At 37.8% G+C, this 101,608-nt stretch overlaps 5 protein-coding genes across 5 annotated transcripts; 2 read left to right on the forward strand and 3 right to left on the reverse strand.

Moving 5' to 3' along the window:
• Positions 1-1,152: 1,152 nt before the first annotated feature.
• LOC121384722 (TRMT1-like protein) lies at positions 1,153-17,910 on the reverse strand. Its single transcript, XM_041515242.1, has 8 exons — positions 17,766-17,910; positions 11,997-12,079; positions 10,494-10,734; positions 8,961-9,170; positions 8,172-8,362; positions 3,611-3,689; positions 1,853-2,383; positions 1,153-1,318 (listed from the first exon to the last, which is right to left on the reverse strand). The coding sequence occupies exons 1-8, from the start codon at positions 17,903-17,905 to the stop codon at positions 1,177-1,179; spliced, it is 1,617 nt and encodes a 538-aa protein (XP_041371176.1). The 5' UTR covers positions 17,906-17,910; the 3' UTR covers positions 1,153-1,176.
• A 545-nt stretch (positions 17,911-18,455) lies between these two features.
• LOC121383429 (BRCA2 and CDKN1A-interacting protein-like) lies at positions 18,456-45,139 on the forward strand. Its single transcript, XM_041513446.1, has 7 exons — positions 18,456-18,610; positions 26,378-26,452; positions 32,649-32,729; positions 41,094-41,186; positions 41,532-41,716; positions 42,336-42,486; positions 44,939-45,139. Exons 1-7 carry the CDS (start codon positions 18,494-18,496, stop codon positions 45,110-45,112), a joined length of 876 nt encoding a protein of 291 aa, XP_041369380.1. The 5' UTR covers positions 18,456-18,493; the 3' UTR covers positions 45,113-45,139.
• Positions 45,140-47,537: 2,398 nt separating this feature from the next.
• LOC121383427 (probable ATP-dependent RNA helicase DDX56) lies at positions 47,538-72,275 on the reverse strand. Its single transcript, XM_041513445.1, has 17 exons — positions 72,150-72,275; positions 63,886-64,047; positions 62,735-62,815; positions 61,408-61,481; positions 59,985-60,155; positions 58,453-58,543; positions 56,568-56,632; positions 56,025-56,129; positions 55,128-55,199; positions 54,305-54,418; positions 53,294-53,413; positions 52,885-52,985; positions 51,966-52,039; positions 51,217-51,306; positions 49,816-49,921; positions 49,050-49,144; positions 47,538-47,645 (listed from the first exon to the last, which is right to left on the reverse strand). Exons 1-17 carry the CDS (start codon positions 72,207-72,209, stop codon positions 47,574-47,576), a joined length of 1,653 nt encoding a protein of 550 aa, XP_041369379.1. The 5' UTR covers positions 72,210-72,275; the 3' UTR covers positions 47,538-47,573.
• A 12-nt stretch (positions 72,276-72,287) lies between these two features.
• Positions 72,288-80,014, forward strand: LOC121383430 (protein PBDC1-like). The gene is made up of 6 exons (XM_041513447.1): positions 72,288-72,401; positions 75,208-75,258; positions 75,993-76,052; positions 77,482-77,622; positions 78,025-78,136; positions 78,949-80,014. The coding sequence occupies exons 1-6, from the start codon at positions 72,399-72,401 to the stop codon at positions 79,059-79,061; spliced, it is 480 nt and encodes a 159-aa protein (XP_041369381.1). The 5' UTR covers positions 72,288-72,398; the 3' UTR covers positions 79,062-80,014.
• Positions 79,046-99,746, reverse strand: LOC121383426. The gene is made up of 11 exons (XM_041513444.1): positions 99,071-99,746; positions 96,415-96,512; positions 95,259-95,764; positions 94,853-94,932; positions 94,145-94,268; positions 93,089-93,206; positions 92,656-92,714; positions 90,879-90,987; positions 90,237-90,428; positions 89,591-89,682; positions 79,046-82,773 (listed from the first exon to the last, which is right to left on the reverse strand). Exons 1-11 carry the CDS (start codon positions 99,301-99,303, stop codon positions 82,651-82,653), a joined length of 1,734 nt encoding a protein of 577 aa, XP_041369378.1. The 5' UTR covers positions 99,304-99,746; the 3' UTR covers positions 79,046-82,650.
• Between the last annotated feature and the right edge of the window lie 1,862 nt (positions 99,747-101,608).

A 101,608-nucleotide genomic window follows, 5' to 3' on the forward strand; every position in this document is an offset into this window, starting at 1 on the left:
CCAATGCCCCAGCATATCAACGGTCATGGTCTGTATTTGTCCTGTCTATGGGAAAGTGCATATAAAGGATTCCTTGCTGCTTTATCGGCATGAATAGCCTATATGGCAGCAGCGGGTTTCCTTTATGGCCTCCACGAGTCCAAAATATTGGACTAGAGTACTCGAAGGTCAAACTTAACCCTGACCAGAGTACGCAACACTTACGGTACACTGGGTGATAATGATACTGTAAAATAGCATTATGCAACTTAATTCCAGCGCTGAACATGGATGGCAAGTCTTGTAATTTTATTGCATTCCACACATTCGACTTTTGTTTTCCCTCCATGTCGCATAGGCCTATTTAATGTAACCGGCAACAATGTAATAAATATAATTAATTGAAAGTGCTCTTCCTTGCTCGGGTACTCAAGTCCTGTGAACGGGTACTCGAGTCTTGCTAGACTCGACCCGTGCCCCCGAGTACTCGTGAAGACCCTAGTTTCCTCTCTGTATTCATGAAATGTCAAAGTCACTCAATTTAGACACCAAATAGCCATAGTTTAAAATGTGCCAAGTGTTGTTAAAGGGACATACCCTAGTTTTTAAACATCAAGGCATATTTTTTACTATTAGAGCCGTTTTTGATAATTGAAATCATACTTTACTTAGATTTTGTTGTTTAGATTATCCATTTCCATACATTCGAAGTGTTTTTGGTCATCATGTTTTTAATATCACAAAAGAGGGTATTTCACCATTTCAAAATCACAGACTAGTGTTTCAATCAGTTGTAACTTTATCCAAAGGTTACAAGTTTGTAGATTAACTGAACTTAGTGGTAATTCTCACCGGTTGAAACTAGGATCTGTCCCTTTAAACAAATATTCCCTCCTTCCTGCTAAGGATAACTGAAATGCCCCCAATCATATTTAATATCCGGGTTCAACGAATCCACTAGCCCTCCATTCCGACTAGTGAATGTTTGGTCTGAAATTATCAAACATATTAATATATAATACTTGGGGCACTAGCAAAAATGTCAGTGAGGGCTACTGGCTACCGTAAACATTTGTCAAACACTTAATATATATTCAACTTGGAATCCAAAGCATATTTCTCTCATTGCCCAAGTTGTGCTTTTTTGTCCGATACAGGCAAGTCAAGACCAAGTTGTTTAAAAGTGTTATTTATTTGTCACTTTTTTTTATGACAATACTTGTTGAGCACTTTACAAAGCTGAGAATGATTTGCATTGGTACGAACAGCTGTTGCAGAAAAATGTGTCCGTGAAGCACTATAACCATCTGCTTTAAGGAAAGCTACGACTTTCTGCACTCTGAAAAAGAGAAAATGGAACTGGTGTAAGCATGCATGTGCCTTTTGTGGGCTATTCAGTACCGAAGTTAAATTCAAAGCCTGCATCAATACTTTTGCAGTTAAAAACAAGGTAGTGCTATTTTGAATGTTTGCTGATCCTGTGAAACTTGAATGTGTTATGTTTTAGCATTTTTTAAATGTAGACTGGAGCTTTTCAATCTGATACCTAGCTAATCTATGAAAGTGGAGTTCACTGACTGTTCCAAGGGTGGTCATTATCAATATTGAACTAATGTCAAATGCACAGCATGTTGTGCTGCAGGGACTGGAAATACATGTGTTCCAAGGTCAACTTTTATCATCTTTTGTTTGCACACAATTTAAATCCAAGATTCAGAAAGGTTTCTGAAGTGAGCACAAAATATTCACATTAAAATAGTAAACAATAAGTTAAGAAAAAACCAAATATGGAACCATTAAGCAATAAAAAGGATAAAACAGTATTAACACTTTTATTAGATATTCAGAATTTATTGGTAGATGGACTACTTACTTGGGCATGATGACATCAGGGTAATTTTTCCTCCTTTCTAAACTTAGGTAAAAAGCAGGTGGGATTATCGTGTCATCTGACATGAGTGCACTGTCATCGGCATCCAATTTCTGTCTCTTACAATTCTCAATCTCTTCCTCTGCAATTCTTTTCCGACTGTCCGTATGATTACTGCAATCATCACTACTGACAGCTGAATTTAAAGATGGAGTTTGTGTCCTTCCTGACGTCGCAACATTTTCAGAAAATTTTTCGGTTTCTTTGGAAGATTCTTCACCCTGAGATTTCATATCACACTTGTTTTCACTATCTGGTTGAGTTGCATCACTGTCTGTCAACACATGACCTTCTTCCTGTGGTGTCGTCATGGGCATCCCTCCACTAGATGATACGATGTGTAATTCCGACTCCCCGCATCGAGCCTCCTCCAACAGCGAGGTCACCAACAAATGAAACTTGGTGCTCAGCTTCAGTCTGGTGCCTTCCTCCAGCATCTCCGAGAGAAACACACTGTTGAACATCTTCCCACTCCTGTGTGTAGAAATAAAGAAAGAAATGTTTTATTTAACAATGCACTCAACACATTTTATTTACGGTTATATGGCATCAGACATATGGTTAAGGACCACATGGATATTGGGAGAGGAAACCCGCTGTCGCTACATCATGGGTGCTCTTTTCGATCAGCAGCAAGGGATCTTTTATATGTACCATCCCACAGACAGGGTAATACATACCACGGCCTTCGATATACCAGTCGTGGTGCAGTGGCTGGAACAAGAAATAGCCCAATTCCTGTGTGCAGAAACAAACGGTAAAGGTAAGGATTTGTTTCTTTTGTTTAATGACACCACTAGAGCACATTGATTAATTAATCATTGGCTACTGGATGTCAAATATTTGGTAACTCAGACTCTCAGTCGTCAGAGGAAACCCTCTTAATTTTTTCTAATGCAGCAAGGGATCTTTTATATGCATTTTTCCACAGACAGGAAAGCACATACCACAGCCTTTGTCCAGTTGTGGTGCACTGGTTGAAACGAGAATAAAAGTAAGGAATGCTGAAGCATAGCTCTGCAAGTTTTTATATGGTGACTGGAATCTTTTGAAGGTAATGGTGACACTTGTCTAAACTGTCAAGAGAACCAAATTTTTCATCTTTAAAAGACGACTTTTTAATGTTTATTATGCCTCCGATTTGTATATTTAAAAGTTTATGTCAAACATTTGGCAATTCTGACTCTTAGTCAACAGAGGAAACCCGCTACATTTTTTCTAATGCAGCAAGGGATCTTTTATATGCACTTTCCCAAAGACAAGAAAACACATGCCACAGCCTTTGTCCAGTTGTGGTGCACTGGTTGAAACGATAAAAAAAAAACCCCAGCTGAATGAATCCACCGAGGTGGTTCGATCCTGCGACGAAAGTACCTCAAGCGAGAACTCGACCGACTGAGCTAAATTCCACCCCACTGATTTGTATATAGTCATCATAATGCTAATATAGTTTTCAGTTTTTCATTCTATGGTAGTATATAGGACTTAAGTATCACAGCTCTTATGTGCTGTTCTTTCGGTGTGAAAGTGAATATAAAAGTAGCCTATGTGTGACAAGGGTTATGCAATATACACAGACAATTTGAAACAATAGCGAAGTCTGTGGCAAGCAAAATGTTTTGATACAATATGTAATGATAGCATTATTTCTCATTTATTTGATTTAAAAAGAACCTATATAGCTAGCTCTACAACACGTACCATAAAGGTCCAAGTTCCACTGCTGTCCTTCCTGGTGTCATTTTCTGACAGTCGCATGGCAACAAGGAATATGGATCCTCTGAAAAACACACTTAATTATATATGAATGTTCATCAGCACAAACATACTGAACTACTTGACTAAATAAAATAATGTGTGCCAACACTTCCAGTTGAAGAAACTGCATAAATTCTGTAGGACTCCTAACTTTTTTATGCCCCAAGATGACTAACAATTTGGCTCAGCATGTAAATATGTTAAAAGCCCTTGTATATAATAGTATGAAACTTGTTTGATTTTGCTATAGATTGTTTTAAACAAACTTGTAGCAGATTTAAGATATCCTTTTGGAAAATAAAAAACAATTTCATTTGCCTCTTATAAACAAGACAAGGCAAGGAATGTTTATTGACCCCCAGTAAATTGTTTAATTAGTAGACATCTGACATTATCAGCACATACAGAAGGTTAGATGTAATTAGCAGCGATGGTCTTATAAGGACTTCCCCACAAACAAGATATTAAATACCATACAGCCTTCAATACACCCCAGCCATCAGACATTATCAGCACATACAGAAGGTTAGATGTAATTAGCAGCGATGGTCTTATAAGGACTTCCCCACAGACAAGATATTAAATACCATACAGCCTTCAATACACCCCAGCCATCTGACATTATCAGCACATACAGAAGGTTAGATGTAATTAGCAGCTATGGTCTTATAAGGACTTTCCCACAGACAAGATATTAAATACCATACAGCCTTCAATACACCCCAGCCATCTGACATTATCAGCACATACAGAAGGTTAGATGTAATTAGCAGCGATGGTCTTATAAGGACTTCCCCACAGACAAGATATTAAATACCATACAGCCTTCAATACACCCCAGCCATCTGACATTATCAGCACATACAGAAGGTTAGATGTAATTAGTAGCGATGGTCTCTTGTAAGGACTTCCCCACAGACAAGATATTAAATACCATACAGCCTTCAATACACCCCAGCCATCTGACATTATCAGCACATACAGAAGGTTAGATGTAATTAGCAGCGATGGTCTTATAAGGACTTCCCCACAGACAAGATATTAAATACCATACAGCCTTCAATACACCCCAGCCATCTGACATCAGCACATACAGAAGGTTAGATGTAATTAGCAGCGATGGTCTTATAAGGACTTCCCCACAGACAAGATATTAAATACCATACAGCCTTCAATACACCCCAGCCATCTGACATTATCAGCACATACAGAAGGTTAGATGTAATTAGTAGCGATGGTCTTATAAGGACTACCCCACAGACAAGATATTAAATACCATACAGCCTTCAATACACCCCAGCCATCTGACATTATCAGCACATACAGAAGGTTAGATGTAATTAGCAGCGATGGTCTTATAAGGACTTCCCCACAGACAAGATATTAAATACCATACAGCCTTCAATACACCCCAGCCATCTGACATTATCAGCACATACAGAAGGTTAGATGTAATTAGTAGCGATGGTCTCTTGTAAGGACTTCCCCACAGACAAGATATTAAATACCATACAGCCTTCAATACACCCCAGCCATCTGACATCAGCACATACAGAAGGTTAGATGTAATTAGCAGCGATGGTCTTATAAGGACTTCCCCACAGACAAGATATTAAATACCATACAGCCTTCAATACACCCCAGCCATCTGACATTATCAGCACATACAGAAGGTTAGATGTAATTAGCAGCTATGGTCTCTTGTAAGGACTTCCCCACAGACAAGATATTAAATACCATACAGCCTTCAATACACCCCAGCCATCTGACATTATCAGCACATACAGAAGGTTAGATGTAATTAGTAGCGATGGTCTTATAAGGACTTCCCCACAGACAAGATATTAAATACCATACAGCCTTCAATACACCCCAGCCATCTGACATTATCAGCACATACAGAAGGTTAGATGTAATTAGTAGCGATGGTCTTATAAGGACTTCCCCACAGACAAGATATTAAATACCATACAGCCTTCAATACACCCCAGCCATCTGACATCAGCACATACAGAAGGTTAGATGTAATTAGCAGCGATGGTCTTATAAGGACTTCCCCACAGACAAGATATTAAATACCATACAGCCTTCAATACACCCCAGCCATCTGACATTATCAGCACATACAGAAGGTTAGATGTAATTAGCAGCGATGGTCTCTTGTAAGGACTTCCCCACAGACAAGATATTAAATACCATACAGCCTTCAATACACCCCAGCCATCAGACATTATCAGCACATACAGAAGGTTAGATGTAATTAGTAGCAATGGTCTTATAAGGACTTCCCCACAGACAAGATATTAAATACCATACAGCCTTCAATACACCCCAGCCATCTGACATTATCAGCACATACAGAAGGTTAGATGTAATTAGTAGCGATGGTCTCTTGTAAGGACTTCCCCACAGACAAGATATTAAATACCATACAGCCTTCAATACACCCCAGCCATCTGACATCAGCACATACAGAAGGTTAGATGTAATTAGTAGCGATGGTCTTATAAGGACTTCCCCACAGACAAGATATTAAATACCATACAGCCTTCAATACACCCCAGCCATCTGACATCAGCACATACAGAAGGTTAGATGTAATTAGCAGCGATGGTCTTATAAGGACTTCCCCACAGACAAGATATTAAATACCATACAGCCTTCAATACACCCCAGCCATCTGACATTATCAGCACATACAGAAGGTTAGATGTAATTAGCAGCGATGGTCTCTTGTAAGGACTTCCCCACAGACAAGATATTAAATACCATACAGCCTTCAATACACCCCAGCCATCTGACATTATCAGCACATACAGAAGGTTAGATGTAATTAGCAGCGATGGTCTTATAAGGACTTCCCCACAGACAAGATATTAAATACCATACAGCCTTCAATACACCCCAGCCATCTGACATTATCAGCACATACAGAAGGTTAGATGTAATTAGCAGCGATGGTCTTATAAGGACTTCCCCACAGACAAGATATTAAATACCATACAGCCTTCAATACACCCCAGCCATCTGACATTATCAGCACATACAGAAGGTTAGATGTAATTAGCAGCGATGGTCTTATAAGGACTTCCCCACAGACAAGATATTAAATACCATACAGCCTTCAATACACCCCAGCCATCTGACATTATCAGCACATACAGAAGGTTAGATGTAATTAGCAGCGATGGTCTTATAAGGACTTCCCCACAGACAAGATATTAAATACCATACAGCCTTCAATACACCCCAGCCATCTGACATTATCAGCACATACAGAAGGTTAGATGTAATTAGTAGCGATGGTCTTATAAGGACTTCCCCACAGACAAGATATTAAATACCATACAGCCTTCAATACACCCCAGCCATCTGACATTATCAGCACATACAGAAGGTTAGATGTAATTAGCAGCGATGGTCTTATAAGGACTTCCCCACAGACAAGATATTAAATACCATACAGCTTTCAATACACCCCAGCCACTTGAATAGGTTTCACTATGTTTACATTTAGATCACTGCTAAACATTTGACTGCATCAAAAAGAAAAAGGAAGGATATATTTGATTAATGTCATGTCAGCACATCGTTCAACTAAAAATATGCATATTACAACACTTCGTCTACACATAGAAAAGATCACTGCCATGATGTTCACTGTCATTAAAAATAGGAGGTTGTTTAAGAAAAGTAGGGGGCTACAGTGTTCGAGATTAATGGTATCCCGATATCCCAGAATTTAATTTTGGATACCAGACTTCAAGAACCCAGTATCCCACCGGGATGCCATATAATACTAAATTCTCAGGTGGGATACCAGATTTTGAAATGTTAGTATCCAACTGGGATACTGGCCAAAAAATTTAATCTTGAACACTGGGCTATATTTACTGAAAGCAGAGGTTTATAACTGTAGGCATGAAAAACAGCCAGCGGTAGCAACAGCCAACAAAGAAAAGACATGTTTTATTTAACGACGCACTCAACACATTTTATTTATGGTCAGACATATGGTTAAGGACCACACAGATATTGAGGGAGGAAACCCGCTGTCGCCACTTCATGGGCTACTCTTTCCGATTAGCAGCAAGGGATCTTTTATATGCACCATCCCAAAGACAGGGTAGTACATACTACGGCCTTTGATATACCAGTCGTGATGCACTGGCTGGAGTGAGAAATAGCCGAATGGGCCCACCGACGGGGATTGATCCCACACTGATCCTGCATCGAGCGAATGCTGTACCACTGGGCTACGTCCCTACCCAAAAATAGCCACCAAAGTTTCTTACCTGAAAGCTACTAATGAATACACTACAATGTCGCCACATACTAGACATTCTAAACTGTTATGGTGAAGAGACGTGTTCCTAAACGTTTCGAAGAGGCAAGAATGTGTTTGTGAACATCTTCCCGTTCTCAAATCCCACACTACCTTGCATAGTGGTGTCACAAGAACGAGTTATCTGCCCCTTTGTGACTGCAGCTACGGTCTACCTACCAATGGTTGCCTTCCTCTGAGGCAGAAATACTTGATCTTCACAGATCTGGCAGTAGAGCAGACGGCATATCTGAGCCATGGATGAGTCGGCAGGACGAGGGCCACGGTGAACACGAACAGTCAGCAGAAGAAAGTCCTCCACCGAGGCAACTAACAGAACCTCAATCCCCTTGTTACACCTGGCAGCAGCCCTGCAACATTCAGAAAATAGCATTAATTTACACGTTCCTCACAGTGTTACTGTGTATCTTTCAGAATTGAGAAAACAACTCTTGTTACACCTGGCAGTAGCCCTGTAGCATTCACAAAATGCAGAATTGAGGAAACAATAATAATGTTATTGAAATACTTGGCAGTATCTGAGAAACATTAGAGGTCCCTGGGCCCATGCTTATACGAAAATTTAGAATCCAGGACTCCATCTCAAATGACGTCACACACTATAAATGCCAGGCTATGCAAAGAATGTGTTGTATCCTGCAGGAATCTCTACCTTTAAAAAACATTTCATGTTCCTTGGCCAAAATATTTACTGTTATGCATTTCTTAACAAAAAAAGTTGAATTTCCAACATGTTCTCTATTCAGATCAAGGAAGAAGGTAAAAAAAGACTTACAACAGACAAATGTTTCTCATTTGGGATGTCAATACAATCAGAATTTATATTTTTAGACATTTTATATCCGTATGCTATTTTCTATATTTTATTTCTATGAATTAAAACATCATGGGATGTTATTTCCCACACTCATTAAAACATTAAAAATTGTAAAATAAGACCAACACCACCTTGCAATGGAAGCAACGGATATTCTAGCTGCCAGTTCTTTTGAGAACTCAGTTTTGGTAGAAGATGCTCCGTGATATCTTTGTGCAACTTCTGGACAGCGTGAGAAGGATGACACGTTGGAACAAACAAATGAGACTATTCCATTGTTCTTTAAAGTGAAGAATGCAGAATCAGCAAAGTTGGTAAAACTCTTGTGGGGGGCCACAAATCTGAAATATATTATGTATTCAAATGTATTATTCTGAAAACATAAAAACAAAATCGTCTCATCTTTGGATACTACTCTCTCAGCTTAATTACTAGTATTTCTTTGCTATAATACACTTACTGTATATGTTGTCAAACTTTGTTATCCCGGTGATGAAAGCAAACAAAATTAAAGTTTGAGATAAATGCAACAGTTGGAGATGTCCTGCACACACAAGATTACAGAGTTTAAGATAATTATTAAATAATCTACGGTAAATAAACTACTCAATCAATCAACCATTTGACTCGTACTTACATCCACCGAAGGTTCAAGTATGACTGTTTTGGGCACATTCTATAAACTATTAATATTACACAACTGTAGTTCTACTGTAGTTCAAACAAGTGAGTGAACATTACATACTGGTAGTGAGTTGTACAAAAATAAGTCTCCATTTTATATACTCTTCAAAAAAAGTAGGGGAATCTGAAATATTAATGTTAATATCAACTATTAGACCGAACATAAGTTTTGACCACAGACATCCTAGTAAAGAACGTTCAGGTCTGTTTATCAACACACTGAAACACATTCCATAGTTTGCACATGCATCACACAGTTGCCCCATACACGTGCGTGGGGTGTCATTCTCGATTTTGACAATTTCCAGGAAGGTCCATTAATCACCGTGGAACATTATTTCTGTCAATCTTTTTCATTCTGTTGATAATACAGTTGTTATTGTTTTGTTTTTAGTAATTTTTACTGTTTGAATTTGCGATTTACTGATAAAAAAACGTCAACTTTCAAATTTCACTTCTGACCCCAATTGTCCTTCCAAGATCTTTGGTGGTCATAAAACGTACTGTAATACTGAACTATTGGTTGTAATGTTTGCCCAATTAATTCATTATTATCATATAACCATTCCCCACAGCTAATATACCTTACAATTTTGGCAATTGTAATTATTATTAGAGTTCCCCTACTTTTTTTGAAGAGTATACATTAGTATAATGTATAAATACAAGATAATCTATTCAATTTGTTTTTGTATTAAAACCCTGCTGACATTTTCCATTTAAATAAGTACATATATGTACAATCTGTATTAGAATGAGATCAACCATATGGCATACTGACATTCCAAATTATTAGTGTGGCGCAAATAGCAGACAGTTTATTTGTTCTGCATGTTTTTATGTCTGCACATCACATCAAGATTCAATGAAATATGGTGGAACATTTAGCATATCATTGGTCTGAGATGCAACTAAAATTTGTATTTATGATCATATAGCAGTTTGGTGCAGAGGTGCGGAAATATATTTTAAATGCTTACAAAAAATGAAAAGCCTCAAGATGCATAAGAACATTTGGTGTACAAAGAGATACTCTTATTTCAATGTCCGTCTGTGACTCGAGGGGTAATCCAGGTGTTCGTGTCGAATCAACAGGCTTAACAACAGGAGTAAATCCATTTTGTTTGCAGTTGTCTTCCATCTTGTCAATTGCATCTCTGTCAGCAACTGTGACATGAACTTTATCTCCATAATATTTCTTCCACTGTAAACCACAAAGTCCTGTAAACAAATTTGAAAGTACAATTTCTCAAGTAAAATATGGTTTAATAAAATAAAATTTTAAATGCTTCCTTATTTAAATTTTTTTACAATGCTGGTCATGCACAACAGAAATTATGGTTCCCAATATAAACCAAAAAAGATATATTATATATCATTACAAATGTGCTACACATTTAAATACTTTTTTTTAATAATGGGGTAGGACGTAGCCCAGTGGTAAAGCACTTGCCTGATGTGCAGTCAGACGCATTGATCCCCATCGGTGGACCAATTTGGCTTTTTCTCATTCCAGCCAGTGCACCAAAGGCAGTGGTATGTGCTATCCTGTCTGTGGGATGGTGCATATAAAAGATCCATTGCTACTTATGGAAAAATGTAGGTTTCCTCTCAGTCAAGATTTCCAAATATTTGACATCCAATAGCCGATGATTATAAATTAATGTGCTCTAGTTGTTAAACTTTAACGTTTATTCATATACCAATGGAAAGAAATATGAGCACTATATATATATATAGTCAAAGCAAATACTGACTATTACTGAAACCCTCATCCATAGTCAGTGTTTCTGCTAGAATGACATTTTTGGGTATGGTGCTATGGAATTGAATGCAACCAGTCAACAGGGGGTATGGGGCCCAACCTCCAGAAAGAAAATGGGTTGAGTTTAGGATTAGGGTTAACAAAATCATACAATAATGATAAGAGTAATTAATTTTGTACAAAAATTAACTTAAAATTTTAAAAATCTGCTAAAATATTTGACTATGGTGCCATACCCGTTTTACCCTCTGGCAGAAATCCTGATAACTAGTACATGCATTAATTATGAAGTAGGAAATTAACTGCATTCAGTCCCACATTTTAAACAAGCATTTATAACTACTCTTAGTAGTAAACTGTAACTACACTTGGTCTCAAATAACAGGTGTTTCCTTTCTTTGTTCTTTTATCAGTTTTTTCTACCCAATTCAATGTACATGTGTATTGATTAAAAAGTAATTTTTATTAAACATTTTTTATGTATTTAATGTATTTAAAGTTTTTAAACTTAAAAATAATTTATGTTTCAACTTATAGAAGAAAATGTACATGACACTGTACCATACTACCAATGTTTAACTGTAAGGTGTTTATTATATACTTTAACATACAAGTTCCATTCTATCCAATCACATATTTTGTTACAAAAAAAGAGAAAAAGAGTCCATTGAATCAATGTATTAAAAACATTAAAATATATGTAAGAGGTAAACCCAACCTGAAGCAGCTATAACATCAGCAGCATAAACAACGTCTTGATGTCGTTTGCAGAAAACACCCAGTGTGGCCAGAACCATTTCTCTATAAAACAAAAAAATGCAAAGTTCAAATTTGTTGACACCTAAAACATTGTTATTCTCAAACTGACATCAAATGTCATGATTATATCACCATTCAAAATGGTAATTTTTTATTTGACTATTTTAGGCCACTTTAAACATGTTTTTCTTCCATCATCCACCCTGCTATTTTTAAACAAAACATTTAGCGCACACTCCTTCCGGGTTATAGTGAAAACAGAACCGTGCCGAAATGGCCCCAGGCGAAAACGGAACCAAATTGGACAAAACGGAACCTGTGTTGGTTAAACCGGCACCAAAATCTGTGGACAAAACGGAACCTGCGTTGGCTAAACCGGCACCAAAATCTGTGGACAAAACGGAACCTGCGTTGGCTAAAACGGTACCAAAATCGATGGCTAAAACGGCACCGAAATCAAAACTAAAATTAAGACATATACGGCAAATAAGGCATACACTTTTTATTGAACTTTGTTAGTTGCCTTTGATGACAACTTTATATAACTTGATAAGAAGTCCAAGCCTCCAAACCATTGTATTTTGAGTTTAATTGCAGGCTATTATATAAGGTAAAAAAGATCCATGACAACCGGATCCCCTTACTTGTTTACTTAACGCACAGCCTCCCAATGTGGAGAGCTGCTATCCATTGAGAACTAATTAGCAATATATGCTCACTAAGGTTTGTCCATGTTCAATCAAATTGGTATGAAAGCTACTTTCCATATTTTCAAAGACTGTACCGCTAACATTCTATACTTTTTCCATTCCAGTTTCGTCACCGTTGGGAGAGGTTGTCTCCGTTGAAGCTGAAGACTAACTTAAAGCCTTGTGCTAATTTACCTTTTTATTATCGTCAGAGTCAAGTTCAGGGTGTGAGTCACCATTGTTGTTATTTGCCGTGTTTGTTTCAGGAGGAATCCAGTTGAGTGCGAGTGCGAATAATTTTAACATGCTCATATACCACTAGAGTTTCGAGCATGTCCGTCCCGGGGCCTGTCTCTGGATAGCCAGTGACTTGCTCCGGGACAGAACAAAATTAAGGGGACAATTTTGAAATTTACATACAAAAATTAAATAGTGTGCCTTTAAAATTTTGATGCGCATCTTTAATTACTATAATTAATAAAGAAAATTCTACTCATTAAATTTGGTCGCTAGATTAGATTGGGCGGTCAAAATGAAATTAGATAGATAACACGCCTGATTTGGGATGGGGGGGGGGGGGGGGGTGAAAATGGACAGAATTTTGAAAATAGCAATTAGTAAAAGAAATTAGTAGGATTAAAATTAGAAAGAAAAAAGTTACAAGCCAAAAATAAAAAGAATTGACTGCTCGGTTGAATATTTATATACTTTGGAGCATTTTGGAAGGACAGTCCAAAAATAAATAAGAGAAAGAAGAGAGGATCGGACTATTTAATAATATTTTTAAAAAAGAAGAAAAAAAGAAGTAATTTCGACATGAACTTTTGAACGAAGGTCTAAAAAAATTTAAAGTCCGATCTATATGTCTATATGTCTACATGAGTGGCCTTGTTAAGGCTGTTAGGTTGTTACGTCGGTGAGGCTGGAGTGTCCCGGAAGTTCGGCAGCAGATGTTGGCGTCGTAACAGGGTACTGACTACCGTACCGTAGTCAGGCCCGCAGAGCACTCGGATCATCTTATGTAGATTCCGGTTGTCCAACTTGTTCGAAAGTATGGCCTGTCTATAGGTCTGCTCCCTCCGGTGCGTCATGACTACGGTGTGGTGAGTACCAAACATCTTGCTGTGAAGTTCGTACTCACTGCCGTCCTCCAGGGGTCTCCAGTCCGCGTTGAGGTAACTGCCACAGAGCTTGGTCGGGTCTGTCGTGTCCCCCTGCATGTACTGATGAAGGTGTTTCTTCAGTCCGCTCACTGCGACGGTCCACTTGGACTCTTCAGGGGGGGGCGACTACCGGCACTGGTCTCTCGGTCTTGGCTGGCTGGTTGGTCGGTGATGTTGCCTTCCTCTTGCCAACGGCGGCTGATCGGGCCTGTGGCGTGACGACTGGCTGTACCGGCGAGTTCTGCCTGGGCCATGTGGCGGTCAGCGATGGAGGGTCGTCATGGGGTGTCTCACACACTGCGGTGTTGAGTCGGTCCCTTTCGGTGGTCGATGGTTTCCACAGAGCTGGTCTCGTCAACTCAGGCTGGGCTGGGGGTGGCGTCGCAGAAGGGACCGCCGCCAGCTTTGGTCCCCCCCCCCCCCCCATGCCGTTCCTGGCATGCTTTTCCTCTTCCTCCATCTCCTCTTCTTCGTCGGTACAATCACGTCACCGTACACCAAAGTCATGGAAGCCAGTGACCCAGTGTACGAGATGCGATACTCCAAAAGTTTTCTATAACTGCCTGATGGAAGCACTTACGAGCTACACACCATCAAATCTACAGCCGGCAAGACGGAGTTGGTACTAATTCAGTGCTGAGAAGGAGTCTACCGACAAGCGGTCCTGGTTAGAAAGATGGATAGCCACCCTATCCACAGGATCGTCAAGGCCCTTTTCGGCAACGACTACCGGAGTGTCGTAACCATCCTCGCCGACCAGAGATGGAAGCACTTCATCCCCGCCTTTGCTGGTCCTCCGCTCATCGGTTCGCCGTAGGCCAACCTCCAATGGCTTTAACGAGGCCACTCACGTGGACATATAGATCGGACTTTAAATATTTAGACCTTCGTACAAAATTTTATGTCGAAATTATTTCTTCTTTTTTAATATTATTAAATAGTCCGATCCTCTCTTCTTTCTTTTATTTATTTTTGGACTGTCCTTCTAAAATGCTCCAAATTATATAAATATTCGGCCGAGCAGTCAATTCTTTTTATTTTTGGTTTGTAATTTTTTTTTTTTTTTATTATTACCGGTATTCTATTAACTTTTTACTAATTGCTATTTTCAACACTACCCCCCCCCCCCCGATCCCTCCCGTGTCAGGCCACTGATCTTATCGGAGGTCAGATTCGGGATGGGCGTGTTCAAAACCCTAGTGGTATATGGGCACGTTAAACTAGTTATCATCATCATCATATGCAATTTTTGCTCAGGTAAGCCTAGTAGTAGAGTGGTTGTGTGAGTGAAAGTGTATGTTTGACGGGCTTGGCGGCGCTGACATCTGGCAGTGTCTGTGCCGCCCTCCCATAGCTAGTGTGTGTTTGTTTAAGTTTAATCATTAATTAATAGTATGTATATATTAGCTTATGTTATTTCTTATTAGAGGAAAGGAAGGTTGCCCCAATGTAGATGGGGTCATCCTCTCCATTTTCCCCCTTTCCATGCCCCTTTTACTCTTTTTCTTTTTAGTTTTCATATTAAAAGTTTATTATTAATCTTCCTCTTAGCAATCTTAATTCCTTGATGTTTTAATATATATGCTATTCCTTTTTAACTATAAACAGGTTTTAATAGGCTATTAACTTGATCGACCAACTACTAATATAATAAAAAAAAGATAGCCTGGCCGATACTCAGGTACACCCGCTTTACGATTAGTGGTTACTCGGGTGACCCTGAGGCTTATATAGCAATGACTATGTCATCCCTATAGGTGACCCATCCTTCCGGATGTTATGCTCACGAATGCTTGAGGAATTCCTAGTGGACACCTCTGGACTTATCAACAACCATCAACCAACCAACATCTCTACACGATACGTTTTCACCAACACTCTGGACGGCGACTGGCGGGCTCTACACCATCATTATTCATCCTTTCCCCATCAAATTCCCACCCTTCCTTCCCTATATCATCATCATCACATGGAAATCCGGACCAGCTAACCTGGGCCTACCCGCTTGTTTGACTGCTAACCGGATTGGGCGCAAAGCCCCCACTTTGCGAATCCCTAGCCTCCAGGGCTATTAATTAGTAATAACATATTATATGTTTATAGTTTGGTAAATATATTTGTAATATTATTTAATTACTTTTGGCAAGCCCGAATGAAAATGGCACCAACTAAATTAATTTGTAAATTACATAACCCGTATACTATTTAATATTATATGCTCTTAATTTTCATTTTTCCTGGTGCATTCTAAAACTCAATTTTATAATAAGCAAATTTTTCCTTTTTTTTAATTTTAGAACATTTGGTCTTACCAACGAAATTTTTAAATTCCCCCTATCATCTCAACTGCCCCCCCCCTTCCCCCACCCACTCCTGCCACAGATCCGCCCACTAGCGAAGTCAGAGGCCGAATCTGTGGTAGGCGTGCCTGAACCTTTTTGGATAGGGGCACGTAAATAGAGTTCCCATTCCCATTCCCATGTACCGCTAATTATGAGTTGTTTTTTCCATGGCTCAAGAAAAAAGCAAGGTCATATAAACCATGTTGGTTCATTCTGGTGTGTCTGCGCTTACAATGAGTAATATTTGTATATCCTGCAAAAGGTGTGTTCGTTCGCGCCGGGAAGGACTTCAGAGTGAGGGCTGTTTTAAATGGCAACACAGACGTTGTGATACAGGTTAGTTGATTATATGTTAATTTTTCCGTTTTTGCCAATACAGTGAGGTTCCGTTTTAGCCAATACAGTGAGGTGCCGTTATAGCCACAATCGGTTCCGTTTTTGCCAACGAAAATGGTTCCGTTTTTGCTAACAAAAATGGTTCCCTTTTGGTAGTGGTTCTGTTTTAGCCTGATCCCCTCCTCCCAAGCAGTACTTAACATTGTTACTCCATTCTGTCAATAGCACGTCAGTACTCAGTCATACATAAACAACAAAAAGTAAAGTTTGTTTTATTTAACGACGCCACTAGAGCACATTGATTTTTTATCTTATCATCGCCTATTGGACGTCAAACATATGGTCATTCTGACACTGTTTTTGGAGGAAACCCGCTGTCGCCACATAGGCTACTCTTTTATGACAGGCAGCAAGGGATCTTTTATCTGCGCTTCCCATAGGCAGGATTGCACAAACCATGGCCTTTGTTGAACCAGTTATGGATCACTGGTCGGTGCAAGTGGTTTACACCTACCCATTGAGCCTTGCGGAGCACTCACTCAGAGTTTGGAGTCGGTATCTGGATTAAAAATCCCATGCCTCGACTGGGATCCGAACCTAGTACCTACCAGCCTGTAGACCGATGGCCTAACCACGATGCCACCGAGGCTGGTCTCATAAACAACAAAGGTTTGACGCCATCAAACTTGTGCCGTTGGGGCATTGAGGAATCAACACCAAATTACAAGACAAAAGAACTGCTCACAGTTTGATATCGATGGGAGGTATAAGTTCCAAGTTGGTGGGCACATTAGGCTATTTCTCGTTTCAGCCAGTGCATAACGACTGGTATATTAAAGGCCGTGGTATGTGCTATCCTATTTCTAGTTCATCAAGATTAACATCGAGTACAAGCACATCACAATGTGCTTGCACTCGAGGTTAATCTTGATGTACTAGTGGTGTTGTTAAACAAAACAAACTTTAACATCTAACTTAGCACTACGACTCTACGCCGTTATCGTATCTCCCCCATCCCCATCCATCCCAAATGGCCAGTGGTATAGGAAGGTGTCAAAGGACACACTTTTACACTATTATAAAGCAAATAAAGCGAAATATCTGAAAAATGCCCCTTCATTGCTTCAACGGCCCTTGCCCCCCATCCCCCACCACACACACGCCAGTGAACGGTTTAAAATTGAAGCGACATGTTTACCTATATGTCTTTAACTTGGAATTATACAGTTTCTGTTTGTCTGTTGGCGTATTTCCATAATCGTTTCGAACAGTGATACCGAGTTCCGATACCAAATAAAAATCATTTTGTTTCACGTTGTGATCTGTGGAGGCTGCCATTTGGGGTTTTCTTTGGTCGATTTCGGCCCTTTTGGTAGATACTTCCACATTACATGTTTAACGACACCACTAAAGTACATTGATTTATAAATCAGCGGATGTCAAGCATGCTAGTGGTATCTGTTGTTATCTAACATTCAGTGCAATATATGAAAGTATTAATAAAATAATAGTCACTGGTAAAAATAACACCCAAAGGATACCAATGGACTGGTTTGTTACACGATCTGAGTGACATATGTTTGGGTCTTTTATATAATAAAGGTAAAATTATAAAAGGTATAAAATAAGTAGAAAATTTTATGTTCTTTTGTAAAATAGTATCTCGTCAAGTTAAGAAATGTTCATAACTTTGTTGCTGCAAATCGGCTGATATGATTAATTGATTACAAACTTCACTCGACGAGTTATAGATCATATCTGACCAATAAAACATGAAATATCTTCTATGTATTAATTAGCATCACACTGTACATACTAGTACCAACAGTAAATGTACTCCTTTTACGCAGATGTTCTCAAAATAGAAACGAAAACCAACAAGGGTGTTACAATAAGGGAGGAAGAATTTCAAGACGAATATTCACAATGGCGTCTTCCAAGAAGAAATGCATGGGAGGAGAAATGGAAATAAACGAAAACAGTAACAGTGGCGTGGATGAAGAAATCATGTATTCAGATGACGAAGAAGAGTTGGTTAATCAGGTTACAGTTCGATTTAATGTCTGTTTAGGTCTTTCTACAGAATAACACAGAGGTCTCCATAACGGCATAAGTTTATTGATCGAATTAAATTTAAAGGCGCAGTCTCCACTTTGCATGACCAAAAATATTTATTCACATTTCTTGTTAAAGAGGGGCAGGGGAACAGGGCGACATGGAACAGATGTGTTGTGGGGGCCATGCCCCCTCCCTACTAAAGTAACTTTAAAATATTGATAACTTGTAATCATCAACTAACACCAACATTGGACGATTGGTTCTTTGAACGCTATTTGAGTTGTCAGGTTGTGATCGTGCTATTAGTACGATCGTACTAATAAATAGGTCTCCTCCGGTTCCGCGTTTTTTGGCTCCAACTTATTCCTATTCAATGTGTTGTATTTCTGTTCTTCTTACTGGCGTGGTGGCATCATCGGGATCTGAACCAACGTCTTGAAACAGAGTATCTGTAAGATAATCACAGGCAACTCACTGAAGGAAGTATTACGGTTGTAGGTGTCAAAAACCGGGCTCAACAGAACACGCGAGAGTGTTCGACACAAAAACAAACCGGGACCTACAGAACACGCAAGAGTGTTCGACACAAAAACAACACCCCTGTAAAACATGATAACGTGTTTACTAGTCATAACATTCCTGTTTAATAGTAAATTATTTCAAGCAGATCATCCACAATGGCCCACAGCCATCGCACACCGAAGCAATGGTGTCTAACAAAACATGAAACAATAAGTTTGTTCGAAAGCTGGCGACGGAACTTACATTACACGTTATCGCTCGACACACAAACATTTCTCGTACCTGGTTTTTACTGGGAGAAACGTACTAAAGACAATCCACTTCGTGGTTTCAGGAATGATGTTGACCGCATTCCTATTGAAATACGGTATACTGCACAACAAAAGGTTAACATGCTAGAACTCATGCTTGGTCAAATCGCAAATTACTGTCCTATACTTTCAAGAAACACAGTTGTTCGCAACTCCACCTCTTTTGATAATATTTGGCAAGCTGTCCATCTCCATTTTAGATTTCAAACTACCGGTGCCCATTTCTTGGATTTTAACGACATTTTGTTACTCCCAGATGAACGACCGGAAGATCTGTACCAACGGATAATTGCTTTTATCGAAGATAACTTACTCACAAATGAGTCCAGTATTACCCATCACAGTAATCATGTCGCAGATTACACCCTCCCTCGAAAACTTCGCAGTATTGACTTGGTTACAATTACTTCATCCTGCTTTACCAAAGCTTATCAAACAACAATATGGCACTGAGCTCCGTTCACGGACATTAGCCTCTATTCGACCAGAGATCTCCCGGGCTCTTATATCTCTTTTAGATGAAGTTCAAGTAGGTGAGGAGGTTAAGATCCTAAGAGCTTCCTCAACGAACAACCACTTTACTACTCAACAACCCTCCCATAGAAAGCCGAATTATGTATCAAAGCACCAACTGCCTAAAAAAACCTGCCAAATTTGTAAACAAACAAACTAGCAAGATGTAAATCATTTTCTCAGTGCATGTCCATTTCTCCCTGATGCTGATCGTCGATCCATGGCAAGGGCGAGACAGATTATTGCTCTAGTTGACAGTGATGAACACCTCAGTGAGGATTCCAGTGATGAACCAGATGCAGAACCATCAGTAAGTGAAAGTCCATTCATGACAGCCCCATCTGCGAGACGAATACATATCTCTTCTTCACCATACCTTGATGTATTTTGTGGCCACCACACGGTTAGGCTTACTCTTGATAGTGGAGCGACTGGCAACATGATTCGAGAATCAACTGCCTTCCGTTTAGGCGCAAAAATCATTAAACGTACACAGTCTGCCCACCAAGCTGATGGTTTTTCTCCATTGGAAACCATAGGAGAAACAGAGATCACATTCTCTCAAGAGAAACGTCAGTTTATTTTTAAAAGTCTCGTTATCAAAAGTTTGGACGTTGACATTCTCGCAGGTGTGCTATTTATGGAAGTAAATGATGTCTATGCTTGCCCCGCAACTAGAACCATCATTCTCGGTGATGGTACATGTTTTGAGTATGGTACAATTTCCAGGCCAAAAGATTCTTCGCATTCGGTTTGCCACGCTACAGTTTTGCGAGCTCCTTCCATTGCATCAACTATATGGCCCGGTGACTATATCGAGGTACAGGTTCCAGAACCATACAACAGTTCAAGTGAAGAATTTGCTCGAGAACCTCAACAGAATATCATACGAACGAAGAACACGAAACCGTGGCCATTGCCCAGCATAGTTACTAGTGTCTGAGGCCGGATCCGCATTCCGAACCTATCAAACACCTCAGTTACCTTACAGAGAAACGAACATTTCTGCCAGATACGACCAGGGTTTGTTCCTGAAGTCTCTGCATCATGTCCACGTAGTCCTGACATAACAATCCGAGAGACACATATTGGTAAAACTTCAGATACGCATTCAGAGAGCGTCACTTTAGATCCAGATAATATCTTGACACTAGCATCCAAACGTGACTTCAAAAGTCTGCTTTCTGAATTTGATGACGTATTCAGTCCAAGCATTCCAGGCTACAATGGTGCCACGGGCCCTTTCAAGGCAGTAGTTCACATGGGTCCTGTTCTCCTTCCCCCCCCCCCCCCCCCCCCCCCCCGTAAAAATCGGCTTCCCCAACATAACCGTGACAAGTTACTTGAATTACAAGATAAGTTTGACGAGCTTGAAGAAAAGGGTGTTTTTGTTCGCCCAGAAGATGCAGGCATATCAGTGAAATATGTCAACCCTTCCTTCCTAGTGAACAAGCCTAACGGAGGAACACGCCTTGTAACTGCATTCGCTGATGTAAACCCCAACCTTCACTCTTACAAGACATTGATTCTACTCTGAGGAAAATTGCGCAGTGGAGACATATTATTACCACTGATCTTAGCAGTACTTTTTACCAGATACCGTTGTCCAAAGACTCCATGAAGTTCTGTGGTGTTGTAACGCCGTTTAGAGATGTCAGAGTCTATGCCAGATCTGCTATGGGCATACCAGGATCAGAAACCGCCTTAGAGGAACTTCTGTGTCGCATTCTCAGTTCATTACTGAAAGAAGGTATTGTTGTGAAAATTGCAGATGATCTTTTCTGTGGTGGCAATACAATCGACGAGGTGTTAAACAACTGGAGGAGCGTTTTTGCATGTCTACTAAAGGCCAACCTCCATCTCTCTCCTTGGAAGATCTTAGGATGGACTTCGAATTCAGGTTCACTTTCGGCAAACTCTCACAGGATTGCTACGCTTGTCAACTGCTCTGTACCACCTACAATCAAGGCTCTTCGATCGTTCATTGGTGCTTACACGGTACTCGCCCGTGTTCTACCTGGATGCGCATCAATTCTTTCTCCACTAGATGACATCACTGCAGGCAAAGAGTCCAAGGACAAGACTGAATGGTCAGAAGACAGATTGACAGCATTTTATAGCGCTCAGAAAGAGCTGGCCCACCATAAATCCATAGTGATTCCTAGGCCAGCTATGGATTGTTACTGATGGCTCAACAAAAAATCATGGAATTGGTGCTACAATGTACATCACACGCGATGGCAAGCTTCGACTTGCAGGCTTTTTCAGTACGAAACTGAGAGCTAGTCAGTATACATGGATACCTTGTGAAATTGAGGCGCTAGCTATTGCATCCGCCACTGAACACTTTAGTCCATATATTATACAGTCAAAGCCAACACAGTCATCGTCACAGATAGTAAGCCCTGCGTCCAGGCTTACGAAAAGCTAGCCAGGGGTGAATTCTCCACGAGCCCACGTGTGTTAACATTCCTCTCTGCAGCAAGCCGATATCAAGCTGCCATAAGGCACTTGGCAGGTGCAGCTAATGTTCCGTCCGACTTCATAAGCCGCAATGCTCCTGCTTGCAGCGAAACTGAATGCCAAATTTGTAGTTTCGTCAGACAGCTCGAGAATGCTACTGTTCGCAAAGTTGACATCCAAGATATTCTAAAGGGACAGCACGATTACCATTCACCAGCCGAACTGCATGGTTACCTATTCAGGAGGAATGTTCTGTACTGAGGCGTACTCACGCTCATTTACACCAAGGTACACGTCCGTCCACAGTGTTCAAGATTAAATTTTTTGTCCAGTATCCCAGTTGGATACTAACATTTCAAAATCTGGTATCCCACCTGAGAATTTAGTATTATATGACATCCCGGTGTGATACTGGGTTCTTGAAGTCTGGTATCCAAAATTAAATTCTGGTATCCCCGGGATATCAGGATACCGTTAATCTCGAACACTGGTCCAAGAAGGTTACGAATGTTAAGGATGTCAAGCGTTACTTAAGAGTTGCCTCTATATCCAATGATGGCTTGTTGGTTGTTCGACGGCATGAACCTCTACATCCTAGACAAGACAGTATAATTGTACCACGACAATTTCTTGATGGTCTCCTTGCTGCACTACACATTCAATTGGGTCATCCAACCTGCTATCAAATGAAACTGGTTTTCCAGCGTTATTTCTATGCATTGGATTGTGATAATGCCATTACCCTCATTTTTACTAGTTGTCATCATTGTGCATCCTTAACCAAAGTTTCTCAGACTGTCATCCAACAAACTTCATGTCGACCTCCTGAAGTCATTGAATCCACATTTGCAGCCGACGTTATCAAACGTAACCGGAAATTGATCTTCGTCCTTCGAGAAACAGTCACCTCATTCACTACAACTATGTTGATTGAAAATGAACATGCTGAATCATTACGTGACGCTTTGATTCGATCATGTGTTGAACTCTGTCCTCTCAGCAGTCCCCTTGCAGTTGTTCGTATTGATCCTGCTCCTGGATTCCAGGCTTTAATAAAGGATAAGCTACTGGAAAAGGAAAGGATTTCTTTAGAATTAGGAAGGATTAAGAATCCAAACAAAAATCCAGTGGCGGAAAAAGCTGTTCAAGAGATAGAAGAAATTGTTCGACATGATCCTCATGGTGGAAGCATTTCTTCTCTCACTCTAGCTGTTGTTACAGCCAGACTTAATTCACGAATTCGCTCCCGGGGTCTGTCTTCAAGAGAAATGTGGACTCACAGAGACCAGTTCACAAACTACCAAATACCTGTTGATGATCACAAGTTGATCAGTGATCAAAATATGATTCGCACAGCCAACTATGAGTTCAGTGAAAAGTCGAAGACTTCATCTAGCCTCCAACCCCAGGTTCTTAGTGTTTCAATAGGTGACATGGTATACTTGTTAAATGATTGTCAAAAGACTTGTGGTCGACCACGGTACTTGGTTGTTCACAAGGATGGCACATGGTTAAACATAGCCAAATTTACAGGCAATCAGCTGAGGAGTACCTCTTATAGAATACGTGACAGCGAGTGTTTCAGAGTTCCCAGTTCCGTCATTAGTGTTAGCAAACCACTTCATACCATTCAGGATTTGCCTAATGATGAAGTCCAAACCTTTCATAACCCACCCAATCCACCACCTGTTCCTGAGCTGTTGTCTGATGTTGATCAATCCTGTGATAATGGTGTGTTATTAGAGACAGATCCTACTGTTCCAGATGATGAGTGCAAAACATCTATAGAGAGCAACCCAAATAATGTTCACCCGATTCGACAGTCCAAACGTCATCGGGTCAAGCCTGGACACCTTGATGACTATGTAACCGATTTTTTATATAAATAACATTGAAGAAGTACAACATAAAAGTACATAACATTTCCTTCGTTTACAGTTAATGTTTAAATTCCTTTAATATTTTGTTGTGTTACTCCAGACCAGACAGTCCGGTTCCATAATACATATGCAAGAACAATATTTTGATTTTCAAAAAAGGAGTGGCAGGAGAGACAAAGAAAAAAGTTGTCACGCCAACATTGGTTCTTTGAATGCCATTTGAGTTGTCAGGTTGTGATCGTGCTATTAGTACGATCGTACTAATAAATAGGCCTCTTCCGGTTCCGCGGTTTTTGGCTCCAACTTATTCCTATTCAATGTGTTGTATTTCTGTTTTTCTTACTGGCGTACGGTCAATGACAGTCACTTTTCGCACCCTTGTTTTGGCTTCATACATAATACATATAGCATATCTTACTGTAATTTCACTTGAAATCCATATTTTGTAAACGGTACAATTTTTTAATCACAAGATTTTCTTCAAATGCATTCAGGTGCATTGGTAATGATCAAACCAAAAATTTTCAATAAATGTTTTACACTTGAATTTTTTTTTTAGCATTCTTAACAGTTTATGGTTATTGTATGGAGATGCATAGTGATGTCATTCAAATTGAAAATTAGCTATATTATTACAATGCTTCGCCACATTAAAATAAAAAGTGGTCTATTAACCTTGACCCCTGTCAAATTTCTATAACAAGCTAACAACACAGTTTACAGGTCTGAATTTTTTTTTTTTTTTTTCATAATTCTGGACAAAATATTAATTTTAAATTTTAAAAGATTGAAAGATATAAAAAATACCTTTTGTCAAATATATCATATCAAAAATTCAGTGTTGAATATGTTTTATTTGTTGTGTATGAACACAAAACAAGTGTCCTGATAGTGACTGTTGTCGACCTGAGTACATGGGGCACATTAATGCAATACCTTTCTTAACTTGCACAGCGAATTATGTAGCAAATTTAAAATGGCTGGGATATTTTTTAAGGTTGTCATTGAAGATTTATTTTGTTAATAATGATGCAAGTACTTCAGTGAGTATAGTTATACATTTTCGGTTGATATGTGTCCATTTGTTGCACTATTTCGGATGAGAAACGGTTGAAACATGGTGCAACAAGTTTTGAAGAAAGAAATTTTTTTTATTTATTTAACGACGCACTCAACACATTGTATTTACGGTTATATGGCGTCAGACATATTATGGTTAAGGACCACACAGATATTGAGAGAGGAAAACCGCTGTCACCACTTCATGGACTACTCTCTTCGATTAGCAGCAAGGGATCTTTTATATGGACCATCCCACAGACAGGATAGTACATACCACAGCCTTTGATATACCAATCGTGGTGCACTGGCTGGAACGAGAAATAGCCCAACGGGGATCGATCCCAAACCGACTGTGCATCGAGCGAGCGCTGTACCACTGGGCTACGTCTCGCCCCCCAAGAAGTTTTGAATACCAGCAATATTAAGAGTATTTAAGGAGATCCAGACATAGTAAAAACCATGCTTACTACGTCCCTCCAGACTAATCATCAACATGGTTTTGTTTTGCTCTTTTAATTAAAAATCACTTTAAAAAGTACTGTTGTATTCTCCAAACAATTATGTTTTAATTGTATTATGTTTTAAAATTACCAGAATCTTTAAATCTTCTCAGAGTGAAGAGTGCTTTTTGAAATCCCACTTTTTTTGGAATTTAGTGGTACAAAAATTTAATTTCAACCCCTGCTAGCATGCATATAGTATATGAGTATTATCATTATCAGAGAACTTGAAAAGTGTGGCAAAGGTTGCATCAAACGATTAGCAGCTGCTGTCATGGTTATGAAGACGAGGACTGGGATGTGGAGATGGACTGCAAAACATTAAAATCTAGGCACTATCCATTATAATATGAGAGTAAAAATAGATGAAAGATGCCTGGACCAATTCCAGATGGTTTTGGGACTACAATTAAAAACATTTTTTTGCTGCAAACTGATACTTTAAAAACCCCAAAAGAAGAATGTAACTTTAAATTTTTTTCATTAATTTTGAATTTTCAGGAAGTTCAAGTTGATTTTGAAGCCAATATGCCATGTGACTCAGATTTTCATGGAATACGCACCTTGCTACGACAGGTAATGTCAAAATAGTGTATACTTTAAATACAAATAATATACATGTGTTTATACTTACATTTAACATTTGTGGTCTATATAGATAGATAGATAGATAGATAGATATAGATTTGTGGTCTATATATAGATAGATAGATAGATAGATAGATAGATAGATAGATAGATAGATAGATAGATAGATAGATAGATAGATCTATCTATCTATCTATCTATCTATCGATCGATCGATCGATCGATATATACATACATACATACATACATACATACATACGATACATACATACATACATACATACATACATACATACATACATACATACATACATACATATATATACATACAGTGGACTCTGTCTAAACCGGACTCGCTTCGTACCGTTGAAATAGTCCGGTTTATACAGAGGACCGGTTTAGCCAGAGTTCATCCAGAGTTATGGTTCTTGAAAGATCGGCGACTCGCGATCAGCAGTGACATTTACACCGCAAGCCAGACTTTCAATCGATCATTTCAAAGACAATAAAAATATTTAAAAATTGCAAAACCTCTTAACACATAAAACGTAAAATGAATAAATAATTTATTGATTTAATACACATCAAATAGCACAAGGACATGGTAGTTTTAACAAGTGTCACATTGATTGAATGGACTGTATCGAATGAATAAACATTTTATTTATTTAAATAGCAAGTGTCACTGTTATTATTTGAATGAATGTACACGTAGTTTATCGAGTTTCACCTGAGAAATAGTCTGTCACTTCTGTCTGTTTGTTCCTGATGTTTCTTTCAAGGGCAAACTCTTCTGTCATGACTTCCAAGTTTAAAACTGGTTGTAAAAGTCTATTTTCTTTAGTTGCCGCAAAGTTTTTAACTTGTTTTATCATTTTTAGCACTTCGGCATAATTTAGTTCAGGCATTGTGTCCAACTCTGTGTTGTTGTCATCGTCTGAGCTGTTGTCTGCTGGTTTTTCCTCACCTTTGTCGGTAGATCTGTGCGCCGCCACTAGTTGAGTTTCCCAGTCACTCGCATCCGGGTCCTCTGTGGGAATATCGTGATCGAAATTAACAAACTCAGCCACTGGAACTTCACTTGAGATGGTGGCTAGCAATGTAGCGAGAGGAATGTTGTCATCATTTTCATCATCAGATTCCTGCTCGGAGGTGACAGGAAATCCGCACATCATAAAACACTTGGCGATTGTTGTTTGTTGGGTTTCCTTCCATGCTGCGTTAATCCAGTTTACTGCATCCAGAACCGTGATTGCCTTGCAGAGCTCGGTCACGCTTGCACAGTCTTCCATCCTCGAAATGAGTGATCGCATCAGATACTTTCGGTATCGTGCTTTGAAAGCTTTGATAATACCCTGGTCTAATGGCTGCAGCACTGAAGTGGTGTTAGCAGGGAGAAATTTCACCGTTACGTTGCTCACACTTAGATCTTGACCGTGGGATGGTGCGTTGTCAATAAACAACAGGATTTTTCTTCGCTGTCGCCGCATCTGTCTGTTAAGTTGTTGTAGCCAATCGTTGAACAGTTGAGATGTCATCCAAGCTTTCCGATTGGCTGTCCAAGTGACAGGTAGTGTGTCCTTATTTATGTTCTTAAAACAACGAGGATTCTGTGCTTTGCCAATCACCAAAGGTTTTAACTTTTCTCCCATTGAACTGCAGCACAATAAAACAGTTAATCGTTCTTTTGAAATTTTACCTCCTTTCGCCGCCTGGCTTTTGTAAGAAAGGGTCTTGTCAGGTAACGCTAGAAAAAACAATCTGGTCTCGTCACAATTGAAGATATCCTTGGAGTCGAAATCTCCTATTATCGTCGGTAGGCGTTCTTTGTGATCGTCGACAACGTCATGATTGACACCTGCGCTTTCTCCGCTAACTTTGAATTGTTTGATATTAAAACGAGTTTTCCATGACGTTAGCCAACCATCTGACGCTTTAAAGTCTGCTATGCCAAGCTGAGTGGCAAACTGAAGAGCCTTTTCTTTTAAAATTGGGCCGGAAATTGGTAGAGTTTTAGATCTTGCCTGATTAAACCACTGGTGCAACAGTCCATTTAGATTTTCAAACTTTCCATTTGTTATTCGTTTTCTCTCCCCAAAAATATTTGCATCGTACAATTGCAGGTAGTGTTGTTTACGCTTTATGATGTCCGATACTGTCTGTTTTCCGATTTTAAATTTTAGTGCTAAATCTTTCTGTTTTGACTGAGGATTTGAATCAAATTCTTGTATTAATTTGACTTTGCCGTTTTTTGGGACGTTCCGCCATTATAAATGAAATGAGAACACAAAACATACGAGCGACTCGCACGTATTTATACATGTGTTAGTTTGACAAGTACAACTCACAGAATTCGTAAGAGTGAAATTAGTTGTGTATCAACACACACACTAATTTTAATCCGACTGATCTAACGGCCGACCGCAATTAGAGTAATATTCACACTACTGGGATTACGTTTTGTATTTGATCTTGCGACGGCGTCCCGATTCCTTGATAATTGGCGATCATTGTTCCACTAATTAAGAGGCCTGTCGTTTCGGGAAATCCGAAACCGGTGTAGACAGAGGTAATTAATACATGAACGGTTCTTTCGTTCTTGATTTTTGGTCAGGAGTCCGGAATACACAGAATCCGGATTAGGCAGATATTTATACCTAAGAGTTTAACGGTAGCTGGGCGGGACTTTAGAAATGGACCGGTTTACACAGAGATCCGGATTACACAGAATCCGGTTTAGACAGAGTCCACTGTATATATATATCTATAGATAGATAGATAGATAGATATAGAGAGATAGATATATAGGCACCCACCCTGGCCAATTAATTCAGTTTACCTCTCTTACAGTATATAATTAAAATATAAATATACGGCATCATATTTCACATGAACAATAAATCTATTCAGATGTCAATTTTGCAAGGGTCATTTAATGTCAACTCTTATCACCCAAAACATTGACCTTTCAGCCAAAGGTTTACTCATTCGTCCAAAATGAACCAAGTCATGTTATTAAAAATGCCATAACTTGGCTCCAGATTTTAAAGTGTTTTACAATAAGAACAATTCCGATAAAACCGAAAGCTCTAAAAAGAATATTACATATTTTCGGATTGACCTTCACTTCCCTAAAATGCATAATCTCAGATTTTTTCAAAAGTTTACCTCTCTTACAGTATATAATTAAAATATAAATATACGGCATCATATTTCACATGAACAATAAATCTATTCAGATGTCAATTTTGCAAGGGTCATTTAATGTCAACTCTTATCACCCAAAACATTGACCTTTCAGCCAAAGGTTTACTCATTCGTCCAAAATGAACCAAGTCATGTTATTAAAAATGCCATAACTTGGCTCCAGATTTTAAAGTGTTTTACAATAAGAACAATTCCGATAAAACCGAAAGCTCTAAAAAGAATATTACATATTTTCGGATTGACCTTTACTTCCCTAAAATGCATAATCTCAGATTTTTTCAAAAATTTCACAAAATGTAGATATATATATACTCTTCAAAAAAAGAAACGCAAAACCACATTGTCGTAACATTTGGAGAATTGATTTAATTATTGAATGGTGAGTCCGATAATTACCAAATGTTGCAGGATTGTTCACAATTCACTCTAGTCCATTGTGAGTAAGTGATAGGACACACCACCAAGGTCAAGGTCATCTGGAGTCAATACCGGGTGTGGCCTCCGCGTGTGTTGACAACTGCCTGGCACCGCCTGCCCATTGAAGCAACCAGAGTACGGATGACGTCCCGGGGGATGGTGGCCCACTCGGCCTGCAAGGCTGCTGCCAGCTCGGGCAGGGTCTGGGCTGTGGTTGTCGCTGTCGGAGGCGTCGGTCCAACTCGTCCCATAGATCCTCAATTGGGTTCAAATCCGGTGATATCGATGGCCAAGGAAGGACATTAATGTTGTTGTTCTGTAGGAAAGCCGTTGTGAGACGTGCTGTGTGAGGCCTGGCGTTGTCATGTTGGAACACTGCGTTGGCGTTGGCCATAACTGGAACAATGTGTGGCCGGAGGATCTGGTCAATGTAGCCCTGTGCATTCAGGTTGCCCTGCACGTGAACCAGGTCAGTTCTGCCAGTGTGTGAGATGGCTGCCCACACCATGACACTACCCCCGCCGAATCTGTCCACTTCCTGAACGCAGTTTGCCGCATAACGTTCACCACGACGCCTATACACGCGACATCTTCCATCATGACGTCGGAGCAGAAATCGGGACTCGTCACTGAACCACACCTGTCTCCATCGCAGTTGAGGCCATTGTCGATGAATCTGGCACCACTGCAGTCGGAGTCGACGGTGTTGTGGTGTTAAGATGACACCTCGAACTGGACGTCTGGCACGAATTCCTACCTCACGTAGGCGGTTCCGTACGGTCTGGTCGGATATCCTGCGCAAACCTGGTATTGCTGCGGCTGTGGAGGTGGCAGTAGTCAATCGTTCCCGAAGGTGGCGTACCCGGATGTAGCGGTCCTGCCCGGGGGTAGTGACCCGTGGTCGACCGGATCTAGGGAGGTCACGTGTTGATCCATGTTGCTGGTAACGGTCCCACAGTCTGGAGATGGTGCTTGGGGACACATGGAATGCCCTGGCAACGGCCGTTCTGGATTCGCCTGCGTCTAGTCGGCCGATGGCATTGTTTCTCTGCGGTTCACTGAGACGTGGCATGTCCTGGATTGTCAACTGTCGGCCAGATACAGAGGCCAGGCAAGCGAACACCCTGCACTTTTATACTGTCGGTGTTCATGTTGCACGTGCAGACAACGCACGTGCAGTGGTGACATGGTTTGCACGTGGCTGCGTTTTTGCGAATATTCACATTTTGAAACTTTATTTTACAGTAGCTGCGTTTTATCGAATGTAACCGTGGGAATGTGTTTGGGACATGCAATGACCGTATATTCACAAAGCATGAACCGGTAGGAAACATAAAATCGGATTTATAACCCATTTGTACCCTTTTGCGTTTCTTTTTCTGAAGAGTATATATATATACACATGTATGTACAAGAGGCCATGCACACCTCAGTGTGTGCACTTGAAGGCTTTCTGAGATCTATATAGTCCATTCATCTTAAATGTCACACTTGATGTACTACAATGAATAGTACTAATCTACATCAGGTGCCACTTCTAAAATGAATACACTATATTATGTAATGTATTTGGCATATTAGTTGATTTCTAACTAGAATGCTTTTTCAGAATTATATACTCATTTTGGGATTCCCTGCTTGGAAATTACAGATTTGTTTTTCATGTGATGTTTATTTTATTAGTAGCATTTATAAGATATATATATTAGTATTTATAACACACACACAGAAAGAGAGCTGCTATTGCCATAATGAAAAACATTCAGTTAAATTTTAACGTGATAATTGAAGGGCTGGTTGAATTTGACATGGGCCTGTGAGATTTTATTCCATCTGGCCATATTAAGTTTCAACGCTATGATTATAAGTGTTCAAATGACCATCTAGCTCTCGAACGACAGAGTACTCAGGCTACAAATTTCATTGCAAGTGTGAAGTAATTTACTAGGTTCTGCAGATATGATTCACCTAATAAAACAATCAGCTACCTACGTTTAAAAATTCCTTCTGGTTACCTAGAAAGTTGAAGTGTTATACTTGGCTTTATTCTTTATTGTCTGTATTGGAAATCAATGCATATTGATCATGAAAGTTTGTATTCAACATGTGTCTCATTTCTACTATTGTCAGTGAATTTCATTACCATAATCCATTTCTTGCCATAACAGGTCAGAAATATTTATCTTTTGGCTGTCACATTGTTGACTATCTACAGTCAGTTATTTTATTTTAAAATGTGTAAAACACAGGGCTAAGTCTGGGTGAGCAGAAGATTTCGTAAAATTATCTATTAAACTTAAAAACAATGCAGAAACCCCGTTATTTTTAACAAAATATAAATTTTTATATATTATTAAATTTTTTGTACCAGTTGCTTTTAAAATTCACAATTGGTGAATTTTTGCAAGTGGCAGATAAAGAAACAGATAAAGAAAATATTTTAAATTTGGGACAAAACGTCTTTAACAAAAATAATAACATGGGAAGAAATAGTGACTATTGATTAGAAGTAAATACTGGTATACATTGTAGTATTGAAAATAACATGTTTTCTTTGCAGCTATTTCTAAAAGCTGATGTGGACACGTCTAAGCTAACAGATGTCATCATTTCACAAAATTACATAGGTAGTGTATTGAAGGTGAGCTTTAAAGAATATTTACATAAATCTATACATGTAGGTTCTATAGTGTATTGAAAATTAGTGATGTACATAAAGTTAACTAATTATATAGAGAATACTAAACAAGTTCCACAGAGAGTCTGTTTATAATATTATGAGGGTGTTTTTAGTTATACGTCTTGAGTGTAAGTGAATGATGTACAGTCTGGGAAAAACACATGAGTTGTGATATAAACATGCTCTTTTGGTATAAGTATAGTAAATTCGATTTATTAAACTGTACGTCAAAGAACAAAAATCAGACAGAATTATTAAATGAAACATTAGACTGCACAGACCTAATGCCAGAGAAGATAGCATCACTTACTGAGATAATGTTATTTAGTAAAATGCAATGAAACTTTGCATTCCACACAAACAATATAATAAACATATTCTAAACCAAACAAATCAGGCCACAGGATTTCAAACTTCATGGGAAACACTTTTTCGGTTCCATGCCTTGTGATCAGGGGAACCCATTGGAAACTGTTTTTAAAACTTAATTATATGTAATTATTATTTTCATTGAATAGTCGTACGCTATATATCATAATCAAGGGAAATGAAATTTGGGTTCCGTGATTTTACCGACACAGTACCAGAAACGATAGTTTTGTGAAATCTGAGAGCCTGCAAAAGTATCACAATATGTTATTTGTAATTATATGACTAACTTTAATTATAAGAATTGACAGCAAGTATCAAATGAAAGACAGCAATTCAGTACAAAGTAAGCGCCCAATAATGATAAAAATGCAGTTGCAGATCAGTTTTGAATCAGCTTTTTGTACTGATACTGCAGAATGGCGTTGTAAATTACGAAGTTCGCTTTCTCAACAATTGAAAGTAATTAAAGTTTGCTTTGTTTAATGACACCACTAGAGCACATTGTTCTATTTATCAGCTACTGGATGTCAAACGTTTGGTATCATGGGTGAATCAGTTTCGGTGAGCATAAGCACTTGGTTCTAAAGCATATCAATATTTATAAACAGACAGTTGTTATCCAAATAACTATTTTTTATTAGTATTTCTACACTTCATATGAGCACTAAACTAGCTATGTAGCAAAGTTTACCACACGTGTCAAAAACTGTATCATGCATCAGCGGTAAGTATGGTTAAAGGTAGGGTCAACTCCAACAAGAGCCTTATGTGTTGGAAAGATGCATACCCGGACCACCAACACTTACTGACACTTTAAAGGTAGGGTTAACTCAAACAAGAGCCTTATGTCTTGGAAAGATGCATACCCGGACCACCAACACTTACTGACACTTTAAAGGTAGGGTTAACTCCAACAAGAGCCTTATGTCTTGGAAAGATGCATACCCGGACCACCAACACTTACTGACACTTTAAAGGTAGGGTTAACTCCAACAAGAGCCTTATGTCTTGGAAAGATGCATACCCGGACCACCAACACTTACTGACACTTTAAAGGTAGGGTTAACTCAAACAAGAGCCTTATGTCTTGGAAAGATGCATACCCGGACCACCAACACACTGACACTTTAAAGGTAGGGTTAACTCAAACAAGAGCCTTATGTCTTGGAAAGATGCATACCCGGACCACCAACACTTACTGACACTTTAAAGGTAGGGTTAACTCCAACAAGAGCCTTATGTCTTGGAAAGATGCATACCCAGACCACCAACACTTACTGACACTTTAAAGGTAGGGTTAACTCCAACAAGAGCCTTATGTCTTGGAAAGATGCATACCCGGACCACCAACACTTACTGACACTTTAAAGGTACCCGGACCACCAACACTTACTGACACTTTAAAGGGTTAACTCCAACAAGAGCCTTATGTCTTGGAAAGATGCATACCCGGACCACCAACACTTACTGACACTTTAAAGGTAGGGTTAACTCCAACAAGAGCCTTATGTCTTGGAAAGATGCATACCCGGACCACCAACACTTACTGACACTTTAAAGGTAGGGTTAACTCCAACAAGAGCCTTATGTCTTGGAAAGATGCATACCCGGACCACCAACACTTACTGACACTTTAAAGGTAGGGTTAACTCAAACAAGAGCCTTATGTCTTGGAAAGATGCATACCCGGACCACCAACACTTACTGACACTTTAAAGGTAGGGTTAACTCAAACAAGAGCCTTATGTCTTGGAAAGATGCATACCCGGACCACCAACACTTACTGACACTTTAAAGGTAGGGTCAACTCCAACAAGAGCCTTATGTCTTGGAAAGATGCATACCCGGACCACCAACACACTGACACTTTAAAGGTAGGGTCAACTCCAACAAGAGCCTTATGTCTTGGAAAGATGCATACCCGGACCACCAACACTTGCTGACACTTTAAAGGTAGGGTTAACTCAAACAAGAGCCTTATGTCTTGGAAAGATGCATACCCGCACCACCAACACTTACTGACACTTTAAAGGTAGGGTTAACTCCAACAAGAGCCTTATGTCTTGGAAAGATGCATACCCGGACCACCAACACTTACTGACACTTTAAAGGTAGGGTTAACTCCAACAAGAGCCTTATGTCTTGGAAAGATGCATACCCGGACCACCAACACTTACTGACACTTTAAAGGTAGGGTTAACTCCAACAAGAGCCTTATGTCTTGGAAAGATGCATACCCGGACCACCAACACTTACTGACACTTTAAAGGTAGGGTTAACTCAAACAAGAGCCTTATGTCTTGGAAAGATGCATACCCGGACCACCAACACTTACTGACACTTTAAAGGTAGGGTTAACTCCAACAAGAGCCTTATGTCTTGGAAAGATGCATACCCGGACCACCAACACTTACTGACACTTTAAAGGTAGGGTTAACTCCAACAAGAGCCTTATGTCTTGGAAAGATGCATACCCGGACCACCAACACTTACTGACACTTTAAAGGTAGGGTTAACTCCAACAAGAGCCTTATGTCTTGGAAAGATGCATACCCGGCACCACCAACACTTACTGACACTTTAAAGGTAGGGTTAACTCCAACAAGAGCCTTATGTCTTGGAAAGATGCATACCCGGACCACCAACACTTACTGACACTTTAAAGGTAGGGTTAACTCCAACAAGAGCCTTATGTCTTGGAAAGATGCATACCCGGACCACCAACACTTACTGACACTTTAAAGGTAGGGTTAACTCCAACAAGAGCCTTATGTCTTGGAAAGATGCATACCCGGACCACCAACACTTACTGACACTTTAAAGGTAGGGTTAACTCCAACAAGAGCCTTATGTCTTGGAAAGATGCATACCCGGACCACCAACACTTACTGACACTTTAAAGGTAGGGTTAACTCCAACAAGAGCCTTATGTCTTGGAAAGATGCATACCCGGACCACCAACACTTACTGACACTTTAAAGGTAGGGTTAACTCCAACAAGAGCCTTATGTCTTGGAAAGATGCATACCCGGACCACCAACACTTACTGACACTTTAAAGGTAGGGTTAACTCCAACAAGAGCCTTATGTCTTGGAAAGATGCATACCCGGACCACCAACACTTACTGACACTTTAAAGGTAGGGTTAACTCCAACAAGAGCCTTATGTCTTGGAAAGATGCATACCCGGACCACCAACACTTACTGACACTTTAAAGGTAGGGTTAACTCCAACAAGAGCCTTATGTCTTGGAAAGATGCATACCCGGACCACCAACACTTACTGACACTTTAAAGGTAGGGTTAACTCCAACAAGAGCCTTATGTCTTGGAAAGATGCATACCCGGACCACCAACACTTACTGACACTTTAAAGGTAGGGTTAACTCCAACAAGAGCCTTATGTCTTGGAAAGATGCATACCCGGACCACCAACACTTACTGACACTTTAAAGGTAGGGTTAACTCCAACAAGAGCCTTATGTCTTGGAAAGATGCATACCCGGACCACCAACACTTACTGACACTTTAAAGGTAGGGTCAACTCAAACAAGAGCCTTATGTCTTGGAAAGATGCATACCCGGACCACCAACACTTACTGGCACTTTAAAGGTAGGGTCAACTCCAACAAGAGCCTTATGTCTTGGAAAGATGCATACCCGGACCACCAACACTTACTGACACTTTAAAGGTAGGGTCAACTCCAACAAGAGCCTTATGTCTTGGAAAGATGCATACCCGGACCACCAACACTTACTGACACTTTAAAGGTAGGGTCAACTCAAACAAGAGCCTTATGTCTTGGAAAGATGCATACCCGGACCACCAACACTTACTGACACTTTAAAGGTAGGGTCAACTCAAACAAGAGCCTTATGTCTTGGAAAGATGCATACCCGGACCACCAACACTTACTGACACTTTAAAGGTAGGGTCAACTCCAACAAGAGCCTTATGTCTTGGAAAGATGCATACCCGGACCACCAACACTTACTGACACTTTAAAGGTAGGGTTAACTCCAACAAGAGCCTTATGTCTTGGAAAGATGCATACCCGGACCACCAACACTTACTGACACTTTAAAGGTAGGGTTAACTCCAACAAGAGCCTTATGTCTTGGAAAGATGCATACCCGGACCACCAACATTTACTGACACTTTAAAGGTAGGGTTAACTCCAACAAGAGCCTTATGTCTTGGAAAGATGCATACCCGGACCACCAACACTTACTGACACTTTAAAGGTAGGGTTAACTCCAACAAGAGCCTTATGTCTTGGAAAGATGCATACCCGGACCACCAACACTTACTGACACTTTAAAGGTAGGGTTAACTCAAACAAGAGCCTTATGTCTTGGAAAGATGCATACCCGGACCACCAACACTTACTTACACTTTAGCAAATGAAAAACGCGTAATGTTAGAGTTAATAAAAAAACATGATTTATCCTGCTAATTGGGGTCAGCCATTTTGTTTTGTTTTTGTGACGTCCAGTAGAATAGCTTGGGGCGAAGTGACGTCAGCTCCTGACCATCTCCTGCATGTACAGTGTAAACAAAAGCAGTTTGATCAACCTGACTTGTAAAACAGCATAAATGTCGTAATAATATAAATAAACTATTTAAATAAATATATTTCAAGTTGCATTAACGGAACAAAATGGGGTTATAGTATTTTTCTCTGTTTAATAATCCAAAGGAAAACTGTATACTATTAGACCTATTGATATGCTACGTTGGAGCAAAAACGACAACCCACGATACCCAAGTGATAAAAAAAAATTCTTTGGGACTACGTAATTGGTCAGTTCTGTGGTTTTAGATGGAAAAGTCTACTTAATCAATAGTTTTACAGAACTATTTACAGTAATAAACCATGTCCATTACAATTTTAGGGGCGACAGGTAATATTCCACAATACCGATATGTATTTTTGTGTCTAGACAGCGTCAATTAATTGGCTCGTCTGGTTACCAATCAAATACACACCTGCCAATCAGGAATTACAGGTAGAAGCAACTAACGGCATAGACCAATTAACTAAGAAAACACTGTGTAGCATTTCAGTATGTAGGTTAATGCATGGGCAAAACATTGTTAATTGTTTCGACTTGTTGTGTAGCCACTTTGACAATGGTATTTTATTTTGTATTGAAAAATAATATATTATATAGTGCTGGATATACTTATTGCTAGCTTACTGGGATGTATATTATTACAGAACATTGCAATGTATGACTATTTATCATCCTGCAAAAACCAGGTAGATTGTGTTTCTCTAGTTCTAAGGCTCATTCCTGACGTTACACATTAAGTATTACGTAACCACCAGCTCGCCAGAGGGCGTACTCACTGAGATGGTACAAAATGGCTGCACCCGTTATTTATAATAGCGGTCACATTTAACCGTTTTATTAATTAACTATACGATTATACGTGTTGATATTAAGCAATAATGTGCATTATATATCGTTGAATATGCATACCAGGCCAAATGCCTTAATTGTCCTTTCCTTTAACTACGTTACCTGTTTCAGTGAGTGAAACGTTTTTAGTGGTATAGCTTACAGCAAAAACTTTCCAACACAAAACGTTTCCGTGTTTTATCAAAACATATATGTTGTTCAACAAAGACAAATTACAAAATGGAGTCTTCAAGAACCAATGTTAACGGACACTAGGAAAACGAATATAACAATTCTGACTTTTTGCAATTGTGTTAAAGTTGAGCAAATTAATGGTTATAATAGTAAAATTGTTTGGTTATTACCAATATAAGCTGCATTCTGAGTTTTAATAAATATATCAACATATATCCAGAAAAATATTTGTTAAAACATATAAGGACAATATAATTTTGGCAAGTATCTGCAAAGAGAGTTTTGCCAGCAGACACCTTGACAGTCATGTTACTTCAATAACTATACTGAACAAAAAAAGAAACTTCCGATTTGTACATATAGTATTTGTTGTGTTAAAGAATTCATTGTGTAATGAAATTATATAGGTAGTATTAGCCGTGAGCTGTATTATCAGGATTCATGAATTTTATTGATTATTTCTGCATTGTTAATCGTCGAGAACATGAAATTCAATTTGTACGTGCATGCATGGTTCGACATGTCCTGTGTAGTATTCAGTCAATTTGTTTTACCTGTCTTACTGACACTGTTGTCAAGTGAACGAAAACGCTTCAAAATTTGTAAAAAAAACAATTAACGTTTTTTACATTGTAACATTTTTAGTATGCCAAGAATACCCAATAATTTATGCGAACGGGCGATTGGCATGCTTGATGCTGGCATGTCGACAGAAGATGTTTCAGGGCATGTTGGGAGTTCTAGTCGAGCGATACGAAATCTTCGCTTAAGATTTCGAACGACAGAAAGCACCAACGACTTGCCATGTCGTGGATGTCCGCGTGGTCAAGACCACTATATCATGAACACGCATTTGCGCAATCGATTCCAAACTGCCACTGCTACTGCTGCTAACATACCTGGGCTTCATAATAACCGAATCAGTGGGCAAACTGTTCGTAATCGTCTGCGGGAGAACGGTTTACATGCACGACGTCCTTACGTCGGATGTGTTTTAACGCAACGTCATCATCTAAATCGTCTTAATTGGGCATGTGTACACACTCGTTGGATACGGCGATGCTGGAATACCGTTCTTTTTTCGGATGAATCCAGATTTTCTTTACAACGTGGTGATGGCAGGGTGCGCGTCTACCGTAGGAGAACTGAACGCTATGCTGACTGTTGTGTTCTTGAACGAGATCGTTTCAGGGGTGGGGGTTGTGTCATGGTCTGGGCAGCCATTGTCCATGGTTATCGTTCACCACTAGTCGTCATTGATGGCAATTTAAATGCTCAACGTTACCTCGATGACATTTTCGCTCATCACGTCATTCCTCTGTTCCATAACAACGCCAACATCTCGATTTTTCAGCATGATAATGCCACCTCTCATACAGCTAGAGACACTGTAAATTTTCTTAGGACAAATAACATTGATTTCATTGATGACAGGCCTGCTAAAAGTCCTGATCTCAACCCCATCGAGCATATCTGGGATAGTCTGGACAGACGATTGAGGCGTCGTCCCAACCCACCCGCTAACGTCAACGAACTTCGTCAAGCGCTCATTCAGGAATGGAACAATATTCCACAGGCAGAAATCAACACTTTAGTCAATTCTATGCACCTGCGATGCACTGCAGTGGTCAATTCAAGAGGTGGTCATACCCGTTATTAAGTGGGTGGGGTTTTTTTTAACCCCTACCACACTTGGTCAAAATTTCTCCCAGTTTCTGTTAACCTATGGCCATGATTTTTGCATCAAACGATGCATCATGGAACACTCTTTAAATGCATATATAATAATTATTCCCCCGGTTTGTTTTCATCAAGTTATGTTCAAGCAAAGTTAGCGGAAGTTTCTTATTTTGTTCAGTATAGATAGCAGTACTGTTAGTCACAAGAAATCTTTTATATGCACCATCCCAGACACAGGATAGCACATACCACAGCCTTTGATATACAAATTGTGGTGCAGTGGCTAAAGCAAGAAATAGCCCAATGGGCATACCGACAGGGATCAATCCCAAACTGACCATGCATCAAGCATGTGCTTTACCACTGGGCTATCTACCAAAAGTAATTAGGACATATTTCTCATAGTGTTGTTGAATCAAGATTCAAGTCATGTGTATCTGCATATCTGAACAAAGTTGTTTTGTTTCTGTTACCATTGATGATATTGTTAGCCTTAGTTTATGGATAGATTGATCATTCCTAACATAAATTAAGCAGACAGGTTGTTTTGTTTTCAAATAATAATTTTCATTACGTTTATGTTATAAGAATAGTTTGAGTTATTTTATAATTTAACTCACATTTTAAAATATTTCTCTAAATGTTTTATGATAATTTTAAATATTTTTGTAGCAATCTTCATCACCAGAAGATGATGATGATGATGACGATGATGGAGACCAGGTGTTTGGGATATTTACTGTACTCAATCTCACACACAGAAAGGTAATTTCTTATTTTTCAAGTGTAATGATAGTACGTGCAATTACAAATAATGATTACTCCCTATGATTTATTAATCATTAACTATTGGATGTCAAAACATTTGGTAAATTTGACAGTCTTCGAGAGGAAACACACTACATTTTTCTGTTTAGTAGCAATGGATCTTTTATATGTACCATCCCACAGACAGAATAACACAAACGACACAATATAACAGTCGTGGTGCACTGGCTGGAATGAGAAATGGTCCAGAGGGCCCCCCCCCGGTCGGGATCAGTCTTAGACGGGCTGTGCATCAAACTATACAAAGTGGTTTAATTATTTCTTTCCATGTTGATTCTGCAGGACGAGGAATGTATACAGCAGATCCGGTTTCTCCTCACAGACAAATGTCACCAGTCTCCCACAAGCCAGACGGACGACTTCCTGTCTGCACTTAACAGTCCCGACCAGCACGTCGGTCTACTCCTCAGTGAGAGATTCATCAACATACCACCAGAGATAGCTGTCCCTTCGTTCGAATCATTACAGTAAGTACACAACATACCACCAGAGATAGCCATCCCTTTGTTCAAATCATTACAGTAAGTACACAACACACCAGAGATAGTTGTGCGTTCATTTGAATCATTACAGTAAGTACACAACATACCACCACAGATAGCCATTCCTTCATTCGAATCATTACAGTAAGTACACTACATACCACCACAGATAACCATTCCTTCATTCGAATCATTACAGTAAGTACACTACATACCACCACAGATAGACATCCCTTCGTTCGAATCATTACAGTAAGTACACTACATACCACCAGGTATAGCCGTCCCTTTGTTCGAATCATTACAGTAAGTACACAACATACCACCAGATAGCTGTCCTTTCGTTTGAATCATTACAGTAAGTACACAACATATCACCAGAGATGGCCGTCTCTTCGTTTGAATCATTACCTTAAGTACATAACATACCACCAGAGATAGCTGTCCCTTCGTTTGAATCATTACAGTAAGTACACAACATACCACCAGAGATAATAAATTCTTTGAATGTATACAACAGATGAATTCTTGCTTTTAAATTTAATTAGCCAATTTTTATAAGTCACAATTGTATTGCCATAATCTTTCCTTCTTTTTTTTTCAGGAAAGATCTGGAGAAAGCGAAAAGACAAAACTTGAAGTATGAGTTTGCAAACCTGATAATGATAGCGAAGACATATCGTCTGAAAATGTCTGACAAGGGAGACGCTGAAGATTTGATGTTCAGTAACCCAGAGGAGGAACTCATTCATGAAGTGAGTCAAACATTCTTTTACATATATTAGTTTTATTATTACACTTCATCAAAAGTCATTTTGTTTGTTAATAAACAGCAGATACATAGCTTTGCTTTGCCTCATCTTCTTGTGTTATAGCCATAGACCCATGGTATGTTGCTAATCTGCCTACTGAATAACAGGTCCAATAAATAAAAATAAATAAGAAAATGATATATGTTGGAAGCTTTGCTAAAACCACTGAAAAGATGAAATTTTGTATAAGAATATTTATATGTTTTTGTTTTATGTACACTGAAATTTAATACATTGATTGTAGTAAGAGCCGGAGGCCTAAAATACTTTGAATAAAACGATTGATTGAGATCCCTTAAAAACTAAATCTGAATTCAATATACTAAAGATTTAAAACTTTGAGGGCTGAAAAGACATTGTTATACATGTAAATAAATTCAGTATACTAAAGTTTAAAAAGTACATTGGAATAAATTTAATATACAAAAGATATTTAACAATCTATTTTCATTTGAGACCATTTAGTTTAAAAACTACATATGAATAAATTCAGTATACTAAAGATGTTGTAACAATATACAGTCGAACCTGTCTATGGCGGCCACTCGTGGGACATGACAAAAGTGGCCGCCATAGAGAGGTGGCTGCCGTATGCAGGTCATATATAAGTCCGAATTTTAAAAAACAATTAAAAAAACAATTACACGTATGTTGCAATAGAACTATTAAGGAGCCATGTACATGTGCAAAAACGTAATTAAAAACAAGACAAAAAATTATCATCTATATGAAATTTTATTAAGTGAAAAAGAGAATATTTAACAAACAGAATAATGGAGCACTGTTCTGCGCATTAAAGTCACTGATTATCCTTTAATGTTCACTTGCTAAAGAAGTCACGTATCTTACTTTGTTTGCACGTATTTTCAACTCGCATGTTTGACACACTTTCCTGAAGTTCCATCACAGAAGTTACGATATCACATTTACCATGGAAGAGTTCAAATTCTTTTAACTTTCGAACATATTGTTTGGCCTCTGACAGAGAACACACGGTTGCCATCAATCTGAGTTCTACCCACCCCGAAATGTTCAGCAATTTTTCTAGCACTCAATTTGTCTTTCTCTGATATTTTAATGACCTCTACTCTCTGTTCCAACGTTAACGCGATCGGCTTACTGGGTTTAGGTGGCATTTTGAAAATAAATATCAGAAATAAACTGCAGCAGTATTTAATTCCTTCTAGAGTTGACACGTTTAACTCCAGTTGTTTTAGGCTAGATACCCTCTTATCAACTGCGTTTAATGACCACCGCCGATGACTAGTACATCGCACCGTTAATCCAGATTAAAAACACTTGTTAATTAACGAACACAGCTAAGCGACCGACGACCTTTAAAGGATCGCTGTTTATCAAGCCAATTGGTTACATCAACAAAAACATCTGATGTTTTTTTTTACGATTGCCGACATTTCTTTATAACTTGCACTAAAAAACAATTGTGGCCGCGATAGCAGGTTCATTTTCGCTTTTTTATGACAAAAGTGTGGCCGCTGGCCGCTTTGAGCAGGTGGTTGCCATATAGAGGTAAAATATATAGTAAAATTCATTGTGGGGGGGGGGGGGGGACCTCAGGGTGGCTGCCATGGACAGGTGGCCGCCATATGGAGGTGGCCACGAAGGCAGGTTTGACTGTACATGTGATCTTTAACAATGTATTTTCTTTTCAGTCCTTGCAGATTTAAAAGTACATCTGAATAAATTCAGTATTCTTTAGATGTTTAACAATGTTTGCCCTTAAAAGTTTAAAAAGTACATGTGAACTGGGGCGGATCCAGCTTTTCTGATGGGGGGGGGGGGGGGGTCCAAGACAAAAAGGGCACCATAACATTATGAAAAGGCACTATTTAAAAATTACACACGGTTCACATGGACCATAATATAATAATGCTACAACAGGGACACTGGCAGACATATTCTACAGTGTTCTATACATTGACAGAATAAATAAATTTGTAAAAAACCTAAAAATCCTAAATAAAAGGGGCACTTCTCAAATTGGGGGGGGGGGGGGGGGGGGGGGGGGAGGGTTCGGACACCTTGGACCCCCTGGACCCCCTATCTAGATCCGCCCCAGGTGAATAAATTTGGTATACTAAAGATTAGAGCTGGGCGATATACTGTTCAGTATCAGTATCAGTATCATGTCAATACAGTTACCGTACCAAGAAAACCTCAAAATGCTGTAATTTCGGTATTGAAACATGTTTTTCGCTATTTAGTAAAGCACTAACAATATATCGGACAAAAACAAAATAGCTAAAAAGAAGGCAGAGAATTGGAATTTAATTTAAAGTAGAGTACCAAAAATACTAGTTGGTATCGGTATTGTAAATCACCCCCTGTCAATACTGCCCAGCTCTACTAAAGATGTTTAACAATGTATTTTCAGTTGAGTGACATGACTTGGAACTACTCGGTGTCTGCTGAGCGGGATTCCGTGATGACGGGGCGGTGGGAGGATGAAGAGGATGAGGCGGAACCCCTCAGAACTGTGATGATGTTCTCCGCGTCAAAACTCAACAATATCATCGAGAAACTCAAGGCTGAACTCTCAAAAACATGAATTCAACAAATAAAACAATTCATCAAAGTTTATTCATTGTTGGCTATTCACAATTGGAGTAATTTGCATAGATAAATATTTTGGCTGTTGTAAAGAACATACTTTTTAGTCATGATTGACAGTCCCATTCCACTAGACTCTTGAAAAGAAAATACAAACTGCATCAAGATAAATTAATTTGTTTTCTTATAAACAAATATATTATTATTGGCGGTTTCAAAAATATATCATATGAGCAAATGCACTTTGGACATTTTTAAACAAATTGAAAAGTAAATAGTATTGAACAGACTCGCAGGGTTCATACAGGTTTGAGAAAATAAAATTCAAGGACTTTTTCAAGTACTTAAATTAATTTTTCAAGGACACAAAAACATGTTTTAAATAAATTTACCTAGTAATAAAAAGTAGACTTGTCATTGCACATATAATTATACACTGCTTCAAGTGTTCACCGACACTCCTTCATGGTCTGCTGGATGGAGTCCTTAACCCCTTCCAACTTGGCTTGTTTTGCCGTAATAGCATTTCTAAACAAGTTAAACTTGACAGTAAATTCCCTGTTGTTCGATCTTTCAGCTTGAGTAGCCACATCATGACATGAGGCTTCAAGAGCATGAACACGATCGTTTCTTTTCCCCTCGTCAATTCTTCCAAGTTCTTACGTTTCACAGAGTTTCTATCACTGTTCTTTTGTTGTTTGTTCTCCCTTTTCAAATGCTGCTGGTATGCCTGCCTTGAAGCCTTGGTGAGCACTGTACCACTGGGCTACGTCCCACACCCGGAATGACAAACAAGTTTTGGATTGATGCGTAAATAAACCTATGGAAGCGATTCAAATTTTTCACTAAAGCTAGGGATGGCACGTTTCCTATTTTCTCAGGAGGGGAAAATAAAATTCAAGGACTTTTCAAAGACTTTTTCACAAAAATACGATTTCTCAAGGCTTTGAAAATACATTAACAAAATTCAAGTACCTGCGCGCAAACCCTGGACTCGTCACTTGAGTAATATTTTATATGTATTTTTACACATTTTAAAAAAACTTTTAAAAGAAATTTTTAATTATTTTCAAGCAAAAACATATTTATGATGCTTGCAGGTATATTATAAATCAGTAGTGTTAATTTTTTTGGCTTCTAGGTCATTTTGGAGCAGGCTATAACACTTAAATTGATCAACAACATTCTCATACACCTGTTCTCACTAGTGGGTGTGTAAGAATAAAAAGATGCCATCATATGACCATTTTTTTCTCTTATCCATTCGGTAAATAAATTACATGTATTAGTTTATCCAGACAAAGATGGCTAAAAAGGCTACTTTTCTATTTGACCATTTTATCATAAATAGACTTCCATACACTTAACATATTTGCAGTTTGTTTCATGTGTTAAATGTAATTTTACAAGACAGCTTTTATAATTAAGGTTTTAATGACAAAATATTAAAACTAAAGTTTGTCTAATAGCTTCGTGTCACAAACTTGTATTAATGTGACATCATACATTACCAACCGGCGTCGTGGCAGGCCATCGGTCTACAGGCTGGTAGGTACTGGGTTCGGATCCCAGTCGAGGCATGGGATTTTTAATCCAGATACCGACTCCAAACCCTGAGTGAGTGCTCCGCAAGGCTCAATGGGTAGGTGTAAACCACTTGCACCGACCAGTGATCCATAACTGGTTCAACAAAGGCCATGGTTTGTGCTATCCTGCCTGTGGGAAGCGCAAATAAAAGATCCCTTGCTGCCTGTCGTAAAAAGAGTAGCCTATGTGGCGACAGCGGGTTTCCTCTAAAAACAGTGTCAGAATGACCATATGTTTGACGTCCAATAGCCGATGATAAGATAAAAAATCAATGTGCTCTAGTGGCGTCGTTAAATAAAACAAACTTTACTCTTTTTTTTTTCATACATTACCAACTAAGTCCTACTCCCTTTTTTAGATCGTGAAAGACGGACATTTCTTTTATAGAGCTCTGTGTTTCATGAAACGGCTCTATCCTATATAAGTATACACATGTATATATAACCAAGTATGAAAGAAATATTTCTGTTTAATATTTCTTGAGAAGGCCATGTTGTATTGTATCCATGTGATGTAGCAGTGACCAGCAGTGGTAGATGATTGTCAGTGCCTCAGCTTTTAGTGATGGGCTTAGTCTGACCACTTCGGGAAGTGTTCAGTAGTTACTTCTGACATTGTTAAGAGGCACTTGTAACCACCTACTATACTCCCCTACTACCGGCACTCATTGGTGACGTGGGTCAGACCAGCTTTATTAGCGGCAGACAACACAGAGACTGCCCCAATGGAGGAAGTTGAGACAGCTAGGCGATGGTGTTGAAACATATTAAATTATATTCATGGGCTAAAAAAAAATTTGATTCTGGCACAAGTATTTCACAAACTACAAGAATTGCTGCAAATTAATTTAATTTATTTACAACAATAGTTCATCATGTCTTCCTCTTTTTCCCTCTGCTCAACCCAGCAAACTGAAAACTCTTCAGTGGATCGGCTTTTCTTTTCTGAAATATTGATAAACATGGTGTTTATGTAGTTTTCTGAAATATTGATAAACATGGTGTCTATGTAGTTTTCTGAAATATTGATAAACATGGTGTCTATGTAGTTTTCTGAAATATTGATAAACATGGTGTCTATGTAGTTTTCTGAAATATTGATAAACATGGTGTCTATGTAGTTTTCTGAAATATTGATAAACATGGTGTCTATGTAGTTTTCTGAAATATTGATAAACATGGTGTCTATGTAGTTTTCTGAAATATTGATAAACATGGTGTCTATGTAGTTTTCTGAAATATTGATAAACATGGTGTCTATGTAGTTTTCTGAAATATTGATAAACATGGTGTCTATGTAGTTTTCTGAAATATTGATAAACATGGTGTCTATGTAGTTTTCTGAAATATTGATAAACATGGTGTCTATGTAGTTTTCTGAAATATTGATAAACATGGTGTTTATGTAGTTTTCATAAACAAACATGAGGATAAGGAAGGAAATGGTTTATTTAACAACGCATTCAACACATTTTATTTATAGTTATATGGTTAAGGACCACACACATTAAGAGAGGAAACCCGCTGTCATCATTCCATGGGCTACTGTTTTCGATTAGCAGCAAGGGATCTTTTATATACACCATCCCATAGACAGGATAGTACATACCATGGCTTTTGATGTACAGTCATCACTGGCTGGAGCGAGAAATAGCTCAGTGGGCCCACTGATGGGGATCGATCCTAAACTGACTGCGCATCAAGTGAGCAATGGGCTATGTCTCGCTCCCAAACACGAGAATAAAGAAAACTTGAGTATTTTTTCTTTTAAGAATATTCACCTGACCTCAAACTATGGGCCACAAGAAAGTAATTGGATGGATTTATTGTGTTTAGTACTACCAAACAGTAAAAATGTTTAACCTAATATATTATCATCAAAGGATGAAAACGTTTCCTCAGTGGACCTACAGGAAGTCCAGACAAACCAGGTCAAACACGATGAAAGGAGTGATATAATTAATAAGCTAACTAATTATTGCATACATCTCATGTTCATTCATCTTTGCCACTGCATAGTGAATTCAGCAGAGATTATCAAGATTTATGAATTAAACCATGACAATCAAATGGCCTTTTATTTCAGCATAATATACAAAATCCATTCATAAAATGTGTTTTCGTGGGTACTATGGTATATTACAAACCACTTTATTCCTCAAAATATCCATAACATTTCTTTTTTTCATTTAAGGTGTTGGAAACATAATACATTGAAAACTAAACTAAAATTAGTGCTATGCTGAACAAAATCATTCACTGTTGGTATTTGTTATAGCCTTGTGTAAAAATTAAATTTTAATGCTGCTGTTAATTCTTGGATAAGAAATGCATCACAATAATTATTACCTTGTACTGTGTTTGACCCCGGGATGGACCCTGTTTGTGTTGCTGGTGCTGTCTTTGTCGCTTTGGTTGGCTAAGATCTTTTAACGTTTGAGGTACTGGAAAAAAAGAGAAAAAAAAGTTTTATTTATCGACGCACTCAACACATTTTATTTACGGTTACATAGCGTCAGACATATGGCTAAGGACCACACAGATATTGAGAGAGGAAACCCACTGTCGCCACTTCATAAGCTACTCTTTTTGATTAGCAGCAAGGGATCGTTTATATGCACCATCCCACAGACAGTAGTAAATACCACAGACTTTGATATGCCAGTCGTGGTGCACTGGCTGGAACAAGAAATAGCCCAATGGGTTCACCGATGGGGATCGATCCCATACCGACCTTGCACCGAGCGAGCACTGTACCACTGGGCTATGTCCCACCTCTGGAAAACAAAATGAAGCAATGCAAAGATTATAAATAGAAAATTCCTGAACATGAATATCAATCTTTAGTCATATTTGCATTACCACCAAACAAATCACCACACATTTTTACATGGATTACTAGTAATATTGTAAGTAAAATTATTAAAATAGGCCAGCTCATTTTTCCAGAATGTCTCCATTGTTTTTGCCCAAATGCAAAGATTTACCCCACCATCGGGGGGGGGGGGGGGGGCAATTGACACACATACACAAACACTCGTGATGTATGCTTGTATACCAAAGCCTTTGATAAGGAAAAGTCAACTCTGGGTAAATTCTGTTACTGGTCACTCACCGAGGTAGTCTGGGACATGCTGAAGATGCTGTTGTTTCTTGAAAGTCGCCAGTTTCTTGTCGTGTCGCAGCAGCTGCAGGTCTCGAGGGTTGTCCTCAAAGTGAGACTGAATCAAATTTGAAAGACAAACATTAAATTACAGTTGTGGATCCAGGATTTTAGTTTTTAGTTTACATGCAACTTCTTAACTGGAATTTGTATATTAGCAGTGAATGCACTTTAAAATAAGTGGGGGGAAAACATTTTATCACTGTCAGTGGGAGGGGGTCAGACCCCTTCAAACCCAAATGTATCCATATCTAGATTACTAAAAATTATGGTAATTAGATTCAGACCTCAGGATTTCAAATGTTGATAAATACTTTTTTGGTTCCTTGCTGTGTGATATCTGAACCGGCTTTGGTGGCATTGTGGTTAGGCCATCGGTCTACAGGCTGGTAGGTACTGGGTTCAGATCCCAGTCGAGTCATGGGCTTTTTAATCCAGATACCGACTCCAAACCCTAGTGAGTGCTCCGCAAGGCTCAATGGGTAGGTGTAAACCACTTGCACCGACCAGTGTTCCATAACTGGTTCAACAAAGGCCATGGTTTGTGCTATCCTGCCTGTGGGAAGTGCAAATAAAAGATCCCTTGCTGCCTGTCGTAAAAGAGTAGCATATGTGGCGACAGCTGGTTTCCTCTAAAAAAACCAGTGTCAGAATGACCATATGTTTGACGTCCAATAGCCGATGATAAGATAAAAATTCAATGGGCTCTAGTGGCGTCGTTAAATAAAACAAACTTCACTGTGATAACTGGTACTGATCGGAAAATGTTTTCATGTTATCATGGTAATGTTATATGATAATGGTAAATAGACTTTCAGTTCCTTGATTTTGCCTACACAACCAACAAGTTACTGGAAACTAATCATGTCCATGAAATCTGGAAGCCTGAACTTTATATAAGACTAAAAATACTACCACTGAAGCATCTTAATTAATCATCAGCTTTTGGACATCAAAGATTTGGAAATACTGAGCTGAGTTAGCCAGACCAAACAGAAAAAGGTGCGTAAGACTGGTTTGTGCACTTTATATTAAACCAAATGTCAACATCGAGGATCAGTCAAATAGTTTGAAAACATGAGAATTATTCACGGTCACTGAACACAAGGAAGAGGTCTTGAGGAGAAGTCTGCTACATTTTTCTATTAGCAGCCAGGTATCTTTTTATATACACTTTCCCATAGACATGACCTTTGATGGTACACTGATTAAGACGAGAATAAAAAGAAAAAGGGTTAGCTAAGAGAATTCAATTCTGTGACCCAATCACTTTCTATGAGCCCTCAACCAAGCTACATCCCACCCCTTACCTGGAAAGAGATGTTAACAATATGAAGTAATTAGCAAGCTGACCCGCAGTTTCTTTGATGTCAGCAGCTCCTGTCTGATTTCCTTCATGCGAGCCTCGCGTATGGCCGTCCTCGTCACTACCTGCATCGCATCCTGAAAACGCAAGCACACGTACATAAAGCTTTACTTTTGTGTTCAAATATCAATATACAGCGAAACCCCTCTAAACCAGATAACATGGGGATCAAGTAAAAAGTCTGGTTATAAGGGATATCCACTTTACAGAGGTTCTGTTCTGTATTGGTATTTATAAAGGGACCATGAAACACATCTGGTTTTGAGGGAATTCCAGTTTACAGGGGGGGTCGGATTTTGAGGCTTTCACTGTAGTGACAAAACATTTAATTTGTTGATTGCTGCATTTGTTCATTTCAATACAAAATCAGTTAACTTCTATAATCTTCAGAGGTATTAATTTCTTTATTTGTTTTTATTTCTTGTTTCTCACATTACTACAACATGGTTTCTTAAATATTAAAACTAAGAAAAATTCCTTACATTTCACTAAAAATACATCAAAATCATTTAGGGTATTAACCAAATCAATTTACTAAAGTCTGGACAATTTTTTTTATTCATGTCAATATCAATGCTTTCACATTAGGTTAACATATGCCACTGCCATACATCCTAATGCATAAAGTTGTTACTTCTATCAAAGTTAAACTTTGTTTTGTTTAACAAAATCACTAGAGCACACTGATCAATTAAGTATTGGCCATTTGTCAATTCTATGTTTGTTAAATACAAACCTTTGCTCTGTATTTGAAACCTTGTATTTCATCCATTTTGAACTGATATGGTCGAAACACAGTAGATCCTTCAGCTGTAATGAATAAATAGGGTATATTTCATGTTGTTGTTTTCTAATAAAAAAATTATGTTAATGAGTGATGTACGGAAATCATATTTTTTACGAACTGGCAGGTACGGCGGAAGCAAGTAGACATTCAGGGGGCTGGCTGAGATTGCGTGCACAAAGCAAAGTTCTAGACGGTATGCTCCCCCACTAAAGTAAAATTAATCTCTGCTTTAAGATTTACCCCAGATAATATTTTTGATTCAGAATGGAGGGGCCTAGAGCATCCCCACCAAGCCCAACCATGCCTGCCTTAGGCAATGGATGGAATGAAAGCAAGTCCTTTGAGGGTAATCAAACCTCCACACCTCGGGCAAGTGCTCTACCACTGAGCTATATTCTGCTCCTTCTATCTTTAAAAAGAACCTTAGCAAGTTTAAAACGTACTAATAACAGCAACTCTTTACTCATGATAAAACTATGTAAGTAAATATATATTTCATGAAATGTAGATGACTGTAGGACCTAATTATAATATACAACTCGGTAGCCTCCCAGGATCAGGGGTGGGAATTGGTGAACTTTAAAAAAAACAGAGGAAATCTAGAGGGGTCCCGGAAATTCTTGAAATCCTAGGTTAACATCTGTGCCATCTGACACATTTTGGAGGAAAGGACAATTAAAATGCGAGGAAACGCAATGTTCCATGAGAGGAAAACAGCTGATCCGAGGAGATTTCCCACCCCTGCAGGATACATCATCACAATTATTTTGATAATCCTTACAATTTTTTTTATTCAGCAACTAAAGTTTTGATGTTTTACAAATTAATTAAATGTTTTATTAAAATGTTTCTTCCATGTGAATCTTACCAGTTGAACCTTTTAATGCCTCCTCCACAGTCTGCAACATCTGCATTTCATTCACGTTGACAAAAGAAAGTGCCGTTCCTTGGTTGTCTCCCCTAGCTGTCCTGAAATATAAAATGGGGAAAAAATTAATATCAGCTGAAAGCTAGAATTCATTTATTTTATTACATAAAGTGCAAATAACTTTTTAAAATATTCACACTGTAATTATTAAGAATCTACATCGCGTTGTAATATAAATGAATGAATGTTGAATTTAATTCAAAATCCCTTAGATCAGTTAGTCAAGACCACTATATATGGACAAGTAATCTGCTGATGATCAAAATCAGTTATGTTGAAAAATAAGTGATGAGAAATAATGAATGTTATATACTGTATATCCATATTATCTTTAAAATAAAGTACCAACCTGCCAACTCTGTGGATGTAAGCATCAACTGTTTTAGGGAAGTCAAAGTTTATAATATTTGATACATTCTGAAAGTCAATGCCACGTGAAACTCCATATTCCGGGTCTTTTTTTCGTTGTCTGTAAAAACATATTAAAATGAAACAGAATGAAACTATCTTTATAACTCGCTCATAATAGTAGTTACACAGATGCAAATGGTCAGGTCACCCAAAAGTCATGCGTTTGTGTTACTTTTGTGAATGTGGACACCCCAAAAGACCAGCAGTGTCATTTGTTGAGAATAGGTTGTTTGATTGACAATGATGTTTGGTACATACTGACTTTGTGTTATTATAAAATTAAACTTGTTTGTCATCAACATTGTCTCGACTGGTAAAATTAACAGGTGACGACAGTGAATTGGCATTTACATTGAACTGTAAGAAATATCAACTTCAAGCCTATTTCAGTGATTTGTCAGCCTTTTATAACACAAAAGAATTATGATAATTCAGTATTAAGACCATATAAGACGGTATAACACATATACAGTCAATTGTAATAGTGGAGTTTTACTTTAACTCAACTTACTAAGAAAGCTTAGAAGTAAATTGCATCAAATATGTGTACAGTAACTGTAAGATAAACATAATTTACAAACAGTAACTCAAAATGAAACTTATTTTAAAGTGAAAGAACACAAACAAATTCAAGTAGGCAGATTTCTGCAGTTACAAGTATTGATCAGTGGATTTGGGGCAATACTTTTGGTTAATAGGCAACAAAAAAAGATATTTTAAACTATAAAAAATGAGTCTGAAATATGAAGCTTGACACTATTATAAGAATATAAGTAAAGTGAAACAAGTAATTACAATGTAGTAACTTAACAAACCACAGAATGAGGTTTAAGTAAAGTCTTTGTTCTTAAAAATAGTTTAACATTTGCAAAAGAAGATTATGTGGAGGGGGGAGGTACCAGCATACCTCTCACTATTAAGGACTACATAAATTGTGCAAATTTCTTACTTTTTTTGTTTGACTTTTTCTTTTGGCTTTTCCTTTGGATCAAAGAGAAGAGTTTCATCTGAAGCAATGATGTAATCATACAGACCTTCGTTAAACTGCTCAACTATGTGACACCTGCAACAACAACAAGAGATATCTTTGGGAAATAAAATAGACTTTGGCTTTAACAAACAAAAGATACATTTATAAATCATAAAATTGTAACATATTAATAAAATCCAGAAAAATTAAGATTGTGTTATCTGCCATCAAATAAGTTTAAATACATTTAATACATAATTATATAACCTGACTAAACCGGACACTGAACATACTGGAATCCTGTCAAAACCAGTAGTTTCATGGCCCAGATTTTCTAAATTCTAAAATGTGCCCCTCTATACACCGGAACCGGTCTAAAGTGGACAAATATTAGGTCCAGTTTAGACAGGTTTCATTGTGTATGTATATGATACAGGACAAATATTAGGTCCAGTTTAGACAGGTTTCATTGTGTATGTATATGATACAGGACAAATATTAGGTCCAGTTTAGACAGGTTTCATTGTGTATGTATATGATACAGGACAGATTTTTCAGAATGGATAGGTGGAGGTACAGATTTTGTGGTTTAAAACATTCACTTGGTTTATTCTTTTATCCTTGAAAATGTCTGTGGAAAGAGTCAGAATTGACATGAACTTGAAAAGACACTTAGAAGATAGAGCATTTACATGAAAGTTTACGTAACACAAGAATCTCAATTAAAATATGGAAATGCTTTTCAATTGGGTTACACAAGAAGATAACAATAAATTATGAAGACTTGATAAAAATATCTCACCTGGAGTTAACAGGCAGTTCAGAATTAAGAACGCACGACGGTATACCAAACTGGTCCATAAATAATTTTAGTCTGAAAAACAAAACAAAAACAAAGTTATATATGTAACTTGATGTGAATGTACTATGTTCAACAGATGAGAGCACACCAAGGCATTACAATATGCTCACTATCTGGGCTTTTGCAATGAAATGCTAGGATGGGACCAGACAAGTAATTAGCAAGTGCAGCAAGAACAAGTGAGGGCAACAAGAGTGTGATTTAATATATATATATATATATATACTGATGGAAAGAAATAAAGTAACACGTGAGTACTAACATCAAATGTTGGCTACAACCAAAATCCTCATCCACAATTATCAGGAAATTAACCGTGTTACTGGACATCAACCCCACAGTACTGACATGCATTGCCACAATATGTCTCTGTATTTTATACTGGCAGTGAATTACATTTGGTCTCAAATACCATGCATTCCCTTATTTCTTTCCATCAGTATATTATCCATTTGATTTCATTGCTTCACATTAAGCTTAGGAGCCATTCATAAAGTATGTTTACACAAAATTTTGATCTTTTAACCCCATCCATCTCCCCAGAACTCCTCTTGTATGTTTGTTATTCCCCTTTCCCATGTACAGACAAATGAGTGGTTTTCTGGGTCACAAAACATAATTCAAATTATTAAAAATCCTGACACCACAACAGATAGTCTAAAGATATCCATCAATTCAATGACAACTGACAAAACACGAACAACATCACATGATGACCAGTGAAATGAATTTTGCCACATCAAATATCCCAACAATACTGTAATACTCTCACACATTTGTTGACGACTACACCACGAAAGTAATAAATATTTGCTATAAACAGCTGAAAGAAATTACTTGTAGCATCTGTCGACAGAGTTGACAAACAGAATGGTCTTGCCTCGTATTAGGGAAAGTTTCAGTAGTGCTGCAATCAGTGCAAATTTGTCTACATCTTCACACCTGTAAAACAACAGACAAAAGAATGTTACACATCCAACAGTTTAACTTTTAAATGGACAAAAGTCTCAATATTTTTTCACTTCAATCATAAAACGTATCCTTACTTGATACATATGTTGCAGCACCTTTCATCCACAACATAATGGAACATTTTATATCTTTTCTTGGCTGTTGGGATGTTAACAGTGAGTTAAATGGGGGAGAGGAATGGCACTATATGCTTGAGGTCAATATTAAAGAATAAAATAATAATTCAGTAACTGGGTAAATTGGCACCTACAGACTACAATAATAAGTCATAAAACAAACTTGATAAAATGTAATAAAGCCAAATTATTAACTATTTGGTTTTGGTTTTATTACATGATGTACAATCCCATCAGCAATACACTAGTGAAATAAATACTTGTTAAAAGGATTTTGTTTAAACATACATACTTTATGTGATACTGAGTGAGCTGGGATGCCTCGGGTAACTGTGACTCTTCCAGTTTCAGTATGACCTTAAAACAAACAATAATAAACACACCTGGGTAATCATTATTTACTCACCAATAAAACTAATACATTTAGTACCATTTAATACCAATTTTTAATCCTTAATGACAGTCTTTTTGATTTTCCTGATCTGTTCCATGTTATTGTTAGTTATGTTTGAGAAAACTTCAAATAATACATGCTATCCATCACAATTATTACATATATTTTTTTTAAAGATATTCTTTGACATATTTGACTTGGTATATTGACCAAAATATTTAATACCTGCAGGATTCGGAAAAGGAAGTAAAATATGACCTGCATGATATTTTTAAAAAATAATAAATTAACAGTAAGATCAGGGCCCAAAATAGCTGAGTGCAAAAAGCAGTGTATTTTTAAGACATAGCAGGTGGAACATAAATTCACTTGTGAAAACCACCAAAACATTGCAGGCATGAGACAGAAAGAAAGAAAGAAAGAAATGTTTTATTTAACGACGCACTCAACTCATTTTATTTACGGTTATATGGCGTCAGACATATGGTTAAGGACCACACAGATTTTCAGAAGAAACCCACTGTCGCCACTACATGGGCTACTCTTTCCGATTAGCAGCAAGGAATCTTTTATTTGCGCTTCCCACAGGCAGGATAACACAAACCATGGCCTTTGTTGAACCAGTTATGGATCACTGGTCCGTGCAAGTGGTTTACACCTACCCATTGAGCCTTGCGGAGCACTCACTCAGGGTTTGGAGTCGGTATCTGGATTCAAAATCCCATGCCTCGACTGGGATCCGAACCCAGTACCTACCAGCCTGTAGACCGATGGGCTAACCATGACGCCACCGAGGCCAGTCAGCAAGAGACAGATACACAATCATCTCATCAGCCATTTAGCTTGTGTTTCTGAACATGTTTTAATTTGATAACCCTCTAAATTACATGTCAGATGGTCCTAATTTTTCACACTCTATCCAAAACTCTTCCTTCATCCCAGCAGGCCATATTTTTGTCTTAGTAGCAGGACACAATATTTACGTGGTTACGTGGTGAATCGGTACATTCTACAATTATAAATTACAAACTTGACGATCATTGTTTTTATTTGCTATGCAAAATATAATCTGTGTAACCCAACAATCGGTTACCTGGATGAAAAGCATGTGAACAGAATTCCGGTTACCTAAGATTTTAAAATATTGTCCCCTGTAGCAAGGGATTTCTCATAGGCTGGACTGTACATACCACAACCTTTGATGTACCAGTCTTGGAGTATTGGTTAGGACAGAAAAACCTGAGTCCAACGACGGAGATCGATCCTGTAACAAATCACATCTCAGGCAAAGACTCTAACGGTGACGCCACACGATATGAAGGAAGGAAGGAAATGTTTTATTTAACGACACACTCAACATATTTTATTTACGGTTATATGGTGTCGGACATATGGTTAAGGACCACCCAGATATTGAGAGAGGAAACCCGCTGTCGCCACTTCATGGGCTACTCTTTTCGATTAGCAGCAAGGGATCTTTTATGTGCACCTTCCCGGCCAGGATAGCACATACCATGGTCTTTGATGTACCAGTCGTGGTGCACTGGCTGGAGTGAAAAATAGCCCAATGGACCCACACGATATGAGTGCCTCATTTGAGAATAGCCGACTGTGACAAGACAAACATTATGATTTCATCTGTTGCTATACAATCGGTTATTCTCATATGAGGCACTTGTATCGTGTACCATTGCCTTAACACTGAGCAACATTTCCCCCCAATTATATAGAACACCCATTGAACACCAGAAATATTGCACTGTAGAATATGTATAGTACACACTGCGTTATGAAGAACCATTCTTTTGAGAGCCTTCACGTCTGAACTCATTGTAGCCGACATCATACAGGCTTGATATATCTTAGGTAAGTATCTGAAATAAATAAATACATAGACATAAAAACACACGTTACTTTCTTTTTCGTTTATTCTTAATTCAGATTCTGAATTTTAGACCATTTTCAAAGTAATAGGTCTTTAAATGCAGTTCTGGAGATTTTTCCTACAAAGTTCTATTCGGTATATCTAGATAATATTAACTGTGGTACCAAGTTAATGTATTTTCAGTAAGTGTATAATGCAGAGAAAGGCTTTTATATTTAAGCAAAGGTAATGATAAATCTGAATTAGTATTACAGGTTAAACCAAAAAAAAATTAAACAAAGAAAGGGCACAGAGTTCTATTCTACCTAAAGTCGGTTTGGGATCGATCCCTGTTGGTGGGCCCATCGGGCTATTTCTAGTTGCAGCCAGTGCACTATGTCTGGTATATCAAAGACATGGTATGTGCTATCCTGTCTGTGGGATGGTGTATATAAAAGATCCTTTACTACCAATGGAAAAATGTAACGGGGTACCCTCTCTAAGACTATGTCAAAATTACTAAATGTTTGACATCCTACAGACGATGATTAATAAATTACAGGGTTCATACACTTAAAGGAAGTCAAAATTCCAGGGTTTTTTCAAGCACTTTCCAGGTCAACTTTACCAAAATTCCAGGACCTTACCGAGTTTCCACAGGTCGTTAAACACGCAAGTGCCAACCATCTTTGTGGGTTTACAATAGATTCATGAACTTAACACGCTCCCTGAACTTGCTAAATACCCAGCGGCAAAAAGTGACAAACTTTCTTTTCCAATATGGCGACGCTGTCGCTTGGATCTCGTGGCCACGTGATCCTCGCATCGTAAGATAAAAAACAACAACAAACATTCACACGTCAACTGAGCCGGTAAACATCGATTAGCCAGACGATTGGCATTTGATTGTGCCACGGAAATGAAACAAATAATTTAATTACGTGTTAAATAAAGTAAATAAAGCCTCCGTTTTAGGCGTTTATATTTTATTTGACATCAAATTATAATTTTCAAGGGTTTTCCAGACCGCAAGATGATTTTCAAGGGTATTCAAGCACTGGAATACATTAGTTTATTTTTAAGGGTTTTCAAGGGTTTTCCAGGCGCGTACGAACCCTGCTTTAAACAAAATAAACTTAACATATACATGCAGAGATGAAAGCTGATTACAAACAAAAAATTCAGACGTTTTAATATTAATGGTCAGGTACTAAGATTTGCCCCATGGCTGTTGTTGTACAGTGGTCTAAATGGCAGCCTCTATACAGAATGTATGCAAAGCATCAACCGAAACCATATCATAAGTTTTGGATGAAGAATATGGAACATTTTTTATAAACAGCATGAAACCCAGAATAACTGTACAGATGAATAAAACCCCAGAATTCCTGATACATCTGGAAAACTTTCATCTCTGTACATGTAGGACCATACTTAGTAACAGTACTTACGTCAGTAACTGTCGAATGTCGTCTTCGTAGCCGTATGAGAAGACAAGGTCAGCCTCATCAATGACCAGATACTCAACCGACTCACGTAAAGATAGGTTCTCTGCCACAACGTGAGCGTGAACTCGACTGGGTGTCCCAACCACTATATCTGGCTTCTCCATCAATAAGGGTCTGCAAAACGTGCAATTTTTATATCAATTTAGACAGTCTTAATGAATGAGTGAATTAGCAGGGCTAGTTCTGGCACTCACCAAATTCACCAACTGCCAATTTTAAAAGCAAAGGGTGAAATTTATTTTAATTTGGCGAAATAATTTTATGTAATAACTGATATTTTTTAGAAAATATCTGTAGATTTTTGCAATTTTTTAAGTTTAATAGACAATTTGGCAAATTTTTTGCTCACCCAGAGCTAGCCCTGATTAGTATTGAAATAGTAAACCAAGTTTACTATTAATTTAACTGTTTAAATAAAATTATCACTTGAGGGACAATATTTCAAAATTTTAGGTGAACAGAAGTTTGTTCATAAAATATTTACTTAGAGTAGTCAACCTATTGTTTGGTTACATGAATCATAATTTTAGAATGAATCACGTAACTGATTTTCAGTCTGCATGAATTTAAACTGATTTAGCTCGGACACTCACCAAATTCACCAAATGAAAATAACTAAGTTTCTCAGTGTTCAAGATTAAAAATTTGGGGCAGTATCCCAGTTGGATACTAACATTTTAAAATCTGGTATCCCACCTGATAATTTAGTATTCCACTTAAATGAAATTCATAAATAACATCTGACAAACATGGATGACACTGTTACTTAACTTCACTAGTAAATGACGACTTTCATTGTTTCAGCGAAAAATAAAAACGCAGGATTAAAAAAAAGAAGAAAAAAAAGTATATGGTATCCCGGTGGGATACTGGGTTATTGAAGTCTGCTATCCAAAATTAAATTCTGGTATCCCCGGGATATCAGGATACCGTTAATCTCGAACACTGTTTTTACAATTTTTTACGTTATAACAGATAATTTGGAGAAATTTTCTGCTCACCCCATGATAGCCCTGTTAAATCTGCATTATTGACACAGGAACAAAACAACAGTTTACTTAAAATAGAGTTCCCTATAAACTACCAGGTATTACAATGACAGGAGCTGGGAATCGGTGGGGGTTTTCAGATAACATTATTATATTATGCTACTGCATAGATGTATTGTGTACAGAATTATTGTTGTCACATCTCATTAATGCTAGAGGTGTTGTTAGTTGTTGTTGTTGCCATAGTCAATTTTTATTTTATGTCCTATTAGTAATTAGACTGCTAAAAAATATACAACCCGTAAACAATAAATATATCCTGAAGTAGCATGATGTGTTTTATGATGTAACAGAAAATGTTTGTAATGAGTGTTTACCTTTGGGATGGAAGAGGAGCTTGTGGAGAAATGTCAACACATCGAACATCTCTGGAACATGAAGACGTCAGTTCCTGCAAGTTGAAAATACAAGCATTAGTATAACAGTCCGACATAATTCAACACAAATAAGATCAAAAACTTCAGAAAATGGCTTCATATATTAGCTGCTATTTATGAGCAAATTGTACCGATTTAATTTTCAAACATTAAACTAAAAAATAACAGGGTATTGTTTTAATATTAAAAAAATAAATGCCTGTAAAAAGTGATTAATATATTTCTAATTTAAAATTACAGTAACTAAACAATGTATGAGTTAATGTTTGTCTAACCAATATATTTCTAATTTAAAATTACAGTAACTAAACAATGTATGAGTTAATGTTTGTCTAACCAATATATTTCTAATTTAAAATTACAGTAACTAAACAATGTATGACTTAATGTTTGTCTAACCAATATATTTCTAATTTAAAATTACAGTAACTAAACAATGTATGAGTTAATGTTTGTCTAACCAATATATTTCTAATTTAAAATTACAGTAACTAAACAATGTATGAGTTAATGTTTGTCTAACCAATATATTTCTAATTTAAAATTACAGTAACTAAACAATGTATGAGTTAATGTTTGTCTAACCAATATATTTCTAATTTAAAATTACAGTAACTAAACAATGTATGAGTTAATGTTTGTCTAACCAATATATTTCTAATTTAAAATTACAGTAACTAAACAATGTATGAGTTAATGTTTGTCTAACCAATATATTTCCAATTTAAAATTACAGTAACTAAACAAAGTATGAGTTAATGTTTGTCTAACCAATATATTTCCAATTTAAAATTACAGTAACTAAACAATGTATGAGTTAATGTTTGTCTAACCAATATATTTCCAATTTAAAATTACAGTAACTAAACAAAGTATGAGTTAATGTTTGTCTAACCAATATATTTCCAATTTAAAATTACAGTAACTAAACAAAGTATGAGTTAATGTTTGTCTAACCAATATATTTCCAATTTAAAATTACAGTAACTAAACAATGTATGAGTTAATGTTTGTCTAACCAATATATTTCCAATTTAAAATTACAGTAACTAAACAATGTATGAGTTAATGTTTGTCTAACCAATATATTTCCAATTTAAAATTACAGTAACTAAACAATGTATGAGTTAATGTTTGTCTAACCAATATATTTCCAATTTAAAATTACAGTAACTAAACAATGTATGAGTTAATGTTTGTCTAACCAATATATTTCTAATTTAAAATTACAGTAACTAAACAATGTATGAGTTAATGTTTGTCTAACCAATATATTTTTGTAAGCTTGACTGCAGAGTTCTTTGGAGGGAGTCAGGATGATGGCTTTAACTGCTTGTTCTTTTGCTGTCTGAAATATACAACAATATAAACAATACAAACAGCACAAATAATTTATATGAAATATCAAATTAATACTGGATGGGTCTTTTCTTTGCACAAAACAAAAATGAAGGGAGTGATTAATTACTTCCCAAAGTTAGATTATGGAGAGCCATTTAAGATATTATCATACTAATACCACCGGCCTCGGTGGCGTCGTGGCAGACCATCGGTCTACAGGCTGGTAGGTACTGGGTTCGGATCCCAGTCGAGGCATGGAATTTTTAATCCAGATACCGACTCCAAACCCTGAGTGAGTGCTCCGCAAGGCTCAATGGGTAGGTGTAAACCACTTGCACCGACCAGTGATCCATAACTGGTTCAACAAAGGCCATGGTTTGTGTTATCCTGCCTGTGGGAAGCGCAAATAAAAGATCCCTTGCTGCCTGTCGTAAAAGAGTAGCCTATGTGGCGACAGCGGGTTTCCTCTAAAATAATCTGTGTGGTCCTTAACCATATGTCTGACGCCATATAACCGTAAATAAAATGTGTTGAGTGCGTCGTTAAATAAAACACTTCTTTCTTTCTTTCATACTAATACCATAAGTACACTTATAATGAATATGCTTAGAACGAACTACTGCATAGAATGAACTGATCGTCCCATTTAATCTCCCTATACATTGATAACTAACTTAATAAAATACAAATGTGTACAACAAACTACTGCTATAACGAACTAACTATCATGGTCCCTTCCGGTTCTCTATAAGGGTACTTTAATTACTCTTCTTGAACTAGTCTCAGGGGAGTGATAGTTCCCCATAAATGACTTGGTTCGCAACACTCAAAACAGGTAATAAAATATTACATGATAAAAGCTCATCGATTTGTGGGTTTTTTTTAATGAAAAACAAAAAACATACACAACTTATTTTCAACGAATTTAAATAATTTGATATTGTCAGTTATTGTTAAGATGATACTGGAAGGATTAAAAACTGAAAGGGTACAAAATTCAAATAACGTTGCTTGGGGATTTTTCAACTGCATATCTATCTTAGAGATGTCAGCCATAAATAACAAATCTTCACTCACCTGCTTAGCAACCAGTATTTTGTGGATAAGCGGAATAATGAAAGCCGCTGTTTTGCCTGACCCAGTTCGAGCTCGCGCTAAGACATCTTTGCCCTCGAGTACAAGTGGTATTGCACGCTCTTGTATCGGTGTGGGTACACGCCATCCCAAAGAGGAAATAGCCTGAAAATATATATCAGTTTCCATAAAATTTTCAAACTGTAATAAATGATAATCTGTTAAGTACACATCACTGGATTCAATAACCATGGCCAATCTCAAGAATCTGAAATAATTTACTACACATGTACAGTGTACATGTAGGTCTAACACAACGCAATATTTTAAAAATGCATCCATAAGTACTGTATGTATTTTTTTTTAAAGACGTAGTAATAATTGTTAATAATAAATGTAAATTACTGTATTTAGCTGATATGAAACTAACTGTATAAAAGTTATTAAACTGTAAAACTAATGGCATAAACATTTATTTTTAAAAATTGATATTACAATGCATATTCACCAGGGCTCAGCCTGCCCATAGCCAAATTAGCCAACTGCTATTTTTTATATACAAAATGGCTGCAATATTTACCATTTTGGTTCATAAAATTTTGTTTAAATTCTAAGCCCTTGTTGCTAATGGAAAAATGTAACATGTCTACTCTGAAGACTAGGGTGTCAGAATTATCAGTTGTTGGCATCCAGTAGACAATTATTGATAAAACAATTTGCTCTAGTAGTGTCGTTGAACAAAGTAAACTTTAAATTTTTATAGAATGTGATTTTCTTATTGGTACAAACCTAGAGTACTCTATCATTCGATAGCTAGATGGACATTTGGACAGTTATAATTACTGTCTGCTGTCAGATAACTATGAAAATGCTGGATTTGTGCCTATCAGAATTGACAAAGATTTCCACTCTAATACAACAATAATCTTATGTTTGACGTTAAATACCATTACAGTATTTCTGCCAGAAAGACATTTTTGAGTATGGCGCTATGGAATTGGATGCAGCCATAGTCAACAGGGGGTATAGGGGGCCTCCACCAGAGAGAAAATGGGTCAAGTGTTGGGTTATGGTTAAGAAAATCACATAGTAATGATAAGAATAATCAATTTTGTAAAAAAAAAAAGTCAACTGGAAAAATATTTGGGTATGGTGCCGTACCCATTTTACCCTCTGGCAGAAACCCTGCATTATACTGTTACAGTGATAATTTTTAACTTTGCCGATAACAAATATTTTACCTATTACGGTAATCACTATTTTAATACACATTACAAGAAGAAACCTAATAGCACCCAATTTCAACAATATTTTGGTTAAATATCAGGGGCATACCCAGCCATTTTTTATGTGGATTCCAAATTTACAGTCGAGCACCGAAGGTGCGAGTGTTGTAGGGGGGTCTGGGGTAGAAAATGTTTAAAACCTAGACAACATATGATGCACTCTGGCTAATTTTACACCTATAAATAAACTTGGAAATCACAAGTTTTAATGCGGCAATTTGTAAAATGTCTGAACTATAGATAGCATCAGTGCATCGTCTGAATATCTTTAGCCAAGTCCGGGTATGAAAAGGAGTACATCTACATGTAGATCTACCTGTGCCTTTACTTGCAAATAACTGGTTAGTACTGGGGGTTGCCAGGAACACTTAGGTTAACTGACTGCCATATATAACTGAAATACTGTTGAAAAATGGCGTTAAACCCAACTCAATCAATCAAAACCTGTGCCGTGTCAGCAAATGCACATGCATATAGATCTACGTTGTATATCTATTTAGTGAATCATTAATGTACTGGTAAATAGGAGAGTTGAGATTTTAGTCCTTAGACCTACATAAATATAGTAGAACACCATAACACATCGACATGGTCATTGGTATATTATGTATCAGGGCTCGAGGTTACAAACCATTTTTCTTATTCAACTCTGCTGAGCATAAAAAAATAAATGGCATCGTAGAGCCAAGTAAATAACAGAGCTCACCCTGGATCAAAAATACCTGTAGCCAAAATATTAGCCAAATGAAATTTTTATTAGCCATATTGAAAATGCTTTAGCAAAATTTGTTTTACGCAGTACTGTATAGAGTATGTATATATGAATATGAAAATGTATCTTTTTCAGCTAATTGTGTACAAACTGGAATAAATAGGAATAACAAAACCTCAATGGGGGTAGGGGCAGTTAATATATTACTTTGATTTTTCAGCGGGGGTGGGGTTGGAATGGTGTTATGCAATATCTTCAGAGTTTGAAGCCAGTGCCATACACCCACCCCCACTTCTAAGGCCTATGACATTAAATTAACAAATACACAGAAATATGGGGGTGAATGTATGTTTATGGAGGGTGTTATTTTTTCTTTCTTCCTTTTTTCCCAAATAAAAATTTGAGAGCTTTTTTTTATTAGTATAGAGCTTATTATTTCTTTAAATAGCAATCTTTGTTAGTTTGAATTGCTTTTTTTTTTTTTAAGTGACCCATCAATTCCCCATCCCAACAATTACTGCATTTTCATTTCCGGCGATCACGATCTGCATGCATGCTCTCGATCATGGGTACAAAATTAACAAAGACAAAGGAATAAACAAAAACTGCAGTTAGGTATTCATTGATGCGAATAACTAGTTTTTCTACAAATTAACATCAAGATTTACTTTTGCGTAATCGTATTGTTTAATGTCCGCAACAATGTCTCTTGACACGCGGGTGTCGGCTGACTCTGAAGCATGACGTATATTCGCACCGAGAGCTGTCCTCAGTTCAGCCAACGAACGTACTTCCTAACATTCGCGAACTATTTGATTGGTGTTCGTCGTGTTCATTTGGTTTAACGTGAAGTGCACAAACCAGTCTAGCGAACGTTTTGTTTTCATTCGGTCTGGCTGAACTCGGCCTTTGAGACGGCCTACATGTCTTTCGGCCCTGAACTGGCATGTGTATTCAAATTGACACACATTGTCGGTCTGTTTTTATTACTTTGGTTCAAAGATTTTACAAAGAAAAAATAACAAGTTACAAATTTTCCATACATTGCTGTCATACATGTTGAATGCATGCCATTAAAATTAATAACAGTGATTATTAAAATAAGTAAACATTATAAGGCCTACGCTGTATTCTGCATGACACCATTTCTCGTTACCGGTCATGAGATGGCTATTACGCTAATTGAATATTTGGTAGTATTATTAGGTTTGAGGTTGAGGTTAGATTATGTAACCATTTGTTCACATCAGAAGACAGAAAATGGCTTAGCCAAAATTTTAGCCACTTGCACATTTTATTAACCATTTTTTATAAAAATTAGCCAATGGCTAATTTGGCTACCGACAGTGCAAGCCCTGAATAACATACATAATGCACCTTGTGTGACATCATCATGTAGATATGCTGTCAGAGTGAGACAGTCTAGTCTATGTGCATGTGTGTGAACTTGACAATGTGCCATTTTTCTACAATTTGGTTATCCCTCTCCTTTCCTCTTGCGCGTACGGTTTTCCATTCAATGAATCATTGTGGTTTTTTAAGATTTTTTTTTTTTTTTGAGGGTGGGGGGGAAATGATGTGGATGCCACTGTGTACTTGCGTACAGGCAGGTACACGCCTGAATATGTAGTTGCTGGCGGATTTCTTCCCTCAGTGTGAGTGTGTATTAGTGATTAATATGTGAAATATCTGTTAATAGCAAACTCAAAAATTGTCACTATTCTCCGATTCGTGTTGCACGTCACATCCACTGACCTTCACCCTAGCATGCCTAGCAACCAGTGAACTGGGTGAAAACAAATGGCTCATTTACACTGAATCGCCCATCAGTGTTAGGCATTTTTGTCCATTGAGAAGCATAGCACTTCTATTTTCGATTCTATTTTCGATGTTGCGAAATAAAAATATTTTTTGTTAATTTTACTTAAAGTTGTCGTATAAACATACGCATATTCGTGATATTGCACATGCGTGTGCATGTTATCGCATTCATGTACTTCCAATGTTTTGTTTTAGTCGGTAGTCCCAAGTGTTAATCTGTTGCCAATCAAAACATTGAAAGTTACTATAGGCACCCTTCCCACCCACCACCCCCACCACAGGCCCCTTCCCAAAAGAAAGTGACACTGAAAATTCCCAATTTCCATGTTAAAAAAGTCCCAGTATAGGGGCCTCTATACAATTTGTTATGTCTGTTCAGTGTTTCTGCCAGAAATTATTTGAAATGTTTGGGTATGGCGCTATGGAATTGAATGCAACCAGTCAACAGGGGATGGGGGAGGGGGGGGGGGGGGGATTTTAATTTTAGAAATAGGGTTAAGAAAATCATACAGTAATGATAAGAGTAATTAATTATGTCAAAAAGTTAACGTTAAAAAAATAATCTGCAAAACAATTTGAGTATGGTGCCAGGTACCCGTTTCACTCTCTGGCAGAAACTCTGCTGAACAAAATCTCAGATATGATTTACTACCGCTAGTTTTCCTAATCCCATCAGACATGGAACACTGGCTAAAAAACACAACAAAAAAAACACACCTGGATAAATCCGTGAATAAATATATAATCGGTTTCTGGTCAAACCGAAGATGCAAAATTGATGCGGCGACGCAGTTTGGGTTTTGGGTTTTGTCTTCTTCTTTTTTTTAAAGCATGGATTGGACAGAAAATGTGGGTATATACTTTTTCATTTTTTTAAATGTCCTCTGCCTCTGCTTTGGTTCCTTCTCTTGTGCTGTCGGCATGTGCTTTGCGTGAATGTCTATTATAAACTGCCCGAGCATTTATAGATTAATGACCATTCCTCGTGGCCTAATGTTGAGTGTGATATATATGAATATCTTACAAATATTCCTGAGGAGTACCTGTAGTAGGGAAACCATGACAAATCGCAAGTCACTCGAAGCGTACAACCAGTTGTGTGTGCATGTGCGTGTGTGTGTGTGAAAAATATATACTCTTCAAAAAAAGAAACGCAAAAGGGTACAAATGGGTTATAACTCCGATTTTATGTTTCCTACCGGTTCATGCTTTGTGAATATAAGGTCATTGCATGTCCCAAACACATTCCCACGGTTACATTCGATAAAACGCAGCTACTGTACAATAAAGTTCCAAAATGTGAATATTCGCAAAAACGCAGCCACGTGCAAACCATGTCACCACTGCACGTGCATTGTCTGCACGTGCAACATGAACACCGACAGTATAAAAGTGCAGGGTGTTCGCTTGCCTGGCCTCTGTATCTGGCCGACAGTTGACAATCCAGGACATGCCACGTCTCAGTGAACCGCAGAGAAACGATGCCATCGGCCGACTAGACGCAGGCGAATCCAGAACGGCCGTTGCCAGGGCATTCCATGTGTCCCCAAGCACCATCTCCAGACTGTGGGACCGTTACCAGCAACATGGATCAACACGTGACCTCCCTAGATCCGGTCGACCACGGGTCACTACCCCCGGGCAGGACCGCTACATCCGGGTACGCCACCTTTGGGAACGATTGACTACGGCCACCTCCACAGCCGCAGCAATACCAGGTTTGCGCAGGATATCCGACCAGACCGTACGGAACCGCCTACGTGAGGTAGGAATTCGTGCCAGACGTCCAGTTCGAGGTGTCATCTTAACACCACAACACCGTCGACTCCGACTGCAGTGGTGCCAGATTCATCGACAATGGCCTCAACTGCGATGGAGACAGGTGTGGTTCAGTGACGAGTCCCGATTTCTGCTCCGACGTCATGATGGAAGATGTCGCGTGTATAGGCGTCGTGGTGAACGTTATGCGGCAAACTGCGTGCAGGAAGTGGACAGATTCGGCGGGGGTAGTGTCATGGTGTGGGCAGCCATCTCACACACTGGCAGAACTGACCTGGTCCACGTGCAGGGCAACCTGAATGCACAGGGCTACATTGACCAGATCCTCCGGCCACACATCGTTCCAGTTATGGCCAACGCCAACGCAGTATTCCAACATGACAACGCCAGGCCTCACACAGCACGTCTCACAACGGCTTTCCTACAGAACAACAACATTAATGTCCTTCCTTGGCCATCGATATCACCGGATTTGAACCCAATTGAGCATCTATGGGACGAGTTGGACCGACGCCTCCGACAGCGACAACCACAGCCCCAGACCCTGCCCGAGCTGGCAGCAGCCTTGCAGGCCGAGTGGGCCACCATCCCCCGGGACGTCATCCGTACTCTGGTTGCTTCAATGGGCAGGCGGTGCCAGGCAGTTGTCAACACACGCGGAGGCCACACCCGGTATTGACTCCAGATGACCTTGACCTTGGTGGTGTGTCCTATCACTTACTCACAATGGACTAGAGTGAATTGTGAACAATCCTGCAACATTTGGTAATTATCGGACTCACCATTCAATAATTAAATCAATTCCCCAAATGTTACGACAATGTGGTTTTGCGTTTCTTCTTTTGAAGAGTATATATATAAAAGGTAAAATATATATAACTTGTGCATCTCCACCCACCTCCCCACCCCCCCCCCCCCCCTCACTAGAGGAAGGGAACCATAAGAGATTGTGCCCCCTACACAGACACACTCCAGATACCGTTTCCACGGGCATGCACTGCTAAATTACGAAACCCACAATACTGACATTATCATCTTCACAGCTGAAGTAATGCCATTACAAAAGTTAAAGGATGCCCCCACATCGTCCCAGGGTTACAGTGGATGAGAAAACTAGATATAGTATTGCAATTTTTGTAACCTATCCGTTTTTATGTGGATCTTCGTTTTAATTTGTTCAACATGCACAGTTACGTTGTAAATTTTGTTTATGTTTTATCTAATTTAGAGAAGTTATGTATTTTAATGTCAGAGCCTAACCTTGCATTTGTAACAGCCAAAACCTGTGGGTTTTTTAATATTATACATCGTAGAGACACAACGGTAATTATTTTAATTGTACATACTTCTATTATTTAACTATACTGTCTTTCATAATCCCATAAGGAATGGCTTATGTATTTTTATGTTTGTTTTATTTAGTAAATATGTAAAGTACATTAGGTGAGACGTTAATAAATTACCTGTTAATATAGTATCTGTTTGTCTATATTGTGACAGCACACTGCTGCCTGCACCTGTATGGCTGGGTTAAGTTAATACCAACAACTTTAAGTTATATATTTACTACATTACAATAAGCATGAAATTTAAGCACCATATTTTAACCGATTCTGTATTAATATGCCGACAATTATAGATCTATGGCTTTTATATTGTTCTGAAAATTATCAATGTTTTGCAAATGCTTAGGTACACTAAATAAAACTATTGGGATACTTTCCAAGCATATGTTTGTATTTAGCTATCGACAAACTGATTAGTATTTTACATAATCACCCAAAACACATTAAAAAAGAAGAAAAACACAAAGAAAAGAAAAGAAAATGCGCTAATTCAGTACCACATTTTTTTTTTTTAATTTACAAAATATACAAGTAAAAAGTGTTAATGCAATAGAATTTTTTTACATGTATAGCCCTTCCCACAGATCTGTATTTATATAGTAAGATTTAATGGGTATGTAATAAATGTTTATATTCACACCAGCATGTCAAATGTCTGTCTGTTTTATTTACACTCCTACATCCTCACTGATATGAACTGTTGAGTACAGAGGTGGGTAAAGTTGGATCGTTGCACCCGTGGTTTCCCCCGTTCTTTGCATGCATTGGCCCACAGACGTTGGAAATATTAAAACTTTTAACTTGCTGTCTATCATCATAATATGATGTGTATTGCCAAAGGCTGCTCAGGTTTTCGGCATTTTTGATTTGCCTGGACAGAAGTCCGGTAATTAACGATATTCCTCTAGTGCTCCCATTAACTCCCATACAAATAACGGTTTGTTTTCACCCAGTCCCGTAGTGGTCATGGTAACTGCGGCCTGCCACCATGCGGTTTGTTAGGATGCGCACGCAACCTGAATCAAAGAATGAAGGTAAAGTTAATTTGAAACATAGGCCAGGCTTCTTGTTATAATTGAACATTTTCGTTGTATAGTTTAACTCTGACAGCAGCGACGATTATAACCGTCCAAATGTCAGTCTAACTCTCAAATGGCAGAGTACTCGGGTTAACTGGCACGACGCCCGTAAGAATAGCCGCTACCGTTATTTCTAAGAACGTGATCTAAAATATTGTCATTCTTGTTTTTGTTTGCTTTTTAACTTCTTGTTATACCAGTTCGATGGAACTTCAATTCTCTGTTGTGATTAACAATAAAATACCTTTAAAATACGGTCATCAAGACCCATCTGATGAAACCCAACACTTGCTTCTTCATTCATTTTTAACTTTAGAGATTGAGAACATAGACTGTTCTTTAAAAACGTTTACGCCTCCATTACTGCATTCGTAAATAGTTTTTAAAGCACCACTGTGGAATCGTCGATAAGAAGTTTACGGAAGCACGTGTAAAAACAAAATAATGCCACATGGAATCGAATATTTAGTTAATAATTGTTAAAATTTTCAAAATGGTAAGAGCAGTTAATTAATAAAATATTCCGTTTTTGTAAAACAAATGTACTTTGTTGGTGTACAGTGAATTCTGTAAACAAAATTACACATTAATAAAATATTGACAAATTTACGGCAATTAATCCGGCATCGTGTAATAATTAGAGGCGATTACTTGGTTTGCCACACTTTCACAGACTGTCAGTAATTTGTTAACTCACTGAAAATTAAAATAATGTAGAATTTTAATGGGTCAAACACAGAATACCAATGGTCAAACATACTTCTATCAGTGCTATGTCAGTAGGGACCGCGGACACTTTTTAAATATGGTAACTTGTTTGTTATACTGAAGAAATACCTTTAAAAGAATAAAAATAATTTTAAAAAATTAAATTCAATTAGCCCTGACCCTCAAAATAAAAACATTGTAATCAGGGTAGGTAACTCCGTTTTGTAAAAAAAAAAAAAGTTTGGCACACTCAAAATTGTAGGAATGTATTCATTATTTTCAGATAAAATACCTTCAGTGCCATTAATATAATCAGTATAATCGACTAACTGGTCATTATAATACCCATCCACCCTCAAAAAGGGTTCAACATAAGAAAACGGCCATTTTTGTTGCATAAACATATATCGTACAACATGTGGAAATTGGAATGTAATAAAACTCATTTGTGCATTACAAATGAATATTACCATCATCGTCATGTGTAACATGTAACTCCTCATTCGTTACCCACATTATCACAGCATTCAATTGTACAGAGTAAAGAGTAAAAAGTGATATACAGGTCAATATATAAGAGGACAAAATGTGTACCATTAATGTTGTATCTCTGTCAAAATGTCAACTTGTGTGTGTGTGTTATATGAGAGAGAGAGAGAGAAGTGAGACAGAGAGACAGTGAAAGAGGGGGAGAGAGGAAAAGAAGGACAGAGCAAGAGAGATAACAGATGTATATGTGTTCGGTTTTGGGAAATTGAGTTTCTTCATAATTACAAAATTTGGAATAATTAGAGAATGCTTCATTGTTGTTTGTATGGCTTATTAGACAGCCTGTCTTTGATTTTTAAAAAATAAGTTAGTGGCATTAAAAAACAAAATTACATCATCCATGCTGTGTTATTGAGACAATTAAATACACATTTAGTGCTGCCATTGTCAAAGGTGTGCAAACAGTGGTTTAATTGGTGAAACAAAAAGTCGTAGAATACTTGGTTAGGATTTCAGAAAGTTTTTTTACACATTAAGTATAATGTCAAAGTTGACATTTTTACCTGGGTACCACTTTAATTGATTACAGCCAGTGCTCCACAACTGGTGTTACAAAGGCCATGGTGTGTACTATCCTGTCGGTGAGATGGTGCATATAAAAGATCCCTTGATGCTAATCGAAAAAGAGTAGTCCATGAAGTGGCGACAGTGGGTTTCCTCTCACAATATCTGTGTGGTTCTTAACCATATGTCTGGTGCCATATAACCGTAAATAAAATATGTTGAGTGCGTCGTTAAATAAAACATTTCCTTCCTTCCTTCCTTCCTTCCACTTTAATAGTTGAAATTTTGACTTGACATTTTGTCCTACATCCGTTAATTATAAAGATGTGGTTATAGGGATTATTTTTATGTGATTCCCTAAAAACAGATGTGTCAGGGCCACAATAAATGTATTCATAATAACAAATAATTGAAAATGTAAACAAATATCCACCATCTTGGATTGTAGTAAACAGACAAACAGGAATATGTTGTTAACGAGCAATCACAGTTATACAATAAATCAAAACATCTAAATTTTGTCATGTACTGCAAGAGTAATAAATTAAATATAATTACCTCACAAAAATAAATACTTGCAATAACGACATCAACACTATTTTTCAATAATTAAATGCGGTATCGTCATTTTTTCACTTTGTCACTGAATAAAACGTAAAGAGGCAAGTAACATGAGTTCTATATTTGTTATAAAGTTTTATTAATGTATTTTATACCTGTTACAAGTACTGGTATTCTTCCAATATTAAACAATAAATGTTTTATAGATGTTAACTAACATGTGCTTTTCAAACCTTGCATTCGGCAATGGTGTAACGGATGTGAGTGGCGCTACCAGTCTTCCGGTGCGGTCTGTAATGTCAGGGTTGAAAATTAGTAGTTGTGTGGTTGCCAATGGCGATCTTTATTGGCTAAGGGCGACTTCAAATTTTATAACTTTAGATAGCCCGTTGGGCGACTATCGACTTTAAGGTTTAAAAACAAAACACACTGAAATCGAATGTGATAAAACAATGTGTCTGTGTTGGTGCGAACTACAGATCTGGCACCAGACGACATAGACCATGAAATAAGAACAAATCAGATCTAAAAGTCTTGACACAAAGACTTACATGATGAAATAACCATACAAAGATTACTGTACTAAACAATAAGTATGTTTTTATGCTTGTTTGTTTTGATATTTTTCACATCTCTAGTTTGCTTTTGATATCCATATTTAATGCATGGACCAACACACACACACACAATCGAATGAGCATTTGGCAAAATAGTGGATGATTGCATGGATCTCTACCTAGTGCCTCGCTTATAGGACAGCCACTCCCACTTCTGATGCCGATCATGCATTAGGAGATGACGATTGTCAGCTTCTATTTATTATATTTATACACCTTACAGTAAACATAGCAGCCTGTTTTTCTCAAATGGCCTCCTAGTCATACTTTCAAAGATAAATTGGAATAATCATGACTGATGCCTATTGACCACTGATTAAAAATTGTTCTGAATGTTATTATTTTTCTTTCTTTTTCTTACAGACAGCTTCAGTTCAGTCAGTGATCAACAACCCAGAGAATGTTGCAAATTCGGTAAGACTGTCCTTCACACTTTATTATTTTGAATTTTTATATCTTCTGAATATCGAGTACAGTTTTTATAACACATGTAATGCAAATTTGAGTCATAATTTGGGAATTGAAAAAAAAGGGTTCTGATTGAACAGGGCTCATGCTGTCAGTAGGTCAGATTTGCCAAATGCATGTATTTGCTTGAGAATAACTAGTTAATGATGAACAATATCGGCGTTATCCTGCGACGGTAAGAATGGGAAATTCTTCGAGGCTTGGCTAGTGGAATTTCCCATTCAGTCAGAACAGGATCAAGCCAACATCCTACATCATTAACTATTTATCCTGCAGTCCGTAAAATTAAGGGGAAAGTTATTATTTGTGTTATTTTAGCTACATTGCATGATGACCTAGAGGTCAAATGAACAATTTTGCAATGAATCTATGCACGTGACTTTGCATTAATCAATCATCATAATAGCAGCCAGAAAGGTTGTATTGTTATTAAAATTTCTCATGAAGTAGACATTTCTCAATAATTTTTCTTTGGTATATTTTTCCAGTGTTGGGTCTAGTTGTAATTTTTAAAATTATATTTTAGGGAATTATTGATAAACAATCTGGTTAATCAATTTTGATGCAAACATATTGTACACCATTGCAATAGTTATACAGTATGTATTTATAAATCACATTGTGCCGTTTATATTGATATCTTATATGTGTATGATTTTTCACGATTCGTTCTATTGCAGGGAGATTTGGAAATGAACTGGGCAATGAAAGCATATGAACATGCTGAGACATATTTTAATGTATGTGATATGTAGTATTGTTTTAAAAAATTTTGTATTTGAGGTAATAAAACAAATATTAGTTAAAGTGTGAAATAAAAAAAACTAGGGAGAAAAACATTTTGTTGCTAAGTAGCATAATTCAACTTTTGTCATAAAAGCCCTGTTAAAAACATTTTATTATTTGCTGGTGTAATTATTTAAAATTCCTTATTTGAGTAATATACTATTTTTACACATTCTTATCATTTATTAAAATATCATTATTATTATTATATTTGTGACTTTTATACTTTTTACTGAATATAATCCTCTTTTTTGGAGGAGATTTACATGACATTGGACTTTTTTTTTGATCTATGTTATTAGACAACTAGACTAAATTTATTTTCATTAAGCAATTTTTTAAAATCATGCTGCAGTTAAAAATGTTACAAATTAATAATAGCTTTAGCAGGGTTTCTGCTAGAAATTAATGGATATATTTGCATTATTTTTAGACAGATGATAGTAAGAAAACTGCTTTCTAAAATTTGTCAAGCAGTGTTCAATTTCAAAACATTTCAAACTCTTAACCCACTAGTAGGGGCAATTATGATCTATGTGTTTTTTTATAACATACTCTCAAATTAGTTTCTGAAAGCAAGCCTGTTGAGCACCATTTTCAGCATGCAACTTTCCTTTGTCTGGTTAATGGGTTAGCCTTAGATAGTTGTCAAGTACGGTACTGCTTTTTCTTTCTTTTTTTCTTGCTTATATCCAATTAAGATTCAAGTACGCTGTCCTGGACACACACCTCAGCTATCTGAGCCGTCTGTCCAGAACAGTTGGTTAGTGGTTAGTGGTTAGTGAGAGAGAAGAGGGTGTAGTGGCCTTACACCTACCCATCGAGTCGTTAAAACTCTGGGTGGAAGTCGGTACTGGGTTGTGAACCCTGTACCTACCAGCCGTATGTCTGATGGCTTAACCACGACACCACTGAGGCCAGTGAAATACTGCTAAAAACTTTGTCGAAACTGTTATCTTCAGTACAATGTAAAATAGTGTGTTATAGTGTGTAAGGAATGAAAAGATTGATCTTCCAAGTTGATAAAATTATTTGTTTGGGGTTGTGTGAGGGTTTCTTGCCCTTCTAGTACTTATTGGTAGATTTATCAAGGGTATAGTATATGCGGGGAACGGTGTATATAAAGACCTAGCCTAGTGGAGGCTTTCTTCTTTTACTTTAGACTGTGCTGCAATTAATATATATATTAAATACTTGACGAGTGCTTTAGTTTAAAATGTAATAGCATGTTGTTAAGCAAACCTTTTTTCTCTTTCTACTATACTGACTAGTTGGTAAATTCTTCATAGTTTTATGGAACATTCTTCTTTGTGGTACCAGTAATAATGTACCAATATTTTAATTTAATTTTATTTTTAATTTATATCATTGGTTATGTTTCAGATTATATGTTCTGTGGACCCAACGCTGCTGAAATTAACACAAAACGATGATGCTATTTATAGCAAGTTCAAAAAAGATTTCCGATGTTTCAAACTTGATGTCTTGGATGAAGAACAGCTAAAATCTGCTGGTGCCAAAGTGGTAAAAGACACTTCTTTCTTCTTTTTTCATTCATACAAATGACATACCTTTCTTACTTCTAAACATTCTCCAGACTTTTATTATTGAAAGATATTAGGTGCTGTTTAGGTGAACAGAAAAATGTTGACAACAAAGTGAAAAATGTGGGATGAAGTGCGTGTGTAGAAAAGATTCAGAAATTCTCTTTTCTCCCCTAAATATTACTCTCATCTTCTTGAATATATGCTTCTCTCTTTTTTGTATGTCCTTTAAGAGCAGTTGTTAGTGACAACCTGTATTTTATGAGTTAAATTACCAGAACTTACAGAAAATAACAAATTTATCATTTGCTGAAGATGTTTTGGGTTGGGTTGGGTTTTTTAAATCTTAACACGTTAAGTCTGATTCTGTTTTACTTTTCAGGCCTGGCGTGAGTTTTGCGAGCACTTTAAAGATGAAGTGGAAAGCCATAACTTTGGTACACTTATTCGGTTGAACTGCAAGGAAGGCTACTCTGACAAGAATTCAATATTTGGTGTGTTATAACAATGTAGCAGACCATATAATACATGTAGTTTGTCTGTTGGTAATAATAATTGATTTAGAAAGAAAATCTTGTGTTTTGAAACAAATGTGCAGTGGAGAACGGAAAACAATTTACAGCATCCACATTACTTCAGCCCTCCACAAATTCTGAATCTGCACAACTTGAATTTCGGATCGTGCAAAGAATATTTGTTTGTATTTTAAACAAATTCTTGACGAGACACTTGTAATTTGCACTAGACAATAACAAGCACAGCAAAACGTACCAACTCGGAAGTCAATTTTGATCCTTTTTTTTTAAGAGGTAACAAATGTTGTAATTACGAAAAATTTAACAAAGTATGGGCTCTATGGTTTAATCTTTTCGATAATAATTAAAAGGCTTGTACACAATATACTTTAGCATAAATGTGCACATAATTATTGTTTTACTGAATTACCGGTTTTGAGACAAGAAAAAAAAAGGCACTCATGGACAACAATCATTACCAATAATGGTGATTTTTCTTCTCTTCTGCAGCATTATTATGTTGCTTTATCTTTTTCTCCTGCTACCTCTTTTCTTTCACTCTTTTTTTTCTTCCAATTCCCAGATCAGAAAAACACTGTATAAACTGTTGCTTTAATGTGTCGTTATTTTGTAAGATGTATATGTACATCAGTGAATCAGGGCCCCAACCCTGATACTGCTATTGCGATCTGGGGTAATAAATATTTCAAAACAAAAACCAAAAATACCCCCAAACAAACAAAATCAAATGTTTGATAGTTGTTTTATTTTTTTTATCTTTTGTTTTTCAGGATATCGTGTTCAGTTCTTGGCAATAGAGATTGCACGCAATCGAGAAGGACTAAATAGTGATTTGCGGTTTACACAAAAATCTAACACAAGAGAGCATACAGCAGATACTTAACCTTTATTATAAAAAACAATTCTTAGCTTACACCATATCCAAACTTGTTATCTCTTCCCGATGCATAACCTCAATTATGAATTGTGCTTAAGCCTTGTATGCTTCACAACAGCATGCTTTGATAAGTATATTAAATACTTACTGTATACTATCGTAAAGGTCCTGGAGAAAAGTACTTAGTTCATTTCCACAACTTTATATATATGCCAGTTCCAAAATTTAGAGTTGGAAGTCTAGGTATACTGATGTTAGGACAACTCTGCAATTTGACATGTTTCTGTTAAAATGTGATCTGTGCACATGAAACAGAATCTTTGTATGATAAATCATGTTGTTGTTTTTCTCAAAATGAAGTAAATGGATATATCACATTTTGGAAATGAACTCTTCACTTATTCAACCTTGTTCTAAGAATCCATCAGAAATGTTAAAAATTCATTGCTGTTAAGTTTGTTATGGCAGTTGGTAATCTTTAACAACGTCAACAACTGATTTTTAAAGCTGTTAACAAATACTGCCTTAAATAACTTTAATTAAAATACAAATTCTGGAAGCTGGGAGTGTTCAGCAAGTTCATTCTTGCAGGCTTGAAATCCTGGGAGTGTGGAATTCAAACAGACTTCATAAAATAAAATATGAAAACAACACTGGTACATGATGTCATCAAGATAGTTATTTCAACATAATTTGTTACAATGACAAACATGATGAAAATATTTGTAAAAAGAAGTTACCATAATCTCTGTTGGACAGGGGGAAACTGGATGGAATTGAGGATTTTCCTTATTTTAACCGAGACATTAGAAACTTACCAATGCGAGGTCCACAAGATGCGAGTGAATAAACTGTTTAGCTATTTTCAGCAGTCGATATTATGTGGTGCTTTAAAAGTTGCTGGGTAATTTGAAGTGTTTTCTCAAGTAGAAAATGGAATAAATCTTTTCTTATGTCAATGATGTGGTCTTACTCAGTCTGTATTATCCAGTTTTGCCAATTGGTATGGAGTTGGTTTGTATAACCTCAGCAATTTGTTTTTGCATTGTCTAGACCAATCCACCATTTAATAATTGCTAACTGCAAGACAAATGTGGAGCTTTGGTTGCTGAATTGATGGTCATCTTTCAAGTCCTGAGGAAGAATGACCAATATGGATATACTGTAACCCATGCTTGGCAGTTTGGAAGAGGTGTCGTGGTCTTAAACTGGACTTTCCAAAACAAAAATCTCACCATTGTATACATAGCGAGCCTTCATTAGCCGAGACTGTAAACATGATGTACAGGTATATATAGCCATTTTGTGTTGGACATCGTAACATTAGTGTGCTTGCGTGTCATGAAACAAATACACCATTCTTTTTTAGTAAGGCCCATCTGAATGTTTTTCTTCATTTATTATTATCGGTTACATATCCGAGTTTTTACATTTTCAAGAAATTGTTTTTTAATTCTCAATGTAACACTCCAATAAAAAAAAAAAAACAATCTTGTTAACAAAATCATTTAATAAATAAGTATAAATAATGTTTCAAATTTTGGTGAAATAGTTGACAAAACATTAATAAATACCAATTCATTTAATGTTTTGTTGCCCATTAACTTTCAACTACATGAAATAGGTGGAAGACTTTTCCCAGAACTGTATTCACTTGCTCGAGGCCATCCAAAAATAACATGTAGTAACTAAATCCACCATTTTAGTGAGTAAATATCTACATACTGTTATAGGGTGGCTGTGATTTTTTCTTTTTCACCTTTTTAATCGCATCACTTTTGTTGCAAAACAAAGAAATGAAAATAATAATTAATCATCTTAAAAAGAAGAGGGTTTCCCATGAGTTATTCATCAAAGAACAAAGACAGGACTAGTTTTGGGTAGCATTCAGAAATTAAGAAGAATTTTTATCTCTGAATGTGGATCAGCTTTGCATTATTTTATTTTTTACTTTTTGGTTCACAAAGTTTAATTAAAAATGAAGTTAAATATAAAAATTACATGATTTTTAGGTTAAGCAATACATAAACCGTAGCAATGAAAACATTGTGCACATTTTGGAAGAAAATCTACTTAATGAATACCCTATTAATAACTATAGTGTATTATAGTTGAACAATGTAAAATTTAAATATCATCGTTTACAAATGGGGGTGGTGGAAAATCACATGAGTTATGGTCAGATATACTGAAATACAACTTGATACTAAATCCACTACCAATTCATTAGTGGTTTATATGACACACCAGACTTGAGATTTTTAAAGTTATTTTTTGCTCTACAATATCGTAAAACCATTCTTTGTAAGCCAAGACAGATTCCTATAATATACTGCTACACTTCATCTGATGATCCTGCATCAAACAGTAATAGCATTATTTCTAGACATAACTTTCTCTTTTGGTTCAGTGGTAAGAAAAGGTCAAAGTGACCAAATTTATAGAATACAAGTTACAAGATATTTCTACAGTCACAAAATTTGATGTTCCTACAAATACACATTTGTACTTGACTGACTGGGTTTTTCTTGTTATGTACAGTTATATTAAAATGTAGGTCAGGTAGTTTAATTATGGTATGTGACTCGTGGCTTTCTCGAACATGCAACCATATGAAGTTTGATGACCCTGCATCAAATATTATGGACAGAAAATATATACAGACTTGACGGAACATGAAGACCTGGGTAAAACATGGATATAAAAAAGTCGGCTAATAAGTACATATGACAGTATTCGAGATCACAATATCAAGTATTGTACCTCACATTCTGCTTAAAGTGACAGACCCTAGTTTTTAAATACTGTAAATCGCAAAATATTAGCGAACTTAAAATTTTGAGAAATCCAAATAAGTGACATATTAGCAAAATAAAATTTTAGCACGGTCATCATATCAGAAACTGAAAAAAGAAAAATCTGTAGGATTAGGTTAAATAATACTTTTGATCTATTTTGATGTTATGCAGCTTACAGACAGCAGAATGCATGCTAACTATTGTTTGCTATCAGTAGCATGTAACCATTGTTGTGTTCAGTTAATCACCGAAAATTCAGTCACACAAACATTTTTCAAGCCATTTTTTTTAATTCAGCATCACAAAATATTAGTGCCTTTAGTGGCCTCGCTAAATTTGCTCAAGTTTTATACTCGATAACATTTCCTGATTTACAGTACTATGATATATTTTTCACCATTGGAGCCATTTTTTAAAATTAACTTAGAATATCCATTTTCAAACATATGAAATATTTCTGGCTATCCTGGTATATGTAATACCCCGAAATGTAATAAGTATAGAGCCGATCTTTAGCTATTTTCATAGGGTATTTCCCCATTTCAATGTTACAGACTATCATTTCAGACTATCATTTCATGCTATTTAGTGTCCATTTTCATGGGATGAAACAGGTCTGCAACTTAAGCTAATACATACATGACATTTTTATGTGTATCACTGTATGAAGTTGTTAATTGATAAATCCCATCTTACATTACATTACAACACATAAGTAGGATGGATACATGTTAAAACATTACACCTTTATGGCACAAAACAGCAGTGGAAAATAAATAAAAGAAATATCTGAATGGTCAGCTAAAATTAATAACACCAAAGAGAGTTGGAACCATCTTCAGTCCATCAATTTGTGCAGACTGAGCCAGGCTAATGTCTTTCAAGTTCTTGATGTCATGTTCGAGTTTTGCTTCATATACCTGTAATGAACAAAAACATAATTTTTGACAAACACTGAACTATGTATCATAGCCTCGTCCAATGGTGGTGTGAGGTGTGTAATGTAACCAAGAAAAAAAAGGTTATAGATGGATAAAGAAAACACTGGAAAGGGAACACAAGAGAAAAAAAGCTACATATGATGAGTCGCAACTTGCCAACAATATACCAAATAAGGGATGGTTAACAAAAACTATTAGATTCTGTATATGCAAAAGTGCATGACGAAAGGAATTTTAAAATGTTTTCACCTTTAATTTGTTCTGCCAAGTTTAATTTGTGAAGTTTTTAAATATAAATTATGGTACTCTCTTCTTAACTCTTCGTGGGTGGTAAAGCACTAGCTTGATGTGCCGTTAGTTTGGGATTGATTTCCGTTGGGCTATTTCTCATTCTGGCCAGTGCACCACAACTGCTATATGTGCTATCCTATCTGTGTATATAAAAGATCCCTTGCTTCTAATGGAAAAATGTAGCGGGTTTCCTCTGTTTTACATCCGATAGGTGGTGATTAATTGGAGAAAACTTGAGTGTTTTCTCTTTTATAGATACATTACCTGTTCTCAAACAAGTGCACCTCCCCCCCACGCAAGTGGTCTGGTCCGAACATCCCAACAGCCAATGGGATGGCCTAAATTCTTCTACTGCATACTGCTCTCTAGTTCCGGTCACATGACTGTAACTTCCTTCTTTTTCCCTGAGCACATCGCACGGAGAACAGGAAGCGGGGAGGCCCGGGCGGGATGAATCTTGAGGACAGGTAATGTATCTATAAAAGAGAAAACACTCGAGTTTTCTCCATTTCTATAGACATTACCTGTCCTCAAACAAGTGCAGCATTCAACAGATGGTGGTGGGTGCCGAGATCCGTAGATGCTTGTGAAAACTCCCCAACCGGAAACAGGCTGACTAGTGGAAGAATAAGGCCAACCTTGGTAAGCCCTCATCCTAGGGATGCCCGTCACAGACCAATGCAGGTGATGTTAGTAACAACAACCAGAATGGTGGCATCCGTCAGCAGTGGCAGGTACGGCTCCTAGAACACATGGACCAGGAGGCGGAAGCCACATCTCATGCTGGTTCTGACAGGGTGGGAAGACGTAGCCACCAGGGATGCAGGTGTTAGGTAACCCTCACGTATTGAAGTGTTATAGTTTTTCAATAACAAGCGACAACCTAATGAGGTGCATCCGTCAGAACATTGAACAAAACAAGACCCCCGAGTGTTTTCTGTCTAGTACACCAAAGATCTGTTAGTCCAATAACGACAAACAATAACCACATGCAGTGCAGGGTAAAGGTTATCGAGACAAAAGTTCCGGCACCAGTACGTGAACTGTGCAAAAGAACAAAAGTCTAAGCAATCCTCATCTGTCGATTTGATGGACATCTCGGTATGCAGCCCAGAATCAGACAGACATCAACGGCGAAGAGGACGGCTTGTATTCAACAGAGTCTGTGCAGCAACAACCGGACCCAGATGATGGAACCCCTCAACGTCTTCTGTGGAGACATCCCTCAGATAATAGTTGGCGAAGATGGAGTCCGTAGCCCAGAACCAACCAGTGATAATGTGCTGAATGGGTGTGTTGCAGTGCAGGGACATCGTGGCAGCCAAGGCACGGAGTTCATGCGGATTAGAAGCAGACGGAGCAGGTAAACCCTCCTTCTGATAGGCAGTCAGGATAGAAGACCGGATCCAGGTGGCCACCGTGTTCTTGGTAAGATCCCTCAACCGACTCTGGTTACAGGAAAGGAAAAGTCTTTTGCGATGTTGTCGAAAAGATCTGGTCCTCTCGATGTACTGGTGCAGGGCTCTGACAGGGCACAACGCCACGTCCTCAACGTCCGCCGGACCAACGATAGAGGAGAGGGCCTGCACAACATACGAACGAGGCGCTTGGTCTGGTAACTGATTCTTTGCAACAAAGTTCATGAGTAACCCCAAGTTGACTGCACGCCGATCTCGGTGAAAAACGTACCAAGTCTACATCAAGAGCATGGAGTTCTGAGACACGGACAGCCGTGGCAAAACCAAGTAAAAACACCGTCTTCCGCGTCAAGTCTTGCAGGGAAGAGGATTCGATCGGCTCATAAGGTGCGGTCGATAACGCTCGTAACACCAGATTCAGGTCCCATCAGGTCCCGAAACCGGTGTACTTGATCTTCAAGGCGAAACCCTTTGATCATCTTATGGATCTCAGGAATACCCGATAACTTCGTTCCAGTAGTGACATCACGAACAGTAGCGATGACCGAAACGTACCCAGCGATGGTAGACCCCTTCAATCGTAAAGTGGTCCGCAGATACAGCAAAAAACCCAGCAAGACGAGGTATTTGAATCGTCTGAGGGTTGAGTTTTTTTGCCGGACACACCATCGGTGAAGACAAAGCCATCTGACGTTGTAAGCCGCATTAGTAGATGATCTGTGCGATTTCAAAATGGCCGCCGTAGACGGTGAAGAAAAACCTTTCTTCCTCAAACTCTTGGAGATACAGTCCACGCGTGCAGTTGGACAACTGCGGATGTGGATGGTATAGTCTTGACGTGGGATGCAGCAACAGATGATCCCAGTCTGGCAGCGATAAAGGATGTGGATCGGCAAGACGTATTAGATCTGGATACCACATGAGTAACAGGCGACAATGGTACAGCTGAAACCTCTGAAGCACCCTTGGAAGGAGGATTGGTGGAGGAAAAGCGTATGTGTCCATCTGTTCCCAGCTTATGGCCAATGCGTCGAGATCCAGAGCTTCGGGATCTGGCACCGGAGACACGTAAACCCTCAGCTGATGGTTGAATCGTGTGGCGAAAGGATCGATGTTTGATGTGCAAAGTCTGTCGCACACCCATCGAAACGCTTCGGGATGGAGCATCCATTCCGTCGGATGTGGAGACAACGGCCGAGACAGTGTGTCGACTAGTACATTGGAAACCCCTGGAATATGGCGAGCCCGAAGTTACAACGGAATCTCGTCAACCAGCTTGTAGAGACGATAAGTCAACTGCAGCAGACTGCTGGAGTGGGTTCCGCCCCGACGGTTGATATAAGCCACTGTGGTGGTACTGTCTGTGGCAAAACAGCAACCGGCTAAAATCCACGGTCGTCACACCACCCGGTGCGAAACAGCAGCAGAGACCATCTAGACAGCATCGGTCACGAACTCTGGCGGTAACAACAGTGAACGTTAGTGAGTTGATAAGCCGCAATGATCCCTGTACCACGCGATGGCTACCATGAGAGAGGCGCCTGACGGCATCTCTTGCCAATGAAGGATGACGTAACTGCCAACATCTCCAACAGGCTGATGTGTAGATCGGCTTCATCTGTAAACCACAGCCACCAACAGGGACTGGACTGCAAGGCGACTGGTAACCGGATCAGCAAATCTGCGTTATTATACTGAATGCATGGATTCAGAAACAGACTGGATACCGCGACCTCTAAGCGTCAAATGTTGCGCCAACGTCAAAATTACTCTTGCAATGATACATCATGAAACAGTAATAGAGTGATTCAGGAATCAAGACATCGGAAACAGCGACCCCGTGATACAGGCAAGAGCCAAGACAGCGTAGCAACTCGCTACGCTACATGCCCGATATACCTGGAAGTGAAGCAACGCAAAACAGCAACCGGCTAAAATCCACGGTCGTCACACCACCCGGTGCGAAACAGCAGCAGAGACCATCTAGACAGCATCGGTCACGAACTCTGGCGGTAACAACAGTGAACGTTAGTGAGTTGATAAGCCGCAATGATCCCTGTACCACGCGATGGCAACTGGATAACTTCCGGAACCAGCGGAAGTAGCGACTGTCTTGCATCGCCACCGGATATAGAGAACGATCTGCCGAATGTCGCTGAACCTTCCTCGAACATCGGTGCACGGGATCTCAACACAAGTGACCGGACCAGTAGACTGTCTTCGTCACCAACCCGGAACGCTTGTAACGTCGAACCCCTTCACGGCAAAGAGACATATGTAGACCACAGGTCTGCCAAGATTACCGGCTTGTGCTGAAAGTCGAGAATGGATCGCTTCAGGCAAGTCGGTTGACGATAGTGTGCAATCGTAGTGCACATTGACGTCACGGAAGATATAAGGTAGACCAACATCAAAGTCGACGGCTGGAACAAGGCATATCCTCTGGCATCCTGCACATGAGGAGTTATGGTCGCCATGTACATGTACGCTGAACTGAAGCCATTGACAGGACGTGCCAATCTGTAAGTTCCAGGAAGACGTCTGGTCCCGCCGGAAACAGCGTCATCCAAAGCCGGCGCCACACCGTTGAAGGATAGATCGAAGACGGGAGACAATCAGTCACAGCCATGTGGGTCACTGCGTCCGGATCTTCTATAACGGAAGGTGCCGACGCATCATCTGGAAAATCAGTCAGTACCCTGGCACAGGCACTTCGATCCAATGTACTGGCTGCAATCGGAAACACGGACCGTGGACGGTCCCGTCAGGAGCCGGTGTAAACCCTGAACGCCGAATCAGCTGCCGACTGGTGTGGACTCTTCTTTCGTCTGGTCCCGCCGGAAACAGCGTCATCCAAAGCCGGCGCCACACCGTTGAAGGATAGGTCGAAGCCGGGAGACAATCAGTCACAGCCATGTGGGCCACTGCGTCCGGATCTTCTATAACGGAAGGTGCCGACGCATCATCTGGAAATCAGTCAGTAACCTGGCACAGGCACTTCGATCCAATGTACTGGCTGCAATCAGAAACACACGGACCGTGGACGGTCCCGTCAGGAGCCGGTGTAACCCTGGACGCTGCACCACTTCGATCGATCACGGGACCACTTCGATCGATCACGGGACGAGGGTACCGAACGGTGAGCCGATGACGCAGCAATCTTCCAGTTCGTTACAGGGCTCCGTCTGCTTGCTGGAACAACGATCCGCAAGGGCCGGTTACTGGTAGCCATGTAAACCGACGGGGGCCTGTGGCAGCCAACGATCAAATGCCGACATCTGCCGGTGGAACCTCCGTGGCGATCATCGAAACCGGACCCTTCTTGGCTGAAACAGGTGGATGGGCCAGCGGTGGTAGCATATCAGATATAACAGCCAGACAATCCCTCAGTGACAGGTGGTCCGCCGCATCCAGATCTTCCAGCACCGCAAGAACCGATACATCATCAGAAAGTCACGTAGCACCCGTGAACAAGCCAGTCGCTCTGGTCATGGCCCGATGGAGATACCGGAGAACCGGACCGTGGGCGGTCCCGCGGATGACCACATCGTCGTTGGATGTGGCAAGGACGGCAACATGTCGTAGACGGCCGCCAAGCAATCCCTCATAGGCATATGGTCCGCCGAGTCGGGTTCTTCAATGACAGATGCCGCAGGCGCTTCATCACCAAGTCTCATAGAACTCGAGCACAGGTCAATCGATGTACCGTAATGGAAGCCGCCGGTTAACCGGACCGTAGATGGTCCCGTCTAGCCCTCGGAGGCCTTGGAAGCCACATCAATTGAAGGTTGGCGCTGACGATCTGTGGAACCCGTAGGAGCCATACAGGTCATGTGGAACGGCTACGGTCCCGGCTCCGATGCGCCGAAGAGGACTTCCCCGCCGAAGATCGGTGAGCCTTGGAATCCGTGGAGCGTCTATCTGAATGAACCGGCTTCTTAGAGGGCTGCGTAGAGACAGCAGGCCTGTCATCCGAAGTCTTAGGTATCGGTGGAGCTGAAGAAGCCGCACCCCCTGAAGAGGGGACTGGAACCGGACCTGACCCCGAACCCGCCGGTTTGGGTAAGGTCGCCATTGACGCCATTGTTTCTTCCAGCATGGTCGGTAGAATTGAACGTAACACTTCCGCCACGGAGTCAGCAATCGAAGGCGAAGATTCCACCTTCTTGGTCCTCGAAGATTCCACCTTCTTGGTCCTCGCTGACACCACCTTCAGGTAAGCCGCGAACTCGACATCAGACAAGCCCGCACAAAGGTCGCATCTAGAAGTGAGGCCACACGAACACGACAACCTGGACATAAGTCGTGTGGGTCACCGCCGGCACTAACTTCTTGCAGCGTAACACGCTCGAACTAGTCGCCTGAACATTATCAGATATGATAATAGTAATTTTTCAATCTGTGAAAAGAAAGAAAAACCAACCATAACACAAATACAAAGTCGGTAAATAAAGACGCCATTTTGCAAATGGCGTCCGACACGACAACCGGCGATATAACAACATTTCATGTAATTAACACTTGGCAAGTCAAGCGAAATACGCGAAAGACATACGAAAGCTAACGAAAATTAAGGTGAAAAACATTTCACCCAAACACAAAGCCAGTCAACACAGACGCCATTTTGCAGATGGCGTCCGACACGACAACCGGCAATATAAACAACATTTCATGTAATTAAACGCTTGGAAAGTCAAGCGAAATACGCGAAAAGAACATACGAAAGCTAATGAAAACAAAGGTGAAAAACATTTCACCCAAACATGAATACAAAACCAAAGGTCTTATAAAAAAGTTGACTCCAACAGAGCCAAGCAAAAGGACGTCCAGACCCTTTAGCGAAGAGAAAAAGAAGGAAGTTACAGTCATGTGACCGGAACTAGAGAGCAGTATGCAGTAGAAGAATTTAGGCCATCCCATTGGCTGTTGGGATGTTCGGACCAGACCACTTGCGTGGGGGGGAGGTGCACTTGTTTGAGGACAGGTAATGTCTATAGAAAAAATCAATGTGCTATAGTGATGTTGTTTCTGTACAGTGGTGAGTGGATTTTGACAAACTTAAAGGGAAGATAACCAGGCTTACACACCTGTAGTTCTTGAATTTCTTTACACATATTCAGGTTACTGTCCTGTGTGTTCTTCAATGCACACTTCAGCATTCTTATCTCTTGTTCACGCTCTGAAAGTGACAAATGGAAAATAAAAAGAGAAAAAAATTCCCAAAACTTTATTACATGCATAAACAGACACAGCATACCAGCTAGAAATCCCACCCATTACAGTTAATTTTACCTCGATCATAATCGTACAATCCACTCAGTTCTTTTGAGATAATATATTTGAATTTATGAAATACACATCAACCAAACAAAAACACAGGTGAAGGCAATAATTGGAAAAACAGACTATTAAGTAATAATGTACATTAAATATAATTTAACATGCATACCAGTCCAAAATGCTTGAGGTGAATATCGCTTTAAGGAGCATACTACTCTCAAATGATTTCATTTAAAATGAAGTTATTGTATCATGCTTTCACCTAGGAACAGTAACTCTAGTAAATGTGTTTGAAAAAGACAAGAATAAAAGCAAAAGCTATTGCTGAAACGAATTCTAAGTATTTTCTGGAGGTCACAAATTTCTTAGTAACTGAAAAAATAAATTGTAAAACCATTAAACATACTCTCATGATAAAATTTAGTATTGCAATAAATAAGGAACATTACTGACCATAATTTTTATGTACAAAATCTTGAATGAAGTTTTCAATATTAACAGGTGAGGACAGTCTCAGTGAATCGGCATTCAGATCGTTGTCGGAGAGAGATCCCAGACTCTCAGATGCCATGTCCACCACCAGGAGAGACGTCGTCGACATCACTTCATGCTGTTGGTGTTTGTGAATTTCTTTCTCTAATTCACCTGGGAAAGAGAAATGAAAATTGGATTTTCGACTTCTTACAAAAAAGTAATGAAAAACAATGCATATATTAACAGAATAGGGGAATATGCATTTTTGTTTGAGGTCAGGTGAAGTAGAAAAGAAATTGAAAATTCTATACCATATAGAAAGAAAACAAATGCTTGTTAACTGTGCATGCAGAAATGCATTAAATATATGAAGAAGGATATATTGCATACAGTGCTATCTAGAGGCCAGTTGCAATTACAAATACTTGAAATTATTTTTAAAAACATGAAAGATACTATTTGAAAAAAAATTTGAGATATCACATATTTATTTTCAACACGTGTCCCAAAATGTTAACCATATCAGGCACATTTGTGTGTACAGTAAAGCCAAAAAACAGACATTCATTGTACAGTAGTATGAGAAAGAAAATCACTAATATAAAAGTGTAAACTACAAACCAGTCACTGCTTGTAAGTGCTGTCTTCCAAACATATGTTCCTTCTTGTTGTGGAGAGAACTGAAATACTGTCGACAAATCCGACAGTACAACTCACTGACACAGTCTTCCTGAAAACAATGAGAAACCAGAATACTGCACAATGACTGACTGACAATTACTAAAGCCACTCACTCGAGTTCTCTAGGTATGTTCTCTAGGTATGTATTTTTTTTTTTTTTAGCTATCAGAAACATGAGAATGACGAAAAACATGCTGGATTGCCAAAATTGAAAATTTAAGTAAATAGTTTGAAGTAATGTGAGTTTTTCCTCCTTTTTTTTCCTTCTAAGACCCATAAGTACAAAATTGACTTGGGGATAAACATAAGTTGTGTGCCTGACAAAGTAATATAACATAAACTGGTTATTAAAAAAAGAAAAAAGTTTTGTTTAAAGACACCACTAGAGCATATTGATTTAACAATCATCGGCTATTGTTTGTCAAACATATGGTCATTTTGACACAGTCATAGAGAGGAAAACCACTACATTGTTTCCATTAGTAGCAAGGGATCTTTTATATGCACTGAACAAAATGTTCCGTTAACCTAATACTTTTCGCCACATATTTTATTTATAAATACAAAATGCAAATAATCTGTTAAAGTTAAAGATATGAAATAGAAAAACATATATTTTAATAAAAATATTTATTATATATATATATATATATATATATAGCAATGAAATATATAGATCTACAGAAACCATAAAAGTGATATCTGATGAAAAGTCATGTTTTCACTGTATTTTAGCTACAGTGAAAATAGAGAAATCTTATTTCTTTTTTTTGTAAAAGTTCATGATTAATTTTTTTCCTTTTGTCTCGTTTCTTCATATTTAAGTCTGATGATTACCAATGCATCTGATCGTATTTGAAAAATAAAAAAATATAATTTAAACAACTGTACCTATGAAAAAACGGATATTAAGTGCAATTACAATAAAATATCTAAAACGAATTGAATATGAAGCTAAATAATGATGAGACAATGTAAGTTAAATTTTAACGGCATTCGATTTGTTTTGTTTTTGTCCGTTTTTTGGAGGATCTTTTGTCAGGTATGTTTGCACAGCAGTATTATTAATAAAGATAATTTTTATTCAGATTTCTTTTAAAAAGTCTATGGTCAAGTAAATTTTCTGGAAAAGTTCCATTGGAAGAAATATATCACGACATTATATGTTTTCGATAGCTAAAGCAAAAGATATTAACAAAAAGCGAAAGATTTATTGTCAAAAATTAGGAAAGATGTATATAATAAATGGACCATTTCATGGTGTTTTTTCTCATAAGAGTTTTTTGTGATGTGTTAAAACCGAATTTTCTCTCATTGCTTTGCAATTCGTGAAAATATGGTTTTCACACATCACTCGTTGACATAAAAATCATATTAAAACCCCCATGACATATCCTCTATATAGCAAAAGGGAGAGAGATTGAGGGAATGGGGATATGCGTGTGGATTTTGTTTAGGTTTTTTTCCACTCTTTCTCTTACTCTATATTTTTCAGCACTTTATAAACTTTTAAAAATTGGTCTTTGTAGTAAAAAAAATATTTGACATTAAGTATTGCATTTTGGGGTTTTACAGTTTTACTGTATGTATATATTATAACTAATGTTGAAATGGTGAAAAACTATGATAGCCATTGTAGTCCAACACTGGCCCATCATGGACTTATGAACTAAAATTAACTAGTTGCAATCAAATCATCTACTTAATAAATCCCTACCTCTAAATCAATCATAGGTGTGGTATAAGCTCCGGAATCCACCCCAGTAGTACCGTCACCTAGTTTAAAAAAAGAAGGAGATACTACTACTAATAATAATAATTAAGCAATAAAATAAGGTACATAAATATCCATCATGTGAAACAAAATTAACATTTGATTATTACATCCTACAATTAACTATAAGTGTAAAACATATGGTGAGTTATCTTCTGTTTTTTTAATTGCACTTTCTCACTAACAGGACACAAATAAAAGACAACAAAGCTTAGCATATCTACCAAAGGGAATGAAATAATATACATTAACACATTTTGTGTTCAGTAAAATATTTTTACCACAGTCATTTTCACAATATTAGCATGTAACCCAGAAGGCGGACAACAGACCTTAGTCATACTGTATGTATCTGTATATTAAAATGTAAACTTACCACAATAGTTTTTCATCTTCTTCTTTCTGACGTAATTGTGGTATGCCTCCGACTGATGGAAGGTCTTCAGTTCCGCTATGTATCGTCTTTTGTCCGCATCGGCTTCATTTAAATATTTCTGAACAAATAAAAGGCATCTAAATATTCATAATAGGAAGATATAAAAAAAAATGCAAATATAAAAATGGGGACAGATATTAAAAAATTAAATAACATAACTTCACAAACAATAGCAATGCATTACTTCAGCCACCATTTCATTTTTTGAAAAGTTTTGGAAACATTTTGTTGTTTCCTCAGTTTTTAAGTTCAAAACTCAACCCAAGTAACCCATTTAGTGATAGCTTAGACATTTAATGTAAAGTGCAGGAATGCTGCTTGATTTCCTGGGGTGTAAAGATTGTAGACATAAGACAGGTTTTTTTTTAATAGCTATGTCTATGTATTTCCTTTGTTTTAAACAGTATCATATTTTGTTCATCACGAACCAATGAAATATTGTACTTTACATATATGATAATTTAACATAAGAATGACAATTTATTACAATAATCATTTACAAAAGATTAAATATGTCGTAAATATTATTAGTAAATTGTTAGTAAATTTGAAAAAAAACAAATCAGATTATATGACCTGTCAAACATGATTTTACAACTGTTAATCTGTTACAGTGCCTTCCTCAATATATCATGAGAATTTCAAAACTGATAAAATGTGTGAAAAACCAGTCAGATTGTATTACTCAGTAAGTGTTTACATTTAACAATAAACACCAAGTCTTTTCTCTAAAACTGTTGACCATGTGCTGTTAATATAGCAAAAAACAAACACTGGCTGTAATCTAGATGACACTTTCTTCATGTTAGTTTAGGAACTTGATAGCAGAACAGATTTTAATCATTTATATCCAGAAGATGTTAGGCAAATTATATAACCATTCCTTCACATCAGAATGTAGAAACAGGATCAGCAAAATATTTAGACATGTATGTAGATTCGATTAACCACTTTTAGTAAATATTAGACAACACCAACTTTGTAGTTTGCACATACTTGTTTTTTGTCTGGTGGCATTGTCGACCATTCCTGACCAAGGATTTTTGTTACATCGGAAAATAGCATTTCTGGATTACTTTCCTTGATTTCCTGTCTTCTGTCTATAGCATACAAAACATATCTAAAAAATAAACAAACATGTTTACTTCATAACTGTTCAGCTTCAGTTAACAAAATATCACAATTCTAACAGAACAAATTCAAAATAGTTTAGTAACTAATCAAATAATAATAATAAATAACATTCTTTTCTTATGTTTTGTCTTTTGAAAGGAGTACATCAGTGTTGTAATATTTCCATAAATATTATATTGTAATTCTAAATAATTCTAATAATCATTTAGAAATTATTAAATATGTAAAACTAATCAGTCAATCTAAAAAAAATTATGATGTTGGGGTTTTTTTTACTGACAAAAAAATTAAACATCAATTAAGGTCACCGTAGTTTCTGTGGAAACAATTTAAAAGTTTTATATGTTAAAGTTTTGTGAACAAGTTTTATGGCCCAAAACATAATGAAGCTGGGACTGGTGAGTGTGGCAAAGATGCCATGTTATCAATATATATTATCTACGTTCATGTCATTTTAGATATATTATCGTCTATAAACAATAATTAAGAGAATACCATATTAATTAACATTTTCTTTTTCAACTGGTACCATACTCGCCAGACCCAGCTTCAGTGTGTTTTAGGCCTTACCCTGTCATTGGAGCTCTGGGTGTATGCACTTCAGGTGAACTCTTTCGTTTTTTCCCTTTTGGCCAACCTCCCTTTCTTTTCTGAAAAATATTAATAAATGAATGCTGAAAGACAACTGTCATAGTAAACATGTGAATAAAAACCACCAGCAGAATTAAATTCAATTACAGAATTAAGTTTGTAACATTAAAAAATCATTAAATCTATCATTTACATTTTAAACTGCTGGGCTGGTGCAGTCAAACTTGTGTGGTGCCTTTCATTAACTTCTTGGTTCTCCAGATAATATTAGATCGCATAATTTTGAGAATTTTAACCTGCATACATTTCTCTTAGGTGGCTGCCTAACACAAAATTCTAATGGAGTTTGCAAGTTTCACTGGATGCTCATATTAACATAACAAACCTTGGTCTCAAGAATCTGTTGACCTTGTCCATTTGACATTGATGTCACAGATGTGGTTGTAACCGACGACTGTGAAAACCCTGTTTCGTGCACCAAACTGCCTGTAACTGTCACAGTATCAAATATGTGACCAGGCTGATCATCTACATTAACAATGTCACTGTCCGAATTGACCACAGATCCATCAAATATATGTCCTGGCTGACTGACCATTTCTCCATCCGCTGACACAACCCCTGCTTCAAACATGTGACTAGATTCTCTACATACACCGACAATGTCATTCTCTGCGCTGACAGCGCTACTGTCAAACATGCTCCCGGGCTGTTGGCATATGCCGACAACATCGTTGTCTGTGGTAACGACACCATTGTCAAACATGTTGCCTGGCTGCTGACAGATATTGACGACATCGCTGTCACTTGGAACCGAACTTCCATCAAACATATGTCCAGGCTGGTCAGTCTCAACTCCATCGTCTGGTTGACAGCTTGTGAACAGAGATACTGCAAGGAAACGTGCATGCATTAATATAGTTATCTGAATGTATCATAACATAACAAACTGCATCCTGAAACATGGTAATAATGAGTTGATGGTATAAATAATGTAGTTTGTAACAGGGCAGTTTAGTATATTTTGTACCTTGCAATATTGCAATAATTTGCATTTATTTTGTAACCAGGGTTCGACAAATCCACTAGCCCTTGGTCCCAGTGATAATTTTTTTGGTCTGGGCTAGTGGAAATGAACAGCTATATTACTATAATATATAGGGCACTAGATAAAACTTTTGTGAAGGCTAATGACTTTCTCCAGCATTTGTTGAACACTATTGTAACAGAGTTTTAACAAAAATATGCATATTATTATATAAAACACATTTGTTTTATATTTATGGATATACTAGTAACTAATATATGTGTATCATATGTAAGATTTTGTCATTATGAAAAAGAAATTTTGTCTTCTACTAAAGTAGTAAAGTTTAAAAATATAAACATCATAGGGACATCAATGTGTTCTATTTAATAAAGTTTATTTTGTTTAACGACACCTCTAGAGCACATTGATTTATTAATCATCAGCTATTGGATGTCAAACATGTTATTTTACTGACCACCCTATAATAAACTCTTGGTTAATATATCAGTACCAGCAAGAGGCATCATGTGTCTTCCATGTTCATCAGCTGTGGTTGAAATACTGCTGTACGAGACACACCCAGCTCCATCAGCAACAGACAGCACTAACCTACAGGAAGCAAACAATTATGTACATCATATTAACTACTCATTGGAAAGTTAAAAAGAACAATAAGAGATAGATCTGTCACTCGCCAAATATGCCAAGTACAAATTTTAAGAACAATGGGCAAAGTTTATTTTAATTTGGAAAAAACTATTTGTGTAATGATTAATATCTTGTAGGAAAATAATTATAAATTTTGCATTTTAGAGATAATTGCATTTTCAGCAAATTTTTCTGATCACACAGAGTTAGCTTGTCAATGTATTTTATGATGAAAAAAATTAAAATAATGTTTACATCCTAGCAGAGTTACTGTTCAGTATAGATTTCAGATACTGTACAGTACATTAAATATATTTTGCTGGTTGAATGACAGCAGTTGGTGCCTCATATTCAGGGCTTCTAGAACATGTAGCCAAACACCTGTGACGAGTGTTTTGCACAGTCATGCTATAGTAGTAAATAGTTTCTTCAATCATGTCTGAATAGTATGCAAGAAAAAACAAACAAACTCAAAAACATCCCCAATCAACAGCAGTAATGTCACCATTTTTGTTCACCAAGTTCATATGCAAAATCTATTTATCATCAATATATACTATCTAAAAATTAATCTATCTACCAGTTTAATTTTATTCCCATCTAACCTCAACAGACAAAAACTATTTCTAGGAAACCCAAACATGTTGTTTACACTGATATTCAATTATTTGTTTTTCTAAGTAATACACTGTAGGCATAATGCAAACAGTCACCAGTCAAGTATACCAAATTAGTTTACATTGCTGATAATGTTAACATTTTGTAATGAAACTGATCTAAACAATATATAATTATTATTTATCTCCTCGGCCAGTACATATAAAGTGTGGTACCTTGTATTTGATTTAAATAGGATAGTTAGTTTGTTTTGTTTAACAACACCACTAGAGCATATTGAATAATTCAGGGCTTTCTCTGGCACTCGCCAAATTCGCCAATTGCGAATTTCAAAAACAACTGGCTAATTTTATTTTAATTTGGCGAAATAATTTCATTTAATTCAATGATATTTTGATACAAAATAACTGGGTTTCTGCCATTTTTTAAGTTTTAATAGATAATTTGACAAAATGTTCTGCTAACCCACAGCTAGCCCTGTAATTAATCATCGGCTATTGGATGTCGAAAATTTGGTAATTCAGACTTGTAGTCGTCAGAGGAAACCTGCTACATTTTTCCATTAGCAGCAAGGGATCTTTTATATGCACTTTCCCACAGAAAGTAAAGCACATACCACAGCCTTTGACCAGTTGTGGTGCACTGGTTGCAGCGGTTGCAAAACAAAGTACTGATAGGCGTTGGAACTGACAGAGTAAGAGTTGGGGGTTTATTGAGAGCTACAGACACTCAGTAATTGGGGCATGCAGGGGGGGGGGGGGGTGCTCTATGGGCCGGAGTCTGTTACCACAGAAGTGTGCAATGTAGTCCACTTGTAATGCATATAGTTGGTGAAATTGTTGGCCCAAGAATAGAACAAATATGACTCAGTGGTTTTCCGTTTTTAAAAAAAGCTATTTTCCGTTTCATGTTTTTGTAAATTCCATTTAAATTCCGTTTCAGACTACAATATGTAATTAACAATTGAACTAACACAAGTTGTGACAAATTAAAGGGTCCGAGAATTGACTGGCGTCGATATTTGTCATTAAATCAAAGTAGGCCTACATATTAGTAGCGAAAAATCACATCAGGAGCAAAGGCTACAATTATAATAACTACATAAAGCATGATTGTCCAACAATGAAGTGCACAAAACGTAAACATTTATTTTATCATCTCTTTGACAGTCCAACGTCGTCTGCAAATTGAAGTATGCGCATGAAACAGCGGAAATAAAGTAACATTGCAATGTTCAGCCAGCCGTTTTTTTGCTAAACGTTTGCAAACATATTTTGACTGGTGGTTCCCGAAATGGTCATTCGGTTTAATGTGTTGCGTAAAAAGACATTTCGCTAACGTTAGCAAAGTATTTGATTGGTTCCCACTGTGACCATTTGGTTTACTGTGAAGCGCATAATCCAGTCTAGCGTTTGGGAGTAGTACTGCGCACAGGTCAAGCGTCAGTTTTACAGTGTGTGGCAATAGTAAAATAGTAAATTAATTTTTAACTGACTGGGTCTAGTGTGCTCATGAATCAAAACAAAATATATTTTAAAAACAAAGGCAATGAGCAGTAATGGATGCTGGATTCGTGGGAAACTCAAAAGTTTTCCTGAAAAAATTAACCCATAGAAGCTGAGCTATACATTCAGACAAGAACCAAGAAAATATGAACTAGAGTCTGAGCAACTGTGGCGAAAATAGACGTCAGAAATGAGGGTAGTAAACGTCGCCTGCGACGCGCGACGCCTTGTTTTGCAACCACTGGGTTGGAATGAAAAAACACCCAATCAGTTGAAAGGATCCACTGAGGTGATTCGATCCTGTTACAAAATCCAATAGAGGGATAAACAGTCAAATGTAAAATTCCTAAGTTTGCATTGTGTAATTGTTGAACATCTCATAATCAGTTTCCTTACCCTCTTGGAGTTTCCACCAAAACAGCATTTTCTGGAATTAATGCTGATGAAAGAGAAACTGGTGTATCAGAAGGTGGCATTTCCACTTTGATGTGAACAGTGTCCGAAAAAGACCCAACACTTGTCAGTGGGATAGAACTCAGTGAAACATCAGCTCCATTTAATGTGACAGCATATGTGTTTCCACTACAGGGATCGGACTCCGAAGTTGAAAATTTTATTTCGTTATTCATATTCTTATTCAGTTATTATGTTTTAGTATGCCAATTCTAATATATTTTATGTTTCAAATCTCCATTTCAATCGTTTGTGAAAATTCAGTCACCAACAAAAATACATTTGGCGATTTAGGCTTAGCCCATTGTGATAGAGATAGCCTATGTAAGTATGTTCATGATTATGTTGAATAAATTCGCAACTGCAACTTGCTGCAAGCACAGTGCGCTCAGCCACACATTATGCCCATTTCTGCAAAGCAAAACGCTCTCAAATGTGCATAGCAATATATATAAATGGTCGAAAACATCAACTGTTTTTGTTCAATAAATAACATATACTGGTTTTAAAAGAAGTAAGTTTCGAAATGTCAATTTGTTTCGTTGTTTTGTTCAAGGAAAACATCCACCATACGCCAGCGGAAGTACACAAGGGAGATAATTTATATATGTGGTATTTTCTTACTTTTGGGGGGGGGATCTTTCTTTATCCTAATGGGGAGGGGGGTGGTCCCACCATTACCACCACCACCACCACCAAATAGGGCCTCCACGAGTCCAACATATTGGACTCGAGTACTCGAGGCTCAAACTCGACCCGGACTCGAGTACCCGACACTTACACTAGATGATTATGTGATTAAGGAATAAAGTAAAATAGCATTATGCCCTCTTAATTCCAGCGCTGAATATGGATGCCAAATCATGCCATTGTATTGCATTTAGAAACCGGTTTATATGTTCGGTGTTGTGGCGGACGGACGGCCAGTTTAAAAAGAGACACTAGTGAATGAACATATAATTACTGTGTAACTTATATCGTTGATTATCTACTGCTGAAAATATTGTATTATAGTTGATCATTGTGAAGCCATTCCACCTTGCACGAGTACTCGTGTCCTGTGAACGGACTCTCGTCTTGATAGACTCGACCCGTGCCTGAGTACTCGAGTACTCGTGAAGACCCTACCACCAAAAGACACAGACACGCACGAACGCACGCACACACACATACACACACACGCACACACGTTTCTCCAACGTTTGTATTATTTTATGCATCAGGACATTTTAAAAACTCAAGCCAAGGGCAAATTTCTAACCCCCAGTAAAGAGTCATCCTATGCATAATGCTGTAAAATGGTTTTTGATGTTTTGTTAAAGTTTGGTCTTTTGGATACGTATGAATATGTATTGACATTTGTATGCTGATTCATTATTACATTTGCATGCCATATTTTGCTATTTTGGCATTCATTTGTGATAAGTAATTTGAAATGTATTGATTTCACACATATTTGCACAATTAACTCAAGAATATCAAAATAACAATGTACTGACACTGAATGTAAAATACTGTTTTCCCCAAATGTGACGTCACGTTTAAAATCATGGTCAAGATATTCTAATTTGTAAACATTTTGCCGGTAGGCCTAAATGCAATTATTGGGCTTGGGAATTTTTTAAGGATATAATATACAGCATTGTATATTATAACTATGACATTTGACCTGACCTGACTCTCTGACATGACTGACTACTGTTATAAAAAAAAAAAATGTTATGTTGTCATTACATGGTGTCAGAAGCACAGGCACTTGACACAGAATAAAATTCAAAATTTGTTGTATGTCAGTAAATTTGATATATTTCCGCAATATTTTGCTCATACTCTCTTCATGCATGACAAATTTATTGCCACTTAACGTGTATTTACATATACCAAAAATTTCGATCCCTACTATATAAGGTCTGTGTGTGTGTGTGTGTGTGTGTGTGTGTGTGTGTGTGTGTGTAAAAATAGTAATTTGTTGGGGTTTCTTTGTCAGTCAATTGCCGTAAAATGTGCTGGGATGTCAGTAATCAAATATTATTTTCCTTTTGTTTGAAACATGTTTGTTCCCAAAGCTATCGATTGCAATAATGAATCATTCGACCGTGTCATAAACATTTTAATTGACGATAGTAACTTGTCGACGGTGTTACGAAAGCACCCGATGATATCCGAACTTGTGGTCAGCAACTATTTAAAGCGACCTTGACAGAGAAAGAAATGATGTATTATTGATAGGACATTTGCATATCGGTGTCACGCCACACAGAAAGCAAATATTTACGTATGAATTATTGGTAACATATCTTGTGCATTATTGCATATACTGAATGGCGAACAGATACTGGCATATAATATAAACTCGAAAGTCCGCTTCCCATAAGATACAATTGTCTACCTGTTTCTATTATTTCAATAATGTTTGTAAACATTGTCCATTATAGAAAGTACTATTTTCTAAACGTATATGTATTATAAATAATAAAATGA

Source organism: Gigantopelta aegis, chromosome 10, assembly GCF_016097555.1.
Source record: "Gigantopelta aegis isolate Gae_Host chromosome 10, Gae_host_genome, whole genome shotgun sequence".
Lineage (NCBI taxonomy): Eukaryota > Metazoa > Mollusca > Gastropoda > Neomphalida > Peltospiridae > Gigantopelta > Gigantopelta aegis.

Coding starts and splice junctions, on each gene's coding strand:
- LOC121384722 (XM_041515242.1), bottom strand. CDS start 17,905: ATGGCAGCCTCCACAGATCACAACGTGAAACAAAATGATTTTTATTTG. Junction 10,735..11,996: donor TGATGTTATAGCTGCTTCAG/GTTGGGTTTACC, acceptor ATTTGTTTACAG/GACTTTGTGGTTTACAGTGG. Junction 3,690..8,171: donor TCAGAGGAAGGCAACCATTG/GTAGGTAGACCG, acceptor TGTGTTTTTCAG/AGGATCCATATTCCTTGTTG.
- LOC121383429 (XM_041513446.1), top strand. CDS start 18,494: ATGGCGTCTTCCAAGAAGAAATGCATGGGAGGAGAAATGGAAATAAAC. Junction 18,611..26,377: donor AAGAAGAGTTGGTTAATCAG/GTTACAGTTCGA, acceptor TTGAATTTTCAG/GAAGTTCAAGTTGATTTTGA. Junction 42,487..44,938: donor AGGAGGAACTCATTCATGAA/GTGAGTCAAACA, acceptor ATGTATTTTCAG/TTGAGTGACATGACTTGGAA.
- LOC121383427 (XM_041513445.1), bottom strand. CDS start 72,209: ATGAATGAAGAAGCAAGTGTTGGGTTTCATCAGATGGGTCTTGATGAC. Junction 62,816..63,885: donor AAATACTGGTTGCTAAGCAG/GTGAGTGAAGAT, acceptor TGTATATTTCAG/ACAGCAAAAGAACAAGCAGT. Junction 55,200..56,024: donor TCTGTCGACAGATGCTACAA/GTAATTTCTTTC, acceptor TTTGTTTTTCAG/ACTAAAATTATTTATGGACC.
- LOC121383430 (XM_041513447.1), top strand. Junction 77,623..78,024: donor AATCTGCTGGTGCCAAAGTG/GTAAAAGACACT, acceptor TTTACTTTTCAG/GCCTGGCGTGAGTTTTGCGA. Junction 78,137..78,948: donor TGACAAGAATTCAATATTTG/GTGTGTTATAAC, acceptor TTTGTTTTTCAG/GATATCGTGTTCAGTTCTTG.
- LOC121383426 (XM_041513444.1), bottom strand. CDS start 99,303: ATGAATAACGAAATAAAATTTTCAACTTCGGAGTCCGATCCCTGTAGT. Junction 96,513..99,070: donor TTGGTGGAAACTCCAAGAGG/GTAAGGAAACTG, acceptor TGCTTCCTGTAG/GTTAGTGCTGTCTGTTGCTG. Junction 94,933..95,258: donor AACAGATTCTTGAGACCAAG/GTTTGTTATGTT, acceptor AATATTTTTCAG/AAAAGAAAGGGAGGTTGGCC.